The 139,728-nt window shown below is 38.9% G+C and overlaps 17 protein-coding genes across 29 annotated transcripts; 6 read left to right on the top strand and 11 right to left on the bottom strand.

Moving 5' to 3' along the window:
* Positions 1-5,914: 5,914 nt before the first annotated feature.
* On the bottom strand, positions 5,915-6,991 carry LOC116194206 (glycine-rich cell wall structural protein 1.8-like). The gene has a single exon (XM_031522997.1). It carries the CDS (start codon positions 6,948-6,950, stop codon positions 6,165-6,167), a length of 786 nt encoding a protein of 261 aa, XP_031378857.1. The 5' UTR covers positions 6,951-6,991; the 3' UTR covers positions 5,915-6,164.
* Positions 6,992-16,906: 9,915 nt separating this feature from the next.
* LOC116193207 (putative gamma-glutamylcyclotransferase At3g02910) lies at positions 16,907-21,538 on the bottom strand. Of its 4 annotated transcripts, none has more exons than XR_004154216.1 (3): positions 20,879-21,538; positions 17,753-18,093; positions 16,907-17,665 (listed from the first exon to the last, which is right to left on the bottom strand). XR_004154216.1 is itself a non-coding variant. In XM_031522005.1 (3 exons), the coding sequence occupies exons 2-3, from the start codon at positions 18,065-18,067 to the stop codon at positions 17,132-17,134; spliced, it is 849 nt and encodes a 282-aa protein (XP_031377865.1). In that variant the 5' UTR covers positions 18,068-18,093; positions 18,656-19,341; the 3' UTR covers positions 16,907-17,131. The 4 variants fall into 4 exon arrangements, 3 of the variants coding, with proteins under 3 accessions (XP_031377865.1, XP_031377867.1, XP_031377866.1); XM_031522005.1 differs by lacking the exon at positions 20,879-21,538 and adding an exon at positions 18,656-19,341; XM_031522007.1 differs by lacking the exons at positions 16,907-17,665; positions 17,753-18,093 and adding an exon at positions 20,056-20,298 and having other exon boundaries at positions 20,879-21,537.
* A 15,715-nt stretch (positions 21,539-37,253) lies between these two features.
* Positions 37,254-38,392, bottom strand: LOC116193189. The gene has a single exon (XM_031521983.1). It carries the CDS (start codon positions 38,269-38,271, stop codon positions 37,528-37,530), a length of 744 nt encoding a protein of 247 aa, XP_031377843.1. The 5' UTR covers positions 38,272-38,392; the 3' UTR covers positions 37,254-37,527.
* Positions 38,393-48,883: 10,491 nt separating this feature from the next.
* LOC116192077 lies at positions 48,884-51,136 on the top strand. 3 transcript variants are annotated; one of them, XM_031520499.1, is made up of 5 exons: positions 48,884-49,127; positions 49,231-49,419; positions 49,813-50,028; positions 50,245-50,307; positions 50,407-51,136. In XM_031520499.1, the coding sequence occupies exons 1-5, from the start codon at positions 49,062-49,064 to the stop codon at positions 50,647-50,649; spliced, it is 777 nt and encodes a 258-aa protein (XP_031376359.1). In that variant the 5' UTR covers positions 48,884-49,061; the 3' UTR covers positions 50,650-51,136. The 3 variants fall into 3 exon arrangements, with proteins under 3 accessions (XP_031376359.1, XP_031376360.1, XP_031376361.1); XM_031520500.1 differs by having other exon boundaries at positions 48,887-49,127; positions 50,293-50,307; XM_031520501.1 differs by lacking the exon at positions 50,245-50,307 and having other exon boundaries at positions 48,948-49,127.
* Positions 51,137-71,563: 20,427 nt separating this feature from the next.
* On the top strand, positions 71,564-73,867 carry LOC116192521 (28 kDa ribonucleoprotein, chloroplastic). The gene is made up of 4 exons (XM_031521089.1): positions 71,564-72,011; positions 72,109-72,207; positions 72,796-73,089; positions 73,382-73,867. The coding sequence occupies exons 1-4, from the start codon at positions 71,661-71,663 to the stop codon at positions 73,493-73,495; spliced, it is 858 nt and encodes a 285-aa protein (XP_031376949.1). The 5' UTR covers positions 71,564-71,660; the 3' UTR covers positions 73,496-73,867.
* LOC116192522 (RING-H2 finger protein ATL30-like) lies at positions 73,556-75,058 on the bottom strand. Its single transcript, XM_031521091.1, has one exon. It carries the CDS (start codon positions 74,803-74,805, stop codon positions 74,014-74,016), a length of 792 nt encoding a protein of 263 aa, XP_031376951.1. The 5' UTR covers positions 74,806-75,058; the 3' UTR covers positions 73,556-74,013.
* Positions 75,059-76,247: 1,189 nt separating this feature from the next.
* LOC116193304 lies at positions 76,248-79,225 on the top strand. 2 transcript variants are annotated; one of them, XM_031522123.1, is made up of 5 exons: positions 76,248-76,609; positions 76,779-76,917; positions 77,594-77,679; positions 77,833-77,973; positions 78,845-79,225. In XM_031522123.1, the coding sequence occupies exons 1-4, from the start codon at positions 76,328-76,330 to the stop codon at positions 77,956-77,958; spliced, it is 633 nt and encodes a 210-aa protein (XP_031377983.1). In that variant the 5' UTR covers positions 76,248-76,327; the 3' UTR covers positions 77,959-77,973; positions 78,845-79,225. The 2 variants fall into 2 exon arrangements, with proteins under 2 accessions (XP_031377983.1, XP_031377982.1); XM_031522122.1 differs by lacking the exon at positions 78,845-79,225 and having other exon boundaries at positions 77,833-78,170.
* Positions 79,226-83,325: 4,100 nt separating this feature from the next.
* Positions 83,326-84,902, top strand: LOC116192377. Of its 2 annotated transcripts, none has more exons than XM_031520917.1 (3): positions 83,326-83,965; positions 84,076-84,259; positions 84,348-84,489. In XM_031520917.1, the coding sequence occupies exons 1-2, from the start codon at positions 83,414-83,416 to the stop codon at positions 84,250-84,252; spliced, it is 729 nt and encodes a 242-aa protein (XP_031376777.1). In that variant the 5' UTR covers positions 83,326-83,413; the 3' UTR covers positions 84,253-84,259; positions 84,348-84,489. The 2 variants fall into 2 exon arrangements, with proteins under 2 accessions (XP_031376777.1, XP_031376776.1); XM_031520916.1 differs by having other exon boundaries at positions 83,331-83,965; positions 84,076-84,248; positions 84,348-84,902.
* Positions 84,903-87,114: 2,212 nt separating this feature from the next.
* On the top strand, positions 87,115-90,218 carry LOC116201684 (RNA-binding protein 34). The gene is made up of 6 exons (XM_031533026.1): positions 87,115-88,040; positions 88,131-88,189; positions 88,504-88,573; positions 88,661-88,786; positions 88,877-89,005; positions 89,505-90,218. The coding sequence occupies exons 1-6, from the start codon at positions 87,186-87,188 to the stop codon at positions 89,982-89,984; spliced, it is 1,719 nt and encodes a 572-aa protein (XP_031388886.1). The 5' UTR covers positions 87,115-87,185; the 3' UTR covers positions 89,985-90,218.
* A 714-nt stretch (positions 90,219-90,932) lies between these two features.
* On the bottom strand, positions 90,933-94,328 carry LOC116201688 (uncharacterized membrane protein At4g09580). 2 transcript variants are annotated; one of them, XM_031533050.1, is made up of 5 exons: positions 93,942-94,328; positions 92,452-92,722; positions 92,206-92,376; positions 91,592-91,773; positions 90,933-91,151 (listed from the first exon to the last, which is right to left on the bottom strand). In XM_031533050.1, the coding sequence occupies exons 1-4, from the start codon at positions 94,121-94,123 to the stop codon at positions 91,645-91,647; spliced, it is 753 nt and encodes a 250-aa protein (XP_031388910.1). In that variant the 5' UTR covers positions 94,124-94,328; the 3' UTR covers positions 90,933-91,151; positions 91,592-91,644. The 2 variants fall into 2 exon arrangements, with proteins under 2 accessions (XP_031388910.1, XP_031388899.1); XM_031533039.1 differs by lacking the exon at positions 90,933-91,151 and adding an exon at positions 91,187-91,510.
* Positions 94,329-100,801: 6,473 nt separating this feature from the next.
* Positions 100,802-103,925, bottom strand: LOC116193465 (cell cycle checkpoint protein RAD1). 3 transcript variants are annotated; one of them, XM_031522174.1, is made up of 7 exons: positions 103,703-103,925; positions 103,492-103,581; positions 102,978-103,132; positions 102,088-102,208; positions 101,553-101,672; positions 101,382-101,452; positions 100,802-101,259 (listed from the first exon to the last, which is right to left on the bottom strand). In XM_031522174.1, exons 1-7 carry the CDS (start codon positions 103,808-103,810, stop codon positions 101,019-101,021), a joined length of 906 nt encoding a protein of 301 aa, XP_031378034.1. In that variant the 5' UTR covers positions 103,811-103,925; the 3' UTR covers positions 100,802-101,018. The 3 variants fall into 3 exon arrangements, with proteins under 3 accessions (XP_031378034.1, XP_031378049.1, XP_031378041.1); XM_031522189.1 differs by having other exon boundaries at positions 103,492-103,574; positions 103,703-103,840; XM_031522181.1 differs by lacking the exon at positions 103,492-103,581.
* An 8,279-nt stretch (positions 103,926-112,204) lies between these two features.
* On the bottom strand, positions 112,205-114,285 carry LOC116189214 (protein SAMBA). 2 transcript variants are annotated; one of them, XM_031518816.1, is made up of 3 exons: positions 114,039-114,285; positions 113,571-113,681; positions 112,205-112,682 (listed from the first exon to the last, which is right to left on the bottom strand). In XM_031518816.1, exons 1-3 carry the CDS (start codon positions 114,199-114,201, stop codon positions 112,618-112,620), a joined length of 339 nt encoding a protein of 112 aa, XP_031374676.1. In that variant the 5' UTR covers positions 114,202-114,285; the 3' UTR covers positions 112,205-112,617. The 2 variants fall into 2 exon arrangements, with proteins under 2 accessions (XP_031374676.1, XP_031374755.1); XM_031518895.1 differs by having other exon boundaries at positions 112,205-112,679; positions 114,039-114,282.
* A 706-nt stretch (positions 114,286-114,991) lies between these two features.
* Positions 114,992-117,380, bottom strand: LOC116192027. Its single transcript, XM_031520421.1, has 2 exons — positions 117,012-117,380; positions 114,992-116,800 (listed from the first exon to the last, which is right to left on the bottom strand). The coding sequence occupies exons 1-2, from the start codon at positions 117,124-117,126 to the stop codon at positions 115,248-115,250; spliced, it is 1,668 nt and encodes a 555-aa protein (XP_031376281.1). The 5' UTR covers positions 117,127-117,380; the 3' UTR covers positions 114,992-115,247.
* Positions 117,381-117,895: 515 nt separating this feature from the next.
* LOC116192026 (syntaxin-22-like) lies at positions 117,896-120,972 on the bottom strand. The gene is made up of 7 exons (XM_031520420.1): positions 120,505-120,972; positions 119,825-119,918; positions 119,417-119,556; positions 119,087-119,161; positions 118,698-118,855; positions 118,502-118,602; positions 117,896-118,327 (listed from the first exon to the last, which is right to left on the bottom strand). Exons 1-7 carry the CDS (start codon positions 120,684-120,686, stop codon positions 118,262-118,264), a joined length of 816 nt encoding a protein of 271 aa, XP_031376280.1. The 5' UTR covers positions 120,687-120,972; the 3' UTR covers positions 117,896-118,261.
* Positions 120,973-125,433: 4,461 nt separating this feature from the next.
* On the top strand, positions 125,434-127,727 carry LOC116192350 (dolichol-phosphate mannose synthase subunit 2). 2 transcript variants are annotated; one of them, XM_031520887.1, is made up of 4 exons: positions 125,434-125,599; positions 126,489-126,599; positions 126,708-126,896; positions 127,591-127,727. In XM_031520887.1, the coding sequence occupies exons 2-3, from the start codon at positions 126,510-126,512 to the stop codon at positions 126,864-126,866; spliced, it is 249 nt and encodes an 82-aa protein (XP_031376747.1). In that variant the 5' UTR covers positions 125,434-125,599; positions 126,489-126,509; the 3' UTR covers positions 126,867-126,896; positions 127,591-127,727. The 2 variants fall into 2 exon arrangements, with proteins under 2 accessions (XP_031376747.1, XP_031376746.1); XM_031520886.1 differs by lacking the exon at positions 127,591-127,727 and having other exon boundaries at positions 125,435-125,599; positions 126,708-127,164.
* On the bottom strand, positions 127,447-128,688 carry LOC116192349 (probable calcium-binding protein CML18). The gene has a single exon (XM_031520885.1). It carries the CDS (start codon positions 128,216-128,218, stop codon positions 127,718-127,720), a length of 501 nt encoding a protein of 166 aa, XP_031376745.1. The 5' UTR covers positions 128,219-128,688; the 3' UTR covers positions 127,447-127,717.
* A 2,700-nt stretch (positions 128,689-131,388) lies between these two features.
* LOC116192306 (plastoglobulin-1, chloroplastic) lies at positions 131,389-134,450 on the bottom strand. The gene is made up of 3 exons (XM_031520828.1): positions 133,668-134,450; positions 132,644-132,839; positions 131,389-131,971 (listed from the first exon to the last, which is right to left on the bottom strand). Exons 1-3 carry the CDS (start codon positions 134,279-134,281, stop codon positions 131,663-131,665), a joined length of 1,119 nt encoding a protein of 372 aa, XP_031376688.1. The 5' UTR covers positions 134,282-134,450; the 3' UTR covers positions 131,389-131,662.
* Between the last annotated feature and the right edge of the window lie 5,278 nt (positions 134,451-139,728).

Raw genomic sequence — 139,728 nt, 5'->3', positions numbered from 1 at the left:
TGGTGCTTGGGTTCCTGGTGGGATGTGGACTGCACTGATGAATTGCTTTGTTGTCACGCTTGCACATGTGTTGGACTATTGAACTGCCCCCAAAGCCTGCCCATGTATGACATCCTCATCTGCTCACAAGGCAATTAATAGAATAGATACGAGCATGTAAATATCCTCCAATCAGTTTTACTGTATATATAGAGCAATTGATTATACTTACATGAATATAAGTCATTCTAATTTCTCAATGTAGCACACCGAAACCTTTGTTAGCTTGGGCCATTTCTCTATGAATAATAGAATCCATTCTGGATGCCTTTTGTGGATTTGACTGAGATGGTTTATTCCTTCGAATCTGCATATATAATGACATTGTATATACTGACATATTTGCATGAAAATGGAGATTATCAAGAAAAATGGAAAAGTACCAACCTGAAGTTTTGGTCTGCCTTCATAAGGGTTGCACATTGGACGCTTTTGTGACCTTCCGCTGCTCTATGCTAGTCTTGCCTCCATATCCAGAAAACTGACCATGTTCTGTGGTAGCTAGGTTGCCCCTGGTCTGGTCTATCTCCTGAACCATGACATGATCTATGGTAACTTGACTGCTCATGTTCTGGTCCACTTGACTCGCATTATCAGCATGGTCTCTTTCTCTAGCCTGTTCATGCATCAATTATAAAATTGACTCAAGTTTAATTGAAAACATAAGGAAATCAAAAAAAAATAAATAAAACTTACTACAAGAGTTGCTTCAGTCGGTTGCTTGTCCTTCTCTTTGCATGACTTCTGGGTGTGACCATATTGGTGACAAATGCTGCAACTCATCTCCATTTCTTTCTTAGAAAGTCTTTGAGCAGTGGGGTGTCATTCACTTGCATCTTTATTTCTGTTTTCTTTGGCCTCCCTGGTTGTTTCTTCACTTTGGGAGGGAACACAAGATCTCCTCTTGGTTTGCCCCATAAATTCTGACCATTCAAAGGGCTCAGTGTGTGTGCATAGGCTTGAAAGTACATTTCCTTTTTGAGCATCTTGTTGACATATTGTTCAGGACTTTCCCTTAATCAGTGGATACAACTAATAGCATGGGGGCATGGAATTTCTGTGAGGTTCTACTTCCTACATGTGCAAGTCTTGGCCTTTAAGTCTATTACAAATCTATTTCTAAAGTGGCCAACCTCGAAATTTGAGTCTCCACCGTGAGTGGGATCACAAAATCTAGAGCTAAGCATATTCTCTTCAAGCACATTTCTTACTCTATGGCATATTTCATTAGTTGAGGCCAGACACTTATCCATCTTCTCTATTATCTCGACATCATTGCAATTCTAATATCTTCCAATATATCTATGATAAGCTTAGACCTAGCAAACATGATGAAGTTATTAAAATGCTCACAGATGTTGTTGTCAATGACATCACACTTGGGCCATTCATTTATAAAAGCACGTCAAAACTTCATCACTCTAATCCTCTTAAACTGATCAGCTGCATCCGAGTCTAGAGCTCTCATCTCAGCCACTGTGTTCTCATACCCTGTGATAGTGGTACTCTTGACAACTCTCTAGAAGGTTGATTTCATTGCAAGACCTCCATGCCTTTCTTCCAATTAGCATACAAGTATCTAGCACAATTTTTGTGCTCTACATTAGGCAACAAAGATCTTACTGCATTCTCTAGGTCCTGCAGTATCATAATACATTCACAATTAGTAACAAAGAAACCTCATAAGAAGGAAAACATTCACAAAAATCCGAGAAAAGAAGATATTACCTTTTGTTGATCAGAGATGAAAGTCCACTCAAGTCCATCCATGATACCCAAGTATTCCTTTAAATGTTGTATAAACCATCACCAAGACCCCTCATTTTCTCCTTCGACGATTGCCCATGTAATCGGGAACATTTAATTTTCCCATCTCTACCAATAGCACTTAAAAGCTGCCCCCCCTCCTTTTAGATTTCATAAAACACCCATCTACACCAATCACTGGTCTACACCCCTGAAGGAACCCCGTCTTCAAGGAATCAAAGCATACATACATTCTCTTAAATCTTACAAGCTGATCAGCCGCCCCTCTTTCATGCGCAAGATCAAATGTGTTGTTCTTATATGCTCTATTCAACTCATTCGCATACACAGGCAGCAAGTGATAGTGCTCCTCTATACTCTCTCGAATCAGTTCCCTCGCATGTACCCTAGTCCTATAACAAGTACCCTTTGAAACCATAATCCCAAACTTAATGTTGATTTTCTTCATCAAATCTGTAACACTATAATCCATATTCAGTCGAAACTTTTCTAAGAAATGTCCTCCTATTCAATCGTATGTGCATTGATTGTTTCTTGGATCTCTACTACATGAGAGCACGTCAATCAATGTTTTGACTTGAAAAGCCTTATTCTTCTGTGTCCAATCAGCAAATATCCTTCATGGACAGTTTACCTTGCATACAACATCCACCTTGTTTTCTCCAGACTTCAAGTAACGTAGAGAAAACCCATGGTAAATGGCATAATTCTTCAGAGCACGTATGAACTCCTTAGGACCTGTAAAACATAATCCTGATTGAAACTTTATACTTGCTATATCACACTTGGGATTGAAGACATTCATGTTGCGCTTAGTTTTTAAATAGGATTTTAAAATCATATTTTAATTTTAAAAAATAGTGGTATAAATGGGGCCCACCCTTTGACTTTGTATGAGTTATTTTGTTTTGTTGTGAAAAAAAGTGATATAAATGGGCCCACTCTTTGACTTTATATGAGATATTTTATTTTGTTGTGGGTAGAATTATGTTAAAATTATGATTTTAAAATCACATTTGCAAACGAAACAAGTCATCAACCTTTTTGAACTTCTACTGCATTCACCCTCATAAGCACTATTATCAGGGGTGACTTCATTATCATCATATGCAGCCTGCTCATCACTCTCGTCATTTTCATTGTCACTATTATATTCATCATCAGCACTTGAGTAGGCATCACTTTCCTCTTCTTTAAGTGAACAATATTCAGTATCATCCTCATCCTCATTATCCATGGCAATACCCCCTCCTCAACCTCACCACCATCTATAGCCGCACCACCATCCCCAACCATGGCACTATCAGGAACAACACCATCAATAGCATCGGTAACATCATCATTATCATAATCTTTCTTATCAGTTTCTACACATACCGCTATCATCTCATGCTTTATCCCAAGCTTAGTCATCTCCCACACCTCTATATTTGTATTCAATTCTCTCAAACCAGTCTCCAAACATTTCTCAGGGAGTAAATACCACATCTTCCTCGGCTCTTTGTAACCAAACTCGTCCAACATTCCTTTCAAATGAAACCATGACATGTTATTTTTCTCTTTAGCTATTACGATTTTTACACCTCCTAAATACCTCACATGAGGTTTAAATTGCATTAACCTTCCGTGGTGAAGAATTAAGCCAAACTGGATTCCCCTGCTCATGCATCAAGCAATGATTTCAATTGGTGACATGATGCAGTTAAAGTTCAATCAATTGTTTACTTCATGAAGCAAAACACATAAATAGTAAGTTTTTAACTTACATTGTCAGTTTTAATACAAGAATGAATGGCACAAAGTCGAGACAAGCTCTTGCATGCAAGTAGCAATTTTTTAAGCATTTTATCATCATCCAAAGCAATAAAGAAAGAGACAATAAGCAGCTCCCAACGTAGTAAAGCAAAAGACAACTGGTTCACCTAATAGTGAAGAATCCAAAAACATAATCACCAACCTTCAGTTGAATGCCCTTTGGGACCACCAGCTCCGTGTTGCTACAAATGAGGAGCACCGAGTCAGCTTCCTCTGTGGAAAGCCATGAACTACCAGTGGACCTCCAACTTAGCAAGTTATACTTAGATCGAAAAACCCTAACCTCAAAATGACTCTCAAATTCGCCCTCCACACCACACCAAATAAACACAATCCTAAACTGATCAATGCAACCACACCCGAATTGCAAAAGCCCTCTCCAATTTTCGATGGAAAAGAAACAGAGAAGGAGATTAGGAGTGAAAGATTGGAGGAACGGGGAAAGTGGAAGGCAGAAGAAAGAAAGACAAAAGCAGGAATGGGCGGGAAGAGAGAAACGTGGCAAATGGGGGCCCACATACCAGCATATGTAAGCAACGTTACAAAATTAACGTGCCACGTGTGCAATTCCGTCAATTTTAGACGGGAAATTAGCGTCGAAATAGATGTTAAACCAACACATCAACGTTGAGATATCTCAAGTAAAAAATTAAGTTTGTGCTAGAACTAAAAATTCCTTCAAACGTTAAATTATATGGCATAATTAACCCTTGAAAATATGTATTCATAATTTTTCATTAAATGATCTTCTAATATATTATATATGTTAATATAGTAGTCTGATGACGTGACAATATCTACTTGGAGGATATACGTCTATATATGCTAAATATAGTGTATACATTATATTATTCTAATAAGGGGAATTTATCTAAAATGACTCATGATTTATCCGTTTTATCAAATTTATTCTATGCTTTTTTTGGTCAAATATATCCCATAGTTTACTTTTTGTATCAAATATATCCCGACATTATCTTTTCCGTTGACATCTAACGACCGCGCTGACGTGGCGCCCACTTGACAAGTGTGGCCCACTATCCCTCCACATGCCACGTCAGCATGGCCATTAAATGTTGACAGAAAAGATAACGTCGGGATAGATTTGATGTAAAAAACAAATCATGAAATAGATTTGATAAAAAAAACATATGATAGATTTGACAAAATAAATAAATTATGGGTCATTTTAAATAAAAATCCCTTCTAATAAATAGTTGATTTTCCGTATCGTGGAGAATAACATATATAATTGACATCCATAGAATCGATTCCACATGAGGAAGCTGATCTGTAAGTTTCCTCCATTCCTCCATTTTATGCAGAAATCGGCAGTGACAGAACGAATAAATTGTACGGTGAGTTTTTTTTTTTTCGGGTAATATTGAACGGAGAGATGCAACAATAATCTGTGCTGCAAATTATAATTATCCACTACTTTTCTTTTTCGCTAAAATTAATTTCCCAGCTTTACTTATCCAAGTGCCCTCGAAGGTTTCTAAAATTACAAAAGATCCATATTTGCTACTAAACTTTTCTTTGTTGAATATCCATTCTTATTTCCTTTTATTTAAAATATTTATGAAAAATTACCAACATTCATTCTACCATTTCATTTTAAATAAAAAACGAATATGCATTCAGAGAACATTTACTATAATTACAATAATAATTTCATTGGAAAAAAATTAGAGATAAGTTTAAGGTACATATATTCTTCATAATATTGCATGTACTAAATTTATGTTCTAATCACTAATACTCCATCTAATACTATATTTATGTTCTATCATTAATATATGAAACAAAACAAAACAAATTACATACTACAATATAATTAATTTAATATTCCCCTAAAGAATATTTCTAAATAATTTATTCATTCTTCATAATATTGCATGTACCAAATATAATTAAAAATTAAATTAACAAAACGTCAACGCAATGTGCAGATATTCATTTAGTATTTACAAAATTAAAATGACGATATGGTTGCATGAGAGAATCTGTAAGAGATAACGTGACTTTATGATGTTTTATCTTTGGGAGATCACTGCGCGAGAAATAGGAAATTTGTTTATTATTATATATATACATTGATATTATTGCATCGCCCATTGTGACATTTGAATCAACAAATAACATCCATCTCTCTGTCTTGATTATCTTCCTATCCTTTCGCAATAATTGATTTGAACTTTCGTGATATATAAATATTCCACATCATATGAATTGGACTGATTCTAGTCGGCATCATGCAAAGATCACCGGCAACAAATAATTGACATGCTCATAAATTAAAATTATAATATTATTAAGATGATCGACAACAGAATTTTATCCCAAATATTGAATCCATGTATCACAAATTGCCATCATGAAATACATATTAGTGTTTTCCCCATTAACAGTTCTTATTATCAAAGCTTTCGAGCCTCGCCTTTGCCCGAATTAATTTTATTATTTCTCAGGGCAAGAAGAGAGTGTTCCCATTTTAGGGTTCATAAATCACCATATATGGGGTGAGAAGGCGTTTATGCCATTCAAGGGATGTAGCCACCATGGCCACCCCCTTGACCGCCACCAGCACCACCACCATACCCTGCCCCACCGGCGCCCCCATATCCTCCACCAGCACCAGCACCACCACCAGAGCCGCCGCCGCCACCTCCAGCATGCCCACCTGCACCACCAGCGGACCCTCCACCGGCTCCGCCTCCGCTGCCATATCCACCTCCATGTATTCCCCCCTCCCCGTATCCGCCTCCGCCTCCTCCGCCACTCCCTCCACCACCCCCTCCAGCATAACCACCGGCTCCTCCAGCATAACCACCACCGGCGCCACCCCCGTGGCCACCTCCATAACCGGCACCTCCTGCACCATATGCTCCACCACCTCCGCCTCCACTTCCACCACCAGCACCACCGGCATATCCTCCTCCGTACACGCCACCCGCACCGTATCCACCACCAGCCCCTTCACCACCACCAGTTCCATACCCATGCTCACCCCCGGCACCATAAGCGCCTCCACCACCACTGCCACCGCCTCCTCCACCACCGTGCCCTCCAGCACCGTCGTAACCAGCGCCACCACCCTCTCCACTCCCACCACCACTCGCATATCCGCCAGGATACCCATGTTCCCCTACGGCCCGATACCCTCCGCCGCCGCCGGACCCACCTCCACCACCATAACCACCATAATGGCCAACTTCAGGAGTGTACTCCGGGACTGGAAAAGTGAGGAGCGCCCGAGTGGCGGAGCATATGCCCACCGCTAGAAACATGAACAAGGCAGCACACGAGACTGTTTTGTAGATAGCCATGAGAGAGTACGTTAGTTTGTGATGATCAAATGGCTCGTGCAAGCTAGGTATTTATAAGTGGGGAGGATGGGGTGGAGGCCATCGATAAAGCGCGTCTCAAAGGGAATGGCACATGCAAAAAGGGAGGGAAAGTGGGTGCCGTCTGCCACTGAAAATGGTCCAATTACAACACTCACACCCACTAACAGTATATAGGAGGACATCGATCAGTAGCCTAATTAAAATAGTGTGATTTTGCTGTCCATCACATTCGAACATGCATTAATATAATAATATAGTTTCCGGGTTTGCACCATTTTGTATCCGGAAGTTTAATAGGTCATGACTTCAAACTTGGTTGTCTCATTAAGGGAGTAAAGTTATCTAAATCGTGAATTTTCTATATTTATAAGACTCAGATATAGGACTTCTACTTAAGAAAAATAGGTGCTCAAAAATAGTTGAATTAACCCACTGATAATATAATATATAGTTTTGTATACACATGATTATGATCCATATTGCTACCAAGAAAAAAAAAAGATTATGATCCATATTTCTCCATTCGAACAAATCTGGCCAAATTATTGCAAATGGCTAATCTGGAGGGTAAATTTTCGGTCTGAGAGCGTATGCACTGATACATATTCACGATACGGACCATGTCCCTTGTCTGATCTTGAACCAATGCTTAGATGAACGCACGCTAGACATATATCTGAGTCAATCACCTTAGTATCGAAGTCATGTAGTTCCTCTTCAATATAAACCCGAGTACTATACGACGATGGCTCAAGATATGGAGCTCGATGCTTTGTAAAATAGCAAAATAGTGTATATATATTATTGCAATATATATGCTGCTGGTGCAGCTGAGAATTTGAGCTGAACAGTTATAAGGTGATGCTACCTAACTGTATTATTCTATGTGTTCACCCTCATATAGAGAAAACTTGGATTCGAATGGATGAACCTTTTGCACTAGCTTTATGCTCTGCTGGTTGAATTCCCCGTTGAGTTAACGTTTCAGATCAAGAAGATGCATATCAAGTTTAAACAACCAGCAAGAGAACATGTAATTGTGTATGGCATGTAAGCTGCAGGGTCAGTTTTATATATAGTGCATACTTCTACTCAATCCGGTCCTTTCTATCCAAAAACGCGGCATGGACAATGAGAGAGATCGGGAACTTAAAGTCAGGAAACTCGATTGTCAAAGCTAAAATAATCCACAATTCATCACCCTACCAAAAGATTTCGGTCATTTGACTTGGCCCCTTCATGTGATATGCGTACTGGTGCAAATACAGCCAATAGCACTGGAGTAGTTATGTAGCTTTAGGTTGCGTTTGGTTTCATAGTAGGATTTTAAAATCAGATTTTGATTTTGATTTTGAGTGGAATAAATGGGGCTCGTCCTTTGACTTTGTATGAGTTATGTTGTTTTGTTGTGGAAAAAAGTGGTATAAATGGGGTCCACTCTTTGATTTTATATGAGTTATTTTGTTTTATAATAGATAAAGTTAAGTTAGAATTGTGATTCTAAAATAGAATCTTGAAATCAAACAGGTTAATTATGATCGGTCATATTGATGGTGCTATTGTCCAATCTCAATAGTTCACCAAATACTCCGACTTTTTTCTTTTTCTTCGTCTTTTAATTTCTTTCTTCTTGATAAATCTAAACAAGGGGGCAGTGAAAGAGCAAATAGCAAAGAGCAATGAGACATACACATATACACTTTAATTAACAAACCATTATCCTTCTCCTTGCAAACAAACACAAGCAATTTTCGGATGACATAAGAATGAGTTAATTAATACACATTTAAATCATGGTCGCAGTGGATGTGTATCGAGCAGATCATGAACGATAAGAAAATATGGGCGCTCCTCATCCAACAACAGGGTTCTAGAGAACCCAAGCGCAGGCAATGCTGATTCTTCATTTTCGACAGTATCCCGTCTGAAGGAAAGAGTACTCCGTGCATGATAGGTTGAGATCACTTTGTGATATTCTTCATTCATGAAACACGGACTTGTCGTCCTTGTGATATATATTCTGCGCTCGAACACTAAACTCGGAAAATTCGTGTGTTTGGTTATATTTCAACTACTACTGCTGCCAACTCTGGCTTGGGAACAATAGTGGGTAATCACATGCTGCGACCTAAAATTTTGTATGTTTAGTGGGATATCCTTTTCTTATCCCCACACGCTTGAAGTGATAAGAACATTCTTTCTGCACACATCACGCTGTTCATTGTCCTCCTTGGCGACTTCATTGCGGACCGGAGATCGATACAAGGGGAAAAGTTCAATCAAACCCGATGCTGAATTCAATAGATCTCTATCATCACTGGTTCCAAATCATACTAGCTGCTCATCATGATTTTTTAACTAGCAAGAACATCATCGGGCAAGCGCTTCTTTCTGGTAGGAATAAAACTTGGCTGTCATATAGAAAACGCTCGTCAATGAACGGGCCTTCTGACAAGCTAGAAGAGTGGTAGCCCAGTAGAATATTGAACTGATATTCCATGATCCTTAGGTCTGGGTGGCAGGGCACAAGAAGTCCGGACCGGCTCATAAATTTGCAATAGAGCAAAGGCTAAATCATGCCCAAACATTATGTAGCTTCAATGATTTTTCAAATATATCCCAATCAAAACACTTTTAAGTTGGAAATGGGTTTCACGGCGCAGTCCCGCAAATTCTCATTTATTATCGTTGATTAGTTGTTATTCATCGATATTGGATGAATAACACGCACTGATTGATTGATGACCTGAAGGTCCTAAACCGGTGGTTCAGAGGTAGCTGGCCCAACTTAGTCACTCTCTCTCTCTCTCTCTTCAATTTTTTTTTATGCACCTTGGTTTCCGAAAGCCCAATAGGCCCTAGATTAATCCCGTCGAGTCGAGTTGGCCAACTATAAGGTAAAGCCCTCCTAACGTAAATTTTCTCTATTTACAAGACTCAATTTCGAGACCTTACTTAAGGAAAACGAGTGCTGAACCGCTTAAACCAACTCAAATGATCTTTGCCATTTCTATTGTATCTTTCTAATCTTCCATTTATTGAAAATAAATATTTAGCAAAATTCTGAGACCAAAGCCTTTATGTGCATATTTCGCCCTACTGCAAATACCTTGGCCATGCGGCTGGCCATCCCGTTGCAGATAGAGCTACGGTGATGGGCCCATGCCGACGGGCCGAGAGACTATTATTGACAAAGATTCTGTAAGGGAGAGGAGTCTTCAATCGCAAGATATGTGGGCCGATATGGTGATTGCATGTCCACTTACATCTTTTCTTTTCCCTTTTTCAAGAGAAATTCGTGAACTGATAGGAATAAGGAAAGATAATATAAAGCGACACAAAAAAGTTCGACTAATATGAATATAAAATCAAAGGGGTTTTTTCTAGTCTATACTTAAGGGCATAGGATAAGAAATCATGAGCTGCCATATACATATTTATCTATTATTAATGATCACACACATATATTTTCAATGTCAAACATATCATTTATTTATTCTTGGAAACAACCCTACTAAGTCCACCGAAATATAATCTACCATAATTTAATTACTAATACAACTATATTAAAAAACCAACTATGGAAAAAAAATCCTAAAATCTTAAAATTTGAATCATATGAACCTAAAGTCAAAAGGTTTTACAACAAGCTTAAAACTCCAAATTCATTTTAGAGTTTTGGGATTTTATGATTTCATTTTTAAGATTTTTATGGTTTTTAGGTACCTCTTAGTTGTAGGGTTTGGGCTCTAGAATTTAGAAAGAATTTTAGTATTTAAGGTTTATAATTTGGGGTTTAGTACATAGGATCTTAGGATTTCATGGTTAAAGTGTTTTGCACTTTGTTTGGGAATGGGGTGGAGTTTAACTCCACGCCATTCTAACTATAAATAATTATATTTATTTGGAGTTATAATGATTATGTTGTTAAATTATGAGAAAACATGAAAAAAAGAGTAAATTAACAATTTAGTCATCGAGAAATGCATGTTTTATCAAATATGACATCAATAAATTTTTTAATCAAATTGAATATTGACAGATTAAGTATATATCAAATGAGCCCTTTCATCAGACTGCCGTTCAATAATGGACAGAAAAGTCTAATGCGGCATCTAAATCTATGGCATTCGTTGATTTTTTTTTCCAATTTTTTTATTATTTTCCATTTTTTTCTAACATAAAGCCCTCTGTCCCTGAGCTCCCGAGCCGTCCCTCTGCCATCTCAGGTTTGCCCTCTACCCTCCGAGCTCGAGCTGAAGGTCGAGCTCCCCAACTATGCCAGCCCTCCGAGTTGTGTTGTGCTGAAGTTGCTGCTATCTTGATCTCCCTAGTTGGACTCCTGAGCAACATGTGTTGTGATTTGCATGCTAGAGGGAAAGATCTGTTCCATCTCCTCCCGAGCTCTCCCCTCCAGTGATCTCTGGTAGCTCCATCCCGAGCTCTCCCCGCTGGTGCTCTATAGATCTTATATGTCTCCTCCCCGATCTCGGCCTCCCTCTTAGTAGCACGACTGTCTCTCTCTCCTCTCTCATTCTCGTTTCTCTCTCTCCCTCTCTCTCTCTTTCCCTTCTCTCTTCTCCCTCTCACCCGCAGCTCATCAACTCGTCGACGAATCGCCATTGTTATCCCCTTGTCGAGAGTCCCTATCCCCTTTCCTTATCTCCTCTGAATTTCGATTGGAGCTCCAATTGAATCGGACCTGCCGATTGCTCTGCCATGAAGTAGCGTCTCCGAGTTAACTGTACATATCTTGTTTGAATACGTTGGGCAAGAAATATCGAAAGTTTGTCAGGGATGAATCGGAAGGAGAGGGAGCATTGTAAGGAGAGGGAGTGGAGGAAGGAGAGGGTGGAGAGGAAAGAGAGGAGGAAGGGGTGAGAGGACCAGTGAAGGGAGGAGGAGAAGGACGAGAGGAGGGAGGTGAAATTGGAAAGGATGAGCTGCCACCAACCGAAGAAGGAGCGAGCGATCAGGACTGTTGGAAATATTTTTTTTTACTCCCGAAAGAAATGATGAATAATAAAAGAAATGAAAGAAAACAATCAACCATGCCATACTAGATTTTCCGTTCATTATTGGACGACAGTTTGACGGAAGGATCCATTTGATATATATTTAATACGTCAAGGTTCAATTTGATGTAAAATATTTCTTGAGATCAGATTTGATGTAACATGTATCTCTTGATGATCAAATTATTAATTTGCTAAAAATAATGAATAATTTAGAAAAAAGTAATGATTGTTTTGTTAAATTATGAAAAAGTAATGAATAATTGAGAAAAAATAATTATTGTTTTGTTAAATTATGAAAAAAAATGAATAGTTGAGAGAATTTAGTATTAAAAATTGAATTAAATTATTGTTAAGATAAAAAAATTAAAGAGAAAAGGAAAAATAATAATGATATTATTGAATTGAAGATAAGTGGAGTTAAAATATAATAGAGTAATGAAGGGCCTTTTGGATTCCCAAACACCAAATTTTAACTTTAACTTTAACTCAACACACTACACAACAAAAACACACATTTTCCAAGTTAAAAATTTTAATTTTAACTTTAACTCAACACACTACACAATAAAACACACACGTTTCTCAAGTCAAATTTATAATCACATCTCATTTGTCATTTTCCACAATCAAAATCAAAATCATAATTAAAGTTACTTAACTCTGAATCCAAACGCACCCGAATATTACTCTAAAACCAAATTGAATTTTAGTTGTTCAAAATTAATGCATTTGGTAGAAGAGAAAGAAAGTTTCCAAGTATAGATAAGGGTTATATTTGTCCTTGAAAATATATAGTTGTTCCATTATCAATGATAGATTGAAATGTATATGGCAATCAATAATTGTTTATCCTATGCCAAACCCAATTCACAGATCATTTTTTATTTTATATTTTTTGAATCAAGGGCGAATGTGACAGTATTAAAACCTGTTTTTCAACACTGACGAGATGCAACTCATTTTGTAACATGATAGTGTTTCGAGTACTAGATCCAATTTGCCGAATCTGCTTCCGGATGGATGATATTTCTCTATAATTTCATTGGGATCAGGGTAATGGCCCCATGTCCTTGAGTCTTGGTATAGTTATGACTCAAATCGAACATTAAAGAATGAATTTGGATCTATATCATTATGCCCAGTGTGGTTTGAGCCAACCACCGTGCCTTAGGGGGGCAGTGAAAGAGCAAAGAGCAATGAGACACGCATATACACTTTAATTAACAAACCATTATCCTTCTCCTTGCAAACAAACACAAGCAATTTGCGGATGACATAAGAATGAGTTGATTAATACACATTTAAATCATGGTCTCAGTGGATGTGTATCGAGCAGATCATGAACGATACGAAAATATGGGCGCTATCCTCATCCAACAACGGGGTTCTAGAGAACCCAAGCGCGGGCAATGCTGATTCTCCATTTTCGACAGTATCCCGTCTGAAGGAAAGAGTACTCCGTGCATGATAGGTTGAGATCACTTTGTGATAGTCTTCATTCATGAAACACGGACTTGTCGTCCTTGTGATATATATTTTGCGCTCGAACACTAAACTCGGAAATTCGTGTGTTTGGTTATATTTCAACTGCTGCTGCTGCCAACTCTGGCTTGGGAACAGTAGTGGGTACTCACATGCTGCGACCTAAAATTTTGTAGGTTTAGTGGGATATCCTTTTCTTATCCCCACACGCTTGAAGTGATAAGAACATTCTTTCGGCACACATCCCGCTGTCCATTGTCGTCCTTGGAGACTTCATTGCCACTGGGGCCTCCAGACCGGAGATCGATACGAGGGGAAAAGTTCAATCAAACCCGATGCTGAATTCTATAGATCTCGATCATCACCGGTTCCAAATTATTCTCGCTGCTCGTCATGATTGTAGAATATGCTTAGCTGATTTGAACTAGCAAGAACATCATTGGGAAAGCGCTTCTTTCTGGTAGGAATAAAACTTGCTGTCATATAGCAAACGCTCATCAATGAACAGGCCTTCTGACTAGCTAGAAGAGTGGTAGCCCAGTAGAATATCGAACTGATATTCCATGATCGTTAGGTCTGGATAGCAGAGGCTAAATCATGGCCAAACATTCTATAGCTTCAATGAATTTTCAAATATATCCCAATCAAAACGCCTTTTAAGTTGGAAATGGGTTTCACGGCGCATTCATGCAAATTCTCACTTATTATTGTTGATTAGTGGTTATTCATCGATATTGGATGAACAACACGCACTGATTGGTTGATGACCTGAAGGTCCTGAACCTGTGGTTCGGAGGTAGCTAGCCCAACTGAGTCACTCTCTCTCTCTCTCTCTCTCTGTGTTCGATTTTTTTTTTGTGCGCCTTGGTGTTGAAAAGCCCAATGGACCTCAGATTAATCCCATCGAGTTGTGTTGGTCAACTATGGGGTAAAACCCTCTCAGCATGAATTTTCTTCATTTACAAGACTCAATCTTGAGACAATGCTTAAGGGAAACAAGTGCCGAAATGATTAAACCAACTTAAATGATGTCTGTGATTTCTATTGTATCTTTCTAATCTTTCATTTATTGAAAATAAATAAATAAATATTTAGCAAAATTCTGAAACCAAAGCCTTTTTGTGATAATTTTGCCCTACTGCAAATACCTGGGCCGTGCGGCTGGCCATCCCCTTATAGAGCGTCGGCGATGGGCCCATGCTGACGGGCCGAGTGACTATTATGGACAAAGATTATGTAAGGGAGAGAGTCTTCAATCGCAAGATATGTGGGTCGATACAATGATTGCCTGTCCACTGACATCTTTTCTTTTCCCTTTTTCAAGAGAGGCTCGTGAACGGACAGAAATAAGGAAAGATAATATATAAAAAATACAAAAAGTTCCACTAATATGAATATAAATTCAAAGGGATTTTTTCTACTCTACACCCTAAAGGCATAGGATAAGAAATCATGAGTTGCCATATACATATTTATCTATTATTAATGATCACACATATATTTTCAATGTCAAACATATCATTTATTTATTCTTGGAAACAACCCTACTAAGTCCACCGAAATATAATTTACCATAATTTAATTACTGCTACAACTATATTGAAAACCCGACTATAGAAAAAAAAATTTCCTAAAATCTTTAACTTTGAATCATATGAACAAAAGGTTTTACAAGACGCCTGAAACTTCAAATTCATTTTAGAATTTTAGGATTTTATGGTGGCGTTTGGTTTCATAGTTTGATTTTGAAATCATGATTTTGATTTTAACTTTACTCATAACAAAACAAATAAACTCATCAAAATCAAAATAATGAGCCACATTCATAAATATTTACACCACTCCATTATAATACAACTCCATAATTACAAAATTCTCAACACCATCTATTTATTTCCATGTTACGATGTTCCCCCTCTTTCAGCGTACCATAGTTCATTTGCAATACGGTCTCGTACTACATTCATCGCCCTACTCCTCATGTCTACATCATTTCAGATTCCATTTTGGTGAGGGGGGTTGCGGAACTCATCGTAATATTGCCATGCGTCACCATACTCCGCAAATAATCTATTATGACAATTATTGATCCGAATAAAATTGTGCAACATAAAGCAGGCTTGCGCAATTAGAACTTGGCGAATCGGTCTGTAGTTCGACATTGTTCGCAGTATTGCAAATCTGTTCTTCAGAACACCGAAGCTCCGTTCTATTACATTACGAATGGATGCGTGTCGCTGATTAAACGGCTCTTCCATCGACATTGGAGGACTGTCATGATTAAAATCACTGCGGTGATACTGTTGGCCTTTGTAAGGGGCCAAATAACCGGGAATATTTGGGAAGCCCGCATCAACTACATAATATTGTTTTGCATGCACACATGTACAAACTATATATCTGTAGTTGCAACACTTTTTATCGAAATGCAAGAGAGCTTGGCAAAAGAACGTGGTATATGAGCTGGAACAACTTACCACCTCGTGGTGCGGGAAATGCAGGTGCCGTTGCGGCATCAGAAAGTATTCTAGAGTCGTGTGCCGAACCCTCCCATCTGGTCATGACATAGGTGAAGATCATTTGATGCGAACAAATAGCAAGAACATTTTGCGTAATTTCACCGTTCCGATCGCGATACGCACCTCTCACCGAAGCTGGCATGATAGCAGCAACATGTGTTCCATCCATTGCCCCGATACAGTGCTGCAGTAATAATAAAAGTCATGATTAAAATTGTAGTGCACGTAATAACAAAATAGACGTGACTATCGAATGTTGTATGATAATTACCCTAAATAATGGGTACCATTGTCGGCACCTCCGAATTTCGGGTTGCTCCTCAACGTTCCTCGGTCTTACGTACGTTGCCACCAAGGAATGAATTCCTTCAAGTATTAACTTGAATAGACGACTGACAGTCTCCTTGGAATGCTGGAAGCGTTCGACAACAACAGCTAGTCGAGTACTATGTGCAACTACGAGCAAGAACATTCCGAGCATCTCCTCGACGGTCGTACCATTCCTGGTAGTTCGAATGCCATAGTTTAATCTTAATGTGTCGTACAAATTATGAAATACGTGAGGATCCATCCTGAAATTCTCGAAACACCTTGTTTCATTTGAAAGCACTTCGTGAATGTACTGTCTGCCTCTTAGACGTGAATTTCTACATGGACGGCTACGGGGAATATGTTGTTCAGATGTTGCAGCCTGTATGGCAAGAAGGACAGCCAAATCTCCTGGGTTGTTGTCGTCTTCGCCACTTGAGTCATCATCATATCGTGCTGAGTTACTGTGCGTTGTCATCGTGTCTTCTGTTCAAGTTGACGAGCTATATCGACAAACAACGGGATAGATTATCAAAAAATATGTGCATAAAGGACTAAGGCAAGAATGATTGTAACACAAATCAAAAGCATAGAGGGCCACATCACAGAGAGTCACACAAAGCAAATAGTGAAGCAGGTTCAATCATAGCAAATACAAAAATGTTTCGTTAAGCAGTCAGAAAGGGAAAACTGACAAGTAGAGTCTTAAAAGAAAAACAAACAAGTAGTTAACAAACGCATATGAGGAGGAGCGTTCAGCCCTTCAAGTTGCAACAAGGCGGCGTAACCATTCACGCCGAGCTTCATCGAACATGCGAACAAACGCACAACGCTAACGCTCATCCTCAGTAATACGGCTAAGACCAGTAAAATACTCATTCATTGAAATTGTTCCCCGCATTTCGTTGAGCACATCAATGGCTTCCTCGATGTTGTGCTTCTCTGGTTTCTCGAGGCTCGTCACGGACTTGCTCTTCTTTGACTCCGGAGGAGTAGATTTTTTGGCTTTGTCCTTTTTGGTCATACTTTCCCTGTACAGCTCGATCAAGTCCTGCAACTGAGAGTTCATGTTCGAACCTCTCTTCCTGATGCGACGCCTGGACCCTGTAACAACAGGGTCATCAAACTCACGAGCCGGGTCATCACTGTCGCCGGAGCCCTCCTGAAGATCGATAGGTTCTTTCCCACGGCTATTGCGTCCTGCTAGAAACTGCTCTTCCATGCGTGCATAAGATCGGGGGCTCTTAGGTGTGTCAATAGAAGAAATTCGTAGACCACCTGTTGCTGTAGCAGATCTGTACAATAGATGCAGGGCTTCATAATGCTTGCAGCCTTTTGATCGGAAAGCCTTGAAGTTGTTGTGCCTCTGCATGTTAGTCCCGGGCAAATGTAATTAATAATGACGACTTTGCGTGAAATGCGAAAAAAATGTGAAGACTTATCGTTATTGTACCTTGATAAACTTATCCCAAATTTCAGGACTCGCCTTGACGATGTTGGTCTGCTCATCCCAACCTACTCCAGTGTGCTGAATGAGCTCTGTGAACTGACAGTACTGAATCTTCAGCCGCCGTGATTTTGTCTTCAACTTATCGGTGCCAAGAGTCACACCAGGAAATTTCTCTTCAAGTTCCGTATTCATCCATTCCCAGTCCTTCCCTTTCCAAGCAGATGTGTGCGTCCTTTGGAACTTATCAACCATGATGTCAATGAAAGCACACTCAGGTTCATCAGTCCACTCAACTATCCCTTCACCCTTGGGAGCCATCTCACAGACAACTTATAAATCACATACTATAGAGGCAAGGCACCAAGAATCAGTCATACAGGCAAGGCACCCAAATATCAATCATACAGGCTTCAGAACACCCAAATCAGTCATACAAGGCACCCATCTCTGTAATCAGAAGATTTACTGAAACAAAAACAGCTACTGCAGTCATTTGATGCCAAAAATTTCCCAAGTTCATACAGATAGAAAATTCGGCCAATACAAAGCTTGCGACTTCTGGATATCAGCATCAATACTCTAGCAATGTTACTAGGAATCATACAAGGTAACACAAATACAGCCAATTAATCGCACAGACAATGAAACATCATTCACAATAAAAACCAAGCAAAACAGAAATGATGAAGTGATTGAATGGAGGTTCCAGGAGCTGGAAATGACATCAATCAACAAAGACCAGAGACGTCCGTCCATGGCCAGTCAATACCCACAAGTCACGACCGGATGCAACTCAGAAGTAAGCATGGAACACCAGGAAGGATTTCGGCAAAGTAATCGTTTCGGAACCCTAATCCGTATCACGTTTCCAAATCAATCGCAATTCGAAGGTGTCTGAGAAATTACCGTGCTATGTTGCTGTGCAATCAGTCGGAGCGCAATGGCCGCTTAAAAAGACAAGGAAAGGGTAGGGGCCCGAAGCTGTCGTTGAGGTTGCTGTGCTCGCTCTGACACGGGCATGGGTATGCAACGGTCGGGGGGAGGGAGGGGCCGGCTTCACTTTCCAGCTGATGTGTGGGCTTTCTAGATTGACGATGGAATCGTGTACGAAGATTTCGTTGAGGAAGAAGGAAGAACTAAGGGGGGCCGGGGCATTGGAGGATTGAAGCGCTCAAGAAGAAGGAGGGGGGAGAAGAGCTTCAGGTGGGGGCTGGGTGAGGGTTGTCCTACCAGTCAATAGAGCTTGAACGATCAGTGGAATAATGGGGCCCACATGTTTGAAAAACACATCTTCAAATCAAAATCAAAGTGAAGTTAAAATCAGACATTCAAACCAAACATGCCCTACGATTTCACGTTTAAGATTTTTAGGATTTATAGGTACCTCTTAGTTGTAGGGTTTGGGATCTAGAATTTAGAAAGAATTTTAGCGTTTAAGGTTTATAATTTGGGGTTGAGTACATAGGATCTTAGGATTTCATGGTTTAAGTGTTTAGGGCTTTGCTTGGTAATGGAGTGGAGTTAACTTCCAACTATAAATAATTATATTTATTTGGGGTTGTAATAATTGTATTGTTGAATTATTAAAAAAATGAAAAAAAGTAATGAATAGTTAAAAAAAATTAACGATTATTTTGTTGAATTATGGAAAAAGTAACGAATAGTTGAGAGAATTTAGTATTAAAAATTAAATTGAATTGTAGTTAAGATAAAAAAAAATTGAAAGAAAAAATGAAAAATAATAATTGTGTTGTTGAATTAAAGATAAATAAAATTAAAGTAAATAAAGTAATAAATATTACTTCAAAATCAAATTGAATTTTAGTTGTTCACAGTTAATGCTACGAATTGCATTTGGTAGGAGAGAGAGAAAGTTTCCAAGTATAGATAAGGGTTATATTTGTCCTCGAAAATATACAGTCGTTTCATTGTCAATTATATATTGAAATGAATATGGCAGTCAATAACTGCTTATCCTATGCCAAACCCAATTCATAGACCTTTTTTATTATATATTTTTTGAATCAAGGGCGAATGTGACAGTATCAAAACCTGTTTTTCCGACACTAATGAGATGCAACTCGTTTTGTAACATGATAGTGTTTCGAGTAGTAGATCCAATTTGCCGAACCTGCTTCGAATGGATGATATTCCTCTGTAATTTCATTGTGATCACGATATTGGCCCCATGTCCTTGAGTCTTGGTATAGTTATGATTCAAATAAAAAATTATTTAAGGAATTTGGATCTATATAATTACGCCCAGTGTGGTTTGAGCCAACCACCGTGCCTTAGGATGAAAGGAATTCAACCAAAATGGAATTTGAAGCATACTTCCCAATTCCGCGGTATAAGTTGTTGACTTTAAATTATAAAATTAAAGATACTTCCACATCAGTTAATCGTAATAAAGGACGATCGGCGCTTTGATCAACTGTATAAACTATACCAATTCATCCATCCGTTACGATTCCACTGCGTCTCTACCGGATTAAATCCCTTGTGCGCCGACAACTTCTGGATGTTGAGTTACGATAAAGAAATGGGATCTGCACTACAATCACATGCTCAAAATCCTCTAACCTTCAATGGGCCAGACAATAGTCGGTTGATACGACCTAATAACAATGCAGCATAGTATGCAGAGGGGCCCCATAGAGCCATACAACTCGATCATGTGACAAATCGTGGTCGGTACGGTGATCATGTACTGCTATGCGACGATCGAAAATGATTAGTGATTCATTCCTCCGGGACCTAACAATTTGGAATGACCCAGTCAGGATCTTCAATACACTTCCGTAAGCCAGCCGAGCCATTCCTCACCAGAAAAAAAATAAAAAATAAATAAAATTAAAAATCAAAATTCTGAAAGGTAAAAGGAGCGCCGGCGATCGAACGGAATGCCCGATTTAGATGTTGGACACCGACTGATGAAACAGCGAGACCGTCGATTCATTTCGCATACAGATGAGTGAATCGTAATGGCTAGAGGAATTGTTTATTCCACAGCTTGCAGGAGTTCGATTTGAATAAGGTTTTTCAAAGTCATGCATGCGATGGAATAATTGACTCAATCATAGACAGAACATCAATCGATCATATATCGTGAGTACAGATGTTTCTGACCTGCCTGCCGATTCTCCGAAGTGTGTCGCCGGAAGAATCAATTCAGCCAGATGACGCAAATGCCCTAATCCCCTCGATGAAGGTCCAGCCATCGGGGCGGTCCGATCGCTTCACGTACTTCCTCGTGTCCGTGTACTCGGCCAGCCCTACCCGGCCTAATCTCCTCCAGAGATCCTCGCCATAGCTTCTGTGCGCGAAGTAGGCCTCGGCGTCGATCACGAGGCCGGCGCCGTTCTGCTCGGCACCATTGCTCTGCTCGAGGCAATGGACGCGGATGGGGAGGCGCTCGTAGTAGCCGACGGTGGTGCCTTCGAGATCGTCGACGCGGGAGAGGCCGCGGGGGGAGACAGCGTAGAGCTCGCCGGAGACGCGGTGGCCCTGGCCGGGGAGGTTGATGAGGAAGGGGATGCCGTAGGGGCCACAGACGAGGGGGTAGGAGCGTTCGGTGGAGTAGCGGCCGAGGTAGACAGCGTCGTTGGAGCAGAGCAGGTCCTGCATGAGCTTATGGTTTGCGAAGCCCCGCTTCAGAGTGCCATACGTGAAGATGAGGCTCTGATGACTCGCCATTGCCATTTACCGAGAGAGAGAGGGAGAGAGAGAATCCACCTGCCGCATAAAACGGAAGCAATGAAGACGACGAAAGTAACAAAGTCGACACACCCGACAACGACGGGATATTTTATAATTTTTATGCCCTTTTGAGCCTACCTCGATACTTCCTAAAAATTCTAAATGGGCCTCGCCCCATATGGGCCTGACTGTCCATGGAGCAGAAACCGAGCCCATATCTCTTGCTCTGGGCCCTTCAAAGAAACAGGGGTTTCCGTGTTTCCGAATGAAACTTTTCTTTTTTCTACGCGTTATAAGGGAGGCTTGTGGATTTAGTATAAAATAATAGAAAGCTAACTAAAGAAGTAATCATAGTCTCATTGATAAGAATCAAACATGTAATATATAATTTTTAGACGAGAGAATGTGCCACTACACTCACATGCCTTTTTTTCTCGGATGAAAACTTTTAAAAGAAACTCTCATCAGTCCTACGTATGCACATACTGAAATAAAAACAACAAAATTGCTATTGTCACATTAGAGGAGGGTCAAAAAACTAGGTGTATCTTTGTTTAGACCTAAATGTAAGTGCTGAAATTTTAAGTACTTAATGAATTAAGTGCTTACTAGAATAAGTCAATCTTATTTGATTGGAAAATTGTGAATTACTTGTATCTTATTTCATATTATCCGTCATAAATGGCCCAAAACTTTTGCATTTCAACATGTAACCACAAGTGAATTAAAAAAAAGAGAGAGAGAAAAAGAAAATCTGAAAATAAAAAAAAAATCGATCTGAAAAGATCGGAGATGAGAAGGTGGGGTGGCCACCGTCTCAACCGATAAGAGGGAGAAGGCCGAAGATCCAAGACTAGGGTGGCTTGTCACCGGCCACTGCAGCCAAGTGAAGTCACTAGCAAACCCTGAGGATCCGAGCGACATTGCATGGGCTACAATGGCGGGCGACGAGTAACCGTAGCCCTGAATCCCCTGCCCCCTCTCTCTCTCTTCGAAGAAGAAAGAGAGGGGCGGAGATCCAATAAAGAACCCGTTATGGTGGCTCGTTGGCCGACCACTACAATGCCGGTGTAGTCACCTGCGACTCATCGACGTGGCCACCCATGACTCGCCGACATCCTCATTGATGCTTTGGTGGTTGGCAAATAAGTCGCCCCTCTAGCCTCCTCCCCCTACCACAACCCCCCACCCCTTTTCTCTTGCAATTATCCCAAAATTGAAATGGGATTATTTTGAAAATTATGTAAAGTTAAGGGGCACCGCTGCAAATATTATAAAATATCAGCCTGCTGAACGATCCGACAAAAAAAAACAATTGAATACATGTTTGGATTAAGAGTTAAAATCACTTTGATTTTAAATTTAACTTTAACTCAACACACTACACAACAAAAACACACGTTTTCCAAATCAAATTTATAATCCCAACTCATTTGTCATTTTCCACAATCAAAATTAAAGTTACTTTAACTCTGAATCCAAACGCACCGTAAGTAATTCCCACCTACTTAATCATTCAATACCTTTTTTACTTAATCATCAAGTTAAGTCAATTTTATTTTGTTCTTATTAAACAAACTTAATTCAATTAAGTGTTGAAATGTCAAATACAATCTAATGCATAGATACCAAAAGGTAATTTCTAATTTTATAATGAGTGAAATTAGAAATTACAATAATGACATTTATATGTAATCGAGGGGTTATGATCCTAGGTCATACGTTTAAAGGAATCGCCCTTCGAAGCCTCATTATTCAAAATGAGAGATAAAATTACGGTGATCGTGTATCGACTTGGAAGGTTGCAACTCGTGCTCTTGCTTCTATAATTGATTCAGGTAAATTTTTAATTCCGCTGTCGACGTAATGGTTTAGCTTGTGTGATCTAAGTATTAGGATCTCAATTTTGTGACATTATAAGCTCGGAAGACCGTGGACGTTTCATACAATGGATTAATAACAAAAAAAAAAGCATGAACTTTGATCCATTTTTCATTTTTGGCATATACTTTATTTTTTTGCCAAAAAAAATACGAACTTTAATTTTCTTGTCAAGTTAGACATCTGTGTGATTTTCTATCAATTTTATTGATGTGATGAAAAATGGTGATTAAGTGGCAAACAGTGTTAGGCCATGTTAGAAAAAAAAAATTCAAAGATAAAAAGAGAGAAATATTTTGATCGAAAAAAGGGTGAGGGCCCTGACTAACCACCATGACATCGATTGGGGTCGTCAATGACCTCGGAGGGCGTCGACTACCCCAATCAGGGGGTGGTGATTGAGATCAACGCCCTACCCATCAAAATCAAGAGAATCCCAGCTGAAATAGGGATAATCTCCAATTTGATAATTCTCCTAATTCTGCTCTTCCACCACTCCCCAAATTAGGTTTGTCAGTGCCCTCTAGGGTCATTGGCAACTCCAATTAGGGGGTGATGGCTCATCATTTCTTCGATCAATGCTTTTCTCACTTTTTTTCCTTCAATTTTTTTAAATTTTTACTGAAGTGGCACGATATTATTTACTGCGTGGACACCAATTTCCACCAAGTCAGCAAAATTGATGAAAAATAGTATAAAAGTCTAATATGATCAGAAAGTCAAAGTTCATTTGTGAAAAAATAAACTTCGTGTCAATTTTTTTAAAAAAAGTCAAAGCTGATATATATATATATATATATTTGGATCATTAACTCTCATGCAAAAGAAGAATTCAGGCAGGTCTAGCAGGAGTCAGGACCATTATATGATGTGGCCCACGATTCAAGAAGGAAATTAAATTGAAACAGTAGAACCCCGTTGCCGTCTTTGACTGAAGCTAGCCAGCAACCGCTGGAAGACTTCAAGGTGGGCCCTTCATCAGAGCCCAGAAGCGGAGGCCCAAGCCCGTTTCTCCTCTTCGACCCGGCCAAAATGTGTCAAGTCAACCCTCTCTACAAGTCAACCTTCTCGAGAGTCAACAATTGACGCTTTGATTTCAGCAATTACTCAGGTCAGCGTCAGCCTCAGCAGGCAGCTGGGAATTTCTTCGTTTCAGATTGAAAACAATGTAGATGATTTTTTTTTTCTTTTGAGCCAAAAGCAATGTCGGTTTAATTTAAACTCATTTTTTATCATCTTGTTATATGGTTCGACATTTAATTTTATATTTCTTATTTTTATATACTTTAAGGCCGCGGTTGGAATATTGTAATAGAATGAACCATATGAGGGATATATATATATATATGGGCCATATATTCACATTATGAAATCATAATGTAATGTTGTAAATTATAATGACCACATGTATCCATAATATATTTGGTATATGTTAGAAATATATTTGTGGCATGGTCGTCACATCATGGGATTTTTTTTTTACGTAATTTTCTAAATTATGGTGTATATATGTATATATATATATATATATATGTGTGTGTATCCCTAGTATATCCCAAATGGACCGGAAAATGCTATTTTATTATTCAACTCCATTTTCATGTCACTTTCCAAGTATGAAAGAATAGGAGTGACAATTTGTGTCGTGTCGTATTTTAAACAGGTCGTGTTTGAATAAATTCGTATCAAAAATCTCTAAATCCGAACACGACACTTTTAATTAACGCATCATGATTTTCAAACGCGAACACAACACGTATAATTATAGGTTGGCATAGATACGACACGTCTAACCCGTTTAACTAAGCGTGTCTAGATGTGTATGTATACTTATCTACACAATATGACTCTATGACATTTATATGCATGTTATACCTACATGATATGACATTATTAACTTTAGTTACATGTTACTACATTATTAACATGATAAAAGCACCATAAACGGGTGATTTACATAAACAAATTTAGATGATTTTAATGTACTTTCTTCTATAAATTGATATAATGTGCTAAACAAATTTATTAATACAATATCACATAATATAAATTGATCTAATCGTGACTAAATGGATTACAATATTTGAACTCGTTTAAACATATTTATTTATCGTGTCTAAACGGATTTGACCGTTTAGACACAAAATACATTTAGCCTTAAGCCAAACCCCCTTAACTCCATATCGTATCCATGTCATGTCAAATACTGTCGGCCCTATGAAAGAGCAATTGATAAAAAGTTTTTTTCCTCCAAATTAATGGAATAAACTTTCCTTCAATTACAGGAGTAATGTCTATTTAATTGTTATATTAATTGTTACACAAGTATTATATGTTTTATTTTACTTTCTTATATCTATATATATATATATATGGCAGCTTAGTAGATAAGTTCACTTTTTTAAATCACGCCCCTTCATATTTTCAGGTTCAAACAAAAAAAAATCGCCACTTTCTCTTATTATAATTACTTTTCACTCGAAAAAGAGTCTTTCGTGTAGTGATGGAAGCCACCAATTTGAAAATAAGAGATGCTGATGAAATTTTCATATCTTTTTATCTTGCATTTCCCTATTCTTTCACTAGTCTCACAAACCTTTTTCTATCAAACAATGAAAAAACAAATTACATTTCATTTTACCATTAGCACGGTGGTCTAGTGATTAAACTCCAAGCGCTCCACTTGAATATCACGAATTCGAACCTCACTGAGAACGTAGAGCTCGCCACTTTATAGATGTATTATGGAATGGCGGTGGCCGGCCCGTAATGCTTAATCCAGTGGGCATTTGACTTAATCTACTAGTATGTTGGTGGGGCTACGATGATTAAGTTGGGCTAAAGTCTTAGCGAGCTATGGCGAAAGGAACATTCCGTGGCGGTTAGGTTCTCATAGTTGGGCAGCCACAGCGGGCCAATAACCCGACCTAGCCTTTAATTCAGCAAAAAAAAAATTACATTTCATTTTATGAAATTTATTCCATTCAATTCCATTGTAGTTACAATACACGTCCTAAATGCATTCGAATAAAAAAAATGGAATATTGAGATTCTCGAACATAGATCTCGCAATGTTAGGGATCTTCTCCTTTGCACAGGACGATCCTCATAGAGTACTAAGGCAAGTACCGGGAATAATCTCAGGCCCGAGAATCAAATACAATGAAATAAAGTTGTTAGCCGTCGACTCTACCCAAAATTATTCATAATCAATTATTAAATAAAGGGAAAATGACAAAAACTCCCATTGTGATTTGGGGTTGGGATAAATCGCACTATATTCTTTTATTTGGGACAATTAGCCCCCTGTGGTTTGCTCCGTCAGACATAGGGAGTTACGACGTTAATTTTTTATTCCTTTTCAGTCCTCAATCTTTAACATTTTAATCATTTTGATTATAAATCTTTTTCTTTTATCATTCATATCCTAAACTTTTCATTTTATTTCATTTTAGTTCAACAAAGGGAATCAGGATCGAGGCCTTGGTCGCCAGCGACCTCTGTGGGCACCGACGACCTCGGTGGAGGTGTCAGGGTCGAAGCCGCCAATCGACGACCACGACCACTCCACCGAGGTCGCAAACGACTTCTGTGGAGTGGTTGTGGTCGCCAATTAAAGATTGAAGACTGAAAATGAAAAAAAAAATTAACGTCATAATCCTCTATGTCTGACGGAGCAAACCACATGGGGCTAATTGTCCCAAATAAAAAAACAGGATGTGATTTGTCCCAATCCCAAACCACAATGGAAGTTTTTGTCTTTTTTCCTTAAATAAAATAAAGTTGTTAGTTGTCGAATCAAATAAAACATTTCATTTCATATTTATAATATAGCCAATCTCTTCGCAAGTCCTTATAGTACATAAGTTAATTTTCGTGAATTTCACAGTATATACTTGCGTTTGCAAGAAATGGGAATGTGATTGTTACCCACCTTTCCATTGCCAAATTAGATTATTAGTTAAACCAAGGAAGACAAAAATAGATTATTCACAATTAAAGTATAAGTACTAGCACTAATAAGTTGTTGGTTAAAATAGTAAGCAACCTCAAACTCTAAGAAGAGACTATGAGTTCGAATCCTATGAGACACATTTGCTAGGTGGGGGAGTAAACCTTAATACTCTATTTTCCGAAATTGCGAAAGCAATGTTTACCACAATTTTAATCAAAGAGGCTCCTTTATTTGTTATTAAGTTTTCTATTTTATTTTACTAGCCCCATGAGCCTCGTTTGTAACAAAATATATATATATATATATATATATATATATATGAATGCAAGCAAAATTTCTATTCTATTATATAAAGTCTATAAAGTCAAAACATCAATATTTGGTCTTACTTTTGTTTCTTAAAAAATTGTCTTTTACTCATTAATTCTAATTAATTATGACCATATTGTTTCGGTAGAATAAGTTATGGAAAATGAATGGGTTTTAAATAAAACCCATTGGTGGCGCAGGCGAACATCTAATTATAAGTAATAACAGAAAAGGTGGCACAAACTAAAAAAAAGTATAACATAGTAGTGCACGCTCTCATCTGGTAACCAAAATGTTACAAGTTCGATACCCAGTGAAATTATCCGTATCGTTTTATTCGATATTAGGATTTGTATTTCATTATACAATCGAAAAAGAAAAAGTGGCGCGAGCAACTTTCAATTAGATTTCAAAAAAAAATGCAGCAAAAATTATATATTAGGAAAAGGTTGTGAGTCTCACATAATAATGTATCATATTCTGATTAGGGATATCACACAACATAATAGATGCACTCTCTTTTAATATTTTCTTTTCTTGTAAGAGATGAATGTTTACTATGTAATTACATATATGAGGTGCAAACCCACGGCGTCAAAATATTTTTTGCTCGTAATTTCCACCTCATGAAGGATCATTTCAGCATGACTCGAAGTCATGATAACACATATAAGTACTTCAATTCAAGTATTTAGTACTTCGATTCAAGTATTTAGTACTTTTAATACTTATGATTAATACAAGTGCTTATTACTTTTACTTTAAGTTCAAGAGTTTAATATTTTAGCTAATATATCTAGAATTTAGTATAATTCATGAAAAATAATAAAAGTATTAAATACTTGAATTAAATATTGAAACAAGTGTATGACTCGACGTCATGTCACACGTGACTCTAGATAGTGGGTCAGTATATATGCAGGGGGAATAGTATTTAAGCCTAGAAGGCCCACATGGCTGTAGTAGAGTACTCATCCCAATCACATCCCGCCACGTAAAAGCAACAGTGTGTCCCACTTTGCAACTTTATAGACGTCCCAAACAGGACTTTACCGGCTTCGGAAAAAAGAGAAAGTTGGGGGGAAGCACACGCATAGGCACAGGGTGCGTGTGCCATATGTCTGTCGCAGTCGGGTCAGGTTGGGGACTAGGAAAGGAGCCCGTGCGAAATGTCTCATGGGCTCGGATTCCGAAGTCAGGAGCTCGCGCAGGCCCTCATCATCTGCATATCATTGCAATTTGAACAAAGCACTTTGCAAGAATGACAACACTCTAAGTACGTATATGTGATATAACAAACTCTTAATTGTCGATGTATGAGAATGTCACCCATATTACAAAAGATAGTCTATATACTATTGCACGAGAAGCACAGGGACAAGCACAAAATTTGTATGAGAAACATATGTTACAGAATCTTAAATGATGTAACTTCATACTGAAGAAAGATTAAGGTCTTATTTGGTTTTAGAGTAATTTTTTTTACCCTAACACTTTAACTCCGGTTATCTTCAATTTAACAACATAATTATTGTTTTTTCATTTTTCTTCAATTTTTTTATTCTACTATTCAATTTGATTTTTAATACTAATTTTTCTTAACTATTTATTACTTTTTCTACAATTCAACAATATAGTCATTATTTTCTCTCAACTTTTCATTACTTCTTCCTACTTTTCCCATAATTTAACAATACAATCATTATATTTTTATTTTCTCCCTCCACCTTATTATTACAATTCAATTATATATATATATATATATATATATATAGTTAGAATGGAGTTGAGTTTAACTCAATCCCATTTCTAAACCACGCTTAATAACACTCCTTTGTGTATTTGTTATAATTTAATAGATATTTCTCTCGCCATTCTGCCGCAGTCGGGGCGGGCCCGGGCCATGGAAGGGAGACCGTGATAGCATGCCCCGAAAGCAGAGTGAAGGTTGAGACGTCCAAATACTCCCATCCAATCAGAAGGCCCCCAAAGAGATAACGACATCTTTATGTGGCAGATTGGGACATTCCCCCACGTGAGCTGTCTCGGGTCCCACTTTCCCCCAATTGGACCTTTGAAACTCGCAACGTGAAGATAGACCCGAAAACGACCAATCAAAATTTGTTTCTGTGTATATTTTGATAGAGAGAAATCAATTTCACTCCGATTAATTTAGTTTGAACCGAATTATGTATTTGAAAAAAAACTTGACTTCGATTCGATTAATTTAGTTTAAATCGAATTGATTATTTGGAGAAAAAAACTCTTCCGATGAAGTATGTTTTTTATTCATAATACTCACATCCAATACCTCATTGGCCAATCGTTCAAATTTATTTTCCCTCCAGTGCACAGAATCCGGATTTGTTGGTTTCTCCGTTTTCCAAACTCTCGAACAGTTCCAAAGACTTCGTAAAACCTCTTCTCTCGAATGCAACAAATAGAAACATACATACACATAAATATATAGAGCAGTCGATGTGGGAGGTCATTAGCACAAACTACATTGCAGTTGATATGGTCGATAGTTGTTTGTGACGGCATTTCGATGCGGGATGAAGAAGACAAGAATAAGGAGATATGTATTCGGACAGTTGTGTTAGACAATTTGAATATGTCCCTACAAGGATACCTGACTAGGTACACAACACGGAGGTACAAAACGAAAGACATCATGTGTCCGCGAGATTTGCAATCAACAATATTGGGATCGTAATGAATTCTCTTCCTACCTTAGGGGACCACGTCTCGTCTAACTCATTTGATAGGAGAAGAAAAAGGTGCGATGAGTCAAAGATGCGTGTGCAATCAAGTTATTAGCGGAAAATGACTTCCCACTAGCACGTTACACATTCCTAACTTCCTAAATCATCAATGGGACATGCATGCGTATGGTCTTTAAAATGTATGATCAGTCTGAATTACGGGGCACATCAGTCATCCTTTTTCTATTATTCGATCTAATAGGAGAGATAGGAAAAGGAAATGATGGGATATACCAGGTCCTGCCAATATATATCGAACTGATCATAATCTATCGTTTTGGGGTTCTAGTATACCATAATGCTATTTTATTTTATTTTTCTGAATTTCTATGGGCTGAATATGTAAAAGATACAACGACAGTAACAGCCATTCCATCTTCCACAATGTATCACATAGGTCAGGGAGCCTGGCGATTAAAATTTGGGACAGTTTCTTTAACGTTTCGAGTTTGAGTTGCCTCCCTTGTTTTGCTAGGACAAGAGTTTTGCATGTTATCAGGGAAGCCTGTCTAGGGGATTACACGAACTTGGAGGAGTTCATATAAGTTGCTCCCTGCCGACCACAAGCGTCTTCGTGGGGTTGCACACTATAAAGACTGCCATATCTAGCTGAAACTACCCGAATCTTGGGCAGTGTGACTAACCACTGCTCCAAACCTCTATCTTTTTTCCAAAAAATAAAAATAGAAATAAAATCAACAATGTGCTTTTATTGACTACTTCTGAAATTAAAAAATATTTTCACAATAAGTAAGTCATTAATCAAACGTTTTACAGTTGGTTGTGCAAAACTAACGCAGCTTTTTTTTCCCGTTTCAATTCAAAAGATAACGAAAGTGTTGGATTGCAGACACGGAAATGGAAAGGGAAGGAGTCATAGGATACTCTATAGATGCGAGTCGAACTGGAATATCTTATATTTAGATTGAGAGCGAGCCTCATTATCCCCTTTCTCAAATCGTCCTTTTAATTTTTTTTTTCTTTCCAGAGATCATAAAAAACATGTCTTTCTTTCTATGGGAAAACAAAATCTTGCATCCATTTTTCTTTTCCTCAACAAGATAGAATTCTTCATTCATTCGCATAAAAACTTGAATACAAGGGAAAATATCCAATCAGAAATTACAAGAGCAGAATATATCAGTTTTCCGAAACATATAATGCGACCTCAAGATATGTCTGCCCCTTAGCTCCACGAAGTTTTATATTATTAATTTATTAGCACTGGAATGCTATTAATGTGATTCCCATTGTTGTATGCATATATATTTATTAAATGTGGCAGTTTTACAAAGTCAATTTTGACTAAAGCTGGGAATTTGATGATTGTATGACGAAATGAAACATAGGAAAAGAAAGGGAATGGATGCTTACATAGGCCAAGAAAGGATGACGGAATGGGCGGTCTTGTAGAAACCCTTTTCTCATGAGTCATGATATGTAATGTAAGTTTGTTTTTCAATTTCTTTAGTAAAAAAAGGCTTTTGTTTACAAACGTCTTGTATTGGACTTTAAAATATCAAACGGTGCAAATTCCCATCAAAAAAAGTTTTCATCCCGACCTATCATGCATGGACCGCTTCCAATCCCGCACCCTACTGCTTGAGCCAAGCCATCTTGACCTCAAACGAGATTTATTTCAGCCGACAAACCACTCCAATATTTTTTTCAAAATGCATGAGATATTTTTATAGGTTATATATATATATATATATATATATGAAAAAATATATATTTAATTTATTTCTTTGAAGTTCCGTTAAACCAAAACAAATAGAACTCCAATATTGACTATCTGAAAGACAAATTGCCTCGACAAACTAAGTTTATATGTACACACTGAGATGTCAAGTTGGACCTTTGGACACAATTTCCATTTCGAGCAACATAAGAAACGCTTCATCATAAAGAAGTTAACTTAAGTTTACTCCTTTTTTTTAAGTGTCGAGTTTGAAACTTATTAATAGACCGTGAACGTAATTTGAATTTTCACATTATTAGAAGACAGTTTTTATGGAAGGAAATGAAGGTTTAATTCAATTTTTCCGAGTGAAATACATGGCCAAAGTCCGAAATAGTTTTAAATTAGAAGGCTAAACAAAAATGCGAGGCATCAAGACACCTGCATTGCTCCTAAGAACATGCACGAGGTCAAACTCAGAAAGTCGGGTACTAAGGCGATGAGTTTCCATTGGAAATGCGGAAGCAATTCGTAGGCCGATCAACTCTCATTTTCTCCGACCAGTCACGTCGAAAATGTGCCAAGATCTCCTTCAAGATAGCACTATTCCAGGCCCGCATCAACCTGGTTTGATGTCAGAAACCGAGTCGCCGACTCAACATTGTCTCTGACAATGAGCTTTCCTATCGATGCCGGCTCTAGACCCAACTTCACGCCCCATATAGCTCGGCCCACCGGTTGCGAACCAAACCACCTAGCCGAAAGGGTTAACTGAATTAACTCCTCGGATCAGTCGAGTCTCCAATAATTGTGGGGAAAGTACATTCATGAACTTTTAGATGATAGATCACTTTGCCTTCGTCCTTCACACTTCCTTCTTTTGGGCTCGGGGGGGAAAGAAAAGTTATTAATATTTTTAGGTGACAGAAGTCCACCGAACCGCCATGAACGTTTCCTCATTTGTGGACAACGATGCTCGTCCTTTTCCCGCAAGTCTCCTACATCGACCACCATATAACTCAACCGTAAATTGAACTGTCAGTCAACGACTTTATCTGAACCGAAAAGTTTAAAATTCATTTAAAATATGTCGTGATTAAAATTAATTCTATACATGAGCGTGATTAGTCTTAAACCAATAAGTTGAATATAGTCCCATCGAAAAAAAAGGAACATTCTTGCATCAATAGTATACATATATATTGTATATACAATGGTATAGGCGACATATGTGCTTGCATACAGGCAATTAGTTCAAGATTGCTGGAAAGATTCAGTCCAGAGCTCTAAAGATTTTGTGCATTATTTTATACACTAAGTTATATCAATATAGCACCAAATTAAAAGGATGGAGATTATAATATGGAACCTTGTTGAGAGAATTTGACAGTTAAGAGCGCCGAACGCAGCATAAACATTGTCTTAGTTAAACATTATTTAGTGAAGAGAATATATGTAGTTTAATTAGTGATAATTGTTTCTTTTGTAACGTGGTCCACTGACTAATGTTATATTAAGTTATCAATAACCCAAACTGGTTTAGTGAGGAAAGCCACTCTTTTGCTTCAACAAAGTGGGGCATGCCCGCAGCCTTCAGATTGGACCCACCAGCGGCTGGTCAAAGAAGGGCAGTCCTTCCCCAAGAAGAAATTTTATGTCATTGAAAATTTATATATTGTTGTTTAATTTTTAATGAAATTACTTATTCGTCTTCGGATTCGGCAATTTCACCTATTTATTTGCCCTTAAGGACTACGTCCCAGCGTGATCCATATCTCGGGTTCGTTCCTGGGCACATCCTTATGCGGTATTGCATTACATGATCAACAAGATGCACCAGAATGTACTTATGCCCGATACTCGAATGGCTATATTGATCATCTCTGTAATAGCACATGTATTCAGAATTTTCAGAAACCATTCTTGCACAATATGTACGAACTCAATCTGCCAAGCGCCAACTTTTGTAGATCTTCGATGTTCTTAACAATTGATCCTTGGTATTATAAAGTCATTCAGTTTTCGGTTCGGATGTGATTTTAGTCTCGGTTACTTAGGTACGTTAATCCATCAAACCTATAGCTAAAAGTTCCCTTTCACATTTGACAGATCTGATGGATTTTAGGCCAAAAGAGGGTTTTTGGGGGGGGAGGTTATCTTTCAGGCTTCATGTATAGGTAAGCCTTACGACCGCTGCGATGAAGAAAGTAAAAATAATTGAAGAAGAGCAAAAGAGTCAACTAGACAATTGTGCGTGGATTATAAAAGTACGTGTATAAAAATTAAAGAAATAGACTTTCATCACCACCCCCAAAAAAAAAAGCAAAAGAAAAAGAAAAAAAGAAAGAGAGACTGTTCTACGAATGAGCAAGTGCTAAGATTCCATTAACTTATCGATTCGTACCATATTCAAAGAAACACAACTTCTGTCAACCCAAATTGTTTGAAGTCGACAGTCCTCTTTCGTTTAATTATTGTTATAATATAAAATCATAAAACATTGACGAATCAAACAAGTATTGGTTGGTATGATCACATGATTAGGAGTGATTGTTTGAAAATTAACGACATGGAGGAAATTAAAAGGTCACTGCTATAAGGTGGTTTGGTAGACGATTTGGTCGATTTAAAGGTGGATCGAACATGGAGTTCCACTTATGGTTTGATTTCATCTACATGAATGCGCCTAACTTCTAATTTCTATCCGTGTTATTAGTGGTATCGTGGGAATGGCCAGAAATCTCATGGTGTAATCGTAAAATGGGTCTGAAGTTATCAAAAGAGATTGTAGTGCAGTGACGTACGCTTTTGCCTATTAATCTAGAGGGCACAAGGTCAATATCTAGTGGGACTACCCATATCCATTTATTAATTATTTAGAATTTCACGTTCATTGTATTTGACATTTGACCTTCTTTATAACTGAAAAAAAAAAAAAGGTCTGAAGTTGATCGTGCGGTCTTGGGGACAACCCCGAATGGTTCAACATATGAAATATCATGTAAAATGACAAGCCATGTTCAAGGACCGGGGAAAAGGTTCATATATAGCATTAATCATCCAAAGTTCAATAATAACTTCCTCGAGAAAAATCACAAAGGAGAAAATCAATCAATCACTGACCACAAAAGAAAACGAGATGCATGATCTGACTCCAGATGTCACTAATTAGTCATATTTTTCTTCGGGTGCAAACATATCCTAATCAAATCGTCCTAATCATAATAACATTTTACATTTACTTGCCCAACTTACTTGGAGGCCCACAATGATGCCGAATCCAACCCGATCTTCAACTTTTTCATCATTTAAGTGTTTCGTTTAAAATAACATTACGAATCTCATTCTATCTGAAACTGAAAGTAGTAAAAAGTAGCGTTTTAAGTCATAATCTACATTGATTACTAGTCTTTCAAGATTTGGTACAACTTCCCACGAATAAGGTGTCGTCAATTCACTCAATTTTTTCAATTGGAAAAATGTGAGACCATACTATTATTAAACAGTTGGATTGATAACAGTAAAAGCATGCTTGGATATGTAAAATCAATTGGCGATGTATGTAGGTGTACAGTACAACTACAATCAACTGGGATAAGAACTATAACTAATCTGTGGTCATAATCAGACTCAAAAATAGAAGTGCATTTGGAATCACATGGGTTTGGTGGGTGCCAAATTGCTTTTGTCATAATTTCCATTCCCTTTTGCAATTTGTCAATCTATTTGGACACACTAAAAACTTCTTATACGATCATACTTCAAAATGATGCTGTGAAAAAAAAAATCAATAGGAATCTTACAATTATGACAAACGTCTATATAATTAACACTCAATCTGCGAGTATTGTCTTTTAACTTATTCTTTTTCACATCACATGCTGATTTAGGATCACCAAAGAATTTCTCGCTAACATCAGACCTTTTAGATTCTCATCTACTCAAACCCAAATAATGCCCGTTTCAGAAGTTAGCATCCCCCAATATCAAAATTATTACAAGTAATAATTACAATATTTATTATTATTATTATTATTATTATTATTATTATCTTTGTGTGAACCATGAAATCCAGAAACTCAATGGCCTTTGACTAATCCAATCAAGCCGGGTTAGCCCACTAAAGAATAAAGCTCCTTCAGCGTGAATTTTTTCCATTCACAAAACTCAAACCCAAGACATTACTTAAGGGAAACAAGCGTTGAACCGCTTAAACTAACCCACGTTGATATTATTATTGGGGTTAATAACTAAAAAAATTCCAAATTTTTCGCATTTTAATAATTTTAGTACAAACTTTTTTGTTTAGCCAATTAAATCACAACTTATGGATTAGATAATAACGTTAACACATCATCAATTTCTCCGTTAATTTTAATCGAAATTACTAACGTATACATGACGATGCCTCGTGCCACACGGTGATTGACCAAATGGATCCTACATTTTTAAAAAATTTTGAAAATAAAAAAAGAAAAAAAAAACACTCAAGTGAGGAGGAGGGGAGATTGGGGCCAGCCTTGAGGCCCCACCACCGGCCACTTCTCCTCCTCTTCACTTGTGGCCTTACGGTTTTTTTATGATTATTTTTTGTTATTTTTAATTTTTTAAAAATACGAAGGATTCACTCAGCCAATCACTATGTGCCATGTGGCACCGTCAAGTAAACGTCAATAATTTCGATTAAAATTAATAGAGAAATTGACGACGTACTAACATTGTTATCAAATCAATAATTTGTGATTTAATTGGATAAAAAAAAGAAGTTCGTGCTAAAATCATTAAAATATGAAATTTTTGAAATTTTTTTTGTTATTAACCATTATTATTATTATTATTATTATTATTATTATTATTATAGCCATGCTATTTTGACCAGTCCAACAGTTTAATGGCATTAAAATATTTCTGTATATACGTATATTTACGTATATGCACGAGATTTTCTTTCCTCATCCGTAAGTTAATTCACACGTAACAAAAATACCTCTATTTAGGAAAGTCCTTTCTTATTTATATTTAAAAGTCTTAATTAATCTGATTGATGTATTTGATGCCTTGCAAATCAAGCATTCTTGTGGGAAAAATAACATGACAAATATAAAAGTAGAAACCAAATTCCCCTGATTGGATTATCAAAAATACATTTTTATGCATCTGATTTGTGGTTGGCAATAAACACTACATACTTAATGATGTTCAAGTCATCGAAAATACCGACGAATAGAAGTACACATTCGAAACATTGCCGGGACAGATTGCAAAAAATGCGGAAAAATATTTAGAGCATCGCATTATTACTACGGTAACAAAAGGAAAATAGAATGTATAATGTTAAAATCTATCTAGTATCTAATTATGGAGAAAAGGAAAATAGGGAAAATGGAAAGAAGAAAAGAAAAAATTGTTATTTTGGCTCCCTTTTTTTATTTTCTTTTCATGCTAATTGAAGAAAAATAAAAATACACGCAAATGGAGAAAATTCAATTCAACCTCTGTACAGTGGCGACCGTTCCTGCGCGACCGCCGCCTTCGACACCTTAGACTGCCGGAAGGCCTTGATTGGGCTCGGAAAGTACCAGCCCCGGCCTTTCCCGCCGCCTGCCGATCTCAGGTCGCCGCCACCGTAATTCGACGTCACCGCCACCGACCTCGACTTCCTCATCATCCGGGACTGATCCTCCGCCGCCTTCGAGGCCGCCGCGACGTCGGCCCCTCCCTTGTCCTCCGTTCTCCTGATCTCCTCCCCGTTACAGGACACCGTCTCCTCGAATCCGCCCCCCGATCGTCTGCTCTTGTCTCTCCTGAACATCCCCCAAAACGACGCCGTCCTGCTGCCCCTGCTTCCCGGCGAGCCCCTTTCCCCGTTCCCCTGGTGCCCGGCACCGAGGTCGTTGGCGTACCTCGAGCGCGACCGGAACAAGGAGACCGCGACCGAGCGAGAGCGCCGGAACGAAGGCTCGGACTCGATGAGGTTCGAGACGCGGCCGACGGATCCGGCGCTGCCGTTATCGCCGCCGCCGGAGAAGAACCGGGAGAAGGAGGAAGAAGAGGAGGAGGAGGAAGACGTGGTTGTGGAGGCGCAGCAGCCGCAGGGGCGGAGGTTGGCGCAGTCAGGGCAGAGGCTGTTGAGTCGCTCCTTGAGGCAGGTGGGGCAGATTCCGCTCCGGCGGCGCTTGGACGTGTGCTTCGGGCACTTCCACACTTCCTCTTCGTCCACGTACATCGCCATTAGCAGCCCTTCGTCTCCGTCTTCGTCTTTGCCTTTTCTCTCGCTCTGGTCTTAGTGGATTTTGCTGTCAGTTAATCTCGCGGTTTCGGTTTCAGCTCGGTGGGTTGGCCTTCCAATTTCATATTCCTCTGTGGCTGAGGTTTATAAGACTCGGGGAGTCTCGGGGATTTAACCATGGTCAACAGATGAAGCCTTTGACTCAACCACGGTTACACACAATCTTGGCTAGAAAACAAAGTAAGATTTAATTATTAAATAAATTAATCAATACAACGATATTAGTCCAGATGCTTCCGCATTTGTTCCCGTCAAACAAGATTTCGAGTTCGGATATTGTAAATGAAAAAAAGTAACATTGTATTCATTAGTGAATCGACACGATTCGAGCTGAATTAGTCGAAATCAATTAAGTTTTCGGGTATTGACACGTCAATGCACGCCTATAATTAATTAACAGAAACGGTGTGGTTGGGAGTGAGAGGGGCGGGCGAACCGGAACTACGCGTTTTGGGCGTCCGGGTCGTGGGAGTTCGCTTTGTTTCGTCTGGTCTGACTGGGAATTTTGGTGGAATTACGGAGAATGCCACGGAGATATTATTAATAATTTCGTTTCGTCTTTTCTTTTTGTATTCTTTCTTTTTCTTTTTCTTTTATTAATAAAAGGAGGGGAAGAAAAAAAAATGAAGGGGGGCGGGAGTTCACACGTGTGAAGCCTGTGAACAGCAACTTTATCAGACGTTGGTTAATCTCACAGCGGTATTTCACACGAGGAAATGGACCGGTCATGGACCTTTTTGCTGTCTCTGGGTTCCACTGCTAGATTTGATATCGAAGAGTGGGGGAGGCTGAGCTCGTGCGGACGTTCATTTGACCTCAATGATTTCACCTATTTCTATTATTTATTCTTTACATTTCTAAAGTTTTTTTTTTCCAGATTATTACGAGGGAGGTCGATGAATTTTAAACTTTAGTCGACCACTCGTGATGATCATATAACTTTTGGAGGTCACCTCACATATTAAGAGAATGATTCCGGATGATCACCGTGGGAAATGAATAACCCACTTTTTTACTTTCTTTTTCACAAGATTGCAATCGAGTCCCTGACCAGTAGGGGTGCCATGTTGATCATAATGCGTTTGTACGCACTGGTATTCATAGCCATGTTGATTATTTAGCAATTGAAGGAGATAAAATTCCTCTTTTTAATGTACGATATTCAAAAGTTCAATGAGTTATGATTAATTTAGTTCGAGTTGACTTACTGAAATTCCTCTTTTTTTTTTGTTTTTTTAATAACCTCAAAGGTATTTCGAGATTTTCTTTTAATGCCTATGAGATCATTCATCATAGCTTGCTCTCTATGTGCTATATGGATAAAATGCAGTAGATTTCTTTTCCAAATTTTGTACAAGCTGACTATATCCCTTTTGTTACAACCAATTAGATGGCACTTTTTTTTTTGTAAACAATTAAATGAAGGGAGAGGCATTCACATTTGACCTAAAACCAAAAAGCCTTTTTATGTTTAATTCACACCATTGTTATTTTTTAGCAAATCGCACCATATTTTTCATTCTAAATAATTCTAAAATTTTAAGAAAGAAACTCGATTTATGCGGGGCAAACCACATTGTCATTTACAATTTGATGCTTAGCATGATGTTACCATAACCTTACTGATGATGTGTTGATACCGATTTTTTTTTATTCATCAGAGAAATATGATGTGTTGATACCGAAATTTTGTTAACTTGATAGTGTAGCTCGTTGTTTATGTAGATGCTAGGATTCTTCGATTTTCTAACCGATGATTAGATCAAAGCAGATCATGTAAAACCATAATTTTCTTAGAAGTCCATATTCTCAAAATCAAGGCTAAGTCGAATTGGTGATACATTCAATTATAATTGACCAGCTATGGCTCAATATATTAAGATAAATTTGGAGATCATAATTTTGAGAGAAACCGCTTTTTTTTTTGGGTAAATAGAGAAACTGCTTTTCAACTTTGCAATATTTTTCACCAAAAAAAAATGCCAATCTTCAGAGGGCCGAAAATACTACTTTCCTAAGTTTCAGTCCTTGTGATAGTTAGATCAAAATTCTATACCATGATAAAACAGGATTGTTTTGGTAATAAAATATCAAATTCGAATAAACATCTACATTAGTGGAAAACGTTTTCATTCTTCAAATCCTATTAATATAATAACATGATGTACAACAGCTTCCACTTCATCAAATTTGTAAAATGTGTAGTTAAGTGCTCGAAATATATATCTGTGAAATAAAATAAAAGGAAAAAAATAGTGCAAGGATTAATCAAACAAAAAAATTATACAATGTCCTTCACGCTTTTGAAATAGTAAAATTCCCAGTTGGTTGTCCCATCTGCTCTCATTTTATGCATTATCTAAACAAAATAAATCAAAATCTAGATTTTGCGGCTATTAATTTTATCCTTATCTTTTTTGTAGGGTGTTTTGGAATTTTCCTCCACGCTAATTGGTTAGACATTGGAATAATTTATCAAGATATCAACTCACAACCTTATATCTGTGAATAGCAAGCCTTCCTCGACAGTTATATAGTTTTCAATACAAAGAATTACATTACTTATAATTTCATCAAAACTCTCCCAATCCTTAGAACAATTATCAAAAGTATTTAACAGAAGTATTTATTTTTCTCAAAACATATATTTTTAACGAAAACCCTCCGACATTTAAAGATAATACGTATATATGTACTTATGTATAAGATGGTTCTGTTCTTCAAGGAAAAATAAAATGTCGTCATTTTTCCTCGGTGAATAAAATAAAATATCAGTTCTATGATACCGATATGCTTACAAAAAATAAACAAATGCTTTTTATATTATAATAACAATATATTCATTTACGCATTCCCACCAAAGAAACACTCCACCAAATTAATACATGCGCAATACCCTTAGTTTTGCATCTCTTCACTCTCCTAAGCTTTAGTTATATACTTAATAAGATTAATAAATCTGGATTAAGACGCGGGTTTGGCTAGTTTTCAACATTCTTTGAATTTTCACGTACCTGAACCTTTTTTTTTTTTGGATAAATGAATTTTCACGTACCTTAAATATAAAGTCCTTCCACCATTTGGAGAAAATAGCAAAACAATTTAATATTAATAAAGAGAAATTCTTCGATAATCCTAACTCATCACACACAATGTGAAAACACTTATCATATTGTGGATCATGCAAGTAATTGCATAATAGTCGGTAATTGTAGCATTTTGATTGGTTATACAATATCGTATTATAGTCAATAGAATTATCTAAAAATTTCTCATCATTAATAAATTCGTCGAAGATAAACATGAAAACAAGTACAAAAGGCAGAAAACGAAATAGAGACATTCAGCGTCCGATGTCCTCTAGTTTGTTGCGGTTAGTCGTACTCAATCTAAAGTAGAGAATCTCCTCCAGATCTTGTTTTTATTAACTAATTTATTTAGATATTATATACCTACATATCTGCAAATTCTTCTTCCTCCCATTGCGTTTTGGACCTTAATTTAATCTTTATTTCTTTTTTTTTTCTAGTTGAATTTATTTAAGTGTTCGCCTAATTAATTTCTGGCAAAGCTCAACATTTGATCTTTCTGTTACTATTCTCATGGTGGAACGAAAGATCATGAGTCGGCAGAAATAATTAATTAAATACATACAAAAGTATTGCCTATAGTAAGTGGGCTCATTGTATAGTCCGCACTCGTGCTCGATCTGAAGCCAAGATGCTATGGACTTTACTCTCAAGTTTTCATACACTCTCTATCTTCGTTTCTCTCGGATGAAATCCTCGGTTATTGTCATAATTTTTCATCATTGAAGTAATCTTATTGATAGTTTTTTTTCTTGCCACGTTATTGTGAAGTAGAATTATTAATTTTAGATTCTCTAGCTCATAGACGTTCCTTGCAGCTAGGGAAAAAAAATTAAATACATGTATGTTTGTATTTTATATAACAAGTAAGAGGTCAAAAAGGATAGGAGGAAAAGGAATTTGAACAGCATACAAAAGTCTATATCGACTCGGTCATCCAATTTGGAGTCGAGATTGTCAAATCTCGAACACACGCACTCACCAAATTATTATTCCATGGGACTGAACAAATTGAAAAAGAATGTAAATGCCACTGACTTCTCTTGATCCCTTTTTCTAGAAGCTCAGTCGCGCGTAAATCAGTTCAACACGATGCTCGTTTAAGCTTTTCCTCGATGTTGTTCCCTCTTCTCGACAATTTCCTCTCTTTACATTATACATGTTGGCAGTTATAGTTACGTGCACAAATTACATGGAAATATCGATCGGGTATACGTAAGGAGTCCTCCGAGCTGCCGAGTAGCTGGAAATACGGAAGTAGCTAGCCGCCCAATTATGACTTGACAGAGTGATGATGAAAATGAAAACCACGACACGGGCGTGTTAAGGGTCAAACTGTGAAGAATTAATTACTTTGATTAGCGACATATATAATACAGATTGCAACCAATCCACACATTTAAGCGTTCAAACAATGTGATGATCAATCCATCAGGAAATCAAGTTTTGGTCCCGTATTTCAAAAAAAAAAAATTCAAAGTCGAAAAGCAACAAATGCTCGAGTCAACATTGACGAGCCTATATACCACAAATATGTGTGTGTGTGTATATATATATGTGTATATATATATAATATTCAACATATGAGCAAATCTGTTCAAATTCAACAAACAAATTTCGACCAAGTCTGAGAATCTGAATTAATTAGCCATTCCTTTTTTTGGCCCTAAAATATTGTTTTTTGTTTTCTTGACTGAAGGAGTAAAGGGCCTGATGGTAATATCGAGCCCGTGGGCTGATATTTCTAATATTTCAAGGAAGATTTCGGGCCCTAATGGGCTTGAATAGGGAAATCACCGTTGGCCCAACTAGTTTCGCATATGGGGCTAAGCATATTTTGCGTAGTCATCACTTGGACGTCGCTACGCTTGATGCTGGCATGGTTAGTCACACATTCGCTTAACGGACAAATTTGAGGACGCCTTGGATTGACCTGGAACGGCCAATACACTGTCAGCGCTTGGTAAGCCTCCCGAGACCCGATTGATGTTGATATTGAACGATACATCAATCACTACAAGAAGTATTGTACTCGACCCTTTTTTCCATTTAGGAGAAGCCGATTTTGCCGGAATGCCTCTCTTCAAAGTGCTAGTTCTTATGAGGCACTAGACTGCCTCAATGATGTTCCTTGTATTTTGGATATTAGGGTTCCACATTCTTGAAAGTATCTCTTGATATTTGCTCGTCGGTGAAGACTGAAATTCTCTTTTTTGTCTATGGATGTTTTTTCACTTGATCGCATTGATCAAGAGGATATTACCACATAAATTGGCAAGTCGTTGTTCTCATCTCTTTCCACTTCGTTGTTTCCGAGTTCGCTTTCTTTGTTTCCGCTTACGACACAAACAATACTGCATTTGAAACTAAAAAATAAAAACCATATTCGGCATACATGAATAGAACGGAATCACGGCATACTAAAATACAGCCATTCTGAGAATTTTATTCAATTGCAATTTCCTTAATATATACAAAGCATCCAACTGCACTTATTTCAAGAAGAAACCATTTGGCTGGTTGGTATTACCAATCATGCGTGGAAGTACTAACCCCACTATGCCGATGATCCAAGTTATTCAAACATACCAAAACCACAATCTGACTATTTTCCATTTCACCCAATCGGGCAACGACAATTAATTAAAGCTCACAGTTTCGCCACGTTTTGTTTGCAATCCATAATTAAGGGCACGTTTTTCCTTGTCCCTTTCAGATTTGCTTGGTGAGAATGTCGGCAGCCTAAGTTAAAACTCTCAAAAGTACAAATTAACCAAAAGAAAAGGAACCCAGGCGAAGATAAAGAAATGGATAATTACCTAAAGAAATTAAATCAATTAATATTTCTCATTATTATTTACTTTAAATGGGATTTCAAATGTTTTAATCAATTGCTTCACCTAATTCTTATCGCTCACCATCAATGCTTCGTTTGATATTACGACTGTTAATAGAAGCATCAAGAACACGATACTTCTTATTTTCTTTTTTCGATTTCTAAAGTCAAATAAAAGCCGCCGGTAAGTTTCATTTTCCACATGGTGCATTGTTCTTAATAGCCATCGATCGATAGATAGAAAACCCTGAGATGATAGAACTCACATCTGTCTATCATCGGAAAGCTCTCTACTTATTTCTCGGTCGTGAAAGATGAGGGAATCGACTTCATCCCTGTCATATCGCTCCTAGCTAGCCATGATGGGACGGGAATACATATGGTCTGTTGAATTATGACGAGTTATGTTCTTGGGGTAATGCCATTATAGATATTAAATTTAGGGCTTTGCTAATATGACTCTATGTCATCATGACATGGATTTTCCAACCGTCAAATGCGTGTGAGTTCCGCATTCCACTACTTCATCCACGATAGGAAGATTTCGTATCACGATAACATGGAGTCGTAATTTCCCTTAAAACTTAATATACTTGGGAGGATCAATTAGACCTTGAAAGATAATCCTTTCCTATCACCTTTCGTGTCTATATATATATATATAATGTGATTTTAACTCAAAATTTTTGATTGACTATATAAAGCGATAATAATAAATTGTCTTGAAAGTGCAAAAAATCAAGTTAGAAAAACATTTATGATTACTAGAACTAATTTAAAGAACTTACATTGCTCATATGTAAGTTTCTTAGAAAGCAAATGAATTTTATTATCTCCCCAGAAATAAAATATATTTCAACAACTAAATTTATCTTTTGGGCTTGTGAAATGAAATACACAATTTTTTTTTTCTTTTTTCTTTCTTTCTATTGAACTGACACGTAAATAACATTAAAGATGTTATTATCAACAAATATATGAAAATCCCATTTTGTCACCTACAAAGATATTCTCATTGTGAAGAAGATTCCGCAATCTTTTTCCTCACTTTTAATTGTGAAAAAATTTTCCGTGGTAAGCTAGCTTTAATCCGATATCTGTCGTTGTGAAATGGTCCACATATATCGAACATTATCATGATTGCTGGAGTTATTCTTTACCGTGATCGTTTCCATGAACAATTCCAAATCTTCCGTTACAGAGTAATTATGTTTGATTCTATATAATAGTCGCGGTTATTCCCATAACCCATGCCAAGTCTAATTTCAATTTACAAGTACCTTCGGATGGCATTCTAGTTCTAGAATAATGAAAAGAAGATTACTAGAATAGAAATTTATAGATGTTTTAATTTAATTATAATTCAATGTCTACTATATATGTTTCATTTATTACAAGTTTCTCTACTATAACATAACAGAATAAAGTTCAGAATTAATATGAAACACGTTTTACTGAGAAATCTACCACCATAACGCAAGCTTCACGTATTTCTGTCGCAGTGTATATATATTCGAATACATTGCATTGGATTATAATTCAGTTTAAAAAAATCATTTTCCAACTTCATGATGATTAATTTTCTGAAAGTTCTATGAAATTTCTCCCAGTTTTCCTCGATAGCAACAAGCTGAAAGATCTACGCAAATGTTCTGTCGCTTCATGGGCAAGTGAACCAGCAATGTTATATATATATATATATATATATGTGGTCTTCTTCTCCTTCTTCAACTTCTCTCCGCTTTCCTCTAATTAAAACTTCAGTCAGAAGACAGCAAGAAGTCATCGGGCTTAAGCAAGCAATATAGTTTGATATATGTGTGTGTGTGTGTATATATATATTCCTTTTATTTATTTATTTGTTTTCCTCAAACTAAAAGTTAGAACTAGATAGAAAGAAAAGTGAAATAGATTCCTCAGTGAATTACCTCATTTGCTTCCATTTCCAGGGTCAACGTACTTGGTAAATTAAATTAATTAAAATAACATGTCAGGAACTAACATGAACCGATTTAAGCGATTTCAAACTTATTTCGCTTAAGTGAGGTCTTGGGTTCGAGTCATTGTGAATACAGAAAGTCCATGCGTAGATCTGGTTTGACTGGATTAATCGGGATCAAATTGGACTTCCAGATATCATGATAAAAAATACCGGAAAAAAAACCGTCAGGACATATTTATAATTAATTAAGCAGGCTTGGGGAGGCTAAATTTAAAACTAGAAATGAGAGAAATCCCGGTTAATCAATTTATGGTAAATAAAATCAATTAAAATAATCCGTCAGAAAAAAAAATTATAATTTACAATGTCCCACGACTACTAACAAGAAACTACGTTTAACGAGTTGCGTGATAAAAATGTTCAACTACTCGTGAAACCTAGAAGTAGAAGTTTACATAATAATTCCAAACTGAAAATGCATTAATCGTTTTCAGTGGGCTTCGAGAACCATAACTGATGAGGTGTTGTGGGTTCGAGATTCACGACATGAAGAGTCTGTCCAATACGTATTTTTTGCTTGAGATCATATTCGCACGATTTTATCCTTAAAATGTGCCTCTTAAAAAACAAAAAAGATTTTTTCTTATTCTTCTAAAGAGGCCAAAATCACCGTTATCCCTCTTCAATACAGAATGAAACCTCCCATGGCTAGAGATAAGAGGGTTTGGAAAGTTGAGCAAATAGCTTCGTTCTCACAAATGGTGTCAACTCTGTCTAGGAGGTATTGTCCATTCTGAACATGCCCCCATGATTTTATCCTTATAAAGTATCTCTTTGGAGATTAGGGTGCTTCTCCCCACTTAAAGAACGCCTTTTAAGAACAACATCGTCTAAGTTTGCTCCAAAATGTTCAATACCTCTTGAGCAGACTCCAGCATATATGTCATGGTTCTTGAACCCACAACTTCATCAATAACCTGCTTGAACTAGTATTAATTTTATTGGATCCTATTACTCTCTCCTTAATTATAACACATGATGTAATTTAAAATCACATTGATCAGATGTATCACTTTTGAACTGTAAGTATATATCTCGATATCTTGAAAGTAGCATAGATATTGACCGCGTTTTGTGAGTGGCCCCTCCCAGACTCTCATCTTATAGGGCAAAGACCCTTCCCTACACGATTGCTTTACTCGAATTAATAATGTGGCCTAACTTTTCATGGACCTTTGAAACACGAAGCTATAATCTCTCTAACCCTAGCTCTCTGCAATATCTCCCCTCTTAACTATTAGCTTTTGTCTCGTATCTTTGCGAAAAAAAACCTATGCGTCTAGTAGGGAATATGAAATAGAAAATAGGAGGTACAAGAATTTTTCCATACAAGAATCAAAACTAGAACATATTGGTTTCGATAGAGGATAAGTGTTATTGCGTTAAATCCCATTTGTCTAGTTCATGTGTTACAGTAGTTGCATACTACTATTGATAAAGAGTTCAATTTTATTTATCACAAGTTCAATTTATCCAACATTTAAATATATATATATATATATATATATATATATGAACCTCAAATAAAATATATTATACCTAAATAAAAGTTCATTGAAATGATGAAATAGTACTATTTAAGTTTTTTAAAGAAAATAACATTCTATCAAGTTGGAAAAAGAATAATCATAATGGATTACTCTTACTCATAAAAGAGTAACTAAATAAAGAAATAGAGAAAATGATTGAAAATTGAAATATCCATTGCATTGCATTTCTTTTGATTATGGTATACTAAATGTAACTTAACAACCCATCCTACTGGCAAAAAAAAAACCTATAATTTGAGCACCTCTTTCCTTTTTTTTTTTGTTTAAATCAATCATAAGGAAGGCTCGTGGATAAGTAAAGAAATAAATGATGAGAAACGAAAGAGTATTAGTAGTTCCATTAATGAAAATCAAAATTAAAAATTAAATGATGAGAAATGAAAGAGTATTAGTAGTCCCATTAATGAAAATCAAAATTAAAACTTCTAAATTGCAAGTGAAGAGTATGTACCATTACACCTGACATCTTCTCTCAAAATCCGAGTTCTTTCAATGTGTTAACCTTTGAGAGTTTTGCTCAAATACAAAATTTCATTTATAGTTAGGGAAGGGATGCATATGAACATACATGCATACATGCATACATGAAGTAAATGGCAATGGAAATAATGTATAAGTGGGGCTGCCGTGTGTGGTGCGCCAATGGACAAGAATATAGAAATGGATTAGCACCCCTCCGAAATCGCTATCCTAAGTCTCAATTATTGAAGATAAAATATATGTTAATTGCCAATAATGTGCATACGTATTTTATATCATATATAATACATTACCTCTTTTATAATATAATTCCTTTTAGAGGAATATTATTACATTGTTATTTTTCTATATAGAAAAAGGGGAAATATATATATATACATACATATATGGAATTAATGGACGGAGGAGGCTGATTCCTTAGCCAAGACGTATCTCCACGGGGCATTATTGTATGCTCTAGAGCAACGATATTTATCAATTAATTTCAATGTCGGGGTTTTATAGCGAGATCGGGCAAGAAAATATATGCCCGGGGTTGAATTTTTAGCTGTAATTAACTCTGTACTTATAAGAGCACCCGATAATTTTTTATTTTTCGAATCCCGATTAGGTTCGGGTTCGGAGCTCGGCTTGGAGGTGGACTTCACACCGCAGCAGATAAGAACGATCCACTCCCCTGTTTCTGGCCCCCTCCATCCACCATTCTCTCTCTCTCTCTCTCTTTCTCTCTCTGTGAGAAGCGGAAAAACAGAGCACTCTGTTTCTGATCAAAAGGGATGCTGGCAATGGAGAATCAGGAGAGCACAGTCCGCGAAATCAAGCCTAAGAACCGAAGGATAATGGTATGATCTGGCTCGAATATCTCCTTTGATCGCATCGCATTGCGGGAAGGAAATCGATGGACCGAGGGGAGTTCTGACCGTATTGTGCGTGTTCTGTTTTCAGGGCCCCGAGGAGGAGGATAACAGTTGGCCGCCATGGCTGAAGCCTCTGCTGAGGGAGAGCTTCTTCGTGCAGTGCAAGGTGCACGCCGACTCCCACAAGAGCGAGTGCAACATGTTCTGCCTGGACTGCATGAACGGCGCTCTCTGCTCCCTCTGCCTCGCCTACCACAAGGATCATCGCTCCATTCAGGTCCGTCCGACACGATTCCTCCATCTCGTCTCGATTTTGAATATTCCCCGTGAGTGTCGCCCGTCGTTATCCTTTGTAAGAGTGGAAAGAATCCCACCAGACATTGTACACTGATGACGACGACGAGGAGGATGATAATTTTTCTTCAATGAGTTTGCAGAACTTCATTTACCCATTTGGGTTCTGTTCTGTTCTGTTCTGGTCTCTCCGGTTCATTCATTTCTCTGTGGTGAAATGCTTTGTATTTCGACCGCCCAGTAATTCGGGTTATCAATGCAAATCCGTTTATCAAAAGATTTAAAACTTGATAACCACCGGGGACCGATTAACGAATTCCAGCAGGCGAACTCAATGTTCTGATTATGATGTTTTCCGGGTTTAATCTTTCGGCAGATAAGGAGGTCTTCGTACCACGACGTGATCAGGGTGTCGGAGATTCAGAAGGTGCTGGACATTACTGGGGTCCAGACCTACATCATCAACAGCGCCAGGGTCGTGTTCTTGAACGAGCGGCCGCAGCCTAGGCCCGGGAAGGGCGTCACCAACACCTGCGAGGTCTGCGACCGGAGCCTCCTCGACTCCTTCCGGTTCTGCTCCCTCGGCTGCAAGGTACTTACTTTGCATCTTTAATTTCCATTTCCCGAATCGGGAAAAGACCGCCTCGATCGGTGTTGTTTTCGTCTACTCTCCGGAAAAGTTTGGTAAGCCGATCTCAATTCAATTGCATTTCCAAAGAAATCTGCTGAAACTGAGAGGTAAGGGGGAAGAATTCAATGTTGGGTTTGCTTCACAAGTTGTGCTAAGGCAGAATTTATTGCTTGAAAGGTGTTTGGTTCAACAACATTGACTTCTTCCCACTCTTGCCTTCTGAAGCAATCCAATCCAAAGGTCGTTTTATTTCTTCTGAAGTTTCCATAGCCTCTTCCTTCACATTCGTCACTGACGATGTCAATGCCGAGATTAATTCTGGGTTTTCGGGTATTGTAGATTGTTGGTACGTCGAAGAACTTCGCAAGGAAGAAAAAGGAGAAGATGCAATTGATCTCGGACTCGGAGGACTCGTACAGCAGCAACAGCAGACACAGCAAGCACGGCAGCAGGACCAAGTCCAAGCTCCACAGCTTCAGCCCATCGACCCCCCCTCCGACTGCAACTAATTACCGGATCGCCAAGCGGAGGAAGGGCATCCCTCACCGGGCCCCGATGGGTTGCCTAATGATAGAATACTAGTGCCGATCATCGATACCGTATACTCCACAGAAAATGTGTAAAAAGGTTGCTCATTCCGTGCTCGGAGCTCTCAAAAGCCCGCACCGGGAATGTGGATAGATGCATATACGATAGGAGTTGGGATTATTAGAGTAGATTAGATCAGGCATGAACCCAAAAAAAAAAGAAAAAGGGAAAAATAAGTAGTGCATACTGAGATATGCATGATGAAGAATTACTAAGTGAAAAAATCAGAAAAAAAAAAAAGGTGAGCTTGAAGATAGGTCAATACTAGGATTTTGTATGTATATAGGTTTATATTTTTAATTTCTGGGGTTAGGGTTTCTTGGGATGAAGAAAATGTATATGTTATTGCTTTGTGGTGGTTACTATAGGCAAATAGATAGATACTGGAGCAGGGAAATGGAAAAAATGTGCTCCTTGACTGTTCATAGGTGTGAAATGAATGAAATCAAAATAAATAGATAATTATTATTTTTTTTTTCGATGTGTATCTCGATATTCAGAAACTGATCAACATATTCCGATTAATCCAAATCGAGATGGAATGATACTTCTCTAATTAGAGAATAAACATCGAATCATTTCAATTAATTTATGGATACTTGTATATAGTAGAAAGATTATTAGGGCCTGTTTAGTTTTAAGATGGTATTTTAGAATCACAATTCTAACTTTAATTCTACCCATTACAAAATAAAATAACTCATACAAAGTCAAAGAGTGAGCCTCATTTATATCACTTTTTTTCGACAATAAAATAACATAACACATACAAAGTCAAAGGTGAATACCATTTATACCACTCAAAATCAAAATTAAAATCAAAATTTGATTTTAAAATTACTATGAAATCAAACGCAACTTTAATTATTAGGATGATGTTTCTATTCTACAAATAGGAAGGAGTCGATCCTAGTGGGCGGAGGATGACAATGACATTACCAGCAAACCGCCCCTAGCTGTGGGGCCTACGGCGGCGGGGGCTTCTACCGGGGACGGCTGCTGTCGCCCACAGTGGGCGTTTCAGATGCCCATTGGACGCTGCAAAAGGATGAGAGGGAGAGGTCCCTTTGATCCTTTGGAAATTCATTATCATGAGGTCAACTTTCATATCAGCCCACAAATTATTGCAGCCTCCAAATTATTGCAGCCTCCAATTGCAATTATGAAAGCAGTTAATTATTATATCTTACAATTAAAAGAAGTATAATTTCATATATATTTATCTCATAATTATGAGATTTCACATTAGGTATTCATTGCAGGATTATTTATATCACTTTATTAGTTATTAAGATTAAAAAATTTATTTTATTATAGTCTTCCTTATGGTTAAAAAAAATTGTTATACTTACAAAATAGCCAAAAAAATTCTCAATTGGATTCTACGAGAAAGGTTGGAAATTAGACTTGCGTTATGTTACGTTGAATAATAAAAGGTCCATTTCTATTCATATTCTGGATCAAAATTTTGTTTCTAAGTTTGGCTAAGTTTTTTTTACTCGGAATGATCATTCCGGGTCGTTTTGTTATTTCATACGCATTTAGACATTGAACATTAGCAAGCTTCTCTTGCATGGGCCGCCCTTCGTCAACTAATCTCGACAAAGCCAAATTTAGTGCTGCTGGTGATAAAAATATGTAGTTTCCCATCAAATCAGGGTAAAGGCTGCTTTGAACGTGAAAGCATATCCAAGGTAAGCCTCCCTTGAGCCGGAGAGGTTTGCGAGCTAGGTGTTGATCACGAGTTGATCGCTCAGAGGATCTTCGAGGGCGTACAATCTGTGTCGAGCCCCGTGAGAGTCGTTGTGAGGTCATAACCCCAAGGTCAAGTTCACCGTGAGCTTGTGAGCCGATGAAAAGCCTCCTAGGTTCGAAGGAGAAGCTCACCGTCTTGGGTTTCAAAGTCCCAACTACAACCACTGCGCCTTGAGCCGGAGTAGCTAGATTTGCTCACAAGCTGGCTGCGATTTTGCCATTGCTGACCTATGGGGGCCGGTTTATCGTGGAATTGTGGCTGGAGCCAAGACAATGCCATCGCTATTCCGAGTATCGACATGCCATAATTAAAAAAATTATGGCCAGTTATGTCAAATTTTCTTATTAACCCCCCCTTCATTCTTACTTATTCTAGTAGATGTTATAAAACTTATTTTTCCCTTGTATGAGATCAAGATCTGTTTTCAAATTACTAGATTAATTCCTGCTCGGACATTAATCTCTCCCTAATTATAGAAAATCCAGTGAACTTTGAATTTCTATAATATTGTAAGTGAAGTTTGCCTATATGAAGTATATACTACATCAAGTGCATCCAAACCTTGCTGTCGATGTTATATGACTTTCAAAGATTTTCCGTTCCATCCTAAAATTTCCACAACGGATATCAATTTCCTTTCTTGTCAGAATCATTTTCCTTCAATTTTATTCCAATAAATCATTAGCACTCTCTTTCAGTCCCCCCTAAGCATAAATATCACATATCCCTGCCTCCCTGCTACCATGGGTAGATACCGATTGGAAGGTGTACGATATAAAAAAATATATATAGTACCATATATATATATGTATGTATGAAATTATTTTTTTGAGTTAAGTAAATATTTCGATACCGAAAATTACACTCATTTGGAATAAGATATTTTTTTAAAATTATTTATTTAAACTTTTAGTACAAGTTACAAATTAGGTAAACTTCATAAAATTTCATTTATATTTTTTTATATATAAAAGATTATATAATTGTACCATGCCATCACTTTATTATAAATCGTATCATATAATTTTCCTAGATTCCCTCCCTCTTCATGATAGTGCTGGTAAATCTGGTGGTCGTAAACCTCTTCCATATCATTTCGTAGACTGAGTCATTGAAGTGAAAACCACAAATATATAGAAAATATCGATGGGGCTAACATAGGCGTCAAACGCTCGATCTTTGCAGTTCGCTGGACGGTCAGATAAAGACTGGACAGTGATCGCTAGGTTCTACTTCGGGTCAATGCCTACGGTGAGACCAGGTTCGTGCCGGTTTCAAACATTAGGCAATTGGGCGGTCGAAAGGGGCCGTCGCATCCTATTCTATTACGATTATTGAGACAATCATCGCTCTTTCGCCGTATGATTGTAGTAGGACGGTGATGAACTGCTTTTGGTCAACTGGTCACTCATTATTCTACATATATATATATATATATATTTATTGATGAGAGAACAACTTTTGTACGGAGTGGCCACACAATTATTATTTTTTTATTTAATTTTTTAATTATTCAATTCAATTTTTAATACTAAATTCTCTCAAATATTCATTATTTTTTTCACAATTCAACAACACGATCATTACCTTCTCTCAACTATTAATTACATTTTTTCACTTTTTTTTTCGAATACACCCTTTTCTTTTCCTTTTCATTTTTTCACTTTTTCTCATAATTTAACAATACAATTATTATAATTCCAAATAGATATAATTATTTATAGTTGGGAATGGAGTGGAGTTAAAAATCCACTTCATTCCCAAACAAAGCCAGTATTGTGCACCTACGAAGTGTTTGTTTCATTTTCTTCATACTACAAATTGATGCAACACGAATTTCTATGATTTTTCAAGTGAAAATTCACCAACATGATTTGGTGCTGGTATTTCGATATCTCTTCTCCTTACGTGTGGTATTAAATACGAGTTTGATAAATGAAAAAAATTCACGATTGATATATCTTTATGATATTTTTATGTGAATTCTGGTATCCGAATTTTAATTGGAACCCAACTAATCAAGTCGAATCGGATCGGCTAATTAAGGAGTAAAACTCTCTTATAGTGAATTTTTTCCATTCATAAGGACTTGAACCCTAGACCTTACTTTAGCGGAATAAAAGTCGGACAACTTGAACCAATCCACATTGGTATGTATATCTTTATTTTTTAGTGGATGGATTCAGTTGGAATTTGAATTATTTAGATCTTTTTGGACTTCTGAATACTACATTGTGCAAATTGGAAAAAAAAAGTGAAAACTCTCCCATAGTGAATTTTCTGCGTTCATAAGGACTTGAACCATAGACCTTGTTTAAGTGAAACAAACGTCGGACAACTTGAACCAATTCAGATTGGTAAGTATATCTTTATTTTTTAGTGGATGGGTTCAGTTGGCATCTGAATTATTTAGATCTTTTTGGACTTCTAAATACTACATTGTGCAAATTGGGAAAAAAGAAAAAAGAAACAAAGTGAAAATTCCACAAAAGGTACACAACAAAAAGGTAAAATAATTACTGAGATCGGAGAATACTATCAATTTGGTCACTGAAAGATCATATTGCTATCAATTTGGTTCTTCAAAGATTTTTGCCCACAATATGTTCCTTCAAAGATTTTTTCCATCAATATGATCATTCAAAGATCATATTATCATCAGTTTAATCCTCTGTTAAAAAAATCGTTAGAATTGCTTAATTCTGTTAAATAATTTCTATAAAAAAAATAAAAATAGAAAAAGTTTTTTTAGATAGAAGAAAAATTTATCCCTCTCAGTCTCTCTCACACTCTCTTTGTAATACTCAGTATGTATATGTTCATGTTGGAAATGTATGTGTCTATTTGATTTCTTTGTTCTTCTTAATATCAATGGAGGTGGAGATGGAGACTATCAGGTGGTTGACAAAATCACAACGCATGTGTTGAAGTGAAAAATATTACCGATTTTTTCTTTAAGCAGATATTTTTTTTATTTTTTTATAGAAATTATTTGTCGAAGTTAAGCAATACTAACAGTGTTGTTAACAAAGGATTAATTTGATGGACAAAATGATCTTTGAAGGACTATACTGATGGGAAAAATCTTTGAAGAACCAAATTGATGGTAATATGATCTTCAAATGACCATATTGATGGCAAAAATCTTTGAAAGACCAAATTGATGGCAATAAGATCTTTGAAAGACCATATTGATGGCAAAATTCTTTGAAGGACCAGATTGATGGCAATATAATCTTTGAATGACTGTATTGATAGTTTTCTCTTACTGATTGATATCTTCACCGTTGTCAAGACCATCTTTATAAATTTGATCGGTCTAGAAATTAAAGAATTGATGAGGATGTGGCATTTATAGTCCTAAAGTTTTTTTTTAAGTTATAGTTTCAATTAATAGATGTTTGAATCATGTTTGGATGTTATTCCATGATCGAATTGATGATATGGTTCAACGTTAGGTCGATATGAGCCATTATGAATTTGGATGGAGTAAGATAAAATGTTTTCGCCCAAGAGGAAACTAATAAATTAGATTGTTCATTTATGATTTTTTTTTATGGAGGCCATTACTCTAGTAATTTTGGAAGATCGAGTATTAAAGATTTTTCTCCTTTTACAAGTGCATTTTCTGTGGCTCGAATTTGTATTTTTTTCTCTTACGAGGTTCAGAGTTACTTACTAATTATTTAACACTATATTAGTTGTTTATGATAAGCTCGTTAATTATATACCGTTTCAAGAACAAATCATCCGAGTTTGGAATTGATGATATTCATCCCGAATTGGGAGTATACTTCCATTTGAAACAATATAAATAGACGTTTGACTTGAACTCAGTGTATTTGAATGATGATATGTATCTGAAAGTCTTACTATGGTTGGTCCACATCATCACCTCCTTCTCAATATATTATTGAACATCCTTACATGCTTCTGTCTGGAACAATGAACAAACAAGATTGCATTTGTAGGGCCGCAAATGACATCCTCCAAATTTTAATTTTGTTGTGTAAATCAGATTTAAAAGAAAGAATTCAACGGTGTCTGTATGTATTTGATTATATCAGTTTTTTTTTAATCAAAAAATCACCCTCATGACTTTTTTTTGGATAAAAAAACACGAAATAATATTATCCAATCAGAATCGGAAATAAAGATATTACGATGACATATATGAGAACACGTGCGAGCCTTCTCTTGAACGAACATATAATGCTTGATTTCGGGTCGCGAGTTTGAAGTTCCTTTTAGACTTATTAGCCATGAGGCATTATTCGCGTGGAGAAAATCGAACTTCTTACCAACCATACGGTTAGCCCTTTCTCTTAGTCGGGGTAAAGCTTGCTAGTCAATCCTCAACCCAAATCTTCCTGTGCCCAATTATACATCTAATTTGATTTGTCAAATTTCACTTATAACCTGGCAAGGTACATCACAAGACAGTAGAATCTCCCCCCTTATCCTTTCTTTGTTTTAAAATTTTCATGAGGCTAAGGAGCACGGAAGCAGCATATTGGAACGTTGTTTCTTTCTATATGTTTACATTTCGATTTCAAATGAGTTTATGAACGATTTTTGTAAAAATGATATATAACAATCTCTCATATGTCTCAGAATTTGAAAGAGTGCTTTGATTTTGAGAAAATAAGATCTAAAATATTACGAGAAAATAAGATATAAAGTATTCAAATATCAATATACGGCAGGTGAGGGTCGAAGGGCTTATGAAAATAAAAGTATAAGCTTCTTTATGAGATAATAACCGATAAAAATTATTATAATGCTCCATCGAAAAGCATAACCACATACTTTATAAAATAAGCTTGCATAATGTGCAGGGGCCATCTACTAATCTCTCTTTAATTCTACACCATTCATCTCCTCCTTTAATTATAATTACTAAAACAAGAACATCATCAGCCAAAAATTGGACTCACGCACGGAAAAATGGTGTAATAGAATGGCGAATAATCCCACCTAAAATTAAGAGGTTTTCAGCTCGATACTCACCAATAATATTACGTTTATTTTTTATATCCATTTATTAGATGAGTAAACCTCTCTCGTATCCTAGAAGAACATAATGGGCCCACAGTTTAATCAAGTTGGGCCTAAGCCATGATGTCACTTTTAAAGTTTTAAATAATCTTACATGAAACTCATTATTATATCTGATTTGATGACACAGTAAAGCCTAAAAGCCCGTTTCATGCCTTACGCCCACACCGACGTAGTGGTCATCCTACATGAATGCTATAATCTTCTCCTTTACTATGTAAGGTCACCAACACTACCTAATTTGCTATTTTATACATAGACAGACATCAACTCCCGTTAAATAATGACGCATGTTATTTCATTCCAGAGATCGATCGAGCTTTATTCGGCGAAAGCTACTGCAGATCACGTAAACCATGCGTTTCTTTCTGTTCAGCCAATCAGGCAAAACAATGGCTCGTAGAGCTTTACATTTATTGGCTCTTTAAAGAGCGGAATAAGATATTGTTCGCCCGTGAGAATGAGAACAAAAACCTTTTGATTCTAAGTGCACCAGTTTGCCAAATTAGGACGATCGATCTTCGAGCTTTTCATTTAGAATGTCCTCATAAGCTCTTTCTCGATGGGATAACATCTCGGGAGAATTCCTGTAAAAAAGTCTAGTCGTGATCTACGGTGCATCGGATGTACCGGAAGATGTCCGGAAAAAGTATCACCGAGACGACTTTTGCGATCGAATAAAAGTGCGATGAAAAATCTCTAGTGACGTGAAGGGAAGTCCGTTCAAACCCCCTTGCCAAGAAACGCATCGAACCCTCGCCCATATTATTACTACTTTTCCCATTAAAGACGAAACAATTGGTTATGGAAGCTCCCAAATTGGATGGGCCCCTTCTTGAAACTAAATATCCATTTTGGATTTATTTCATGAGGAAGGAAGAATGGAAGGGAGGAGAAAATTGCAAGTTGAGGATCCATTATTTGGATCACTATCATCAATGGCATGGCCCCTCAGATCAATCGAAAGGGTTATTGACGACAGATGCAATGTACAGGCGAGATTCACCCACTATTCAATTGTAAACCAGCCATGACATCGAACAAAAGTGACAGATGTGTATGAGCAGACTCGTGATGAATTAAGCGAATAGAAACTATCATATATTCTAATGCATGTACACAGATACAGACACGTGCTTGATTCCCGATCGAGTTCTGTGGAATTCCCGTTATACACATCACTAGATCAAGGACACATGGGGAACTCAATATTGATGCATATATATCGATAGAAAGGAAAGGCCAATGAGGAGATCCAATTGGCTGCAGAAAGTGCAAGATTTGGTCAAATATCATCTGGAAAATGAAAGGGGGTTGGGCTGCTTTGGGCCCGCTGACATTGTCGTCGTGCTCATTCTCGTATAACATCCAACAGACAAATTGCTCATTGCCAGAAAGATAGATGAGGGCAAAGGCATGAAGTCTTAGGCCAAAAGCTTAAGGGACACTTGTAACTTTCTACTTTCTATGGGTCTTTTGGGATTGATCTGTGTTCTCTGCATTTAGCATATGGGTCAAGAACCAGGGATGAGGAAGGACTTGTCACGTCTTGACCTAAATTAGCACTCTTGATGTGTACAGTTTATTGTGATATAAAAGTCGAGATAGTTCCGAATTCATGAATCGGCCAAATCCTTAACTAACGCTGGGTCGCTAGATATAAATTGAGGGACTTAAAATTGAATTAGGATTGGAATCGATGAGATTTAGAATTGACATTTTGGTTAGATTTATTTAGATATCAGGATAAACAGAAAATTTGAAAATTTAATCGATAGGCATCAAAAATATTTAAATGCAACCCTAAAAGGATATACTAATGCAAAAAAAAATATGTAAATATATTTTTAAAAAAGCAGCCCTCAGCCAACATCACATCCCCACTGCTGCCGTCGGCGGCCCTCTAGGTCCACAGTGAGCCTTGCCTTATGCTCGTGACCCATCTCAGGACGAGCCTTGCCCTGTGCTCGTGAGCTCGAAGAATGAATTGTTTTGTCAATGTTTTCCATACTAGAATCAATCTCTCGAGAATGCGAAGTAAGGACAATGCTCATTAAAGATTTCACACTCTAATTCCATCTATTAGAAAGAAAATGGATTCAGTGCAGCGAAAGTAAGTTTCGACTCAAAATAATGAAGTTTTGGATTTAATTCTCATCAGAGTGGACCTCTCGGGCTGTTTGTTTCCTTTTTAATCCTTACAAGGTCCATGTTCTATTTTATAACCCAAAAATATTCCAACTATAGTACCTTTGTCTATCTATACCAGCTGTGTATCTATGTCATGGTAATAGACATAAACCGCAACATGCATGGCCCCATGGCCTATTGCTCAGTTATCCAACGCCCCATTTCCTGCTCGTCCAAGAATAGTTTGCTGGGCTAGGTTTAGCCGACAAATAGTGGGCCTTCGATCATATATTGGGCCTGACCCGTGACATTGATATGGGCCTATTGCAGATCATAAACTGCTAGTTGATGGAAGAGCTAGAGCGAGGCCCATTATCCGATCACATATATGATCCGATAACGTTTCTATTATTATTCAACCACTTTTTGCTTCCAACCGAGCCATTTACCCGACTTTTAAGTCACATATATAATTTACTTGATATATATATATATATATGGAAGCTTTATAATTTGCTCAAAATTATTTTGATTTGATTCTTATTTATTGTTTATTCGTCAGATTGGAAGAAACAAAGACGCTACAAGCTATGAGAAAGGTTTTATTTTCCCTAATTCATCAGTCATAGTTACACGTAGGGGTGTGCACGGATACCGGGTATATCCAGAACTGGTCGAAACCTACCCATTATGGCAGGGTCTAAGTAGCTCGTATTGAAAATAGAGTAGGGTCCGGGTATTAAACTAAGAAATCGGTAAAAACCAGTTTCGGTTCCGATTTATGTTCCTGCTCTTGCATATAGGGTACCCAAAATCGGAACCGGAATCGATACCTGGACTCGGATAATATTTTCTCTATTATATATAGATATAGTTATATTCAAATATTCTTATATTTAAAAAATACAATCACTAATTTAAAAAAAAATCTAAATCTATGTCGACATTCTGTTTTGCGTAATTACTGATTATGGATGAGACATTTTCGATTTTATTTAGCGAGATAAAAAAATTTACAGGTTCTAGCAGGGTACCCGGAACATGTGGTATAATATAGGTTCTGCCTCCTGGACTCAATAGGGTAAGGTCCGGTTCCAAAATCTAGGATCATGTCTCTTACATGGTAGGGTCCGGGTATCGTAAAAAAAAAGGTACCCGGACCCACATACCCTTAATTACACGTACATATATACTAGAGACATATTATTTCTCCAAGAGATACAGTAGACTAAAGAGGAACAAACTAACTGCAAATCACATGGACTAAATCTCCTGAAGCTTGACTTATCTTTTTGTTCAAACGGTGAAGAAAAATCATCCACCGAATTCAAACGAGTGTCTTCAATGCTCCCCCGCAAATCGAGTGTTAGGATAGACCAGAGACCGAGTTTGGAGCAAAGTGCCTTAAAGGTGTCTTGAGGCAGAGATTTTTAGTAAAGATATCAGCCACTCTTAAAGAAGACTGAACATACTATGTAACAATGTTTCCTAGGGCGACCTTCTCTTGAACAAAGTGGTAGTCAATTTCCACATGCTTTGTTTGAGTGTAAAAAACCGGGTTAGCAGTAAGATGAAGAGTTGAAACTGTTGAGAAATAAGAATGAGTAAGTCCCACATTGAAAATATAAGAGGAATTCCACAAGTTTATAAGAGATTGGATATCACAACCTATTAACTCGAGCTTTTGGGTTAGAGATAGACCAAATTACTTATAAGCTCAATGAATATTTTACATGGTATCAGAGCGGGTTATGATTCGCGTGCACGTCTGTGGACTCACACCACGCCAGGTTTAAGGTTTGTTTATGAGGGTAACGGAAAAATGTGCCCGTGTTGGCTCGAGTGTGGCTAGGTCCAGTTTCGAGGTAGTCAAGAATACGCCTCATGTTAAGTCAAGCCCGAGTATGGAACTCGTGGTTAGTTTGGTTTGTTCTCCCTCGCTCGAGCACGGAAGAGGATGCTCGGCTCGTGATCAGTTGTTGAGGGCAAGTGTTTAATGGCACGTGGCACGTGATGAACCACACATTATCACGTGAGGGCGGATGTTGAGAATTAAGAATGAATAAGTCCCACATCAGAAATATAAGAGGAATTTCAGAAGTGTATAAGATATTGGGTACCACAACCCATCAGCTCGAGTTTTTGAGTTGGAAATGGCCCAAAGTTTATGTAGGCACAAGTGAGAATTTTACATGATATCAGAGCGGGTTATACTTCCGCGCGCTCGTGTGGGCTTACACCATGCTATATGCGGTTTCGAGGCAGATAAGAGTGCGCCTCATATTAATTGGGCCCAAAAGTGGCCTGGTCCAGTTCCGAGATAGTTAAAGGTACACCTCTAGTTAGGCCCGAGTGTAAAACTCGAGGCTAGTTAGATATTTGTCCCCCCTTACATGAGCACAGAAGATGATGCCCAACTCGTGGTCAGTTATTAAGGGCAGGTGTTTAAGAGCATGTGGCACGTGTTGGATCACACTTTGCCACATGAAGGTGGGTGTTGAGATACGTTATCCTACATTAAAAAATTGAGAAAGAAACCACAAATTTATATGAGGCTTGGGTCTAGCAATCTATCAACTTAAGATTTATGGTTGTAGATGGACTCAAGTTTGTATAGGTCCAAGTGAAAATTTTACGAAAACATTGTCCGAGTATAGTAGAGATGGTCAATAGTAGAGATGCCAATATCTCAGATAACAAAAGAAACCCATGTGAGTTCAGCCGCAACAAAAGTCAATGCCCGATATTCAGCTTCGACAGTGAAACGAGCAACTGTAGGTTGCTTCTTAGCGCTCCATGAAACACAGTTAGAGCCTAGGAAAGTGCAGTAACCGGTAGTAGAATGCTGAGTAAGTTTGCAACCGGCCCAGTCGGCATCAACAAAGGCATAAAGATCTAGAGAACTTTGAGAATGAATTTGAATATCAAGATTTAAAGTGCCTTTAATATGCCTCAAAATGTGCTTAACCTGTTGAAAGTGGGCAATGGTTGGAGCATGCATATGTTAACAAGCCGAATTAACCGTGAAAGCAAGGTCCGGACGCGTCAAAGTGAGGTACTGTAATGCACCGACTGTACTCCTGAATTGAGTAACATCGGGATAAGGCTCAGCACTATCCTTAGACAATGGTGGCTTAGAAGTGGACGGTGTAGCGATAGGTTGGTTATGTTCCAAGGACGTGTGAACAAGAAGATCGGACGCATGCTTGCATTAAGAGAGATGCAGTCCATCAAAAGAATGAATGACTTGAATGCCGAGAAAGGATTGAGGAGGTCCAAGGTCCATGGAGAAGACCTTACTAAGATGTCGAATAAGATCATCCAATAAACTCATCGAGTCACTTGTCATGACAATATCATCAACATATAAAAGTAAGAGAATTGTATGGCCATGTTGACGATAGACAAAAAGAAAAGGGTCAGTCAAGCTACACATAAACCCATATGCAAGAAGAAACTCACTGAACTTGTCGAACCAAGCACGTTGAGCTTACTTGAGGCCATAGAGTGCCTAGCAAAGCAGACAGACAGAATCAGGCCGAGAGGGATTACGGAAGCCAGGTGGTTGCTCCATATAAACCGGGACATCAAGTGATCCATCGAGGAAGGCGTTCTTGACGTCGAGTTGACGAATAGGCCAATCTCGAATAGTTGCCACACTAAGGACAATACGAATAGTGCCTAGCTTGACAACCCCTTAACGAGCCTTGCTTTGAGTCGATCAAGACTCCCATCAGCCCGAATTTTGGTCTTAAAGATCCACTTATAGCCCACAACATTCATCTCAGGTTGTGGTGGAACAACCTCCCAAGTGTTGTGCTTGAGAGCATCAAGTTCCTCTAACATAGCCTTTGTCCACTCAGGATCCTTCGATGCAGATTTAACTGAATGAGGCTCAAGCGGAATAGAAGAAATAGCAACATTAGCATACCTTCGGGTTTGGTTTGTAAATGCCATTCTGAGACCGAGTAACTATGGTGTGAGTTCGGATAGGATAGATTCTGTCATAAGCTAAAGAATAAGTCTCAGCCAAAGGAACAGTAGATGAAGAAGGTGAATCTGGTGGAACAGCAGGTGAAGATGCAGAGGAAGCAGCATACTGATCTGCAGAAGCAGCAGATTGAGCTGCAGAATCTTCCACAGACACGGCAGTCCGAGAAGTAGAAGAATTTGTTGTAGCAGTGAAGCTGTGGACAGACTAAGGTGCTATCGTGCCATTGCTGGAGTCCTAGAACAAACGAGCTTGAGAGCGAGCTTATGTAGGAGATAAGGGAACAATAGAGGCAGATTGAGCTGGAGTAGAGTGATCTGCTACAATTGATGGTGTAGCATGGGCAGCAGTGGAAGATGAACTGAGCCATTCATGGAGTTCCCCTTCAGAGATGCTTGTATCTTGAAACTTATCTGAGAAGGGAAAACAAGTCTCATCAAAGACAACATGACGGGAGATAAACTTTGTTGGGCTATCCCTCCAATTTGGAGGAAGTTGGGCTCAAATTGTATTGGGCTTTTATCGGGCTTTAATAGGCCCAAGAACCCAGTTTTGTTAGGGTTTATATTTCAGCATATATATATATATATGGCAGCAGAGAACAGCAGAATAACGCAGCTGCAGATTTGAAGAGGCGGCAGAACAGCAGCAGCAAAGGCGGCAGCACAGCAGCAGCAAAGGGGCAGCGCGCAGCTGGAGATCAAACCTCGATCGGTATATCAAACGAACTCCGATTGGGACGAAATTTTGACAGCAGCTTCACAACACGTGGGGCTAACTTCTGAACGGTCAGAATTTCTATTCGAGCTCTGTAGGTGCTGTTTCAGCTGATTTTGTGAACCACCCGGTGTGGGTGACGAATTTAGTATTTGGGTGATCCAAGAGAGTGTTTCTCTTGAGTTTGGTGATCCAAGGGTTTACCCTTGATGAAAGACATTGTATAACCTTCATAGTGGATCGTTGATTCGGAGTTGGTCCCGTGGTTTTTCCCCACATTGGGGTTTTCCACGTAAAATTCTTGGTGTTGTTTTACTTTACTGCTTGTTGGTTGATTTGATTAGTTCCTATCTCGATTACACTAGAAGGGGAGGAAGATTAATCGCTGCGTTATTGTTTGGTTGAGTACATCCCTATCCCCAACAAGTGGTATCAGAGCTTCGGGTTAGAGAAGTTTGAGTTTTTTTCGGTGTTTTCGAGATGGAGGAATCTACAGGATCTATGTTCAAGTTGAATGCAACCAACTACTCTATATGGAAGTCTCGGATGGAGGATCTTTTATTTTGCAGGGATTTGTACGATCCTATTGAAGGGGATTCCGCGAAACCCAAAGATAAGGATGACAAGGCTTGGGAACGCACAAATCGGAAGACTATTGGTTTGATTCGGCAGTGGATAGACAATAGTATTTATCATCATGTTGCTCAGGAGACAAATGCAAAAGCTTTGTGGGATAAATTGACAAATCTCTATGCGAGGAAGACGCCGCAAAATAAGGCATTCCTCGTGAAGAAGCTGGTTCATCTTCGTTTTCAGGATGGAGGTGATATGGCTGCGCACATGAGTAATTTCCAGGATATTATTAACCAGTTGACGAACCTGGAGATAATATTACCCGATGAGTTGCAGGCCTGTCTACTTTTAGGGACTCTACCGGATAATTGGGACACACTTGTGGTTGCATTAAGCAATTCTACGCCAAACGGGAAGCTATCGTTGGCTACGGTGACAGACAGTTTATTTAATGAGGAGACTAGAAGGAAAGGCACGGGAATTTCCATTCAGTCTGAAGCTTTGGTTACTGAACAACGGGGGAGAAGTCAAAGCAGAAATTTCTCTTCCAAGCATAGTAACTCACGTGGCAAATCGAGGGGCAGATCAAAGTCGAAGACGAGGAAAGTGGTCACTTGCTATCACTGTGGAAAAGAGGGACACTACAAAAGGGAGTGTAGAGCTCTGAAGAAAAATCAGAATGGCAACGGTGAGAGCAAGAAGGAAGAAGGCACTACAGCAGTGGCATGTGATGGAGAGACCTACATCATTTGTGATGAAGCTTATGTGAATTTCACATGTCAGGACTCTACCTGGGTTGCAGATACAGGTGCCTCGTTTCATGTCACTCCTCATCAGGATTTCTTTTCATCTTACACTACCGGGGACTATGGTTATGTGAGAATGGGGAATGGACAATCATGCAAGATTGTCGGTATTGGTGATGTCTGTCTAGAGACCGAGCTTGGCTGCAAGTTGTTTTTGAAGAAGGTGAGGCATGTTCCAGAAATTCGCCTTAACCTAATCTCGACGGGTCAACTTGATGATGAAGGCTACAGTAATGAATTCAGCAATGGGAGATGGAAGCTCTCCAAGGGTTCGTTGATTGTGGCACGGGGTCAGAAGACCGACACTCTCTACAGGCTGCGTGCCAAACACAATTCCGGTCAGGTTAATGTTGCTGAGGATTATCCTATCGAGCTATGGCACAGGAGACTCGGACATATCAGCGAGAAAGGTATTCAAATTCTTGCTAGAAAGCAGTCTTTGCCCGTTAAAGGTATGCACTTGAGCACTTGTGATCACTGTTTAGCTGGTAAGCAGAGGAGAGTTTCTTTTGTTAGAAGTCGTCCCTCTAGATGCCATCATATACTTGATCTTGTGCATACAGATGTTTGTTTTATGTCGGATAGATTCTTGGTGGTGCTCTCTATTTTGTGACATTTATAGATGATCACACCAGGAAAGTTTGGGCTTACCCTATGAGAACTAAAGATCAGGTGACTGAGATTTTCAAGAACTTCCATGTAGCAGTGGAAAGAGAAACAGGCATGAAGCTGAAATGTGTCAGAGCTGATAATGGTGGTGAGTATAGAGGTCCTTTCGAGAACTATTGCAGGACTCACGGTATCAAACTTGAGAAGACGGTACCGAAGACACCACAACAGAACGGGCTTGCAGAGAGGATGAACCGCACAATTGTTGAGAGAGTTCGTTGTATGCTTTCTCAAGCGAAACTGTCTAAGCCTTTCTGGGGCGAGGCAATGAGGTCAGCGGTTGATCTTATTAATCTTACACCGTCAGTTGCACTTGATGGAGATGTACCCCAGCAGGTGTGGACCGGCAAGAAAGTATCATACAAGCATCTCAGAGTATTCGGGTGCAGGGCATCTGTTCACATTCCTCGAGATGAAAGATCAAAACTTGATGCCAAGGCAAAACAGTGCATCTTCTTGGGTTATGCACATGAAGAGTTCGGGTACAGGCTTTGGGACCCTGATAGCAAGAAGATCATCAGGAGCAGGGATGTTGTCTTCTTTGAGGACCAGACAATCGAGGATTTGCAAAAGTTAGAGAAGGCCAGTGTAGGCAATCCTCACGAGATCTCTATTCCTGTACCGGTTGATGTAGAGCATCCAATGGAAGAGGTACCTGGTGAGTATGAAGAAACCACGACTGGGGGTGAGATTCCTCAGGTAGATGATGATGTGACTACGGATGATACAGGCTCGCAGTTACAGTTAGAGCCTGCAGATCTACCTAGACAATCTGATAGAATAAGACGATCATCTACAAGATATCCGCCTCATGAATATGTGCTACTGACTGACGGGGGAGAACCTGAGTGCTATGATGAAGCTGTGGCACATGAGTACAAGGAGCACTGGTTGAAGGCGATGAATGAGGAGATGAACTCCTTGTCTGAAAATCACACGTATGACCTAGTGAAGCTACCGCAAGGTAAGAGAGCATTGAAGAACAAATGGGTCTACAGGTTGAAGACAGAGAACTCGCGACCTCGATACAAAGCTCGACTGGTAGTGAAAGGTTTCAACCAGAAGAAAGGAGTTGACTTCGAGGAGATCTTCTCGCCCGTTGTCAAGATGTCATCGATCCGAGTTGTTCTCGCACTGGCAGCTAGTCTGAACTTGGAGATCGAGCAGCTCGATGTAAAAACAGCTTTCCTGCATGGTGACTTGGAGGAAGAAATATATATGGAGCAGCCTGAAGGATTCCGAGTTAAAGGTAAGGAGCATTTGGTGTGCAGGCTGAGGAAGAGCTTGTATGGGCTTAAGCAAGCACCTCGGCAGTGGTATAAAAAGTTTGACTCTTTCATGTTGAGCCATGGCTACACACGGACAACTTCAGATCATTGTGTGTTCGTGAAACAATTCTCGAATGGTGACTTTATCATTTTACTGTTATATGTGGATGATATGCTACTTGTTGGTCATGATATGAGCAAGATTACAGAGTTGAAGAAGGAGCTCAACAAGTCCTTTGCCATGAAGGATTTGGGACCGGCAAAGCAGATCCTTGGGATGCATATTTCTCGTGACAGATCAAGTGGAAAACTTTGGCTTTCTCAAGAGAAGTACATCGAGAAGATTTTGGATCGGTTCAACATGGGTAATGCTAAACCAGTTTCATCACCACTTGCTTCTCATTTCAAACTTAGCTCGAAGCAATGTCCTACAAGTGAGAAGGAGAAAGAAGAGATGAAGAAAGTCCCTTACTCATCAGCTGTAGGAAGTTTGATGTATGCCATGGTCTGTACAAGACCAGATATCGCTCATTCTGTTGGTGTGGTTAGTCGTTTTCTCTCCAATCCGGGGAAAGAGCATTGGAATGCAGTTAAGTGGATTCTGAGGTATCTCAGAGGAACATCCAAGGTGTGTTTACACTTTGGCACTGGTAAGCCGGAGTTAGTGGGCTACACGGATGCAGATATGGCAGGAGATATCGATTCCCGGAAATCCACTTCGGGATACTTGATGACTTTTGCAGGGGGAGCTATCTCATGGCAATCAAGGCTTCAAAAGTGCATCGCTTTGTCTACAACGGAAGCCGAATACATTGCGGTGACCGAAGGTTGCAAGGAGATGTTGTGGTTGCAAAAGTTTTTGCAGGAGTTGAGCTTGAAGCAAGAAAGGTATGTTCTACACTGTGATAGTCAAAGCGCCATTCATCTTTGCAAGAATCCCACTTTCCATTCGAGGTCGAAGCATATCGATATCAAGTTTCATTGGATTAGAGATGTGTTGGAGTCCAAGCTGGTGAAGCTAGACAAAGTGCACACCGATGAGAATGGAGCTGATATGATGACAAAACCTCTCGCTACGGAGAAACTTCATGTTTGCCGAAGTATAGCCGGTATGCTTGAAGCCTCCAAATAGTCGGGAGGGGGAGTTTGTTGGGCTATCCCTCCAATTTGGAGGAAGTTGGGCTCAAATTGTATTGGGCTTTTATCGGGCTTTAATAGGCCCAAGAACCCAGTTTTGTTAGGGTTTATATTTCAGCATATATATATATATATGGCAGCAGAGAACAGCAGAATAACGCAGCTGCAGATTTGAAGAGGCGGCAGAACAGCAGCAGCAAAGGCGGCAGCACAGCAGCAGCAAAGGGGCAGCGCGCAGCTGGAGATCAAACCTCGATCGGTATATCAAACGAACTCCGATTGGGACGAAATTTTGACAGCAGCTTCACAACACGTGGGGCTAACTTCTGAACGGTCAGAATTTCTATTCGAGCTCTGTAGGTGCTGTTTCAGCTGATTTTGTGAACCACCCGGTGTGGGTGACGAATTTAGTATTTGGGTGATCCAAGAGAGTGTTTCTCTTGAGTTTGGTGATCCAAGGGTTTACCCTTGATGAAAGACATTGTATAACCTTCATAGTGGATCGTTGATTCGGAGTTGGTCCCGTGGTTTTTCCCCACATTGGGGTTTTCCACGTAAAATTCTTGGTGTTGTTTTACTTTACTGCTTGTTGGTTGATTTGATTAGTTCCTATCTCGATTACACTAGAAGGGGAGGAAGATTAATCGCTGCGTTATTGTTTGGTTGAGTACATCCCTATCCCCAACAAACTTTGCCCGTGGAGCAATGATTATGCTTGTAACTATAACCAAGAAACACACAAGGAAGAGACCACTGGTCGAACTTGTTCAACATATAATTCCATAGATTAGGATAACATTGGGAAATAAAAACTCGAAGGATGGAATAATCATGAGTCGTTCGATGAAGAACTGAATATGGACTCCAGTGAGACAAGACAGAAAATGACATTCGATTTATCAAATAATTTACTGTCGTAAAAGCGTCCACCCAAAAACGTGGAGCTGCAAATAACATAGCCAAACTAAGTTCCGCTATATGTCGATGTCGACGTTCAGCCACCCCATTTTGCTCTGGTGTATAAGGAAATGGACAATTGATGATGTATACCATATTTAGCCAAGTGAAGTTCAAAGTCCCGACTAGTAAATTCACCTCTGCCATCTGTTTGGAAAACCTTTTTCAATCAAACTGATTTTCCACCGATTTTTGAAACTTGAGAAACACACCAAAGAAATCGGACTTAAACGTCAAGGGATAAAGCTAGCCATAGCGGGACAGATCATCAATAAAAATGACATACTACCGAAACTTCTGAACGGAGGAAACCAGACTCGGTCCCCACAAGTCACAATGTTTCTTCTCAAGTGGGAAATCAAGAGGAGTATCAGACATTGAAAAAGACAATTTGGAGCTTTTACTAAGCTGGCAACTTGTATATAAAGTGCCTAATAACTTATTCGGTGAGATCATATTATTTCGCTTCGGAAGTTACAACACTCGAGGATTGGTGACAAAGGCCTGGTTTTCATTCAAAGCAGCACTGACATGGCGTTTGCTACGGAGCTCGTAGCTTTGAAGCTATGGAATCACCTCCACGTAGCTTTGGAGAGGAGGACGAAACATAGACGTCTTAAACAACTCATAGGACTCATCAAGGCAATCGAGCAATTGAGAAAGCTTGTTGTTGCCGGAAACAGGTTTTCCTATGACCTGCAATTGATCGCAAATGGACGTAAAATCTCGAAGATAGGTAGCAAGGGAAAGAGATCCTTTCCGTATATGCTGTAACTGCGACAGCAAGTCGAACTCCCCAGGCAACAGAGCTTTTGCTTGAAGTGGGTAGTGAGGGCTGTCCAAACATCATTGGCTGTAGTTAATCCAACAGCATGGCCGAGCACCTCCTCTGAAAGTGTGTCGATGATCCCCGACTTAGACAAGGCGATCCATCCTGGCTCTCTCGACCAGAGACATTACTTGTTGTCTTCCATAATGTTGTCTTCCACAACAAGTAATTTTTGTCTCTTAGTGTTAAAAGGTAACGAAATTGGCTGCGTTTATTGTAGCAGGGAGGGGATATAACAGTTGAGTTACTTGTCTAGCCATTTGGAAGGTCTTCTAGAATCTAAGATCGCTCCGATACCAAATTGAATTTTCATTGGACTTATACGGACTTTGATCAATTTTCATTAAAAGTTCAAGCTCGTAAGTGGTGGTATCCAAGTCTCATATAAACCCATGGATATTCATTCTTTTTTTTCATGTGGATTAACATCCTCAACACATAGAGGCGTATGAAGATCAAGAGAATATAAAATAGTTTGAAAAATTAAATTATATAAAAATGGGGTAAGGCAGCCCGTTTAATTAAGAGTATCATAGTTCATTTATTTTTTATTTATTTTTGTTTTTTCTAGTTACAAGGATGTCCAATGCCTAATTCATTTTTTTTAATTTAGCATTGATGGTGTAAATAAAAAAATTATTTGTAAAAAAATAAATATTATTGTGTCACAATCTTTGACGTTTGTTTCAATTTTATTATATCATTTAAAAATTCTCTGAAAATACTGTCCGTATGACATTTCAAATCTTTCTCACAATGACTTTTTCCGTCAAAAATGGATGGAGAGCCCGATGCGACTCAGTTAAGGGAATAATCCACGTAAGTACTGTTTTGACGTTTTCCCCTTAACCGAACCTCGCCAGCCTCTCCATTTTTTTCTTTTACGGAAAAGTCACGGTAGAATAGATGTAAAACGAAATATAAATATTAGCAATTCTTAGGTAATTTTGGAAGGATCGAATAAAATTGAGATGATTTTCAAAACATAGATTTATATAGTGTTATTTTGTCTTTCCAAAATGACCCCGCGAAATATCTCACCAGCCCTCCACCTTATCCTTTCCCTCTTTCCCTCTCGACTCTGTGTCGGGCCACAGCACTAAACAGACCGACAATGGCGACGCTAGAAACTGCCCTCTCCCTCTTCTCCGGCAATACACGTCACCCGCAGCGCTACCTCATCCACAAGCCATTTTTCTCCCTGAAGCTCCAACTTTCCCTCTCAACACCCCCTTCTCTTTCCCAAAAGCCCCTTGCTCTCTCCCCATTCCCGACCAACAAGAGCAGTAGTCCCTCCTTCCAACTATGTCTTTCGGTCCAAGAAATGGCAGTGGAGGCCGAGACGGAGCAGACCCAGGAGGAGAACATAAAGAGGAAGCTGTACGTGGTCAACTTGCCTTGGTCTCTCTCCGTCGTGGACATCAAGAATCTGTTTGGCGAGTGTGGAACTGTCAAAGACGTCGAGGTTCTTCGGTTTTTCCGATGTATTTCTTCATTTCTTTGTAGGTTTTCGTTGGATTTGGAGAGTTGGGTTTTTGATTTATGGGTTGGTTTTTTTCCAGATTATAAAGCAGAAGAATGGTAGAAGCAGGGGGTTTGCCTTCGTCACTATGGCTTCAGGGGAAGAAGCTCAGGCTGTCGTCGAAAAATTCGATTCCTACGTGAGTTTTCTCGCTGCTGGGCATTCGATTGTTCATTACGTGTAGTTGGCGTATTAGCCTGCAAAGTGTTATCGCTGTTTCAGTCTCACGACCAGAAGAACTCCAGTGCTTTGCAATTCGACAATTTATAGTGATAGCTCAAAGGGTAATTGGGAGGTTTAGTTACAAATGAGTGTGAATCAAGCTGGCTTCTACTTCTCGACACGGCTATGTTCTCGAGTGTGTGCATTTCAAAGTTTGAGCTTTAGCACATAGTTTAACTGCCAGCTTCACTGATAAAGAAAGGTGAAGAATATAGATAGGATGAGGGTAGTAGTCGATGAGTTGCTGATGATCAGTAGTTGCTTGGTTATCAATATTAATATGTGTTGAAAGCTTAGTTAAGAAGAAACTACTAGCACTGCAGCGACGTTGATTATGGTTGCTAGAGTGCTGTGTTCCACGGTGGAGATCATAATCAACTTTTGCCTAACTTGAGGGTGTATATGTGATTTCTTGCTCATAAATGTTGCCATTGCTTAATCGTTGTTCTTATCTATTTCTGTGCATCATGAACATACCCTGAAAATTTAGATATTTTTAATGCAGGAGATCTCGGGAAGGATTATCAGAGTAGAGTTTGCCAGGAGGTTCAGGAGACCTTCTCCTTCTCCGCCTCCTCCAGCTCCTCCTGCTGGAGAGACCCGTCACAAGCTCTACGTCTCTAATCTTGCATGGAAAGCAAGATCGACCCATCTCCGAGAACTATTTTCTGAGAATTTCAATCCCATTTCCTCGAGGGTTGTCTTTGAGAACCCTTCGGGTAGATCTGCTGGATATGGGTTCGTCTCTTTTGCCACAAGGGAGGAAGCAGAGGCTGCCCTCTCGGCTTTAGATGGGAAGGTAAACTCATTGAAGCTAAATTCTAGCTATATATGTTGCATAATCATTGCCCTTGGTATGTCCTTCCAGGCTTTTTGTCATGCGTTCCTTAATTTCTTAGTAGGCTTGAAATCTTTGAGAAGACTAATATCTTATTTACTGTCATAATCAGTTTAGCATGCTCGAGTAGAAATTAGTGATTAATCCAGTTAGCAAATTGATCTTATACTCTCTAGTTCTTGTTGTTTCACCAAACAATTTATTCACAGAAACATGGTAGCAAAGTGATTAACCTGCTATATGTTTCCTGCAGGAATTGATGGGTCGTCCAATTCGTCTCAAATTCAGCGAGAAGAATGTTACCGAATCAGGAAATGAGAAGGAAGAAGAGGAGGAAACATCAGAGGTCCAACCCGAAACTTCATGAATTTAAAATGCGGCTGAAAAGTTAGATTCTTGAATGAGCACACTAATGAGACAGAACCGGTACATTAAAACCTCTCCACAATACATTCTAGAGATCTTTATGTTCTCTAAATTTCTGAAACCAATGTTCATTTTCTTTTCTCCTGGGCAGCGGTATTACATTTGATCGTTGTATCTCAAAACAACTTGGCAAAATATACATACTTCTGTCTTAGATCTTGATCCCTGACCCCAGAACAACTGACCAGTACGATCGGTTTTTTTTTTTTTTCTTTAAATGTTTTTGTGCCCCTTTAAATGTTTTCTATTAGTAGAAGAACGAGGGCCTAAAGACCTGTTGTGTTGGAAGATCAATGAGCCTTTTGGCTGATAATTTCATGACTTTCTCTACATACATTGCATATTATCATTTCCTTGTATTGTTACTACTGTTTGTAACTGAACTATTGCAAGAAACATAAGTTACGTGATTTAACTAATCGATGTAATTGTGAAAGACATGGTTCCTATACTACCTTTTCACTTGGCACGTCCTGAGATCTCATCGGAGGCCACATGGTCACGGGCAGAAAGACTTCCAAAAGTTATACAGCTACCAGTGTGTCCCTTCGTGACCCGGATTTTCACATCATCTGGCAGTCTCAGGGTGTACCTGTGATCTGGTTTGTTTTCAACTATGGAATGGCCCGTAGAATTCCACCTGGGAAGCTTCTCGATTGATTTCGGAATAGCACTTCCTGTGATCCGCTTGCTGCTCCGGCTCCTTCCTTTTTCTTCCTCGTTCTCGATGTTGATACTGATCGTGTCTTCAAAGAGTGCCTCCTTGTGCTCGTGGATATCCGGCATGTTCTTTTCGTGGAGGACTGCTGGGAACCTCTCCCGTATCTTCTCTGGCGACAGATCAAGATTTCCACGGCACACGGGGCAAGACTTGTGGGATTGGAGCCAGAGATCTATGCATTCCTGATGGAAAACATGGTAGCAGGCAGTAAGGAGGCGGAGAATGCTGTCGTCCTCGAACTCCAGCAAACAGATGGCGCACTCCAGTTCGTAGCTCGCCCTCCTGAGGTGCTTAACGTTCGAGTACACCAAAGTGGGGAAAGCGCGGATGACCACAGGATCAAGTCCGTCGCCGGAGTTTCGGCCTGAAGGGTTTGTAGCAGACTGGCTGTTCCAGAGATGGTGGCCGCAGCACCGACATGCGCATAAAGAGAGCATGGCCATGACGAAGAGAACAATGAGTATGACCGTGAAGGTTATTGTCACTGGGGGCGGCACGAGCGGATCTGTGCCATTTGGCGGGCTCGTCATATAACTGACCAGCAAGTTTTGGTGATGAACGGAGGGCCGGAGATTGGACTTTTCCGGCCTCAACTATGAGCATGGATGAGAATGGAAAAGGCAAAAGGGACGGAGAGGGATGGCGTTTAATTTAAGCTGCAGAACTTTGCCGGTTCGATGTCAAAGGAAGAGAGAAATTAGGACTGAGGAGGGCCATTTCAGTGGTCATATTTGAGAACTTGAGGGTGCAGTGCCTTAATTTAGTATGGTGACGTGGGGGCTGTTGGTTTCATGTCTTTGGCAGGGATTCGTTTAATTGAACCAGTCCGAGCTCTTAACTGAAGAGGAGCAGTCGTGATCCTTCCTCTCGAAAGAGTTTGTTATTTAATCGGGTCGGAAATCTAACAGAAATGACTGCATTGATTCGAGATTTTCAAATGGACGTAAAATTTTCTCTATCAAAGCGTCATTTTGTAATAAACGTTTTGAAATTACAAATTATTACATTTATGATCATCACTATCCGACATCCTGGTTTCGGCGAGCCACCGCTCTCTCTCTCTCTCTCTCTCTCTCTCTCTCGACAGTCTCTTCAAGTCATTGGAATTTGGGTCATGTTGAGAACCTAGGGATTACGGATAGGCCGACGCGACGGTTAGTCTATTGTCATCTCACCAAGAAAACGAAAAAATTCACCAACATTATGTTCCCTTTCTAGAGTTGGAGAAAGTCTTGCATGAAATAGTGGTATTATGCTGCAATACCACAAATCAATAATATTTTGTCATTTTGATTTTTAATATGTAAATAAAAAAAATCTATTATTGACAAAAGTAATTCATTATTTGCAAAAAAAAAAAAAAAATTATGTGTCATGTGACATGATCCTACGTGGTACCACCATTGCATACAAGACATTCTCTTATAATTGTGCATGACTAACAAGTAGTTTCGAACCGTTGGCAACCTACTTATTAGAGTAGGTTTGTAAGTTGCATTTAAAATTGGGTAGGAACCAAGGGTTATAAATATGAATCGGTGAAATCTAGTTTCAATTCCGATTTTAACATAGTGACCTGTTAAAAGTAATTGATGGAATTTGGCTTGATGTCTATATATCCAGATAATAGGTAAGAGCATAAACCGAAATCAGTGTGAGCGACCGTCATGTATATATGACTTTGAGATATTACATGACATTACAAGAAACATGACCATAATTTATAATAGTATTTATATTGCAATTAGGTATATTTGTCATTCTTTTTTTTATTTTTAAAATTCTTAATAAAACGAAATACGTAATTACAAAATTTCTTTCCTTTTTCTATTTTTCGTTTTTCATTCATTCATTAAAAAAATGGAATGAAATTCCATCGTATAGGCCCAGTCCAAATGACACATTAGCCCACAACTTTGTGTTGGCCCAATCGCCGCAGCCCGATTGCCGCAAGAAGATCACAAATGAAGCTTCGTTCCACTGACCGCCCCGCCCCAGTCGATCTACTTCCTCCGCCGGGAGCAGTCAGTCGTCACTGGTCAGGTTATTCCGATGAGCACAATCACGAACGACCAATCCAGAGACCAGCCACCGTCGGGTCTGGTCATTTCCGCCACCGAATCCATCCGGTCCTTCCTTCTCTCCGCTTCAAGGGACCCGCACCTCTCGGAGCAGCTCCAGGAGCTCGCCTCCGATCTCCGCTCCCTCGATAATGTGCCTTACAAGCCTCTCCGAAGCATCTGGATCGCGTCCTCCCCGGATGTCCGGCCTGATTTGGTCCGGCTCTTCTCTGGATCCGGGTTCGTCTTCACAAGCCCCAAACCCAGAGAGAAGGTAATCCTCAAGCTAGCACAAGCATCCAGATTTTGTTATCCATTTCCGTGGTTTCTTAGATTGAATTGGAACGGAGAGGACCTTATGATTATTGTTTAGTATAGACTACACTGTATATTGGATCGATTGAGCTAGTCTTGATGAGATGGTTGATTTGGTTCAATCTCAGAGTGAAGAGTTGAAGGCAAGGTTGAGGAAGCTTGCCGAGATGGCAGAGAAGAAAGAGTACGAGGAGCTTGTCAAAGACATTGCACCCAAGAAAGATGTCGACGAGCCCTTCTCTTCTTACAAAGACCAACTTGGTTTTGGTACTATGGCCTGAGCTTCCTCTCACTTTTCACCCAAATGCTCATATAATTATGGTTATCTGACTTGATTAGAGATATAGTGGCGTTACGAGACTTGCTAATCTATTTGCGTGTTCGGGGTTTATGTTGAAATTGGAGGACCGAAAGTAGGAAGCCCTTTTCGAGAGTGCACTTAGTTTTTCCAGAGTATTGCATAGTCAGAACGACCTTGGCGGTGATTTGTGATTGATCAACTGCTAGAATTGAGCCTCCTTGCATTTAAGCAAAATTGTTCCCTTGTAAATCGAGCAAGGCCGTTAGCTAGCCTTTAAGTTAGGAATTCGGATTGCTCGAAAGTATCTTCCCTAGTAAAACGGGGGAGAAGGAAAGAAGAAAACTGAAGTAGTCTCACTTATAACTATTATCCTTCAGATGTGAGCTGTGAACTTATTCTGTTTCTCGATTTTTAATAATTTGCTAGATGAATTAATTTTACTTGAATTGAGCCTACTGATCTCTTTATCTTTCCATTTGATATCTTATAAATTTGATCACAGTCTAGAAATAATGTTCGATCATCTTTCTGACTATTGATTGGGACAATGCAAGCAGCAAAAAGAATTTTTATATTTTGAACTTGGGCGAGGCAAGCCCAGTTTCTTCAGATTTAACTAAACCTGATCTTTGACTATTGCAGGATTGCATGTTGTGGTTATAATGTTTACCTGCTATTTGCTAGGATTTCTCGCCTTCAGAGCACTGTTTAGCCGCGATCCTGTCCTGGTAATCTCTCACTTGGTTTCTCTCTTCATACTTTCTAGCATTAATTTATGTGTTTAGATGGGATTTATTCATCCGCATGCTCTTTTCCATGAGATTGTCATTTACTTTGAGCATTCGTTCTATTCTTTACATTAAGCACCTGTGATATTTCAGAGTGCTGCTGGGGGAATTCTCGGAATGGTTTTTGGCATGCTTTTAGAAACCTTGCGTTTCATTATTTGGACCAGCAAGGATCTTAGACCGCCTTCTTCCGCTTCGAGGATAAAGAAAAACCAATAGACTTGGGCCTGAGAGGTGGGCTTACATTTTCACCTTCTGATATTGCCTCCACTGTGTCAAATTACGAAAGTCAGTTCTCATGTAGTGTAGAAGCTGTAGTTTTTCTCCTTAATTGCAAATTCTCCAGAGTTCAACGATTGTACCTGACCTGAATTCTTGTATATAGAGGAACAGAAATGTGCAGGCATTTGATTACCTTATCTCCCGTCAAATGATCTCCTAACATATTGTCCTCTATGCAATAGCTTTCCTCCTGCATTAGCTTCGTATACAGATGTAGGGTTCAATTGGAAGTTGCTGAGCTTAGGTCTCGTCGTCTTGCGGCTCTATGTGTATATTTTTTCATCTGGTCAATTCGGGGGGTAGTAGGTTTCTACATATTCGGCTAAAAAATAGATAAATAATTAGAAGCTGCCTTCGTATTTATTTTTGGACATTGTTTAGCTTGATGTAGATATGTGAATTGGGGGTATATTAATTTAGACTTGGTCAAAACTATGCTTTGGAAATAATTGTGACTGATAGGAGTATGATTACGCTGTTAAGACAAGTTACAATATGAAACGCTGATGGATTTTCTACTGAATATACGTCTTTCGTGTTTCATCCACCACTTATCCTCCATGTATCTGAGGCTATATCCGAACATTCTTCATCTGCTAGAAGCAAAATGGTCTTTATGCCAATGTTTAGTGGGAAGAACCTTTGTCTGAGCTTAATAAGTTCAATCAACCGTACCCGCTGATTAGGGAACAGTTGTGAAGAGCTTGAGCAAACATACATGTCGAGATCAGTGCCCAATACCTGTCCTAACTAATTGGATGTGCTACGACTAACGATTAACCTTCAGCTTCGGCTTTTCCCAATCGATTTTTCTTGTTTTTAGAGGCTTAAACTGGTGAAGGAAACTATCGGGTGACCATTAGCTTGTTGGCGAAGATCGCCCAAGTTGATCCTGGCAGCCGAGAGTTCGCAAGGATTGGCTACTTGAAGCAGCCATTATCAACGAGCTGGCTCCCATCTATTGCTGATGATGATTTGAAGGATCTTACTGGAGGGGATGAAAGACAAAATAGGAGATTTTTCTTTGCAACTGATTGATGAAGTTGGGGGGGTCAATTTCTTGGCCGGATAAGATAAGCATTGATATTGATAATTAAAGGGAAGCTTTCTATCCGGCCCCTAGTTTGGAAGCTTAAATGTCAAATTTCCCATCCCTTGTTTTTTGTTTCAAGTGGAGATGACGACAGAAGATGAAATTTGTCAATGTTGGTAGTTTTTAAGCAATCCTACTTCGATACGTGATATGAAAAGGAGTAAAAAAATACTAATTAAATTATATAAAATAAAAAAATTTATATTTATTATTTAAATAATTATCACAATTATTCTTCATTAAAAAAAATTTATTAATTTTTTGGCGCCACGATAATACATGATAAGAGTTACTTGAGATTTTCTCCTATGTTGGGTTATAGCTGTAACCGAGTATCAGTGTCTCAGTTATATATATATATATATATATATATATATATTTTACTCATATATATTATGTACTTATATGTACTTATATTTATGTGTGTACTTATTAACCTATACATGGTGTTATCTAATAGAGTTAAAGATCACTCTCGCCCTTAAATTTTGAAAATTTCACTTTTTTCCCTGAATAATTTTTGTCATCAATTTTCTCAAACGTTGTCATTTCTTCTATCAATTTTGCCCCTCCGTCGAACTCCCATAATAGAAATCCGACATGGTTGTGTACTAAACAAAATTAAAACAATACATTTTAATCAAATATTTCAACAAGAGGCCATTTTGTGATTTTTTTTTATTTTTTTTTTTTGCTAGAGATCAGCTCGGGGAAAGGGCCTGAGGGGGCCATGGCCGGTGAGGGAAGCCCAGCCTACCCCCTTCCCCCATTACTCTTTTTCAAAAAACAAAGAGGAATTGTAGAAAGGGGCAGACTAGAGGGAGGCTCCTTCGCTAGCCATGTTCTCCTCAAGCGAGGTCACTGGAGTCTCCCATCTGGTCTACTCCCTCCTATAATCCCTCTTTGTTTCTATCAAAAGAAACAGAGAGGGATCGAGGAAGGGGTCAGACCGAAGGGGGTCCGATGACCTCGCCTAATGGTTTGGTGGTCAATAGGGAAGCCCAACTCCGGTCCACTCCCTTCCTCTTCCTCAGTCGATCTCCCTAGGCTATCAAATAAAAAAATGATATCTTAAATACTATGAAGTTGTCATGTCATTTTTTTGTTATTGGAACTGACACAAGGGCATAAATGGTAGACATATTTGAAACATTTGGGAAAAATTTGTGACAAAAATATTCAAGAGGCAGAATTCAGTGGCATATTTAAAATTTGAGGGTGAGAGCAATCTTCAACTCTACTTAATATTAGCATATACTCCATGCACATTCCGATAACAAATTGGAAAAGGTAATAATAGTTCGTCTAACAACATGTTTATGAATAAAATTCTTCATTTACTTCCGTAGAAAATAGATAGCTGGTTGGATTAAGGGTGAATGATACATAGTAAGTTCTCCTGTCCATACAATTTTTTTCACAAAATGGATATAATATAATAGCGTATACATTCGCCTTGTAACTAAAAGATTTAAAATTTAATATTTAATGAGAATGTATATGTTCATTTATTAATTATTAAAAATTTAATTTTATTATATTATATTTATAAATCTCTTTTCCAATGGTAAAAAAAAAGTAAACACAATAATCTTACTGGTTTTCTTCGCATCATTGCCAATTGACCATTTAGACCTCTGTCCTCGCAAAGGTTCTGTCCTGACAGTCTACCCTCTCTCTCGCAAAATCCATCCTTCTCTTTATTTTTATTTTTATTTTTTTATCAACGTACACATAAAAATTGTTTCCTTATCTTGTTTTAATTGAAAGAAGGAAAAGGAAAAGAAAATAACTAAAAATCAATTGGGAGAAGCCAACGCTCCATAGATATTTTAAGATGCTAATTAATATAAAATTTATAGAGATATTTGTGTGGTTTTTAACCTTTTCATTTACTGTTGATGATAATATAAAATATACATGCGGGACAAATACTGTTGATGATAATAACCCGCACAAGCACAATTGGAGAAGAGTTTGACATATGGTTTGGGAGGATGACATCGACATGTTAGACCCGTACACGTGGAGGGGAAAGATTGGTCCTCACGTGGAGTCACATGGGTCCGGCTGGCTCGAGTCGGGATGAAGTAAACCCTTCACTTATATTTAGTGCATACACAGCTAGAAACTAGAATAATAACGAAATAAAAAATCAATTTGAATTGATTCTCTATATATATTTCATCTTAATAAAATTTTGAGTTTGAGTTTTATTCACGTCTAGAATTTTAATGGATCGATGATGTTCGAATTAAATTAGTAAAGATTTATTAAAATTCTAAATATCACGGTACATATAAAAAAAAAGGGATAGTAAGGGGAGGAATGAAATGAGTATACGAGGTAGGGGTACGATCACATGTTAGGTTGTTCCGGAACCTTAGATGGATCTCACCAAATACCATTTCCCATCAATTATGGACCCAACGATTCGTGTTCGGGCAACGGAGCCTTACACTCCCTCAAGTTGGTTCATGCCCTGTTCCCTTGGTATAGCTTCATGATCATGAGCCGTGACTGATTTCCCACGTTTTGAAATTCTTGGAATTGCCTAGAATCGATTCCTTTCCTCACTGGTAGATTCAACTACCCATATATCTAAAGATCTGCATCAAAATAAAAATACTAAAATGGATTTATTGCAACAGTTGGACGTCTTTTTCTTTAAATAAGATATGAAATTCGAGAAATTCACGCATTTGTGAAGTTTCCTGTGCTTTTATATTTCTCCGCTCTTATCCATCCGATATTTAAATCCATGACCATCATTTGAAGCTAGAAAAAAGAAAAAAAAAAAACTTCCGGAGCATTGCCTACCTCAACTAACTATAGCATGCATGCTACTAAAAAATTATATGGGAAGATTTGAATGTGTTCTAATGTAATGAATGACTTTCCCCCTTCTTTAGTTCGTTGCAGGTTCGATTCGCGTTATGAGACTAATCGTATCCTTTTCTTTACTTCGTTGCAGGTTCGATTCACGTTGTGAGATTAATCATATCATTTTATTAAGTATTTAAAATTTTTATTTTATTATATTAGATCCACGTGTCTCATTTATAATAGGAAAAAAACTCTCTCTTAGTCTCTTACTTTTAGAAGAACCATTTAGCTGAAAATAAGAAGTCCTAATTCGTGATTTCTATGGTATTGAGCGTTCGATTTTGCTATACTCGCAAAAAAAAATAAGGGACTATTAACAGTTGACACCACTAAAAAATTCAGCATACAAATGCAATGGTGGGGAATTCACTCTTTTTTTTTCTTTTTTTTTTTCTATTTTTGGGTGTAAGAGGGTTCTCCCTTAAAATGCCAAACCATTGGCACGTTCTTCCGTCAAAAGGAGAGCTGTGGGCGAAATCTGCGCAACGAAACAGCTGAGCACAAAACTAGAGGACCCACTCAAGACCCCCCTAAGTCAAACCGTCCAAGTAAGAAAACCTCCCAATTATAAATTTCATTGGAGAATTGAACATGACATCTTTAATAAATGGAGAGTAGCAACTCCCAGTACATTATACATCAACCAATGATGACTGGTTTAAGTTGCTCGGTGTTTATTTTATTTAAGTAAGATCTCAAATTTGAGTTCTTATGAATATAGAAAGAGTTTTACCCTTTAGTGAACCGATCCAGTTCGATTGAATTAGTCATGATTCAATTGGACTTTCGAATAATGAAATTCACATCGGAAAAAAAAAACTCCCAATACGTGGCCTAACAACAAATTATCTAAGCCATTAGAAACGAATTGCTTTAAACTCCTCATTACTTGAATATGTAATGTCCAATCAGAATATCTAAAAGTGGAATATCAACCCCCACAACGGATCACGAATTTCTACGTGAAAGCAATCTGGTTGGTTATTATTTATTACTTAACCAATATTTTTTTAGAAAACCGCTGCTCTGTACCTCTAGACACGAGCCACGTCCACTATTCAGATACATTGTCGTTTTGCTCCACGTGTTCGGACATGTCACTCGATTCACGTCCTTTCCCCTTCCACTTTGCCGCGTGGTAAAGGAAAGAGCTCGCTCTCTCCCGGCGGCTCCACCGGGCAAGCCTCCGCCTCAGCTCCTGCCTCACGTGCACCCTCACACGCGTCGCCATCTCCTCCTCCCTCAGGTCAAACGGGTCACCACATCCTACGGTTCTCCGCGAACACTTGGATCGTACTTATTTATACACGGCGTATAATATAAGGTGCCTCGCACAGATACAACTCATAAAAGGACGGATTCAAGGCACCAGAGGAGTTCAGTTCACTCTCTTTCAAAGCTTTGAAGGCAGCCATGAAAGCTATGTTGCTGAGAACCGGCTCGGTCGCGGCTCAGTCGCCAGTGGTCCCCACCTCGGCTGTGGCTCTGTCTCGACAGGAATCTCTGACCGGTGTCTTCTCCGGGGGGAGGACCGCCGCCGGCGGTTCTCCGAGAATCACCCTGCACCTAGAGGTGAACCGCCGGACCGGAGGAATCCGGAGGTCTCTGTCGGATACCGACGTGGTCAAGTCGGTCGGCAGGTTGGCCAGCGCCCGATCGATGTCTTTCCCGTCGATGGTGCCGGAGGATATGCGCGTTGACCCGGGGGACGAGTCTACGTGTTTGACTCTGGAGAGGAACTTCGATGAAATGTGGACGAAGAGCGGAACTCTGGGGGACGAGTTGGGGTTCTTCGGTGGCGGATTCGAAAAGGGAAGTAACTCCGGCGGAAATGACGGCGATCGCGGCTCCGGCGGTGGATTTGGCGGGAGGAGGGATGGAATGGGCGAGTACTATCGGGAGATGCTGAAGTCAAACCCCGGGGATCCTCTGTTGCTCAGAAACTACGGCAAGTACCTGCACGAGGTACCTATTCGAATCTCGATTCCTGTCATCGATCAACGATTTTGGATTCCGAACTTCGATTTACGGATCGCGATGTGATGATGCTTTTTTGATTTGATTGTGTCGATCAGGTGGAGAGAGACTATGAGAGAGCGGAGGAGTGCTACGGGAGAGCGATACTCGCGAGCCCGGGAGACGGAGAAGTGCTGTCGCTATACGGGAAGTTGATCTGGGATTCGCAGAGAGATGAACGGAGAGCTCGATCGTACTTCGATCAAGCCGTTCAAGCTTCACCAGAGGACTGGTAAGTGTCCGGTCAGTATCTTAATTCCGGTATTTGATCGGTTCGTGGTAATTGATGCGGTTGGAAATGATCGAGAAACTGCGTGGTTGTCCGTCGCAGTACGGTGCTGGGATCATACGCGCACTTCATGTGGGAAGCGGACGAGGACGAAGATGAAGAGGAGCAAGAGGTTGGAGGCAACCGAGTCGAGGCTTCTCCGGCGATGGTTGCTGCGGCTTTTTAAGTCGGGTTCCGAGGACTAGAGCTATGTATAGAGCTGTGAGATTACTGACATGGACATGAATCTGCGGGAGTTGAATAAAGGAAGTAAGAAATGCTGGAAGTAATCAGATTGTATTAGACGCAAGGGATCTGATCTGTTTTCTTAATGGCAGTGTGGAATGAAACAAGGATGTAGATGTCGTACTCGAATAACGGCGATGAAGATGAAGTCCGATAATGAATTACGCGCCGAATCAATCAAAATAGTTAATGTAAGCGGACAACGGGGCAACGTTTTTTTACGACCAACCTATGTCGGTACTAATGTTTCATAGCTACGTGAGAGGATGATTCTGTACTATAGTTGGCAATGTGACTATTAACGATGACAACATTTATCGTTTACCTTTGGTTCACATCTTCCCTTTTAATGGATATATTGTGATCTGCTAATCGGAGCGTTTTTTTATCTTAGAGATGCTTTCTCATACGACGACTAGCATGAACGATTCCGACGAGCCAAGCAGGTTTGAGGTCATCTCGGATTTGTCATTCATTTCACGAGAGCTTCCATGCTGCTAGGAGTGCACCGTGCCCTCGCGGCCAAAGCTGTTGGATAATCTCCCTCTTTCTCAATTCTTTTGATTTAATAGTGGTTTAGTGTTGGGATTCGAACTCTTCCATATGTACCAAAACAAGAGAGGTACACTTCTCGTTGGATATTCGGAGATTGCCATCGGTAAACTTCGCCGGTTGGTAAAGGTGGCGGGGCTAGCGGGGCAGTTCAATAGCAAAATCATGTCTTGCTTATATATTTCAAATCCTGGGTCTATTCGTGTTTCATACAAAATAATGTAAAACTATCCAATGGATCCGCACGTTACTAGAGGTTATTATGTGTGAAAATTTTCACATTTGATTGATAATGGGTTTAAGAAATAACCCAATGAATAATAATAATAATTATATTTTCACATCAATTATCTCATTTGATTGAACACCGACTTACGAAATAGTATTATCCCATTTGATACTGTACTTCCGAAGTAGTAGTAATTATTATACATAATAATAATAATAATGATAATCCAAATTATCCTTTTTATGATGATGATGATGATGATAATTTCCCAGCAATTATCCCATTTGATTGATAATCGGCTTACGAAATAGTAGTACTAATTTGATAATAAGTTATAGAAATATATTAAATGTGGCATTCGAAAAATTGTTGAAAGGGAGATTTCCATTTGTAGATTTTGTACAAATGTCAAAGAATGGTGAATACCCGGCAATTATATATTATATATATAAATAATGATGATGATGATGATGATGATAGTAATAGTAACAATAAAAATAATAATAATAACAATAAGCTGTAGAAATATATTAAATGTGGCATTACAAAAGTTGTTGAATGAGAGACCTCCGTTTATAAATTTTGTATAAAAAGCAAAGAATGGTGAATGCCCAAGTAATTATATATTATATATAAATTGATTGATAATGAGCTTACGAAATAATAATAATAATAATAATAATAATGTGGCATTCCAAGAATCATTGAATGAGAGGCCTCCATTTGTAGATTTTGTACAAATGGCAAAGAATGATGAATGCCCCAGTAATTATATATTATAAATAGATGGGATAATTGGAGCGATATAAAATGGGCTAATTGCAATGATAGTATAAAAAATTTGCTCTCTTCTGAAAAAAGTGTTAGAAATTTCACTTTGCAGAGAGCTCTAAACATTTGCTAAATGATAATTTTGATTCATTCCGAAATTGCTCGTTACGGTCAATGCTGACTTGGACATCATGCCGTCAAATATAAACATATGTGGCCCTCTTTTTTTTTCTACTTGGCCTTTAAATAAAGAAAAAAAAATAAAAATGGAAAAGGAAAACCCAATCCCTAGTCAAGTTGGATAATCACCGGCAATGGGGTCCTTGCCAAAGACCCACACCCCTAGAATGAGGTCGCCAATGATAGGTGACCGAACGAAATTCCCCAGATCGGTGGGCTCTTCCAGAGGGAGGGGTGGCAGAAAGGGAATCCAATCGATCAACCCTTCCCGCTCTCTATTTGGGGAAAAAAAAACACTAAGTGAGAAGGAGGGGTCCGGATCAGGGCTGGGCTCCCCTTCGTGCCACCCCTCCCTCTTGATGAATTCGTCGATAGTGTTAGAGTCTCAGGTGACCTCGCTGGGAGGAAGGGATTGCTGGAAGGGGAGCCTAGCCTTAATCTTGCCCCCCCTTGTCCTTTCTTTGTCTTTTTTAAGCCACAAATATAAATAACGGATAGTTGTATTATGTGTGATGTCACTTCAGCAGGAATATAACGATTAATTACGAAATGAACCAAAAGTATCACATTTAACAAACATTTAGAACTCGTTTTTGCAAAATGAAATTCTTAGAACTCACTTCTAAAAGAGGCAAATTTTAGGGCTAGCTGTTGTAATTATCCAGATTTTTTTTTTGGCTGAATAATTGTAATTATCCAGATGTAAAACCTAATACATTGTCCTTATGCTTTATGCAGGCTTGTCCATTGATGGGTCACGCTGCTTTAGGCCCATGGGCCTAAATTTGGCTCCGGTGAGTTATGGTCTTTGAAATTTGGTTAAATTCCCTCCTCGTCCTTGTCGTCTCGCTTCCCTTGCTCGATTTAATTGCTAGGGTTTCAAATCAGTTCTTCTGTCTTCCCCCGAAACCAGTTTGAGGTTAATGGGGAAGAAGAAAGAGAAAAAACCAGAGGCTTCCTCCTCCGTTGGCCCTAACGACGATGATTCAGCTCAACCCGACGTTTTCAATACCCTATTCGGGGACGTCGCCGGGCAGAGCTCCTTCAGCTCAATCTTCTCCGACAACAACCCCTTCAAGAGAAAGCACAGCGAATTGAAGCGAGGTTTCGGGACTTCTGACAGGCCCGCAGAGAGTCCTGAAAATGGCGATTCAGCTAAGGTCGAAGTGAAGAAGAGAAAGGCGAGCAGAGATTCGATCGATGAAGCAACCAAGGACCCATTGGAGTTGGCGAAATCGAAGAAAGAGAAGCAGAAAGACGCTAGCTCTGCGGCTTCTGTATCAAAGAGTGTATTGAAGAAGCTCAAGGAAAGAGACGCTCAGGCGGACTCCGATTCAAATGCTTCATTGGAGGTTCCAAGAGCGAAAGCCTCAGAACCAGGGCTTGCGTCTGATGCGGTGGTCAGTAACGACAAGCAGGAGGCTCGTGATGTTGGCGTTGATGGCGAGAAATCGAATGAGGAGGATAGGGAGAAGAGGAAAAAGAGGAAAAGAGATGAGCTTGAGAAGGCTTATGAGATTATGAAGTATGGGCCATCGGGAAAAGAAGCTGACAATGGAGAGGGAGAGAAAGTCGTTGGGAAGAAGAGGAAAAAGGCGGACAATCCTGCGGATATGCTGGTCGCAAAGGAGGAGGGATTTGACGATGAGAATAAGCTGTTGAGGACTGTCTTTGTTGGGAATTTGCCATTGAAGATGAAGAAGAAGGCGCTGCTGAAGGAATTCAGCAAGTTCGGGGAGGTTGAATCTGTGAGGATTCGATCTGTTCCAATCTTGGATGTGAGCTTCATAAGTTCCCTTCCTTATGTGTTGCTAACAGTTACTGTTTCTTGTTTATGTCTAATGGATTATTGTTTTTTGTTCTTGCAGACCAAAGTGCCGAGGAAGGGTGCTGTTATAACGAAGAAAATTAATGATGCTGTAGACAGGTTAGTTGCTTGTCCGATAAGTAAAGCCGGATATTGAAATTTTCATCTGTTTCTGATATTACTTAGTTAGGATCTTATATGTGGGTTAATTTACTCCTAAACCTCGGAAGCTGGTGCTCATGCTGTTCTTGTCCATCTTTACTTTGTATTATGCTCTTCTGCTATGTCCTCTTATCTCTTCTCTTCCCTGAAAAGTTCAACCTTGTTACTCGTGGGGAAACACTGTGTGCTTTAATGAAATGTCCTTTTACATTGGGTGTTCATCAAATTGACTCTTTTATGATGAGTGGATTATTATTTTATTTCTGTTGCAGCATTCATGCCTATGTAGTGTTCAAGTCGGAAGAATCAGCAAAAGCATCTTTGGCGCACAACATGGCAGTGGTAGGTGATTGGCATGTTCTTCTAATTTTCTGTTTAAGATTTTGAATGTAAAAGTATGATGTCTATATATTGTTTAATTTAATTCAGGTTGGGGGAAACCACATTCGTGTAGACAGAGCTTGTCCTCCTCGCAAGAAACTGAAAGGAGAAGATACTCCTGTGTATGATAATAAGAGGACTGTTTTCGTGGGTAACCTCCCATTTGACGTGAAGGTAAATTTCACATGCCAATGTTGCATTACTTTGCCGTTACTGCTGTTGCTTCTTACTTTTCTCAAGAATCTTCTCCTTGAATATCTGCAGGATGAGGAAGTCTATCAGTTGTTTGCATGCATTAACAATCTGGAATCTAGCATCGAAGCTGTGCGAGTGGTCAGAGATCCTCATACGAGCTTGGGGAAGGGTATTGCCTATGTCTTGTTTAAAACAAGGGTATGAGATCCTTAGTCCTTCTAACTACTGTGCTAGTTATATAGTTGATTTTTGCGTGCTTTGAGCTGTCCTTTGGTTGCTATATTACTTTATTGATGTCTTTAGCAGAAATGCACCAGCAGGTTTAGTATTTCTCCTGCTAATGTTAAGTTTAGATTTTACTCAGTTGAATTTAGTTTATCGTGAGCTTACCGGATAAATGATATGCGTGCATCCTCCTTATGTTCTTCCTTTTAAAGAAAGTGTATTTTTGGGAATGAAGAACTTGGGAGTTATGCTGTTAAGGAGTCTTCAATGAAATAGGCAATCAACAAAACAGTATTCCGATATAGGGCTGTATTCTTTATCTTAACTAAACGTTTTTATACTTCTCGTCTTTTGCATCTTCTTTTTGTACATTTAGTCTCTGTACGTCCTCAATATTCTAACCAAAGCTGCATATTTTATGCTCCATTCAAAAGCTTTACTGAAAGAGAGTCTTTCTAATATTTGATTGCAGGAAGCGGCAAATCTGGTTGTTAAAAAACGGAGCTTGAAACTTCGGGATCGGCAATTGAGACTCTTCCATGCAAGGCCTGATTCTACGCCATCTAAGAGAAGCAATCCATCACCTGCAGAGGGAGCCAATTCCCCCTCGAAGAAGATGGCTCTGGACTCGAATACCCCAAACAAACCAAAGAAGCCAAGTAAAGCTGATCTATCGTACGAGGGATTGCATGGGAAGAAAGCATCATCTGCTTTGAAGAAACCATGGAAGAAAAGCATTGGAGTAGTTAAGTCGGGGAAAGGAAGCGCAAAGAGAGGATCCGCGGGGAAAGAACGGACGAGCAAAAGACCAGCGGTCGCTGCCCGGAAGGCAAAGGCGAACGCAATGAATGAAATCGGCTCTCCTCTGAATCGAACCGATAAGAAAAGGAAATTGGAGAGCAGGACACCGGATAGCTTTCAGCAGAAGAGGAAAGTGAAGAAATTCAAGTAATGTTTATCAAAGTGATGGATAGTCATCATATGAAAATGCGTTTCTGATGGAATAGGACTTATACAAAGGAATTCCATTCCAGGGAGCGATTAAATTAATGATGCACCTGTATTTGTTTAAAAATGTTTTTCATAAGTGGCCTTGCTATGGGCAATGACTGCGAGGAGGATACATGTCCACAACCTCGTCGACTACTTATGACATACAGGCACATCGACATACTCTTTGGGGTCATGACCGATACACGCCCAGTTCTTGAATGCCGAAACACACACACTTAGGACTACTAATCATCAGAGTGTGGTTCGGTCTACTAATAAATTGTCCAACGGATGATTGGCAACCGGATTAGGCGCTATAAACTAGGAGTGTTGGGGTTGCTCAGTTTTATTTTGGTGCGACTTTTATTCAAATCCTAATCATATCATAAATTTAGTTTTGTAAAAATTGGTTCATTATCCAAACCATTTATTTTATATAAACGCAAAACATGAGAGTCAATTTGTTTGGGTTACAGTTAAATCATACAGCCAATTGCTCTTTTGGGTTGCCTTGTCTCTTGGGAAATTATTGGACCGGCCGTGGAATTTTCAGTCAACTGTCCAAAACATTTTGAGTTTCAAATTTTGTACGAAAACTTTTGGGTTCAAATACAGAACATTTTGAGCGTTGAATTTTGTATAAAAACTGTTTGAACCCAAGCATTGTCCTTGTCTCTAATATATTGAATTGTGTCTAGATCAAAATTTTCATACTGAAAGTCACGAAACGCCGTGCATGATGCACCCGAAGAAAAAGAAAATCTAATATAAATACGCATGCGGTTCGATTCTTTTTTTTTTCCGTAACTAAACCACATTTTTAGATTTTTAAATTGATTTTAATTTGATTTCTGATTATCTGCATATCTTTTAGCACATACTCAAGCGATCTAAAGGTTGTTGGGTAGATGTTACAAATGATCAATTGATTTCAATTCCTACCAAATTGAAATCAATTCGGTAGAAAAAATGGGACTAAAATTTGGCTGAAGTCAACGTTAGGTCTACAAATCATTGAGTTGCCGTTCCCAATGCCAACCTATCCCCTTCAATTACCACTGACAGAGAGGTTGCGATCGCTTGGTAAGCGGTGGGCCCAGTGCTGGTAGCTAGTGACCTCCAGCTCCTGGAGAAAATTAAGAAGCTTCTATAGCAAATATCTTCTTGTTAAATGGAATAGTATATATATCACAGGATCCCGAAACTGTGGGTGTTTCAATTCTGCCGTACCGAAAGGAACAAAAGAACAAGGCTTGAACAATGCAGGGCGAAGCGCAGCAATGAAAGGGTTCTTTCGCAATGTATCTATTATCGGGGTCACCAAATATACAAAAGAACCTGCCACCACTAGACACTAAATCCCCCCATTTCCCCTTCTGCTTTCCATTAATTAACCCCACATTGCTCAATTCTCAGATGCAGATTTTACACAACCCCACAAGCCCCTAACACTTCTCCATTTCCATTGCCTGCAGCTCTTGGAAACTGCAGAAACAGGCTATACATGTATTGGATATTGATTGACGTGGCTATATGTACAGTGGACACAAATTCGAAAAGACTAACCTGGAGAACCGAGGCAAACATGTACACCTGAGCAAGGTCGAGGCAATGGACCTCTATGATGATTTGTCCTTGCCCATTAGCGTAGGGGTGACTGTGATTATGCCAATGAAGAAGAGAGCCGCGATCGACTGGAAGTCGTACAGGTCCCCAATTGATTGCAACTCCCCGAGAGCGATTCCAGCCTGCATCAGAAGGAAACCTCTCAGTCAGTCAGTAGTTCAGGTTTTGTCATACAATCATATATTGAGAAGAAATTGGAAATAAAAATAGTTGGCTATAATTAAGATCAAAATCTTTCACAAGCACAATACCATGACATCACATCGTCCAACCCAAGGGCAATGTAAGATATCAAAAATGCAAGATGACACCGATAATAACTATAAACCTCCCTAATGAAATGGAAACTAGATATATCACCAAGTGAAATTACGTCAGATGAAACTTCACAAAAATGACTCAATTCGAGCTTTAGCAGGATTGAGAATCCATTTGACTCCCTAATTAATTGCAGGGCATTCTTAGGCCCTAATAATAAGTAATTAAATCTATATTTCATGCATTCACATTTATGAGGAAATTGTAATCAAAGAAATGCATGCTTAGTAGAGTACCCTGACAGTGACGAATGCAGCAGGAATGAGCCCAATAATAGTTGCAAGGAAGAAGGTATGGTAAGGCACATCAACAATAGGGGATGCAAAGTTGATGAATGTGTTGGGCAAAGTCGGTGTCACCCTCAAGAAAAGCATATAGTTCAACAGCCGTTCTCTCCTTTTAGTCACCTGAAAGTTAAAACCAGAATTTACTTTAACTTGTGAGGCCCCTGAGTGAAGAGAACAACTAGGAACTCGACTCACCTGTGCTTGGAAAAATTTCAGTTTATCAGGCCAGAGGCAGAAGACGATGGGCCTCCCGATCATCTTAGACAGGAAATAACATGAAGAAGCCCCTGCAGTGGCAGTGAACACAACGAGAGCTACACCTTTAAAAACACCGAAGAGAGCTCCAGCAAGTAACGACATGAATACTGTGCCTGGGATCATGAAAGTCTGCATAAATATGTAGACCATGCAGTAACCGACCAGAACCTGCACAGTATAGTCACTGGTGTAGCCCTCAAGGCGGTCTCTGCAGGAAAGGTAAAACAGAAAGATGACATGAAAATCTTCTTCCATAGGTTGCTTGTATATATGCACATATAAGGAACGACTAGAGAAAATGTCAAAACGTAAGAAGAGAAGGCAAGGAAAGGTACACTTGATTCTGCAAACTGCAGAACAAATAACTGTGAATATACCCAAGATCCTACACCATCTCCGTATAAATCAACTGTCCAGGTTTTCAGGTTATTGAACCATAAAACCAAAATGAGTTGCCTTCACATCTAGTAACAAATCCGGAGAATAGTCACTGGTGTATCGATATAATTTCATTTGCAGGGACCAAAATTATACTGGAAATTCTTTAGTGCAGGAACTAAAGAACAATGCAAACTCAAAGTGGTTAACATTATAAGGAAAGCTCCCGACTCCAACTCAGAGAACCGGAAAAAGTTGCATGTCCTTGCCAAAAGCATATTTAATAAAAGAACTTTGCATTTTAAGAATGGGAAAAGGACATGGATACATTAATAATTTCCAAGAAAAGAAATCAGGATGAAGCCCAACACAATTAAGTGTTGCCCGAAAATGCATGTGCTTCTGACTTTGTCCCCAAAGTAGCATCATCCCACAAGTCAAGTACACCTATCAGCACCCCTTTTGCTATGACGAAAAAATGATTTTGGGAATGGCTCAAAAAGTTGACTATCAGATTAATATCAATTGTAAAAGCTTAATATATCAAAGAACGACGAAACTTTCAATACTCCCCAGCTCAAAAAGGTACAAAACGAAAGAAAAGCTAATTCCATTATAAGTAACCTCATAATCAAGAAGCAATTGCACTTACATGTAATAAAAGACTCAACATTTTTTCCCCTAATTGATTGAAGTTCCCATTTTTCCCGAATGCAAGGAATTTGGGTCGTTGGGGAAATTCAATGAACACCAAATTAGGTATAAAATCTTGAAATCACCCACCGTTGTGAAAACTGCTTAATAAATGAAATCATCCGATCTCCGGCGCCCGAACAATTAGAACCAAACAGCAGATTGTTGTTTAAGGAGGAAATTTATTAAAAAGAGCTCCAATTAGGGAATAATAATGGCTGAGATGATGAAACCTACTAGATTCAGGGGATAAATCACGAAATTACAGGCGGCATGCAGCCCGCTGCGCATGACAAAAATTAAGGTACCATTGTTAGATCTGGAGCTGAAATTCAAGAGACGAAGAAGGGTGGTACCTGAGGATCTGAAGATCGTCAAGGGTTCGGGGGAGCTTGAGGAAGCTGTAATCGGAGGCGGGCATGGTGAGGTAAACCCCGAGAAGGCCCAAGGCAAAGCCGAGAAGCACTAAGGCAGCCCCGGCGACCTCCCGATGGTTCAGCGGGAACTTAGATCCTAATCTGACATTCTTATTGTCCATATCCTCTCTCAGCTCCGAGTTCCGTCTCCAATCTGCGCCGGAAAGAGAGAGAGAGAGGAATTAGGGGGTAGAATTGCTTCCTCGCGCGCTGTGTGTCGGAGCTTTGCTTATGGGACACTTCTCCTCCTCCCTCCTCCCTCCCCTTTCCCACTCTCCCCTCCCAAATCTGATAACGAGCAGAAAGACGGAAAGAGAATATTCGCACAGGAAGTGCTTTAAATCCGAAAACAAACAATAGCAATCGTTAATTTCGTTTTTTTTTTTCAAAATTTTCGTTGTTTTTTTTAACAATAATAACAAGGATTGTCATATATTATGTCAGTTAAAAAAAAGGGTAAAAAACACTTCTAATCTTTGATGCTTTTATCATTTTCATCCCAAATTTGATCTTCTATCAATCTTGTCCTCATCATTTTGCATTTTGACATTTTTATCCGAGCATTCTTCTCGTCAAAAGACATTTCCCGAAAAAAAATATTATAATTTTTGAAATATTAATTTTTTTAAGAAAACGGAGGGGGATGCAACAACTCAATAAGAACAACAAGCAATAGGGGAGTGGTGGATCTTGCCATGGCCATCACCCTTAGTGAAGTCGTTAGCGATCAGAGTTAGCCCCTTAGGTCGACACTGACCCTTATTAGAAGAGTGGTGGCCACTAGTAAGGGGTTCCCACTATCACATCTCATTCTTTTCATCCTACTTTCATTTTTGTTTCCTTTTTTAATAATTTGGTTGTTGAGGCCTCACCAATGATCTCATCCTATCCCATTAGAGTTGCCTACTATCAGGAGGTCACCGGTGACCCCAATTGAGTGCAAGGTGGTCGTCGACAAGACCCCTTTAATGAGGATTGCCGCCTCACAGATCATTGATGACCCTATTGAGGGATGGTGGCCTTCGATATAGTTCCCATCGCCTCTCCTCTCTCTCATTCGTGTTATGCTTTCCCTTCTTCTTTTTTTAAAGATTTTTGAAAATTTTAAAAATTATATGAAAACTACTAAAGAATTTATTTTTTAGATGAAAAATCTCTTTTTGATGAAAAATGGACGGCTAGATGAAAATGCAAAACATTGAGTGAGAAAAGACGTTACACAATTGTGTAGTATTCTCTTTCTCGAAACCTCATTCCCAAACCCTAAGAAACCCCTAACCACCAAGCTCTCGTCGTTGCCGTTGTCGCTGACAAATTACACCCTGTGATTTTTTTATGGACAAATAACACAATGTGGTTCACTTAGTGAGACATAACGGATCTCACCGTTAATTTTATTGTCACTTTTGGTCCTCAAACTTTTCTTTTTACCACTATTACTCTCAAACTTTCAACTTTTTTTTTCAATTTGGTCCTAAAATTCGAAAAAAGAAAAAGAAGAAGGAAAGGGCTAGGACTAGGGCCGTCGGTCAGCGACTTCTACCCCACTACTGAGGTCGCATGCATCCACAGAGGATGCCAACGACCATGGAGGTAGGGTCGGAGCCGCAGATTGGCGACTCTCGCTCCCGAATCAACCGGGATCTCAAATTCGAGATCCCAATCGATTCGGGGGCTAGGGGCACCAATTGGCGACCCCGACCCCATCCTTGAGGTTTTCGGCATTCTTTGTAGGTCTCACGGAGTGACACAAAATGTTATTTATCCCTAAAAAAATCACATGATGCAATTTGTCTTAAACTCAAATCACGATGGGATTTTTATATTTTTTTCAAAAGAAAATGCAAAACATTGAGGATAATAATAATAATAATAATAATAATAATAATAAAAGTTTAGAATAAAAATGGTAAAAATGTCCAAGATTGAGGACCTAAAGATTTCTTTTTCCTTAAAAAATCAAATGTAAAACGTTGAGGATAATAATAAAAAATACACATTAATATATTCTTATATTCGTTCTTTAATAATTGAGAGATATAATGAGATCTGGGTCATTCCTCGGTTACGTTGGGAGGGTGTCTTTGGCCGGTGGCGGAATTCCCAAGAAACCGGTCCCTCCTTTTGTGACACCCACCTAAAGTCTCTCATATGTTGATTTCATGACTTGGATTGGATTGACAATTTGTTTGATCTTCTGCAGTAATGTATCCCTCCAATTTTAAATGTGATGATTTGGGTTCTTTTTCAATTAATTATTAATCATTTTAAAAGTATCCCTCTTTTTAATCATTCCTTCTAGTCTTGTGTGAAAAATGTTGTAATGCTATTTAAAATAATTGAATAAAACTTTCGACATTGTTTTCAATTTTAGAAACTTGAAAGTATCTCTGTGAATGTGAACAAACCTTAGGGAGTAGTTGGCCCTCAATATAGAGGACTGCTATCTGGCGGGGGCTAGTGGGATCTCGATCGGGGATAGGATCTCGCTGACAACTACCAAATGCTCGATGTGTTAGGGGCATCCTCTATTGTCTTCGACAACCTTGCTAAGAATTTGGTCACCGCCATGGAGATCCTTGCATTTGGATTGAAAGAGAGGGAGAGAGCTAGACGGGGTGATGGGGCCTCGCCTATTGCCACCGAACCCATAGCGAGGTATCGTAGACCATGAGGGCCATAGCAACCTTGCCTAAGCCGATTATAACAAGCGCCAAGCTACCGCCACCTCCCACTCCCAACCAATAACTCCCTTGCATTTTTCTTTGTTGCCTAATTGATAGGATTCTATTTTACTTTCGAAAAAAAAATAAAAAAATTAAATGTTATGGATTAATTGAGAAAAGGAAATGTCCTCACATTCAAGTAGTTATCAATCCATATTCCATATATAGTAAAATTGGGTCAATTTTGCATTAAATAGGGTCCTATTAAATAATGTTAGAGTAGGCAATATACATGTAAGCTAGACTATGTGAAGCAATAGAGGATCAAGCGTAATAGAGCTAAAATAAATTACTAGAAATCATTGATTATACTAATTTATTGTCATGTAAAAAATTAAAATATTTGAAAATAAGGATAAAAATGAATAGATCAAGTTTGTAAGAGAAGTTTCTGACATGCATATCTCTCATAAATCCCTCTGACATATGGACGATTCCATATGCAATGCATACTAACGGACACCATTAGTCACAAAATAATTATTGAACAAGCCGAGTCATGAAACTATTTATTGAAAGGATTAATAACCAAAAAAAAAATACAAACTTTTTGTATATTAATAATTGTAGCATAAATTTTTTTCTTAACCTAAAAATATACAAATTTTTAATTTGATAATAATTATAGCACGACATTAAATTTTCGATTAGTTTGGACGGAATCGAGGCCACAGAAGGCGCCGACGATCCCATTCGGGAGAGAGGGCACTGGCGACCCCAATCAAAGGGTGGCGGCTGGAATTGAGGCCCTCACCCCCCGAAATCAGGAGAACCCTCAAATTGGGAATTCTTCTGATTCGGCAGGTGGAGCCACGACCCCAATTGGGGTCGCCGGCGCCCTTAGTGGCCTCGATTCCGTCCATATTAACAAAAAATTTGACGTTGTGCTAAAATTATTATCAAATCGGAAGTTTGTATATTTTTAGGTTAAAAAAAAAGTTCGTGCTAGAATTGTTAAAATATAAAAAGATTGTGCTTTTTTTTGTTATTAACTCTTATTAAAAACGTTTATATTTCTAAGAATCATTATTATTTGCAAAAGAAAGATCGAATAATTATTATAAAATAATTAAAAGTATGAATAACGAACTAAAAACAAAATCAGTTTTTCATAAATAGTATTTGAAAAAAGAAATTGTCACAAACTACTAATTTCATATACATATGGTGTTATTGAAAATATAATAATATTTGAATATAAGGATGCACATAATATTAATTTAAAAACATTCATTTCCCTATCGACACGTGATAAATTTTTGTAATGCATTCACAATTAGTTAAGTATATTAACATATTAAATGATAAAATTGGTTGCAAAATTATCTTAAAAATTAATCTAGATTTTATCAATATTAATATTTAAATTTGCAATTAACTATTGAAATTGCTTTAGTTTCTGATAAGAAATTCTGATTTTGCATTTCTATGACGAATGTCAATGAATATACGAAAACAAACAAGTGCAATGCACGGGATAGAAGACTAGTTACCTCGTATGTTCAATTATATAGATTTATACATGTCTCAATTGAAGTCTGAACTTCCACATGATCTGAGAAAGTCATAATGTTGAGCTTTAAATATGTCTAGGATATATCCCATGTTCGAGGCTCCACCTACCTACCATGGCATCTTTTCTCTTTTCTCTTTTTCTCGCCGTTCATGTTGAGAATACCGTGAAGATTGTAAAGTAGCGGAGAAAGAAAATGTTGATTTCTACACCAATATGAGACTAGATGATAGCTTTCTCTAATACAAAAATAATTAAATACCGATCTTAGGTATGAACAGACTTTCTCTGACGTTATTTAATTGATTAATATAAAAATTGAAATAAAAGAATATTTTAGCTTTCTTTTTTTATCTTTAAATATCTTAATTGACCTTATGATCGAAGGAAGGATTCTTGGCCTTACATAATTTTTACATGACAATTATTTTGTATATTTAAATTTTGGTTTGAGGAAAAAAATAATAAAGAAGGAAAGGGATAATGGACGGATGCGAGGAGTGTGTAGAGAAACTCTTAAAATTTCACCATTATAATCTCAATTCAGTTGTTCTTATTGATCCAAAATATACCTTATGTGGTTGAATTGAAAATTTAGATGTACAAGGAGAATGAAGTCTTTTCATATACAAAATATACAGACATTTAAACTTTAGATGTGTATCCATACTGCATACGGAAATGACAAAACATAAGTTAAAACAACAAAAAAGATACATTGGAAAAAAAAACTTTAAATCATGTTCAGATTTACTGCAGAATCCGAGATATGTTACTGAATTTAAAATTATAATTTTGTGATAATTCTACGTAAAAAATAAGGTATTGACGGTCGTCCATATCATTTGTTAAGTTAGTAACAAAATCGTTTTATTAAAATTATTTTAATTGAACAAAAACGAATATTAATCGAAAATAGCAATGGATGCATATTGTAATTCATTAATTTCCGTTCGTTCTCTTAATTGAATTTCAATTCAACTAGAATCGGTCCAATCATTTACTAAAAGGATTGAGTCAAATATAAAGATGCTATTACAGGTATAGTATATATATATATATATATATATATACACACTTTTATATCCGGCCACCCTCCCTTCCCCCTTATCCCTTCATTTTCCTGATCTTTTCTTCACTTTAAATTTTGTTAGTTTTTAAAATATATTTTTAAAATTATTATTTCTAAAATAATTTTTCGGATAAAAAGTGAATTTTTAACGAAAAAGTAGATGGTAGAATTTGAGTGAATAAAACGTGCAATGTTAAAGATGAAATTGAAAAAAAAAAAATTAGAACGACAACGAAAATGCCATACAAGGTTGAGGAGAAATATGACTTTTTCCCATGAGAATAAGTCAAGTAGAAGTAGAAGACAGTGGGACGACACTTGACGGATGGGCCACGATAACCACGTGACAATGGGAACGGCGCGACCATAGGAGCGGTGCGCCCGGGGACAATCATTGCATTCCATGAGAAAAGACATGTGAATGTGATCCATCTTTTTCTATTCTATCCCCGCCACGTCACTCCAAATACTTCGCCTCCTTATAAATTATCATAAATGATTTTTCCTCCAATTCGGAATATTTTCAATCTCTCTGCTGGACAAAATGCCCTTGATTTTAACAATATTTTACAACCGTGCCCCACAGAGAGATTTGGCTATATCGAATTCGGAGGTAATAGAATAACTCATAAATTATATTTAACATTTAAAACGCATAACAAATATATAATATCTGAGCCACTTACATGATCTGGGATCAAGTGATACCGAGACCATGGCCATTCGCTCCGCGTGGGCCCACATGAGACGGTCCTGATGAGCTTGTGTCAGGTGCGACTCACGATATTAAAAAACCCATATGATATATACATCCTTTCTCTGTCTCTTCCTCCCTCCGGTTGCCCGAGCCACTAAATCAGCGGTTTTGTCTTTTATGTCCTTCATAAACTAATCTTTATTGTTTATTGCTCTTTATTTTACTATTATGAAAAGCCAAGTAAATTTGGAAGCTTGTATTTGATTTTCGAATCGAATAATGATCTAATTCAATTTAATTTTGTATAATGATTATAAGTATTAATAAATATAATAATGCGTAAAAATATGTATATATATATATATATGTGAAAGTAGATAGAGAATTTATTATTAAAATATTAATTATAAAAATGATTAGGAAAAAATATGAATAAGAAATTATTATTATTAAATGAAAGAAAAAAATAAAACGATTATATTATTGAATTTTGAAAAGAATAGAGTTAAGTTGAATAGAGTTAGATTAAGATTTGAAAATCAAATTGAGCATGTTGCTTAACTTTGTTTGTCAAAAATTATTGGGTGATCTTATCTCGCCATGTTACTTGAGGAAGTACCAATCAAAATATATGAAATTAGGAATTTGGTGCTACTCATTTGGATAATTGCCATAATTATTATTCACTAAAAAAATTTTATTAATTTTTTCTCACCATATTATTAGAGGAAAGATGATCTAAGATTTTCTCCCAAACGTGAGCTTCACCTTGCTTGTCAAAAACAAATAAAATAATAAAATAATAATAATCTGCAGATCGCATTAAGTCTGTTTCAATTTTATAATCCTGTCTTGATGGTAAAAGATATGCAGATAATATTACTGCCAGAGCAATCCTATAAGTTCGAAAAGAATATACAATATGGTCTCAGAAGCGATCCGAGTACGACATTTTACCTGAAATTAGCTAGGCCTCGGGCTTACTCCGGGTGCAATTTTTCAAGTATGCCTACGAGTCATCATTGTCTGCCTCTGGCTTCACAAAGAACTCAATATAAGCAATTCGGCTGGGCTGATGATAACCAGCAGAATTAATGTAAGGGTGCGTATTCGTAGATCGGGCGACTGAAACCAAATGCTGCACTTTCAGCATGCCACCTCTTCCTATGGTCAGCTTGCTTCCTCTGTTATCTTTGGTAACACTGCTGGGCAAGTTCGCGGTTGTTGCCCGGAGAAACTTGTATCTATACCTGTTCATTATCGTGTTGATGCCCAGCACATGATTCAATACAAGCGGTCCAGATTAATAAGCAAAAGAGAGTGACAAAAGTTTTCAAAGTCGGATGATGCTTTTTGAGTTTTGTGGTGCTACCTATGGGAGACTAGCCGATCGCAATGGAATGCTGTCAGAAGATCAGTGTTTACATAATACATGAAGTCTATCTGCAGAGAATGTGAAAATATGAATACTAAAGCATAAGTTGGTAGACCAAGAATATCATTGAACGTATGACTAGCATTTAAAAACATAGTCGAATTGCACCTGCAAGTATCCATGCCCTTCGCCCATGAAATTTACTGAAGGGGGAGATGGCTGTAGAGTGATTTGGATGCTCGATCCTGGCCATTCGACGTCATCAATAGCTTCTTTCAAGGCAGCTGACTGAAAGGAGGAAACCATAATCTTTTATTGTATGTTGATGTTTCTAACGGGAGTGCATGTTTATGAATATCATGTGTTTTATATCATTAAATTTTTTTTTCTTCTTGTTTTTTTTTTTGAACAAGTGATTGCTTGAAGTTTTCTTTTAATCAACAATAGTGCAGGGCAGATTATAAGCTTTACAAGCAGAAATCAAAAGTACCATGAGTCAGTCAGTTTCGTTCCAGTCGCAGGGCAGACTACTGAGCGTATTTTCTGTCACAATAATGATATTAAAATATGTAGGAAGGATGAACTAGACTAAAACCCATGCAGTTCCTAGATGAATAAATGCATCGAAGAATAAGCAGGGTAATTGCTTGGGAGAGAACAAGTTTATGTGGTCTCTATCTACACGATAATACAAGTATAATACCTTACAAGTGAAACTAAGTGGGGTACTTCCTGCAGGTTCAAAGTCGTAGTCCCATGAAATTGTTTCTGGAATTCTTGTTCTAATCTCTGCATAGATACAAGCATCCGATGAATCAATGGACCTGCATCACATGAAAAGTTGAGCATCATAACATCATAGTGATAGGATCCAGAAAAATGAAACTGAGCCACTCAACCCTTATAATAGAGTTCACAAATTAAGTTTCACATGAAGCTGATGCATTCATAAGCTGGTCATGATTATTTCTACTATTATCAAGCATTGCCAGAAACTGAAATACAAAATGCAAACAAGCAATGCTATTAGATTGAGTGGCAAGTGAAAGATGGAGATTCAACAAACTTCCCTCCACTCACCAAATGAAAAAAACTGATTGTTCAAAGTCCTGCTGATTATTGAGAATGACCCAGTAGAGGAAAAGAAAGGACTTGCCAGAGTTTTCTAGACATGTTCGGGCAAATATGGAACTGAAGCCATTTTGAGTAGAGGAATTTCCAATTCAATTCCCTGTGGAGATGTTAGTTCTTACTGTCTCTATCTTTTGTTGCACTCTAATCTTCCAATCATAGATTGACTTTAGTTGAGGCTCAGTGGAAGGGGGGAAAAATTTGAGAGAACAGATTTTCTCTTTGAAATGTATCATTTTACATGTTGGTTTACCAATTAAAAAGACATCAGAAACATTAAGTATGAACCAGCTAACAGCTCGTTTTCTATCTCTCTACACCATTCAGCTGCCAAAACAAGCAAAATATTTTGGGTTCTTGTCAATGCATTGAATTGATGATGCATCCAATTTAACCTACAGGACCTATTTTACCCTATTGAGGATTGGGGAATATGATGACAGAACGAAGCATGCGGCTTACTTGAGGAGAAGCTGCATGTCTGGTCCTGGATACTGAATTTCAATCGCACCGGAGTGCCCTGGAACCGAGAATGTGTTCAAGCAATCGACAAACAGCCCCAAACTCACTCCGAACTTTGGCCGCCCTTGTGCCTTGTATTCATACTGGATAAATAGCTACGTTCAAGAAGCACAGGATGATCAGGACAGAAATCCATATAAATCGAAAAATGTAACCAGTTCTGTCACACGGCTGCCGAGCAAAAACCCTACGAAGGAAAGCCCCAGAGGAACAACTCTTCCACATTTTCTAATTCTGCTAGGTTTTTCCCAGCTAATTCGATAATTGACTAATATCGGAATTAACGAAAATCAAATCATCAATCTCTGCTCAATTTTCTAGAGATTTTCAGAACGTTAGAACTAATGAGGCTCCCAAACTCATTGAAGGATAAACTTCATGGAGAAGCCACTGCGCTATGAGATTCAAGTTTCTACAATCGAAACACAAGAGGAAGCTGAATCAGGACTTCGACCTCACGCTGCAGATAAACCTTCGCCTGAAGACAATTGCTATCCTCGACGATCAAAACGATTCCGTGCTCGGACAGTTCGATCACTGCATCCTAACCGAATCGAAGAAATCATCAGATCAGCAGAACTTTTCGATTGACATGAAAATGCTCGAAAACCTCTGCTGAATCGAGAAGCAGAAGAGGAAGTCCGCGAGGAGAGTGGAAAGGATACCTGGTGACGCTTCCAGCGGACGGCGGAGAGGGCATCGACCATGCCTTGGACGTTGTCAAGCTGGCAGACGAGATCCGGCGCCTCCGCCTCCACCGCCGACGAGCTCATCTCCGATGTCTTCCGCGCCAATCCCGTTCCTCTTTCCCGCCAAAAACTTTCTCCGACACAGGCACCTTCCGCGCCAAATCCCCCTTCCGTAAAACTCTCATCAGTTCAGGGAAAAGGCCGTTTTCGGTACTCAACCTTGCGTTATTAATATATTTTTTTTCCGGTTCTAAACCTATTTTTTCGTTCAATTTCATCCTTAACGTGGTATATTTTGTTTAATTCCCCCCTTTCTTTCAAAATTTACCTTTTCATCCAAATATATTCTAAAAAATAACAAGAAAAATAGAAATCGCCGGCGGTATCCTCATTGGGGGATGGATTGAGCCGACGAGCCCCCTCCATCGGAATAGAGGGATCGACGCCTCCCTCACCTTCTTCCTTTCTCTTCAACGTCAGTTCATTCCTCTTTTTTTCAATTTTTAATTTTTTATTATTTCTACAAATATTTTGGATGGAAACTAATTTTTGGATGGAAAATTAGACAGCAGGACTGAACTGAATAAATTGTGCAATGCTCAGGATGAAAATGAATGAAAAAAAGTTTATGACGGAAATGAAAAAATTACGTAAAATTGAAGACCAAAAGTGGCTTTTCCGAAGTCTTCTCTCGTCCCACATTCGTACATGGCCCAACCAAGAAATTATCAGATTAACGCAATCTACATCGAGTCACTAGATGGCTAATCTATATATAATCAAGGAAAAACTACAAAAACTCTCATTGTGGCTTGGGATAGGGACAAATTGTACCATGTATTTTTGTTATGGACAATTAGATCCCCTGTGGTGTACTTCGTTAGCTATAGAAGGTTACCACGTTAATTTTTTTTTCATTTTAGTCCTCAATCTTTAACGTTTTAATCATGTTGGTTCTAAGTCTTTTTTCTTTTATCATTTCTATCATCAACTTTTTATTCTTGTCCTCGAAAGAAAATCGAAAGGGAAGGAGGGGTCGAGGCCGCCAATCGAGAATTTCGACTCGGAGTCCCCAATCGATTGGGAGGTTAGGGCCGCTAATCGGCGACCCCTCCACCGAGGTCACCAGTACTCACGGAAGACGCCGACGACCTCGTCGGAAGGGTTGGAGCCGCCAATCCAATCGACCGGGGACTCCGAGTCGAAGTTCTAAATCGATTCGCGGACTGGGGCCGCCAATCGGCGACCTCAACCCCTCCATTGAGGTCGCCGGTACTCATGAAGGACACTGGTGACCTTGATGGAGGGGTTGGGGTTGCCAATCGGTGACTTCAACCCCTCCATTAAAGTCATCGATACCCACGGAGGAAGCTAGAGACCTCGTTGGAGGGGGTGGGTCACGGATTGGCGGCCCCAACCACCCAATCAATCGATGACTTCAAGTCAGAGATTTTGATTGATTTGCGGGCTGCCAATCGGCGACCTCGACCCCTCCACCGAGGTCGCCGGTACCCACGGAGGACACTGGCGACCTCGATAGAGGGGTCGGGGTTGCTAATACCCACGAAGGACGCCGACGACCTCGATCGGCGACCCAACTCCTCTTTCCCTTTCGATTTTCTTTCGATAACTAAAATGAAAAAAATAAAAAGTTGAGATTATGAATAATAATAGAAAAGAGATTTATAACCAAAATGATTGAAAGGCTAAAGATTGAGGACCAAAAATTTTTAAAAAAAACTAACGTCGTAACCTCTTATGGATAATGGAGCACACCACAGGGGACTAATTGTCCCTAAAAGAAACACATGGTGCAATTTGTCCCGACTCCAAACCACGAGAGGGATTTTTGTACTTTTCCTTATAATCAATTATAATAATACATACATAAAAGTTGGGAGCGCTTATAAAAAAAATTTGGTTTTAATTTTTTTCAAATCTATCATATAGTTTTAATTTTTTTTCTCAAATCTATCCCCGATGAAATGCCACAATTGTAAGAATGGGTCCATTTACGTTCCACGTCAACAACGCCGTTAAATGTTAACAGAGAAATTAACGTCAGAAAAGATTTGGAGCCAGACATAAACCATAGGCCTTTCTAGGTAATTTTTAAACTATGAGATATATTTGAGAAACAAGTGATACCATGTGATATCTGGCATAATAACTCGTAAAAAGAAACCCAAGAAAACTTCACCTTTCCCAATCCTTCTATCTCTTCCGCATACCCAAAACAAAATCACAGAAGAGGTGACGATACCGGCGAGGACTCAGATGTGAGGGCTGAGAGGATGTGATGACCTTGGACCGTCAGAATCGCGGCAACACCAACAAAGGTTGGAGAGCTCGTCAAACATAAGAACGAAAGAGAGAAAGTAGTGGGAGTTAGATGAGGGCGAGGACTTAACTGAAATGAATACATGAAACCCTAATATATATATATATATATATAATTTTTAGTTTACTTATATTCAATTTTCGATTCGGTTCGCAGATACTGTGAATCAAAGCCGAACCGAAAATTTTATATTTCAAGGCAAAAATCGAATGATTAATTCGACTCAGTTTTTCAGTTTAATTCGGTGTGAACTGAATAATGGACAGCCGTATTCATTCTTTCTCTCTTCTTATACAAGGAGTTATGCAACAACTTAATTCATCATAGTAGTGAATCATACATTATGCATATTTTTCTTTTATTAGGAAGAGTCATTTAATATATAATATTTGTTAGAGGTATCTCGCATCAAGCTCGGAAGATCCGAGAGACTCGGAGACCTAGAAAGGAGGACAAAAGATTGACCAAAGACAGTGAGGAGTATTCAGCAGTTAGTACCGCAACACAGAAATGGATGTTGCAGAACTGTCTGAATATAGATGTTGAGCACTTCAGTTGTGCCGCAGAACTGGACGGCCACGTGCGAGTTTTAGTTTCTGTTTTGGTGCGATTTCGTTGTAACTCGGAGATATCTTTCTAGATGGTCTTGATATATCTTTAATGATAAATATTCTAGGATACATTCTTGGAGATATTTAGGATATTTATATGATACTTGATAAGGAAGGATTTGTCCATGAAACGGGTACAATTTAGACTTGATTTTATGTTGTTTTCATGGTATCTGATTCTTGGATGACGGTTTCTAAGAAAACTTGTATAAGAAAAGAGTTGGAGGCAATTTGATGCATGTTCGGGATGAATTGGAGACCATTGAAATATCAAGATGGAACTCGCAAGGATACAAGGACTTATGGTTAGTGGTGCACCACGTGCACAACCGATCCGAGAGGGAGTTCAGAATCAATCCCCGATTTATTTGCAAATCCTAGGATTCCCTTTCAGTTACAATAAGAGTTTTTAGGAAATCTTTAAAGATAGGTTCATTATTTGTTTCCTATTTTTGAGGGAGATATAAAACCTAAGGATCATCTAGGTTTAGGTTTTTTTCTTTAGTTTTTGGGAAGAGAAACTTGGAAGTAGGCAAGCGATTGCGGAGTGTTCCTCCAACGATCGTCAGTTTTAATGGATTCCGGCATAGCCATGTATGGCTAATTCGTTTTGTTTGACTTGAGAACGGAAACCCCACGGTTTGGTTTTGAGGAGCAGGTTTTAATATTTCAATTTCAGTACTTATTCTTTATTGGATGTCATCGTTATAAGTATTCTCTCATGGTCGTGACTAGAATATTTGTAAGTTAGCTTATCGACGACTGCTACGGTGTTTGTAGAAATTGATTCGAAGCAAGATTAATTAGGAACGAACGGTAGTTGCTGCCCTAATTGTTTAGAGAATGATAGGACGAGTTAATTAATTGATGAATCGATTAATCGCTCGGGTTAAGGCATCCTTGTGCTTAAAGCCATTGCTTAGTTAATTATGGAATTGGTTAATACCTTGTTAACTAGTTAATGAACTTACTAGTTAGACGGTGTTTTGACTAGTTATAATTTATGTGCTAGTCGATTTCTTGTAGTCGCGGGAACTCAACTCTTAACTACTGAAATTTATATTATGATGCTTCTATGATCAACTAATCGCTAGGTGGTTTTCGAACTCAAGTCAGACGTTTCCTGGATATTAATTATTCACTCTCCCTCGTACTTTTAAATTATTTTTGTTGCAATTTAATTTCTTGATTATCAAAATTCTCCTTTTGTTACTTTTGCTAGCTCATGGGTTTAGAGAATCATTTAGCCTCCTTTGGGATTTCGACTCGGCTCTCACCATTTTCTTACTACAAGTTTTGGGGAAACCGATTTTATTTTGGGGGTTTCGACAGACCTTGCCAATACTATAGATATGGATCTTGTAATTTATAAATAGGGGAAGAGCATTAGAAAACAATTTACGTTGGATGAATCACGTGTAATCTTCTTTAGAAATTCTCGAGTTATTTTCTTGGAGGCTCTAGGGTTCATAGAGTAAGAGAGTTGTGAGTATTAAGAGATTGGAGGCATCGCTCTGGTTGGGTCTTGTAAGGAGTTGAGAAACATGAGTGCGATCTCTGTTATAATTTAATGTTTTCAATCTAGTGGGTACTCATGCTCTATCCGTGAATGTTTCACTCGCCTTGAGGATTTTACCACATATATTTGGTGTTTTTTATTTTTCGATTTCTCGTTGTTTTAATCTCATTTGGGCATCTTGTTACCACAAGTGGTATCAGAGCACATGTTTCGGAACTATTGAAGATGTTAGGCACGATATTTGAGGTGGAGAAATTCGATAGGACGAACGACTTTGAATTGTATCGAATAAAGATGAAGGCTTTGAAGCACGTTCTTGAATGAGTACTAGAAGGAGAGAGTAAGCCACTCGCGACCCTGTCACCAGACGAGAAGAACGTGATAGATCTCACTAACATCGATATCAAGATAAGGGACGGGGATCAAGCCTTGTTGCTGCTGAGCACTCCGTCAGAGTCCTATGAGAGGTTCGTCGTCATTATGCTCTACGAGAGAACAAGCATCACCTTGGAGGACGGTAAGGAGGCACTTAACTCGAAAGCGTTGCGAAAGAAAGTGACTAATTAGCAGGGGAGTGACGATGAGGGACCGATTACGAGAGGCGTAATGGACTGTCCAAGGCGAAAAGTCAAGGTAACGACGAATATAGGGATGACGGAGCAAAGCAATGGAGAAGATGATATTCTCAGAGTTGCAGCTGATGAGGGGACACAGATCGTCACTACATCGGGGTCGTTCAAGTATAACGTGGGTTTTCGATTGGGGTAGCTTTTACCATGTTTGTCATGATAGAAAATTATTTGCCGCTTATCGGTTGATAGAGAGTGATATAACTCTTATAACTAGTCAGACATGTGATATTGTCGTGATTGGTAGAGTTAAAATCGAGATGTATGATGGTAGTGAGATAACATTGTTAGATGTTGGGTATGTCCTGAATATAAGGAAAGATTTGATCTCGTTTGGGTGTCTTGATGGTCTAGGTTGTAAGTACATGATCCAGGACAGAGTCATGAAGGTCTCGGAAGATGCTCTCGTATTGATGATTGAGGTGCTGCTGGAAGGACTGTATGTTTTGCAGGGTAAAATCAGATCTACGTCAGCAATCAAGTGGACTCTTAAAGAAAAGTACTTGGATGTTCTCGGGCACGAAAGTGTGAACCAGTGCAAGGAGTGCATGATGGTTGGTAAGTCCTCGAAGTCACTCGTGAGAAGATATGTTGCTTTTGATGAAGTTGCCTTGACCAAGCAATGTAAAAGCGCATCCCGGGTGAAAGTGGAACCTTATGCTAAGGCGACATCTCGGAAGAAGGTAAAGTTTGAAGGTGAAGTTTGAAGACTCGAGAACACCTGAACCTCAACTTGTGTTGATCGAGGATGTTCAGATAGGAAGTCTGATGGGAGGCAGCAATCTCTATGGAGTAGTTCGCGAACAAAAGATAGGCAAAGGAAGCAATCGCAATCGCTGAAGAAATATGGGTTTGGAGAACTATTGGTATTAGAGAATGTTGAAGTCGTGTCAAAGTCGACTTGTCTTGTGGTTAGTGAAAGTTCTGTAGAAATTCTGATGAAACCTGACAACTTCGAAAAGTTCATGGGCGGATTGGACTTGAGCGGCACGCGTAAAAGTGGAGGTAGAGCCCGTAAGGGTTGAACCCGTGAAGGCTATAATGGAGCAGTCGAGTATGAGAAGTTAGATCGTGGTTTAGTTCGATGCGAGCCAATGTGGAAATTTGTTAGAGGTGTCTCGCATCAAGCGCAGAAACTCTGAGAAACCGAAGATCCGGAAAGGAGGATGAAAGATCGACTAAAGGAAATGAGGAGCATTCAACAGTTGTTGTGCAGCACCGAAAGGGATGTTTACCTGAGTACAAAAGTTGAGCACTATGTCTGTGCCGTAGCACAGAGATGCAAGGTTGTCATAATCGTGATTCTACCTAAAATCGGTCTAGGGTCGTGGAATCGTGAATCGTAAAATTGTATCATGAATCGTAAGATTCTACTTATAATTAAAAAACAACATATATATATATATATATGTATCATACTTTTCTGAGCAAAAAAAAATCAATCCTTGTATTCAAAAAAAGACAACAAATCAACAATAAATCATAAAAGCACAAGATATCGTTACAAATTATCGAAATTCAAGGTCCAAATCATAACTCAAACTCTCAAAATAAACAGTTAACAACATAAGTCATAACATTGGTCGTGCGTTTGACTCTGGTCATGGCTTCTGCTCTTTCTGGTACGTATTATATAAAATCTCCTCATCTATAAGGCCCATCTGGTTTGTAACACCGCTTTGATTGGCTTATATTATAAGTTGGCTTTTGCATACTAAATATTAGTAATTTGCTTGGAAGTTTAATGTGGAAATCAGGACTTCAGGAATTATAGTGAAATACAATATTGTATGTGCCTCAATATTTCGAGGACGGGGTTGGTCATGGAGTAGAAGAAAAACTCCATCCGCAATGAATCAGACCATATTTATATAATCACGTTAACATAAACTTTGATATTGGTGAATATTTGTTATTAAATTTTTTTAAAAAACTGTCGAGGTATAATGTGAGTACAGTTGTGGTTATAAAATGATTGGGATAATAATAGGGATGGATGAAAGTTATTGTATTTTTCTTCGGTTTTGTTTCAAGTCCGAGTCCGACGATCTTATTTAATTCTATCTCAAGCCCAGCCCATTGATCAGGCCACATTACACCTCGACAATTTTGGGCTAAAAAAAAAAGGTGTTGGGCACAGGACAAATGGGTTGGGATTCGGCCCGACTTTGGCCTAGCCTTCGGCCAAGGGCCCAACTTTGGGCTGGGCTTCGCCCGAGTTTGAACTGAATCGGAATCGAAGAATCGACTTTAACTCATTAAAAATACATTTTGACTTAATGATTAAGTAGTTTGACACTCATATCTCTTCTTTCCCTTTTTCTCCCATTTATTTTTCCTTATAACTAACTTGTAGCTAACTTTTAAACACTTATTTGATTAAGTTGAAATAAACGCACCCTATGTCTAATGTCGTGTAATCATAAGGGCTGGATACTTAAAAGATAAGGGTTCAATTTACTTAATCATTGAGTCAAAAATCTACTTAATGAGTAAGTAAAAATATTAACTTTGTCATTAAGGTGGCGTTTGGTAACGCCACTCTATTCCAAATATTAATGTATATATTTAAGTGAGATTATAATGATAGTTAGGAAAAATTATGCGAGAATTTATTATTAAATAAGAGAAAAAGATAAAAGAGCAATGATTATGTTCTTGAATTGATAGAAGAATAAAGAGAAGTGGGGAAATTTATTATTAAAAAATTGATTGTAATAATGATTAGAAAAAAAATACGTGTGAAAATTTATTATTAAATATGAGAAAAAGACAAAATAATAATAATTATGTTGTTGAATTTGAAAAAAAAAATAGAGTGAAGTTGTAATGGTGTTTACCGAACATAGCTAAGTGATTTTTCACTCGATGATTAAATAGATTAGAACATCATCATTCCTTTTTTTCCTTTTTCCTATTCATTTTTCACTATAATTAACTTGTAACTAACTTCTAAACACTTAATTAGTAGTTATCGAAATCATGCTGAGTCCGCCGCCAACCAAGAGAATTGAGTTCATGTAATACTTTCTCGGTGAACCAGGCATTCCACATTAGTTTTTGGCTCCTTGTTTAACCATGTGTATGTTATAAAGCCAGTCTATAATGCATGTACATGAGAGGCATCATCACTTTTCACTAAGAATGTAAAGAGAGGGTCGCATCCGAACTCAATTAACAATTGCAACACGATTTCCATCTGACACTACAGAGAAGCATCAACAAGCAAGGCCATGTACAGTTTATACATCGCATCGTGAATTCCGGATATGTTTTTAACATTCTTGGATATGGTTTTCGCCCTTTTGTGACAGTGATTATGATTTTGTCAGTGGTCCTTTGAAAAGAGATTTGTAGTGAAGAATGAATCATGAATCATGACTTCAAAGAAGGGGATTAATTCTCGCTGCAAGATAAGCTACAGTATGAGTTTTCCATCTTCTCTGCTGATAACTGCACAAACCAAAGCATAATCCTGCTCACAATATCTTTCGAAGCACAAAGTGAGCTGCATGCTCCACCAAAAAAAAAGACAAGAAAAACCGAAATGCTTTACTTCTGCCCAATCTTTCGCAGCCTGTCACAGCATCCACCAATCAAAGGCCGTCAAAATAGATAGTATCCTCATATCCTGAGCAGTCTACCTATTGAGGGCCGATTTCTCTAACTTGCATATTCAGACCAGGGAGCCTTTCATGCAGTATGAATCATATGATAATCAGAAAAGAGCCATCGGTCATACAATGATTCCACTATCTGATCTGCCTGTTTGTGAGACATACATGTTCTGATCATCTGGGAGGAGCTGAGTCCGCATTCTTCATGACTGCAAGCCGTTTCGCAAGAAATCCACCTGCTTTTTTGGATTGGCAATCAATAAATCGCTAAAATTCGTAAGAGTTAAAAGAATCATTGCACAGCTAGTTGTAACTCGCGACTATAAAGAAGATACGAAGTAGTAGCTTTAAATAATACTTTGGTCACTAACATGTTCACTCATCAATCAATGATAGTTCAGTAAATGCTCCGTGAATTATGAGAGGATGCAAAAAAGAGCACCAGACTCTTTGATCTAGTACGATCTCCAGAACGGCATATTCTACCCTGTGACTCTGATTGAGATTTAGATTGATATTGGGTGATGTACATGAGATGCGACTATTCTTCAAAAAGTAGGGCTATTTGTAGACAAGATGAACTAAGGCGGGGGGTGAGAACAGAAGTATGCCTGAAGCTACATGATTTGATATTCGTCTCTGTCAAAAAGAGGTTGTATACTATATTTGATAATGCAGAAAGAGTTGAGGAGAATAGAGAAAAGGGAACGGAAGGGTAGGGGATGAAAGGAAAGGAAAATCATCCCATTTGCTTCGATGATAATACCAGTCTCTCGAGACTTCAAATCATAATGGTTAAGGCCAAATCAGTCTTTTCTTTGCCAAGTGAAGTTCCTCTCTGCTCAAGTTTCACGAACTATGAAGGTCGAGGCAATGTAACAAATTCCATATATAGTTTTATGTTCCTACGTCACCCTTCATCTCCACTACAGCACCAAACACGAAAGTTATTACCTAGCAAAGCAAGATACTTTCCCTTCGAATCCCTCCCCTCCAAAACCCTCAATGCAAACGAAGTATTAAAAATGTTGATGACTGTTCACAAATTCACATACTCCTTGTACTCCATGAAATTCTCTTTCATCATAACGAGCACGGGAAGAGAATCGGACGGTCAAGAAACAAACCGGGTCTAGATATGAGATTGATGCGAGAGCGAGGCGCTTCAAACTTCCAGTTATCTTCGTCCAAGGACTTCACCTCCTTGTGCAGGGCAGCCACTAAATCCGCTTTCAGCACTGCAACAAACATTTCGGGTTTAAATCGCTTACATATACTCAAGAAAACTTGTTTCCCACGCCAAAACTCGAAAACCGATTCATCTCCGACCCAACTGATAATACGAGAATTTAATTCTTAGTAGGAATTTTGTCTTTCGGGCAAGGAGGACATGTTTTTCCAGGAAAAAGAAAGAAAATTCACTCATCCCAGCTTCAATATCTCCAAGCAACGAGGAAATGCCGAAATCGACGACCAGAACACAATCTAATGCGAAACTCAACTAAAACCTGACAAGGATATCGCAACCCAACGATGCCCAGATGAGTAAAAAGAATAAATTAGAACAAAAAGAGAAGGTGAAGAGGAAAATTCACCGAGCATTGCCTCCTCCTTGCGGTCTTGTATGGAGATGAGGTCAGACGGGAACTGGAAATCGTCGGCTGACAGAGCACCGTTGCTCGTGCTGCCTCCGACCACTTCCGTCGTCGATACAGACGAGCGCACCGGCGACGACGAGCTGCTGTTCATCCTGTCCATCCGTCCAGAAACGCTCTCTCGAGCAAGACAAATTCGCGGAGCTTTTTCACAAGACTTCTGCCCAAAACACGAAGCTCAGTTCGCGATTGCCGGAGAAAAGAGGAAATTTCAAATTTCGGCATTCTTTAGCCCAACTGGTCTCGGCCCAACTCATATGGGCTTCGTCAGGCCCAAATGCTTTTCGGGCGCCTTTGCCACTCTCGAACACTTCACGCAAGACTAATCAAGTGGAGTATGTTTCAAGGGTATCCGAGCTTCACTATATATTTTTCAAGGGTATCCGAACCTAAATTCAGTTGTAGACACCTCTAATTATTAATATTATTATTCATTATTCAGCGAAAAAAAAAAAAAGAAAGACGAATCAAGTGGAGTGAAGTGAAGCTAAAGCTTAGCCAACATATGAGTTGATGAGGCATCCAATCACAACAACGGGAATAGGCCAAAGGCTACGTTCCTTCCTATAACCGGTACAGAAAGAAGGACACCGTGACGATTATTATGTTTGTGCATTACGTTATACTATCTAGGAAATTTACGACAATTAATGGTTTGGATTGTTCGTATTCGTGAATTTTGTCGTATATTTTTGTGATTTTGTGTACACTTATATGCCAGACGAAGCATCTAGGCTCGTGCTTGGACTCCGCTTGTAATCTTAAATTCTTAATAGATGCGGATGGAGTGAAGCCATCCGTTAACTTATCGTATCGGGTTCAAAAATACACGTGCATTTTGTATCTAAGTCTCCAAGAATACGTGCGGACAAGACATCCCAGTGTCTGGAGAGTGACAAGGAATTGTTTCGTACTTGCCTGCTTTCTTTTTTTGGAAGGTTTCATAGTAATAATACTAGTAAGAGTACAAGTAAAGCAATCGACTGGTATTATACGTAATCATGGCTTAGCTGACTGACACTCAACTAGAATGCTCAAAAGTGAAAAATTAATCTCACAGTAACTTCATAAATTTCCACTTTCAGACACTCTGATTAGTTATTATTCATCAATTATGAATGAGTAACACTCATTAAATATATTCTCACATTAGACCTCGTCCCCGCTCCAACTGCTTTTCACCTTGGGTCCCGTGGGTCCTTCCTCCCCGAACACCTCGCTCGGCAAGCTCTTCATCAGGCTCTCGAAAGCCGACTTCAGCTCCCCGGGCAACACGCTTGCCACCTTCCTGGCCTCCTCCGCCGTATCATAACTAATCTTTGGGCCCCACTTCCTCATATAGTTCAACCACGGAGGTGAACTAACCGATGCCCCTGCGGGGTAATCGGCCGCTACGATTGAGTAGGAGGCACTAGTATCCATGGTGAGACTGCTCTTTGAGGTGTCATTTCTGATCCCGATCGTTGCAGTGCCTTGCATGACAAGACCCGGCTTCGGGTACGAAGCATGACCGTTCAGCGAAGAGTAGGCCACGAACCTATTGCTGGTGCCCTGGAATTCGAGCTCCGAGACATCAACCCAAGTCCCTCCACTATGCTGTGCGTAAAAGACCCTCCAAAGCTCACCATTGAAGTTACTTATCCTAAGGGTCACATGCTCCCAATCGCCGACATGCTCCCCGATCTTGCCCAGCGGGACATTGATAATCCCGACCTTCGCCGTTGATGGACCGTTAAAAGGGTAAAAGAGCCATATGGCTATATCAGTAAAAGTCGCCCCGTACATGGGCTTGATGTGGAAGTACGCCCGAGAACTCGGCAAGTCTCCTTTCTTTACTCTTTCTTTGTCCACTTCGACCACGGGAAGGTCCAACCAGTAGGCCCCATCATTTGAGCCGCCCTGGGGAAGGTTCAAACCCATGGGCTCGATAGGGACGGGTTTCGATTCTTCGCCTTTTTTATACAAGAGGGCTCCGTTGCTGAAGAACCAGCTCACAGAGCTCGGCAGGTACTTTTCCTTGGGATGGAAGTAATAGAGCGGAGAGTAAGCACGGACGAGTGCACCAACTTGGCTCATATTAGGCATACAAGATGTATAGTTTGGGCTGTTGTTCTTCAAACAACTGATAGGAATCGAAGAACCATTCCCGCCATTAACTTGTGCAACGAATGTCCCCACAGACACCCCCAGAGCTTGTGTGCCTCGGTTTTGCGGTCTCAAGCTCGACACACTGAACTTGGCTGAGTCCGTGGGCCCCCAGATGGATGTATCCACCTCGCACTGGTCGGTTAAGTCAGACCTCACGCATCGGATCCTGTCCATGGAGGGCTTCTCTGGGGAGACTGTGACGACTAGGCCCACAGGCCTGTATCCTTCGGGCGGCACGGGAAGCCAGAAATAGCTAACCCCATCTTGTTTGATTTTCAGGGACTCGCTGCTCCAAAGAAGGGTGTAGTCGGTCGGCCTTTTGAGAGCTTCTGCTCCGTCTTTGGCTACGAGGACCCAACCGTTGAGTGGCTTGTTGTTGGGTTGGCTATAGCCTCCGAGCATGAAGAATCCATTCGGGATTGCAGAGGGCTCAAAGAATGTTGCTCCAAGGTTGTCCGGATCTCCCTCGTATGCCGCCCAAACTTTTTTGAAAGTCGATAATCGGCGTACTTTGAGGCCTCCTAGGTCAATAACCCCACATCCGAATCCGGAACCTGCATCGAACAAAAATCGACAGATTATCTTCCCTATATGCTGACTTGGCCCGGCAAAATTAAGGCACTCGCTTCATGCACTAAAACCTGCATGAAGCACCATAGGGCCATAGGATTATATCTCCTTCCCGCACCGAGTGCAGCTGATAAAAGTTTTCAAGAAAAGTCGCATCAGCCAATGCTTAAAGATCGAGAGTGGCGTCCGATTTACCAGGCGGCCAAGTGGGCAGAGGAGCGGGATGCTTGAAGGTAGTCTCGATAGGAAGAGCTTTGCTACCGATGGAGGCGTCCCCAGCGGTTGAAGAGAGGGTAATGCAGTTTCCCATTTGCTACTCAAATTGTTCTTGCAAGGGACGATGAAAAATAGAAGAATTGATAGACGTTATGAATGGAATCGTTACAGAGAAAAAGGCATGTGTTCTTCCCCGCTCTGCCACATATTTAAGGATAGACCTTCGTGCATAGCTCATAATAACAGCCCTCCAACACAGAATGTGTCGTGCAAGAAAGATGGAAGGCAAGACAGTCTGGGAGATTGAGAAAAACTTTCTGAAACTTAACTTCAAGCGATAAAATTGCCCCAATGGTAACAAACGGGAGCCCCTACGGTTCCGAGGCCGGACCATCCAACCGTCTAGGGGCCTCCCGGGTGGTCTGGCCCTAGGACCGTAACAATTAAGGGCCACAAATTAATTAACGTCGCCACGTAGTAGAAACAAAATGTTTCATATGGCGTGGAGGCAACAATAATCGTGGAGGTCAATGCTACCTAACAGAAACCTACGTCGAGTGGCAAAACAAGAGAGTCCAAATCCATGGGGTGGGAGCATATACCTGTTCATATGCTGTCCATTCCTCTTCTCCAATCACTCTCATTAAACACAATTTATGACATACAAATAACTTGCACGATATCATTTCTGCAATGACGATATCCACAATCACCGATGGGCACGTCAAGGCGATTGCTGTGATCAGTCGATAATAATGGATATGTTTTTTCCAAGCATCGTTCAACTTCTCTTTCACATCAAGCAAATGTGCTTCCCTTGGCATGACAATTTCTTATTGCTGGACTCTTTCGGCAAAAAGAAGTATAATAAAATCCTCCAGGTATATAACTCGCTGCCATATTTATATCCATTTGAAATCAATCTGCTCCATCTTACTGATCCATCTCAGGAGACAATTATACAAGAAAAAGAATGCACAGAACCAAAAGCACCAAAACAGCCCCCACCCAGACCAAAGGCCCAAGGAAAAGAAAAAAAAGTCGAGAAAACAAACTACGGAAAGATTAAAAATTCCTTCATCTGTAGACTCGATGCCAAAAGGATTGACACTTCAGGAAACCGTCATTTCACCCGAGAGTCTTAAGAGAATGACTGGATCACCATGTTGTTGCTCTCTCCCCAGTGGCTATGGTTGCATTATATACGATAGTATTTGTTGTTCTTCTGCTCATGCTACGAGGACAATAATAACAATGAGCAGCACAATCCCGAAGATGACCAAAAGCAAGCAGGCCTGCAGGAAAGAAGCATAACCGTAACTCATCTAAACAAACACTGAAAGCAATAACAGAGAGATTTATCAGGCTTTCCACGAGCAACACTAAGGCACTGATGAGACTAACAGACTACAAGAAAGAAAGTGAATCAAAGTTCTTTTTTTGGTGAAACAGAAAGAGATCAAAGTTACCAGCGAGGAATTTGACCGTTCAGTCTTTGCAGCTTTCACCAGGTGGGACTTCCCTTGTGCAGTTGCAGCATGTGCATTCTCAACATGGGTTCCAATATCATCTACAACACAGAACCCAGACAAGATATGAATATGATGAATGCAATCATACAGCTAGAGAGCCGAAGGTCCAAAAGAGAAGAATGGAATGATGTACCAATCATAGTTCCCTGCTCATGAACCAGTACCGCGAGATCCTTAAAGATCTCATTCACCTCCCCAATCTGTTCCTGAATTTCTTGAATTCCCTGTTCCCTTTCCTCAATTATGGCCTCATTGAAAGCAATCTCATTGTCCAGCAGTAAGACTTCCTGCCTGCAAGATGAATCGCATGAAACTGTATCAGTTGCATAGTTGAGATCATTAATTCACCTTAGTTCTTATCACACCCACATATCAAAAGATCCATAGTTACCAATCGAACTATTTATTTGAATTTACAAATTCAGCTGATAACAGTAGGCACCTTCATTACCAACTGAACTATTTTTTCTTTGAATTTACAAATGAAGTTGAAATGTGATGAAAAATTGTTCAAAAGCTAACCTTCGGGATTCAACAAGAAGAGTCTGTTGTTCAGGAGTTTTATCCGAACTTATGTCTTGCTCGCTTGCTGTGTAACTGCATGAAGGAAGCATGAGTTCATAAAGTTAGAAAGGTAAGTGAACTTATCAGGTTTGCAATATAAGGAAATAACACTGATAAACTATTGTGAAATAAAAGTTCCAGAAACATTTTAAATAATTCCTGGGCATTGCTATCGTCACTCCTTAACTGTCGCAAGCCTCAAGCGCAACAAACAAATATGACCCAGAACATGGATAAGAAGCTGATCAAAGAAATCTGCATATATTAGTCTAGATAATCCAAAGTTACCTTGAAGAAACAGCTGCTTGGGGTACAAAAGGGGCATATGCTGTTTCCCTCTCAGCTGCAAGACGCTGAGCCTTCTGGAACTCTTTGAGAACTGCCTGGAAATCTTTTGCTAGTTTGGCATCTGTAATCTTCTTATTCGGCTGCAAGTGAAAAAAAATTATATTCACATCAGAAAGGAGAGGGATGATTTGCATCGAACACTGCTGCATGTTGAACCAGAGATTGACCAATCATGCAGGATGGTTTGAAAGTAACACGGTGGGGACTTTAGAGAGCCAAACACTATCAAGTCATATTGCGCAAATAAACCTCATTACGATCTCAGCCCTAAGTTCTATCCTCCAAGAAGTGCTATCAGGAATGGATTATCTTGCATAAGTAATCCGGCATAGGTTCTTGCAGACTTACGCTTACTCCAGCATGATGATCAGTTTCACTGGCTTGTTTAAGTTTAGCGGATGTATCCTTCACCAGCTGGCCGATGTGAAGCCTTGTTTTGCGCCTGTCAAAATCAAAAGCATCATCAGAGAGCATCCATCACTAGAAGGTCCAAAGGAAATTCAAAAACACGATACTAATTTATTATTGAAATGAGGTCGTCATAGTTTTAAAGAATGATTTCAGCAAACATATGTGCCTCAAATGAACATTCGAAACACCAGCCCCGATTTTCATCGATGCCATTGTTGAAGGATTATGGCTCTCCCCCGATTTCTCCTTTAAAATGCGAAATAATTCAATTCCTAAATTACGAGTGACGAAGAAGCTCAATTGGGATGACAGAGATGGAACATAAACAACTGAATCATGTAAGTTCAATAAAAAAAAAACAGAGGGAGAGAGAGAGAGAGAGAGAGAGAGAGAGAGAGAGAGAGAGAGAGAAATTCTTCAGATCATTGAGGGTTATAGGAACCAACCACAGGTGCCCAGATTAATAATTACCTAAATGCAGAAACAGATTGCACAAATGATAACATGCAAACCCAATTCCGCCATTAACAAGTTATATTCCGAAGCTCAAACAATATGATTGAAGTGAAAAGTAAATAAAGAAGAAAAGGGAAGGGAAATTCAGGAAGAGAACTCACAGCTTCTCACGGAGCTCGGGGGTGTCCTTGGGGGTTCCGAGGGTGTTGACTAGACGGTAGAAAGTATTCACGGCGGTGTTGATTTGGAATATCCCGGAAGCCACCGCCTGGGTGGCATCCTGCTTGCCGTTGATCAGCTCTCGCCTCGCCGCACGGCCCGATTCCAGATCCTGAAAGCTCATCTCTCCTTCCCCTCTCCGCTCCTCCGATCAACCCCCAACCCTAAACCCCGAAAAGCTCTCTCCTTTACCCGGGGAAACGGAGGAAATTTCTCCGAGGAAAAGATGGAAAGGACAAAGGGGAGACGAGAATTCGCCCAATCCGCAGGGAATTTGGGACGAACTGAGGCAAATTTAGGGCACAGAATTAAGCCGAGAATTGAGGGATTCGTTGTGATATGATGAAGTGTTGCACTTGCAGTGAGACAGAGAGAGAGAGAGAGAGACAGAGATAGAGAATGAGCGCTCTGCTGTAATTTTGATGATTTGATTGATAAAGTTTTTTTTTTTCCCCCCCTCTCTGTGCCGGCAGAGTTTTGCTCCGATGGGGACGGACAGGTAGGAGGCGACACGTGGTCGGTGATGATTGGACACTAGATATTCTCTAAATAAATGCTTTTGTTGTGGTGTGTATTAAAGCGGGAGAGAATTGAGAAAACTCCTAACTAATTTTTGCTTTTCTTAGTGGGGCAAACTGGCAAAGTCAGGAAATTGTGAAATTCGATTTTGAGTCCAGAAGTTTAAAATTAGTCTGCTTCGCACCCTAAAGTTCACAATCAACCCACCCCCCCTCCAATATGAACCTTAACACTTCGTGTAGATAGGAGGAAAACGGAGGGAAAAAGGAAGGGAAGCATGGATGGAGCTGCACATTATTCGGAAGGGGCGATGCCCCCTGGAATTTAAGCTTTCTTTAGTATTGAATCCCACAAGTATATAACATTTAAAATTTTCTCTCGTAATAACAATATCAAATTACGTCAATTTACTATTTTGCTCTCGCTGAAAGTAACATATAGGCGCTATATACGTTAAGTTATTATTTTGTCGCTACTGAAAGAAAATCCTAATTCCGTCCTTAGGGGAAGGAAGAGAAAGTTTGTTACTACTTCCCCTCTCCTCCCATGATCCAAATGGAGGGTAAAGTTGGAGTTTTCACTTGGCCTTACATCTCAATCTAGAATCTATTATGACTAAATAGAAAATATTAGTTGACTCCTCTATAGATAAATGAATAACAACGATATTGTAAAAAATAATTTGTTTTTGTTTTTTAATTTTCTAGGAAGTATCTATTGACTCCTCTGTGGATAATGATCATCCAACTGCAATAATATAAAAATAATCCAATTTCATACTTTGTCTTAGTTGTTTGTCCTTGCTCATCGTCCACTCTCTTTATTCAATCTTTTGGATTATATAAAAAATTGGTGAAGATATCAGAAGAATATTCTATGAAAGATGAATGTAACATTACATCTTGGAAGATCCCGTCCCGTATTTTGCCTTCTCAATGTGAGTTATTACCAAACAAGTCCCACGGGTCACATTAATGTCCTCAATTAAATCTTTTAACAAGCTTATGGCCGGGGGCAAAGTTACAAATACCCATTCTTCAAGGTGCATGATGAGACGATATATAAGGTTCAGGGATGTATAATGTACTAAAGGTCTTTTTGAGGGCCCAAAAAATCAAAATTCCCCGACAGAAAAAGGACTTTGCTATGTGAAAAGGAATTTTGAAATGGGCAGCATCTTATGAGCTCTTTTTGGCCTTTCGGGTTTTGCTTCGACGTGATGGGACGGCAGATCTTCTAAGTACAATCTATATCTAAATAAGTAGCGAGGTTCGGATAGATCAGTGGCCTCCTTCAGATCAATTGCGGTGCTTCTTTTGGACTCGGATAGATTAGTGGCCTCCTCTCAAGTTTCCTGAGTTCGGGTCAATTCTATATGGTTCGAGTAAGTTCCATAGGGTTCGGACAGGTTGTGCTGGGCAGACTCGAGAGGATCTGGAGGCAATCTCTACCCCATTCGTCTGCTGGTCTATCCCTCCGCCTCCTCTCTTGCGGCAATTTCTTGTATACGGTCTTCTCACCACTCCTTTTAGCAATCCCCATCCACCACGACAAAGGATTGCGCTCTCAGTCGGAGTGATTATGCCTCCCGTCGATTCATATTAACTGTCTGTGACTTGCCTTTTTGTTATTGATTTTGGACAGGTCTCGCCTTTTCTGGTGATAGCTGCTAGTTTAAACCAATAAAGATAGTCTTTGGTTTGAACATACCAAAGAAATTTAGCTATTTGACTGCTTTGGTTTGATTGTTGGTCTAACTGTCTTGGGATTTGGCTATTTAGAGTTAGGATAATTGAGTTATGTCTAGGGATTATAATTTGTGATGGAAGACTGTGCTCGAATACTGATCGAAGGCATCCCCTCTGCTTTATCTCTGTTTTCAGAGATAGAAATTCACCGTGAATTAATGTACTGGATTGAAGATCCCCTTCCCGATCTTCTCTGGAGTCCATTGATGAATTGTTGTAAAAAGTTAGTCGATTGGGATTATTGGTTTCAAGAGGCTTGCTATAATTGTAGTGTTCTTAGTCGACATGGTCTTCACGTTTATATTCATTTGTGGTTTACCTGGCGAGTCAATAAATGTATGTCGATCTTATAATTTATGTTTGGGTATTTTACCTTGTATCCACTTTTGCAGTGGATCGATATAAGAAGAATACTCATTACCGTTTGAGGGGAAAAAAAAGTAAGGCATGGGCCGAAAGGCCAAAATTTTATAAATAATAAATTAGGATCAGTGCATTATCCAAATATCAAAGGAAAGTTCAATCTTAAATGTCACCCACTTAGCAAAAAATTTCAAATAAAAATTAATATGGCTATCACCAACGCGCGGTAATCAAGATGTTTCAGGATCGATATTTGATAGGACTATTTATATCCCTTTATTAGTTATTTAGTATTTATATTTCATTATATTAGGCACATGAGCCTCTCTTGTAATTAAACAAAATTAATATGGGTACTAGCTATATCTTTCGTATCATCACCCAAGATTGAACTATGAGAGCTTATTTCGATCCTGAGTTAAGGATGTTAGATAAAGATAGTTTACTGATAGTAGTCCTGAGTAACCATAATTCTACTTAACTCACTCATCCATAACCCTCTTTTAACTTGCGATCCAAACAAGCGGTGAAGCCTCATCCTTCAATGTTAGAGTAACTAATATGATTATCTTGTTAAATAGCTACATTTGAAATCACGCGTTATTAGATACTAAATTATTTAAATAGGTCATAGCGAGTTTTCTTACCAAAAAAAAAAAACTATTGGGGTTCTCTCTCGAGATTGCATTTTTCTTCTTATCATATGACAATAGGTTTCTCCTTCAACAACTGCCTCTCTCTGTCCCTTACATTTGACATGAACTTTTGCTTCTATAGCCTACTCATTCTAGTGAGAGCACTCATACAAAGAAGTGATGGATTTTTTCGATTAGGCACCATTGCTTGGTATTTATTCTCCCTTTCACGTAATGGAGATTATACAAGATATATCTCTGAAATGTATATTCGTATCTCCCATTTGCACAATGAATACGGGACTCCGCCGTTAGAAACGTTAGACGGAGTTCTATACCAGGCGGCTTGTGCCAATAATGGAAATGCGGAAAAGTTCGGGTAGTATTTTTCTTGAAACAACATCTTAATAATTCTCACACAAGGACTATACTGAATATCTCAGTTGGGCCTGCTCAGGTTTCCAATTGGGCTTCTACATGGGCCGTCAAAGAGCAAAGGATACGTAGCTTTGGGCCAGTGGGCCTTCCTCTGGCCTATTTCCCTTCTTTTTTTTTTGGTGGTAAAGAAAGTTAACAATGTTCTGATTGGATCGTCACCTCAGTCCCTCTCAATTCCTTGCCAACTAGTGGTCTCCACTTGGGCTCGGATTCACGCCGCATGATCAATTCATCATAGTACTCTCTCTCTCTCTGCCCCGATCCCTCTATTGTCTTGGTCTTCCTTAGCTACCTACAAGCAAGATTTTCACCAAAAAGAAAAATACATATGACATGTAATAAGTCACATAAGCGTCGGGCTAACTATGTCAAGTGCAGGATAATGGAATGCACGACATTGAAATAAAATTGAAACTGTGTGTACCGAAAAGTAGCAGAGAAATTTTTTTTTGTACCAAAGTGTTACATTTATATACCTTTTTGGACTAAAGGAGTAATTACCCCTGATATATTTTAATTTTAATATACCATCAAAACTTATAAATTACAAGATTATCCTCAATTTATGACGTACTAGTTTTTGATTGAATTGGAGAAATGATAATTTGAAAGAGTTACATTACTGTTCCTTTTCCAATATAGTAGTAATATATGAATTAATCACAATTTCTTAAGATATTTGGATATAATTATTAGATATTATATAAAAAGAAATTTTCTTTATAAAAATGTAAAAATTTAACTGAGAACAATTAAAGTTTGAATTAAGTAAATACAATTATACTTGCAATAAAAAATTATGTGCTACGCGCGGGTAAAAAAACCTAGTAAGTAATATTTTTTTAAGTAGTCCTTTTAATTTTAGAAATTAAAATTTAATTTTTTCTGTTTTTCAATTGCATTATTTCAAGAGCTTTCATTGAGTAGCATTTATTGGTACTGAAGTAAATTTTACTTATATATATATAATATTATAATATTAGATAGGTGAGGACTATATTGAAAATATCAATTGGGCCTCCAAAGGTTGGGAAAGGTTTTCCAATTGGGCTACTACATGGGCCGAGGAAGGCGAAAATACATCGCTTTGGGCTAGTGGGCCTTCCTCTGGCCTTTTTTTTTTTTTTTTTTGCTTCTGGTAAAAATGTTTTTCATTTTCATTAAGCTTCTGCTTCGAAATCCATCGATCTTCGGCGACCAAAAGCAGATGAATCTTCCGGTGAGGTTTCCGTTCTGATTGCGCCGTCACCTCAGACCCTCTCAATTCCCTGCAATTCTCCACCCAGCGGTGTCCACTTGAGCTCGGATTGACGCTGCGTGATTAATTCATCGGAGTACTCCCTCTCTCCCCCCCTCGGTCTCTCTGTTGTTTTGGTTTTCCCCTTCTTGATGCTCCGATTCCATGGGCAGACTCTTGTTTTGGAGGTTTGACTTAGCTGAATGTGCCTGATTTTGGACGAACGGCCGTAGGATTTTTCGCCTGCTGTAATCGGATCATCCCAGATCAACATGTTGCTGATTTCGTTGCTGAATCGCTGACTAAAATGCTGGCAGTTTGTTTTATGTATATGTATTTCTGAGCATGTTGGTTTTCTCTGCGAGGCGGTCCTTTTGCAAGTGTATTTTCTGCAACTTTTCACAGTGTCGTGTCGGGATTTTCATTTCTTGCGAATTATCATGGAACATGTGTTGTATTCGGTTCCCCATCATGCCCCCTCATCTATTTAAAAACGTGCGTCGTGCAAAATTCGCTCTTCCTAGGGTCCCTGTCTAGATACCTTCTCTCGTTATAGTCGACGGAGTTCTGGCGGTGTGAAATCAGCCTAGAAAATGTATGTTTTGCTCATATATCAGCCATCTGATGAAGTAACTTTTCCCCAGCCATATCTGTCTGTAACTATCATTACATTTACTCTATATTCTGAGCATTTTCTGTTCTAGATTTGTTGTATCTGTATGTTTCTTGATTCAGTGGTTTGGACCCTTGAAAGGATAGATTTGTTGCTGAGCGTATTCAAACTCGAGAGATGTTTAGTTTTCTCTTGAGCTGCTCGGTTCAGTGACAGAGGACCACATTGTTGACGAATTCATCTCATCATGCCCCTTTGCTGTTTGTTATGTTTTCCATGACATCCAATTTTAAAAGATGTCACATTTGATAATGGGGTCATATTTCTCTTCGGTTGAGCGGGCGCGGTTATAATGGTTGATCTTTATTGACAGATAGAAAGCTACAGCATCTGAATGGAACTAGCTGATAGAGCAGTCGGGTTCTTGTTATCAGTGATCAGCTTATCCATATTCACTTACTATACCTTTTGGGTCATCATCCTGGTGATTTTGCTTTCCTTCCACTTACCCTATACATTCATCTTTGTTATTTCGTGATCCTGTTTTAAGTAGTTGTATTAACTCCTGTATATATCTGTTGGACTGCTGCAGCCATTCGTAGATACCGATCATTTCATCCACAAGTACTTCCTCCCCCAGGAATACGCCATCCTCATACCCATTTTTGCTGGCGTGGTGCTGCTGTCATTCCTGTGCTTATTCATCGGGTTCGTGATGCTCAAATCCAAGAAGAAGAAGAAAGCACAATAAAAGATTCCTCTTTCCGCGCTTTCTCACCTCGTAGGTTCTTTTGCTAGTCGATTGAATTTCTATATACACACACGGTATCATTTGTCAGTATGACACACTAATAGCAGCGAATACCTTTAACTTTAGGTGATGAAAATCTTTCATCCTGTCTCTAGTTTGTATGTTGTTTTGCTCTTGTGAATCATTATATGTCAAACTGAGCTTTGTAGCTTGACTGAGTATCTATTCTTAAATGCTACCGGATATAGACTCGTTAATCTTGGTTTGAATGAATGTTTCACGGTACAATCTTTCCACTGCTCCTCGTGTTTTGTTGGCAGTCAGCTCATCTTGATTAAGCTGAAAGTTCAATCAATCTTCAGTGATTGCCGTGATGGGCAAGGAAGGATGCATTTTTCATCCTGATTTTTCGGTAGACAATGATTTTACGTCTTATATTTATATTCCATCAACGAATATGTGTTGCTGACATTTACTCATTTGTAGATAACTAGCTTTACCTTTGCTTGTATTCATTTAACGCATGAGTTGCGTAAAGAGAGGCTGAATTTTACGATGGAAAATTCATTTCTTTATGCCGTTTACAAAAGCATAAATAAACCATCTTGCATTCACATAATATGTAACACATCTCATCTACTGTATCAGAATTTATAGTCCAGATATCTGCAGGTCCAAAATAACCTGTCTCACAAGATAATCTCAATGATTATGATTCCGGCAGGCTCGCACATATGTATAGCTTCAACCTCTGCCGGATTCTAATTTTGCAAGGCAAATGGGTAACAAGAAAGTGCACCAAACATCAAGCAGAAAGAATTGGCATCGATATTGAAGATGTCTGATCCGGATCAAGCCCACGAGTTATCGAACGCTGCAGAACTGATCGCGTGCACAAACTCCTCGAAGCTGATCTGCCCATCCCCGTCCTTGTCGGCCTCCCTGATCATCCCAGTAAGTTCCTCAGCCGTGAGGGCGTGGCCGAGCCGAGCCATGGAGTGAGCCAGCTCGGCAGCAGTTATGAACCCGTTCCCATCCCGATCGAACATCTTGAAGATCCGCCTCAGCTGCTCCTCTGAGTAGGGAGACTTGCTGGGGCTGGGGAGGAGCTCGGGTGCCACGAGGGCCACGAACTCGGAGAACTCCACGAGGCCGTTGTTGTTGGTGTCAGTCCTCTGGGTGAGGGCCTCGAGCTGCTCAGGGCTGGGCTTGAGCCCAAGCGACCGGAGAAGCGATCCGAGCTCAAGCTGGGTGAGGCTGCCGTCTCCGTTCTTGTCGAAGGAGCGGAAGATCTCGCGGAGCTCCGCGATCTGGTCCTCGTCCAGCTTCACTGATCCCTTCTTGCTGCTCATCTCGAAGACCGGAAAGTGAGATAGATAGAGAACAGATGAAAACTATCCCCGAATGATCAACCTTGGGCCCTCAACTGCTGGAATCTTGGAACAAGGCCGCCATGGGAGGTCTCTTTTCCTCTGTTCAATACCAACTTGCAGAAATGGGTGCTTCAGATTGGCGGCAACCCATTAACCAGAAGATGGGAGGAGGAAAGGAAAGGAAGAAGAAGAAGTGGTTGTCTTCTGCAATTGGCGAACACGTAGTAGACTTGCAATTATATATTAGAGAAACTTTGATTATTTGAATGGGGGAATACGTAAGACTGCCTGATGAGAAGTCAACACCTAATACTCACTCTCCATTGACAGACATTGATGAAGGATGACTCCGTAATCTGTCTCTGTCCTGAAGAAGCTGATGAGAGAGACAGAGAGAGTTCCCTTCCAAAAGAGCGGCAAACAGCTGACGCCCAAGTCCGTGATTGGTGCACCTCTCACCGGTCCCAACCGTCTATGAATCCGCAAACCGTTGTTTTAATTATTGTTTGGTCGTATTTACACTCTTTAAATTATATTTCTATTTTATGGGGGAAAAAAAGAAGAAGTTGTAATTCCTGTTTTATTTTTTTGCTATTAAGAAATTAAATGAACAACCAAGTTACACATGAATTCCATTAAATCACATTAAGTAGGTTATGTATCCCTCGATTTCATCTGCTTTGACATACAACATTTTTTTGGCCAATCTTACGCACAATTTAATTACGTGTGATTCTGCTATAACATTAAAAAAAAAAACTAAAAAGTGCTAGAATAAATTGTGATAAGTATTATAATATAATTTATTTTTCTAATCTTATTTACTTTTTAAAGAATTTATAGGAAACTAATGGAATAGATGAAAAGTAGAAGAAAAATGGAAAACTTAACTGAGAGAGTAAACAAAGTTTTCTTTTTTTTTTTTCTTTCTTTCGGGTAGGAATCATGGTATTCAAAAACTCAATTGGGTCTCGACTAATCCAGTCGAGCTAAATCGGCCCACTAAGGTAAACAACGTATTTTGGTTTTCTTAGTAAATAGAATCATGTTCATGATCTAATAATTCCTATAAATTGAAACATTTGTAGCGGGAAACTGAAAGTTACATCTTTTCCTTTTCTTAATTATAATGGTGAGTCTAGATTAAAAAAAAATTGTTGAAGGACATTAAGAAAGCAGGAGATTTTTCGTGATTATATTTTTTTCCTATTGAAGGGTGATTAATATTATTCTAGATATTACATTCGGGGATTAAATTCAAACATCACAAAAGAATTTTCCTCATAATATTATGTGTACACAATGGATGTTGTCGTAGAGCTGATATATATACACATACACACACATATATATATGGGTTCTAAACATCAATGTTGGTTGTCCATGCCAACTGATGATTTAATGCCAACTTAGCTTAACGATTGATCAGTTTCTCCTTTTCTTCTCTTAGGAAAAACGATTGGTCGGCTGGGCTCTACTCCGAAAAGACGACGACTTTCTTTGTATATTCAACGGTCAGGACATCCATGTCCTTCGTGCCACGCTAAGGACATCCACGATAATCACGTCATAGGATTAGGGGGCCTCTGCTCTCACAACGAGATTTCAATTATTCAGGACAATTCCGCAAGTTTTTTTACTCTAGTAGAAATATGGCTGCTATTTTGGGAATTTATTGAGACGGTGGTGCTGGTGGATGCGTACTTGTCCGGAATCGATTGAATAAATCCAGGTTGACCACCAAAACCATCAAATTATTTGCATTTCGTATGGTACAGCCATCACGAAAATGATTTCTTTATTAGAAATAAAGGAAAATGGACTGTTTCCTCTATCCAAACAAAGTTTAAGGGGGGAAAAAAAAAACAGAACTCTATTTCCTAATTACTAAAATATAAAATGGAAACCGTTTTCCCGAGATTAGCAGGCCTGCCGGCCTGAAGATCTTTTTTTTTTTCTTTTCTGATTTTCTGACTTCTGTTTCCTATTTTTTCAGGATTTAGCAAACTCGATTTTCCAGAGGACAGAACGGCCTAGAACATGTTTTCTCATCTCTAACACTATGTTTGGGAAAATATTAAAAGAGAGGGAAGGAAAATGGAGGGAAAGAATTTCCACCATTTGGATAGAAATAATGATAGAAAGAAAGGAAAAGGAATGGCAAAATCGTATTAGTTGATTGATGGTAAATTAGTCTTTTTAGATTCTTGATATAGATTTTAAGAAGATGAGGGAAAAAGAAGAGAGATTATTCGGTGATTCTACCTTATCACGTGTTACAATAAACTAAATAATAAGTGTTGGTCACTCGATTAATTATCGAAAGTCTTCTTAATTAAAACAATCTTATTAATTCTTCCTCATCACATCATTATGAGGTAAAATCATTTAAATTTTTCTCGAAAAAGAGAGGATTTTGTTTCCCTCCATTTTTCTTCCTCTTCTTAAAATTAACCAACCCAAACAAGGGAAAAGGGCTCCTCGATCCACAGCAGAAAACGGATACAAGGAGAAAATTCCCAATCTGAAATCATAAGAGCGGAAAACAAACGGTTTACCCACGGATAAATTACAAAGGATGATAGGAGAAACAATAGTAAAGAACGGGCACAATTGTAGCTTCCCCTCCTCTCTCTAGCTTTTTTGCAAATCAAGTAACCGGGTTAAATGGAAGAGAGGCTGATGCAGGCCCACATCTCGAGTTGTCAAGTTTTTTATCGGCAATTCCTCACCAAGTCGATCGATCGATTATTGAGGTAGGATCAGCCAAAATTTTCTTTAAAGCAGTACTCATTTGACTTAATTACTCAGAAAAATGGGGAAAATATTGTCATCAACTAAATATAGGTTTGACACGGACCCGTCGCATTAATTCGGGAAATCAGCTCGTTTTTGGCTGCTTGCCAAGCCACTGACTGAAATCAGAAGCAGTATAGCATGCAGTCTTGCCCATCAATAACTGCAATGTACTTTCATCTTCGTCATATATACTAGTGGAAAATTAGTAATGCAACCTACGAGCAACAGAGAATCTCAGCTTGGATCTGATGAACACTCCGGGATGGCACAATCATTCGATATCAAGAGTGTAGCGGTCCGTTTGGTACAAAGGAATGTGTAATAGAATTACACAGCTTGCGTTTTCCCAGTTCAAAACTGTCATTCTTTCGTACCAAACAGGCCTCTCAAAATCTTTCTTAACAGCGGAACTTACTGGACATGAAAAACCACAACAACACAGTTTTTCGATGTCTTGTTCATCATCCTTGTCATTCTTCAAAATTATTAGTGATTCGTCTGGGTAACCGAGACTCTGGGAGCATAATAATCACATTATTCCCAGCATAAGTAAATCTCGAAAAATGAGTTTCTATACCCTTTACAGAGAATGCAGAGACAAGATTCCCAACAACCTTACCTGCGTCAGCTCAAAAGAGAGCTCCCTTCCTTAACAAGAACAAAAAGCCCACCATCGCCTCTCGAGATCCTCATTTCCTCATCAAGGTAGGTGATGAGAAGCCACGACTGGCTCCTGTCCCCCGGAATTGGGAGCTTAAGCGGTGGCTGTCCTGAAATTGCACGCGAGAGACTAGCCACAGCCTCCTGCAGAGGGCCAAGGGACTGCTGAATGGCCATTAGATTGATGTTCTGCCCGAAGACGTTGATGCTATCAGGGAGATCAATGGTCGGCTTGATTTCTGGAGGTTGAAACGTTCCTTCCTTGAATTTAACCTGCACCATTAAGCTCTCTTGAGCACTCAAAACTCACGTTTATTTCAAGGAATTGAAAGCTTCAACGAGTACAACTAAGGCATGGCAATATATTTATTATCAAAAACAACACCTCTCGTACGCAGAAGGTTTGGCATATATACTGATGCAATAAGAGGATGAGCAAAAATAACAACATAATTTCATACGCTGGTACCATGTGAATATGTTTAAAGGGCCTCAACCACCGTGTGAGAGCTTCAGCTTGTAGATGAAAGTTTTGAAACATTTACATGTATTTTGTACAACAGCATGAATAACCAAAAACAATACGACAAATGATCAGTTATACCACAAGTCACGAAAACTCTAACACGACATAACCATCAACCATCTTTCAAATTATTTGTGAAATTAATGATAAAGTACCTAAAGCACTGCTAAGCGATACTATCATATAAATGCAGCTCTACTTGAGCCTGTACTAAAAATATATCCCATTGTGACAGCTTCTGACCACCGCATGAATCTTCCTTGTGATGATTTACATCATCCAGCTCAAGTTTTCTCTTTCTACTTCTTCTGGAACCATTCCATTACGAGAGCTGCTCATCCAATTAACTACTTGAAACTCGTGTCGAGAGAGCAATGCTTTATAGTTTCCTTACAGAGAAAGCACAAAGAATCAATTACCTGAATTCTCGAAGGACTTCTGACCTCAAAATCAGCAGATGCACTGAAGGAGAAACTAGCGAAAGGGCTGGACAGTATCGCGGAGTTGACAATCGTGAGACTGCTGGTGTCAATTGTCTGGGATATCTTGTCCACTTTTAGGAGTGGAGTGGCCCCTGCTGCTAGAATAGGTAACAGCTCCGAGAATGCCGTGTACCTGAGCATCCCAGAAGAAAGTTAATTAAATTCGCGAATAAGAGCCAATTTCTCTTTAGACTGGTTTAGAGACTTTCTTGCTGGCTCAGTTGGGAAAGGAGGACATCAAAGCTTGAATTTTAGTAAGACGGTGTACTAGATGACAATTTTTTTGGAAATGAAAAAGTAATCACTGTGATGAAAGCACAGAGCAAAGAGATGAAAAACACGGCGAAACAACAGAGTTGAAACCACGTGAGAACAATTGCTGATCCATCTCAACCACTTCAAAGAAGTGTCAAGTCGAGCTTGTTAGAGTGAACTAAAGCCCCTTCCTTCGATTTTAAATCATGAGTAAAGAGTCTCTTGTCTCTCCATAGTCATGACGATATTCTTCTATGTTATGTTGGCACTTTTGCATTCAAATCTTTACATTGAACTCCAGAAATGAGACTTCTTGAGTTGGATTATTCGGATTTGCTAGAAGGATGCCTAAAACCAGCAGCACCGCCATTGACAACATAGATTCTCCCACCCCCCCCCCCCCGAATATCTCGTAATGCGGAATTTCGATGTGAACATTTTACTATAAGTATGAACTACCCTCAATCACATGAAATTCATTACGCCGGGTAGAAGAAGAACTAGAAAGCATGGCGATGTCAGTAAGTTATTCGGGACTACTTAGTCCAGGCATCTACGGTACATTCAAAGTAAAAACAGAGCCAACAATCCTTTCAAACATCAGTGGCAATCCAACATTAGCACCCCCTATGGTAATGCAGCAACCAGTGGTGATCAAATGCGATAGCCCCACAGAATCTGATGAGATTAAGGAAGTCGAACTCACACTAATACCCAGTTCCCGTCGAGCAGCCCGGAGGCTTCGATGGGGGCGGGGGTCGGGTTCGCTGCTTCCAGCTGATTCACCAGCTCCAGGACCTCCGCGCGAACCTCGGGGCTCGCCCGGAACCCGAGATCCGACCCGTAGACCGTATCCACCAAGCATCTCTTCAAGTCGCCGACTTTATCGTCCACCGCTGCCGCCGCCGGAGCAGCAGCAGCGGCACTGCCGTTGCCCCCAGAGACGTAATCGTCCGCTGTCCCGTCGCCCGCCACGTCGGCCCCCCACTCGTCGTCCTGCTCCTCCTTGGGGGGGTCGGAGTCGGAAAGCTTGGAGTAGTTGTAAGTCCCGTCGGGGTCGGTCTTCTCGCCCCACTCATCGGTGACGGCGGGGGACTTGTCGGCGGCTGAAAGGTCGGGATTCGGTTCTGGGTCGGGCGAGCCTGGGGAGAGGGAAGAGTGGAGGCGGGGGAATCTTCTGGCGGTTGAGGAGAGGATTGGGAGGGAGAGGAGATGAGACTTGAGTTGGCACGAAGAGGGAGGAGGGAGGCGGGGCTTACTAAGGAGGGAGGAGGAGCAGGAGCAGGAAGGTGATGATGTGAAGAGGAGAGCCATTTTCATAGGAAGACGAAGCAACGAATGATTTTGCAGAGATTCTCAGTGGGGAGGGAAGGGGAAGTCTCGTGGATTTGTAGCGGTCGGTCGAGCGAGCGGTGCTTCAGAAAAAAACACAAAAAGAACGGAAAAAAATGAAATTTAAAAAAATCAGGCAGACAAGGAAATGACATGATAGGAATTCGGAAGTGGTGTTTTTGTTCCAGATGTTTTCCACCCTAATAGAGAAAGATTATCCAAAAGCTAAGCGTATTTCGTGTCATTAGAGCTTATCTTATATATATTAAATGTTTTAGTCATGTATAAATAGTTTCACACATAGAATATTGTACACGACTATATATTACAATGAAAGTCGCATCACCTAATTAAGTGAGGATTCAACAAACTCTTCTCTTCCAATATGTATGGTATCAAAGCGAGTTACGCTTTCGCGTGCTCATGTGAGCTCACACTATGCCGACCCAATATCGAGAGCAATCAAAAGAGTACCTAGTGTTAGTTCTCCTCACCCAAACACGGAAGATGAGTCCGGCTCGAGATCAGTTGTTTAGGACAGGTGGTTAAGGACACGTGACAACATGTAAATAGAAATAGACCACGCGTTGTACGTGAGGTCGAGTGTTGAGAATTATAATCCAATGTGAAAAAATGAAAGAATAATCATGAGTTTATACGAGACTTGGGTATCACATTTATCCGCTTGAGATTTTAAGTGGATATGAGCCCAGATCCGTATTAGTTCAGTGGAAATTTAATATAGTATAAGAGCGAGACGATCTTGACAGTAACTGGGCCCATGTCCGTATAAGCTTATGAAAAATTAATATGGTATCAAAGCGGGATGATCTTTGTACTAACTAAGACTTTCGCTAGGTACACTATTTGTCGGTGCATCCGGCTTTAACTGTAAGCGCTTGACAACCTTAATTTTGTGCAACACTCCATTTTCGTTCTACCTAAATTCTCTCGGGGTAACCAAGTCTCCTTTCACAGGGCAACAAGATCGAAAATGATACTCGCTGTCGACTTAGAATAAGAAACTTCTCGAGTGGGGTCTTATCGATTTGTCATATTCTTTTGATAAGTTCATCGATTCCTAATCTCTTTGGTTCTCATTTTCGCCTTCTTTATAAAAAAAAATGAGTTTCGTTCATAATTAAAAAAAAATGATGATGAATTGGGAAAGTATGAATTTTACTTATCATTTCCACCATTAACTTTTCTTAAAGTCATAGAAAATTACAAATTTTGAGTTTTTTTATCCTATCTAACATGCCATTGATTTCCCATCGATTTTAACGGAATTTTTCCCAATTACAATGGAGGCTCTTGGGTTTTAACAGATTTTTCTAACGTGGCACTTACGAATAGCACCTAGTAAAAATGGCAACTAACCAAGTAGAGCCTAGTAAACCACCATTGTGAAGGAAGGGGGGCCGCAAGTTGTAGGTCTTTGCTCGCGACCACTTTGCACGCATCATTTTGCTTGTGTTAAGGTTATCGCATGTATTTCAGTTGGTAGAGCGCCATGTGCATTTCAGATGACGTAGGACCTCAAATAATAATTTTATTTTTAAAATATTAAATAAAAAATCTGAATATGTACCTTATCGGCCGTTTGGCCCCTTAAAGAAGGTCATCGAAGGGTTTTATCGGTTCTAGCGATCTTCTCAAAGGAAGCAGTGGCCAGTGGGGAACTACCTTTGGTATTACCCCCTGTGTTTGGGAAATTCTTTTAAGAGAAATGAAGGGTAGTTCCGGCTGTAGGATTTTATCTACGATCATTGTTCCTTTAAGTGAAGTCGCCAAAACAAGTGGAACCCTCAAGTAACCTCCCATGGGGGAATAGGGAAGCGGTGAATGGCGGGGAAGCCCCCACCCCATGGACTACTCTCTCGCTCTTTCTCTTTTTAAAATTTTTCAGGGAAAGGGATGGAGGGCGGTCCCAATAGTAGGGGCTACCAATCCACCCCCTCTTCCTCGAGAGGACGTTAGCGTAACCTTTTGGGGATTTCTCTTGGGCGGCAGGTGGTCGGAGAGGGAGTTCCCATCGGCAATCCGCCTAATTTTTAACCTTTTCTTTAAGTTTTGAAAATTTTAACATTTGTGTATGGTGCCATGTTAGATGGAATCGCACATGGCGCTAGGTCAGTGACATGTAAGCAATGAGTGTCCCTATTATGAAAGAATGAGCGTAACTATCTTTTTGTGAAACTATATAGGTAATTTTTGAAATTTATCGTGTATAAAAATTAGAAGCAGTACGAGAAAGCTGAATTACACCTCGAAGATATTGACTCGGTATATCACAAATATCACAATACCACTTTCTTGAAACTTCAACTTCTTGTTGACTATCCTTTTGACTTGTAAAATTTAATATCATTAATGAAATTATGATCATTCTTAATTATTATTATTTATACTAAAAAACGAAAAGAATCTCGATCCTCGACTACTAGAACAAAAAAATTTATTACCAATTCATATGAATAATTCTTTAAAACAGTTTGTAGAAAAAAGTCTCAATAAATTTAAAAAATTTCATAATAAATATTAAATAATTGATTAATTTTCCGCGCATCTGTGCAATCCATGGGCCGTACTTACTTGAGTTCTTGCAGGTGGAGGCACGTAGTCTTTCTTCAAGTCTCAAGCATTTTGCTCATTGGTACAGAGGACACAGAAAGCACATTAAAGAAGGCCCATCTTGTCAACCTTATTAATATGGGCTGGACATCTATCCCAACTTGTTAATCCAACCTTGGGCCAACTCTCCCCGCAATCAGCAATGTGGGATCACTAGCATCCTATTTATTCAACAAGTGAATTGATGAACCCTTCAAGAAAATTCAGACGAAGAAGCAAGGGGGAAAAAAAAAAGAAAAAGATCGGGTGTCAACAATATATGAAAATGAGGCCACTCAATCGGTATATATTTACTCTTCTATAAATTATGATGCCATCCGTTACACCGATCTACCGCAATCAAGTCTTCACTTGAATGCTTTAAGTTAACCGTTGGGACATATATATATCATGGTGACCTGTTCCCAGTTTTCAATTTTGTCCTGGAAGCAGTTTGGATTTGGGCCCCAAAGGAAGGACAAAATTAAAAAAAGAAAAGTCAAAAAAGAAAAAAAGAAAAATGTTCAGATAAATAAGAGAGGACGAGTTAATAGGGGCCCATGGAAGTAGTGGGCCTAGTGGTCCAGGCCCACCCACGTGGCATGTTCATTTCCTGATTTTGATTGATGCTTCATCGTTTCTCGTGCACACGGGCGCTCGATTGGGTATGTAACCATGTAATATTGTCCGATTACAATATGGAGGGTCCATCTCTAACGAGAAGACTGGTCTTTCTTTTTTTTTTTTTTTTTTTTTTCTTCCTCGTTTATAAAGGGAGTTCTTACTTGATTATATTTCACCTCTAACAAGTTATTAAAATAAATAAATGGGAGTCTTCGAACTATACTTGCACCTTACCTTTCACTTGGGTACGTGTCAAGAGCACAAGGGCTACATCCCGGAAAATATTATCTGGTTATAAGTAGAAAGCCTTTGGTGTCGAATATCATTTGTGTCGAGTGTTTGTACATCAATCGACTTTGTCTGCTCGTTTGTCTCCTAAATCCATACAAATTTTAGGAGTTGTGCTAATGATAAATTAATCCATGTATCAGCTAGTGGACTGAATCAGAATCAGTTTGGACATAAACTAGTACAGGTCGATTGAATTTTTGGATATCAAATAATGCACAAAAAAGAAAAATCTATGTATAAGCTAATGCACGTTGTATACCAGCTAGACAGGTAGCCATCGTTGTAATTGATCTCATTTTTATTTTTTTTATCAGTGTGAATCCTGGCAAGTGGAAGCTCAGATGGGCTCCGACTAATCCGGTTGAGTCGGATTGGTCCACTAAGAAGTAAAGCTCTCATAGCGTGGATTTTATATATTTTCAAGGATTTGAACCCAAGACATTGCTTAAGCGAAATAAGTGCCGAATTATTTGAACCAATCTACGTTAGTTTAATTGATCTCATTTTTTAACGGCAAAGAGCAACCAGTTCTAAGAAAGGAATGTTGTGGTATGACACATGTATACGCTCTTATGAAATCAAATAGTTCTAAATTAAAATTTTATAAGTAGAATTTTTCATATCCTATCATTTGTCTTCCCTACCCTTTATCAGACCCATCCTTTACATGAGGTAAAAATAAAATAAAAAATAAAAGCGGCCGGTCCGATCTCATCTCCTTCTCCCATAAGTAATCGTTTTACCGTAATGTAATATATATTGTTAAGTGAGATACATGCACGTAGAAATATTTCGTACTTAATTTGTTGCTAGCTGAAACTCAATCTTGTTTGGATATTATTTTGATAAAAATTAATTGAGAATTTCTCAGATACATCTATGGTCTCTCCACTGAATCATATGTGAACAAGATGGGTACTCTAAACTATATATGCACCCTCTTCGAAGTTTTACAAGAAAGACAAGTGACTGTGACTCTGATCAGTGATCAGACAATTGAAAGCTGTGAAAATGAGAGAGATTGCAAATCCTACAAGAGAAGCATATACACTGTACAGCAATAATTTATTATATACGCATATCTTGTCTTCTTGTATACTGTATTGTTTGAACTTAAATGTCAACGTATATATATATATATATATGTTGAACAATAAATTTGGTCGACAAGTGTTGCTGCAGTTTTTGACGGTAGCCATGCAATGCAACGCAACCCATTAATATTATTATTATCATCACATCGTATTTATATATACGTATATATCTATCCTCTCTGGGGCGCTTATATATATATTCGATTCTTCATTGCATATGTAATATATAGATATATAATATTATATGTAATATGAATATATTTATCTACTCGCTCAATTTACTGTATGCTGCTGCCGTATGTATGTATATGTACTGCAACGAAAAGACTTTAATTTCGGTGACAAGTCGCAGTACGATATATTTTCCTCCGGCAGTACAAGAATTTATTGTATTTGCTGTCTTTCTTTACTGTATTTCCAGCTAGGGTTTGTCCCGAATTGGCATGGGTGTAAAATTTTTATTTGGATATACATAAATTTGAGTCTATCTGCAATCCAAAAGTTTAAGCTGATAGATTGCTGGATCCAAACTTCATATAAATTTGTGATTTCTTTCTCAATTTTTCCATGTGGGATAACATATCTCAACACCTACCATCACGTGGCAACGTGTGGTCCAACACATGTCACGTGCCCTTAAACATCCGCCCTTAACAACTAACCACGAGCCTGACATCCCCTTCCGTGCTCGGGCAAGGGGAGACAAATACCAAATTAGTCTCGAGCTCCACACTCGAACTTAATTAGAGGTGCACCTTTTTAGCTACCTTGAAATTGAACCGAGCCACTCTCGGGCCTGAATAACATGATGCG

The sequence above is a fragment of the Punica granatum genome, chromosome 1 (assembly GCF_007655135.1).
Source record: "Punica granatum isolate Tunisia-2019 chromosome 1, ASM765513v2, whole genome shotgun sequence".
NCBI classification, from domain to species: domain Eukaryota; kingdom Viridiplantae; phylum Streptophyta; class Magnoliopsida; order Myrtales; family Lythraceae; genus Punica; species Punica granatum.
The sequence above is the reverse complement of the archived record's forward strand: the minus strand, read 5'-3'. Positions and strand labels throughout refer to the sequence as shown.

What these genes read in the sequence shown, in the direction of transcription:
- LOC116194206 (XM_031522997.1), bottom strand. Translation starts at nt 6,950, where the DNA reads ATGGCTATCTACAAAACAGTCTCGTGTGCTGCCTTGTTCATGTTTCTA.
- LOC116193207 (XM_031522005.1), bottom strand. Translation starts at nt 18,067, where the DNA reads ATGGCTCCCAAGGGTGAAGGGATAGTTGAGTGGACTGATGAACCTGAG. An exon ending in TTTGGGATAAGTTTATCAAG is followed by an intron (nt 17,666 to 17,752) that starts GTACAATAACGA and finishes ACTAACATGCAG; the next exon opens with AGGCACAACAACTTCAAGGC.
- LOC116193189 (XM_031521983.1), bottom strand. Translation starts at nt 38,271, where the DNA reads ATGGCGATGTACGTGGACGAAGAGGAAGTGTGGAAGTGCCCGAAGCAC.
- LOC116192077 (XM_031520499.1), top strand. Translation starts at nt 49,062, where the DNA reads ATGCTGGCAATGGAGAATCAGGAGAGCACAGTCCGCGAAATCAAGCCT. An exon ending in CTAAGAACCGAAGGATAATG is followed by an intron (nt 49,128 to 49,230) that starts GTATGATCTGGC and finishes TTCTGTTTTCAG; the next exon opens with GGCCCCGAGGAGGAGGATAA. An exon ending in AGGATCATCGCTCCATTCAG is followed by an intron (nt 49,420 to 49,812) that starts GTCCGTCCGACA and finishes ATCTTTCGGCAG; the next exon opens with ATAAGGAGGTCTTCGTACCA.
- LOC116192521 (XM_031521089.1), top strand. Translation starts at nt 71,661, where the DNA reads ATGGCGACGCTAGAAACTGCCCTCTCCCTCTTCTCCGGCAATACACGT. An exon ending in GAACTGTCAAAGACGTCGAG is followed by an intron (nt 72,012 to 72,108) that starts GTTCTTCGGTTT and finishes GTTTTTTTCCAG; the next exon opens with ATTATAAAGCAGAAGAATGG. An exon ending in TCTCGGCTTTAGATGGGAAG is followed by an intron (nt 73,090 to 73,381) that starts GTAAACTCATTG and finishes TGTTTCCTGCAG; the next exon opens with GAATTGATGGGTCGTCCAAT.
- LOC116192522 (XM_031521091.1), bottom strand. Translation starts at nt 74,805, where the DNA reads ATGACGAGCCCGCCAAATGGCACAGATCCGCTCGTGCCGCCCCCAGTG.
- LOC116193304 (XM_031522123.1), top strand. Translation starts at nt 76,328, where the DNA reads ATGAGCACAATCACGAACGACCAATCCAGAGACCAGCCACCGTCGGGT. An exon ending in GCCCCAAACCCAGAGAGAAG is followed by an intron (nt 76,610 to 76,778) that starts GTAATCCTCAAG and finishes GTTCAATCTCAG; the next exon opens with AGTGAAGAGTTGAAGGCAAG. An exon ending in CAAAGACCAACTTGGTTTTG is followed by an intron (nt 76,918 to 77,593) that starts GTACTATGGCCT and finishes TGACTATTGCAG; the next exon opens with GATTGCATGTTGTGGTTATA.
- LOC116192377 (XM_031520916.1), top strand. Translation starts at nt 83,414, where the DNA reads ATGAAAGCTATGTTGCTGAGAACCGGCTCGGTCGCGGCTCAGTCGCCA. An exon ending in ACGGCAAGTACCTGCACGAG is followed by an intron (nt 83,966 to 84,075) that starts GTACCTATTCGA and finishes TGTGTCGATCAG; the next exon opens with GTGGAGAGAGACTATGAGAG. An exon ending in CAAGCTTCACCAGAGGACTG is followed by an intron (nt 84,249 to 84,347) that starts GTAAGTGTCCGG and finishes TGTCCGTCGCAG; the next exon opens with TACGGTGCTGGGATCATACG.
- LOC116201684 (XM_031533026.1), top strand. Translation starts at nt 87,186, where the DNA reads ATGGGGAAGAAGAAAGAGAAAAAACCAGAGGCTTCCTCCTCCGTTGGC. An exon ending in ATTAATGATGCTGTAGACAG is followed by an intron (nt 88,190 to 88,503) that starts GTTAGTTGCTTG and finishes TTTCTGTTGCAG; the next exon opens with CATTCATGCCTATGTAGTGT. An exon ending in ACCTCCCATTTGACGTGAAG is followed by an intron (nt 88,787 to 88,876) that starts GTAAATTTCACA and finishes GAATATCTGCAG; the next exon opens with GATGAGGAAGTCTATCAGTT.
- LOC116201688 (XM_031533050.1), bottom strand. Translation starts at nt 94,123, where the DNA reads ATGGACAATAAGAATGTCAGATTAGGATCTAAGTTCCCGCTGAACCAT. An exon ending in GACGATCTTCAGATCCTCAG is followed by an intron (nt 92,723 to 93,941) that starts GTACCACCCTTC and finishes CCTTTCCTGCAG; the next exon opens with AGACCGCCTTGAGGGCTACA. An exon ending in CTGCATTCGTCACTGTCAGG is followed by an intron (nt 91,774 to 92,205) that starts GTACTCTACTAA and finishes CTTCTGATGCAG; the next exon opens with GCTGGAATCGCTCTCGGGGA.
- LOC116193465 (XM_031522174.1), bottom strand. Translation starts at nt 103,810, where the DNA reads ATGAGCTCGTCGGCGGTGGAGGCGGAGGCGCCGGATCTCGTCTGCCAG. An exon ending in GACATGCAGCTTCTCCTCAA is followed by an intron (nt 102,209 to 102,977) that starts GTAAGCCGCATG and finishes CATGTGATGCAG; the next exon opens with GTCCATTGATTCATCGGATG. An exon ending in GATCGGCTAGTCTCCCATAG is followed by an intron (nt 101,260 to 101,381) that starts GTAGCACCACAA and finishes GATAATGAACAG; the next exon opens with GTATAGATACAAGTTTCTCC.
- LOC116189214 (XM_031518816.1), bottom strand. Translation starts at nt 114,201, where the DNA reads ATGGACAGGATGAACAGCAGCTCGTCGTCGCCGGTGCGCTCGTCTGTA. An exon ending in CAAGGAGGAGGCAATGCTCG is followed by an intron (nt 113,682 to 114,038) that starts GTGAATTTTCCT and finishes TGTTTGTTGCAG; the next exon opens with TGCTGAAAGCGGATTTAGTG. An exon ending in CAATCTCATATCTAGACCCG is followed by an intron (nt 112,683 to 113,570) that starts GTTTGTTTCTTG and finishes AATCCAAAAAAG; the next exon opens with CAGGTGGATTTCTTGCGAAA.
- LOC116192027 (XM_031520421.1), bottom strand. Translation starts at nt 117,126, where the DNA reads ATGGGAAACTGCATTACCCTCTCTTCAACCGCTGGGGACGCCTCCATC. An exon ending in TCTGCCCACTTGGCCGCCTG is followed by an intron (nt 116,801 to 117,011) that starts GTAAATCGGACG and finishes TGTTCGATGCAG; the next exon opens with GTTCCGGATTCGGATGTGGG.
- LOC116192026 (XM_031520420.1), bottom strand. Translation starts at nt 120,686, where the DNA reads ATGAGCTTTCAGGATCTGGAATCGGGCCGTGCGGCGAGGCGAGAGCTG. An exon ending in ATCATCATGCTGGAGTAAGC is followed by an intron (nt 119,557 to 119,824) that starts GTAAGTCTGCAA and finishes TTTCACTTGCAG; the next exon opens with CCGAATAAGAAGATTACAGA. An exon ending in AACGGTCAAATTCCTCGCTG is followed by an intron (nt 118,328 to 118,501) that starts GTAACTTTGATC and finishes TCTTTCCTGCAG; the next exon opens with GCCTGCTTGCTTTTGGTCAT.
- LOC116192350 (XM_031520887.1), top strand. Translation starts at nt 126,510, where the DNA reads ATGGAACTAGCTGATAGAGCAGTCGGGTTCTTGTTATCAGTGATCAGC. An exon ending in CCTTTTGGGTCATCATCCTG is followed by an intron (nt 126,600 to 126,707) that starts GTGATTTTGCTT and finishes GGACTGCTGCAG; the next exon opens with CCATTCGTAGATACCGATCA.
- LOC116192349 (XM_031520885.1), bottom strand. Translation starts at nt 128,218, where the DNA reads ATGAGCAGCAAGAAGGGATCAGTGAAGCTGGACGAGGACCAGATCGCG.
- LOC116192306 (XM_031520828.1), bottom strand. Translation starts at nt 134,281, where the DNA reads ATGAAAATGGCTCTCCTCTTCACATCATCACCTTCCTGCTCCTGCTCC. An exon ending in GACGGGAACTGGGTATTAGT is followed by an intron (nt 132,840 to 133,667) that starts GTGAGTTCGACT and finishes TGGGATGCTCAG; the next exon opens with GTACACGGCATTCTCGGAGC. An exon ending in GAAGTCCTTCGAGAATTCAG is followed by an intron (nt 131,972 to 132,643) that starts GTAATTGATTCT and finishes TTAATGGTGCAG; the next exon opens with GTTAAATTCAAGGAAGGAAC.